The sequence below is a fragment of the Chiloscyllium punctatum genome, chromosome 8, assembly GCF_047496795.1.
Source record: "Chiloscyllium punctatum isolate Juve2018m chromosome 8, sChiPun1.3, whole genome shotgun sequence".
Taxonomy (NCBI): domain Eukaryota; kingdom Metazoa; phylum Chordata; class Chondrichthyes; order Orectolobiformes; family Hemiscylliidae; genus Chiloscyllium; species Chiloscyllium punctatum.
The window spans coordinates 129108094-129221029 of NC_092746.1; the positions used below are offsets into that span (position 1 = coordinate 129108094).

Genomic DNA, 112936 nt, shown 5'->3' on the forward strand with positions numbered 1-112936 from the left:
AGTGGTGGTAGATGGTAAATATTCAGCATGGAGTCCAGTTACAAGTGGAGTTCCGCAGGGATCAGTTCTGGGTCCTCTGCTGTTTGTAATTTTTATTAATGACTTAGAGGAGGGAGTCGAAGGGTGGGTCAGTAAATTTGCAGATGATACAAAGATAGGTGGAGTTGTGGACAGTGAGGAGGGCTGTTGTCGGCTGCAGAGGGACTTAGATAGGATGCAGAGCTGGGCTGAGGAGTGGCAGATGGAGTTCAACCCTGCCAAGTGTGAGGTTGTCCATTTTGGAAGAACAAATAAGAATGCGGAATACAGGGTTAATGGTAGGGTTCTTGGTCAGGTGGAGGAACAGAGGGATCTTGGGGTCTATGTACATAGATCTTTGAAGGTTGCCACTCAGGTGGATAGAGTTTGTAAGAAGGCCTATGGAGTATTATCGTTCATTAGCAGAGGGATTGAATTCAAGAGTCGTGAGGTGATGTTGCAGCTGTACAGGACTTTGATTAGGCCACATTTGGAGTACTGTGTGCAGTTCTGGTCGCCTCACTTTAGGAAAGATGTGGAAGCTTTGGAGAGGGTGCAGAGAAGATTTACCAGGATGTTGCCTGGAATGGAGAGTAGGTCGTACGAGGATAGGTTGAGAGTTCTCGGCCTTTTCTCGTTGGAACGGCGAAGGATGAGGGGTGACTTGATAGAGGTTTATAAGATGATCAGAGGAATAGATAGAGTAGACAGTCAGAAACTTTTTCCCCGGGTACAACAGTGTGTTACAAGGGGACATAAATTTAAGGTGAAGGGTGGAAGGTATAGGGGAGATGTCAGGGGTGGGTTCTTTACCCAGAGAGTGGTGGGGGCATGGAATGCGCTGCCCGAGGGAGTGGTAGAGTCAGATTCATTGGCGACCTTTAAGCGGCATTTGGATAGGTACATGGATGGGTGCTTAATCTAGGATAGAAGTTCGGCACAACATCGTGGGCCGAAGGGCCTGTTCTGTGCTGTATTGTTCTATGTTCTATGTTCTATGAATACGGGGAGAACTAGCCATTTGGATACAGAACTGGCTCAAAGGTAGAAAAGAGGGTTGGTTTTCAGACTGGAGGCCTGTGACCAGTGGAGTGCCACAAGGATCGGTGCTGGGTCCTCTACTTTTTGTCATTTACATAAATGATTTGGATGTGAGCATAAGAGGTACAGTTAGTAAGTTTGCAGATGACACCAAAATTGGAGGTGTAGTGGACAGTGAAGAGGGTTACCTCAGATTACAACAGGATCTGGACCAGATGGGCCAATTGGCTGAGAAGTGGCAGATGGAGTTTAATTCAGATAAATGTGAGGTGCTGCATTTTGGAAAAGCAAATCTTAGCAGGACTTATCCACTTAATGGTAAGGTACTAGGATGTGTTGCTGAACAAAGAGACCTTGGAGTGCAGGTTCATAGCTGCTTGAAAGTGGAGTTGCAGGTAGATAGAATAGTGAAGAAGGCATTTGGTATGCTTTCTTTTATTGGTCAGAGTATTGAGTACAGGAGTTGGGAAGTCATGTTGCTGCTGTACAGGACATTGGTTAGGCCACTGTTGGAATATTGCATGCAATTCTGGTCTTCCTATTGGAAAGATGTTGTGAAATTTGAAAGGGTTAAGAAAAGATTTACACGGATGTTGCCAGGGTTGGAGGATTTGAGCTACAGGGAGGGGCTATTTTCCCTGGACCATCAGAGGCTGAGGGGTGACCTTGTAGAGGTTTACACAATTATGAGGGGCATGGATAGGATAAACAGACAGAGTCTTTTTGCTGGGGTGGGGGAGTCTAGAACTAGAGGGCATAGGTTTAAGGTGAAAGGGGAAAGATATAAAAGAGACCTAAGGGGCAACATTTTCATGCAGAGGGTGGTACGTGTATGGAATGAGCTGCCAGAAGATGTGGTGAAGGCTGGTACAATTGCAACATTTAAGAGGCATTTGGATGGGTATATGAATAGGAAGGGTTTGGAGGAATATAGATTGAGTGCTGGCAGGTGGGACTAGATTGGGTTGGGATATCTGGTCAGCATGGACAGGTTGGACCAAAGGGTCTGTTTCCATGCTGTATATCTCTATGACTGCTTTGAAGTGGTGTGGAGGTGACCTTATCAAGGTTTACAAAATCAGGAAGAGCATGGAATAAGTAAATAGACAAAGTTTTTCACCCAGGGTAGGTGGGGGGGGGGGGGGGGGGGGTTAGGTTTAAGGTGAAAGGGGAAAGATATAAAAGGACCTAAGGGGCACCTTTTTCATTCAGAGGGTGGTATGTGAATGGAAGGAGCTGCCAGAGGAACTGGTATAATGACAACATTCTGGATTAGTGGTACTGGAAGAGCACAGCAGTTCAGGCAGCATCCAAGTAGCTTCGAAATCGATGTTTCGGGCAAAAGCCCTTCATTAGGATTCCTGGTGAAGGGTTTTTGCCCAAAACGTCGATTTCGAAGCTACTTGGATGCTGCCTGAACTGCTGTGCTCTTCCAGCACCACTAATCCAGAATCTGGTTTCCAGCATCTGCAGTCATTGTTTTTACCACCATAATGACATTTAATAGGCATCCGGATAGGTATAGGAATGGGAAGGGTTTCACAGGATTTGGGTCAAATGCTGGGATTAGGTTAGTTTAGGATATCTGGTCAGCATGGATGGGTTGGACTGAAGGGCTTGTTTCTATGCTGTACATCACTATGACTCTAAAACATAATTAGGGGAATCAGAATCTCCTCAGTTCAGGGTCAAGATAAAACACTATCAGGCAGTGTTCTAAATTACAAAACCAGCCATCCATCCAACTGAACTAACGAACATTTAGCCCAATGTAAAGTTGTAATTGGCACAGACTTGACTACCTGCAGGGGCTCTCTGCCGGCCACAGGTGGCGCTGATGGCAATCGATTCGACTTTTCTGCCTGGAGGGAACCTCTTGCTGCTGTTTGTATCTCGTTGTCGTGGAGACCGGAAATATGTGCGCGGCGCTATACTGTCCGGGTGGAGCGGCTTCCGGTCTGAGGCGGGAGGTGTCAGTTCGAGGGGGAGTGGGGTGGGGAAGGAGCGAGCCGCCGTTTCCCAGCTCGGGGTGAGTGAGGGCTGAGGTTAAAACCCACCTCTTCCCTACCCCACGGACGGCCAGGCCCATGCTGGCTGAGGCGATGTCGTGGGAACCCGCGGTCTGACTGTGTCCCCATCAAACCGTTCCCGCCGCCGCCCCACCACCACCACAAATGTTCGACTGTGAGGGGCATCACAGGGCGGCTGACACCCCCCTGACCCTACCCCTGCCCCTGGAGACCCACAGGGAATTGTCATTGTATCCCCATTGCCCTTGTGTGGGGTAAACATTGAAAATAGGTGCAGGAGTGGGCCATTCGGCCCTTCGAGCCTGCTCTACCATTCACTATGATCATGCAATCTCAGTATCCCATTCCCGCCCTCTCCCCAAACCTCTTCATCCCTTTAGCTGCAATAGCCACGTCCAGCCCCCTCTTGAATATATCTAGTGAACCAGCCCCATTATAAAATCATGAGGAGCATAGATAGGATAGGCACAGTGGCTCAGTGGTTAGCACTGCTGCCTCACAGCACCAGGATCCCAGCTTCACTTCCCGCCTCAGGCGACTGACTGTGTGGAGTTTGCACATTCTCCCCGTGTCTGCGTGGGTTTCCTCTGGTTGCTCCAGTTTCCTCCCACAGTCCAAAGATGTGCAGGTCAGGTGAATTGGCCACGCTAAATTGCCCATAGTGCTAGGTAAGGGGTATGGGTGGGTTGCGCTTCGGCGGGTCGGTGTGGACTTGTTGGGCCGAAGGGCCTGTTTCCACACTGTAAGTAATCTAATCTAATCTTAAAAGGAATCTGGATGGGCACATGAAAAGGAGGGGTTCAGAGGGATGTGGGCCAAATGCTGGCAAGTGGGACTAGGTCAACTAGGTCTGGTTGGCATGGACAAGTTGGACCGAAGGTTCTGTTTCTGTGCTGTACATCTCTTTGACTGTATGAAGAAATTCTTCCTCATCCCAGTCCTGAATGGCTTACCCCTTATTCTGAGACTGTGACCCTTATGTTCTGGACTTCCCTTAAACCAGGAACATTCTTCCTGCATTTAGCCTGTCCAGACCCATCAGGATTTTATATGTTTCTATGAGATTCCACCAACCAGTGGAATTCCAGTGAGTACATGTCCAGTCTTTCCTCATATGTCTGTCCTGCCATCTCAGGAATCAGGAGAAAGTGAGGACTGCAGGTGCTGGAGATCAGAGCTGAAAAATGTGTTGCTGGAAAAGCGCAGCAGGGCAGGCAGCATCCAAGGAGCAGGAGAATTGACGTTTCGGGCATAAGCCCATCTTCAGGAATCAGTCTGGTGGACCTGTGCTGGATTCAGACAAATTTTTTACACAGAGGGTGGTTTGTGTGTGAAATCAACTTCCCAAGGAAGTGATAGATGTGGGTACAATTGCAATGTCGAAAAGACATTTGGATGAATACATGAATAGGAAAGGTTTGGAGGGATATGGGCCAGGAGCTGGCAGGTGGTGCTAGCTTAGTTTGGGATTATGTTTGGCATGGACTGATTGGACCAAAAGGTCTGTTTCCATGCTGTATGACTTGAGAAGACCAAAATTGCACATAATGCTTGAGGTGTGACCTCACTGGGGCCCTGTATAACTGCAGCAAGAGATTGCAACATACGGTACTGTCTGATATCCCTATTGCCCGGTATGGTCTATTACAGGACTCTACCTGATATCTCCATTGCCCTGACGTTGAACATTATCGGATGTTCTGGTTTGAGTCCTGGGAATCACTGACAATTTACTGAAGAATATTAGCTGGATGAGATAATTGTACACACCTCTTTACAGGGCACATTGAAAATGTTGCTTTTCTGATTATACTCAAACTTGGTACATTGCTACAGCAGATACCAAATCTGTTCAGAAAGCTTGCTTATACTGGTCTCAGCAACAGTAGACTGAAGTTCCCACAGAGTTGCAGGCTGTTGTATCTTTTACAGGTTTATCTGTGAGAAAGCCGTAATGATACCACATAATAGTATGCTTTGTGCCGACCTTTTGAAGCCCCTTTAATGTTATATTCAGCTGTTCCCAGTTATTGTGTGTATCTATGATATAGAGTCATTTACACTTCTGGAAGTGACCATTCAAGTCCCATGTTATCCCCTCACAGTGTTATCTATTAAGTTCTCCCCTCTCTTGCTCAATCCCTGTAGCTCTGCTGATTAATTTCATTTCAAATTCATTCAACGTCTCCACTTTACCACCCTCGTGGGCAGAGATTTCCGGGTCGTTTCCACTCAGTGTGTAAAAAGAAAATTCTTCCTCCTGCTCCCATTGTGTCTTGTCTAAATGGTGAAGCTATGTTCCCTTCAACCACTCAGGACAGCTTTTCTTCCTCTACCTTACTGAAACCTACGATAGTCTTATAAACTGATCGAAAATCTCCTTTGCTCTAAGGACAGCAGCCCCAACCTTTCAACTTCTCCACTCCACCCCACCAAAATAAGCTCACTGATATGATTTTCGTTCTGTTCTTGGGACATGCATTTTGCTGGCAAGGCCAGAATTTATTTTGAATTATTGTTGAACTGAGTGCCCTGAGGACATTTAAGAGTTGGTCCTGCATAAGTGCAGAAGTGTGGCATGCTGCCTCACAGCGCCAGGGACTCTAGTTCGATTCCAGCTTCAGGCGACTGTGTGGAGTTTGCACATTCTCCCCATGTCTGCGTGGGTTTCCTCCAGGTTCTCTGGTTTCCTTCCACAGTCCAAAGCTGTGGAGATTAGATGGATTGTTTAAGAGAAATGTGGGGATAGGATGGAGGGTTATCTCTTTGCCTACTGAATGGATTCTATAATTTCTTTCTCTAATGGACATTAGTAAACCAGATGGGATTTTAAGACAATCCACAATCGTTACATGATTGCCATAGGTCTAGCTTATTATTGAATTCATGTTTCACCATCAGTCCCAATAGGATTCGAACCCAGATCATTTGCCTGGGGTTCTGGATTGGCATTACTATCTTCTCCCACCACCAGTGCCTTCCCATATACTCTGTGCATACAATCTAAAATATACACATTTCTAGTCTCATGTCCATAGTACAGTAGCTGAACAATCTGTAACATGGAGTGGGAAATATCTGATATTAATAAATATTAATATCTGATATTTTAAGCACGAATTACATGTACACCTCTTCACCCATGACCACAGCCACAATGACATCACTGACCCATACCCTAAGGATCAAACCTTACCATGTTAATCATTGCCTTCCTTCCTCCTGTTTGATTTCAGAGTGGGGACATGTCAGTATAGCCACAGTGTGCCTCTTCCTCCAGTGTCACTGAGTCAAGTTGCAGAAATGGGTCTGCTCTCAGATCCAAACCGCCGGCAGGTGCTGACAAACCTGCTCACCAGGATGAACACGCCGCTGTGGTGAGTAGCAGTGTAATAGTGGGCTCGGGTAGGAAATAAATCTCAAAACTAGGAACAGGAGGAGGCCTTTCAGCCCTTCAAGCCTGCTGCACTATGCAATATAGTCACAGCTCAATCACCTGTTCCTGCCTTCTCTCCATACTTTTTAATCCCTTTACAAGTGAAGAAACATTTACTCTATCTAACCTCGTGCTGGGCCTGTCGTGGGAGTGTTTGAGGGGACAGTGTAGAAGGAGCTTTAGTCTGTATCTGACCCTGTGCTGTACATGTCTTACGGGTGTTTGATAGGGTGACAGTGTAGAGGGAGCTTTACTCTATATCTGACCCTGTGCTGTCCCTGTCTTGCAGGTGGTGATGGGGTGACAGTGTAGAGGGAGCTTTACTCTGTATCTGACCCTATGCTGTCCCTGTCTTGCAGGTGTTTGATGGGGTGAATGGTGATTTTGTTTATTTGCTGAAATTGACTGCTCTTTTTTGCTGATGAGGGGATGATCTGTTGGTTAATGACCAGCTATTTCTGATTCTCTCTGTGTTTTCTCCTTGCTGCAGCTTCATGTGCTACATCGCTGGGGTCTCCTGGTTCATGGGCCTGGCCTTTGAACCCTTTATTCTGCGAATGTACACATCGGAAAATGCCATGGGCTCCACCATGGTCGATGAGAACTTTGTCTATGGTGACAGGGCACTGTCCTATGCCCGGGAATTCTCCGCCCATGGGAAAAAGGCCGGGTAAGAGAAGCTGGAGCCATTGTTTGTCGAGTGTGACCTGAGAAGGTGGGAGCTCATATTTCTGTTTATCCAGGAATGAGTTTGGACTGGCAGTGGGTATGACTGAACAGGGTGGGCTGGAATCAATGTTAGTTAGAACCAAGGAACTAATAAAGCAAAGGAGAATACAACGAGAGGGTAAACTAGCACAAAACATAAAATCAGACTGTAAAAGCTTCTGAAGGTATGCAACAAAAAAAAAGATTAGCAATGACTCGTCATTGGGGATCTGTCATAGGCAAAGTCAGGGCGATGTATGATGGGAAATGCAAGTGAATAATTGGGAAATGCCTGCTTTTACCAACAAATATACAAAAAGATTCCCAGAAATAAAGATCCAAGGGATTCAAGAATGAAGGGACTAACCATAAGGAACAGGAGCAGAAGTGCACCATTTGATCTGCGCTGCCAATCAATGAGGTCTTGGCTGATCTGATCATCCTCAGCTCCAGTCTCCTGCCTTTTCTCCATAACTCTTGATTCCTCCAATGATTAAAATCCTGTCTCTCTCAGCCTTCAATGTACTGAATGACACGGCCTCAACAGCTCTCTGAGATAAAGAATTCCACAGATTCACTACCTCCTGCGAGAGGAAATACCTGCTCATCTCTGTCTGAAATGGGTGACCCCCTTACTCTGAGGTGATGCCTCCTCGACTCCCACACGGGGGAGCGACCTCTCCACATCTCCCCCTGGCAAGTCCCCGAAGTTTCAATAAGGTCACCTCTCAATCTTCTAAACTCCAAAGAGTTACAGGCCCAACCTACTCCACCTCTCCTCATCAGGCAGTCCCTCCATAACCAGCATCAGCCGAGTGAACCTTCTCTGGACTGCCCCCGGTGTCAATCTCCCTTTCCTGAGAAAAGGGGCCCCAGACTGCCCACAGTATTCCAGCTGTGCTCTGACTGGGGCCTTTCGTAGTTTTAGCAAAGCCTCCCAACTTTTAAAGTGCACTCCCTTTGGAAAAAGGCCAACATCCCATTGGTCTTCTCTGTTTCCTCCCCGAAGAATTCTAATAAAACTAGAAAGATTATTATGAATAAAAGAGTAATGTTGGCAAAGTTAATGGAAGGTTAAAAATTGAGAATTGACAATTCCCCAGGTTCCCATGATCTATCTTCCAGAGGTGGTGTTCTTTTGTTTGAGGGACATGGACATCGCTGGCTGACCAGCATTTATTACCCGTCCCTAGGCATAGAGTCATACAGCACGGAAACATGAGGGGAAAGATTTTAAAAGGACCTAAGGGGTAACTTTTCACGCAGAGGATGTTGCGTGTATGGAATGACCTGCCAGAGGAAGTGGTGGAGGCTGGTATAATGACAACATTTAAAAGGCATCTGGGTGGGTACATAAGAAGAGTTTAGAGGAATATGGGCTTAGTGCTGGCAAATGTACTAGATTAATTTAGGATATCTGGTCGGCATGGACAAGTGGCACCAAAGTGCCTGTTTCCATGCTGTATGACTCTGACTCTGTAGAGGATGGAATTTCTCAACTCTCCAGCTATTCACTGACCCGAGGAGAAGACATTTCTTTCTATGTTAGTTTTAACAGAGTGACCTCTCATTGTGTAGCTGTGACCACCAGTTTCAAATGCCCAACCAGTGAAAACATCATTGTGATCAATGCGGAACTGTAGCTGTGATCAATGCGGAACTGTAGCTGTGATCAATGCGGGTACTGTAGCTGGAAACAGTGGGGTACTGCAGCTGTGATCGGTGGGATACTGTAGCTGGAAACAGTGGGGTACTGTAGCTGTGACCAGTGGGGATACTGTAGCTGTGACCAGTGGGGATACTGTAGCTGTGACCGGTGGGGTACTGTAGCTGTGACCAGTGGGGATACTGTAGCTGTGACCAGTGGGGATACTGTAGCTGTGACCAGTGGGGATACTGTAGCTGTGACCAGTGGGGTACTGTAGCTGTGACCAGTGGGGTACTGTAGCTGTGACCAGTGGGGTACTGTAGCTGTGACCAGTGGGGTACTGTAGCTGTGACCAGTGGGGTACTGTAGCTGTGACCAGTGGGGTACTGTAGCTGTGACCAGTGGGGTACTGTAGCTGTGACCAGTGGGGTACTGTACCTGTGACCAGTGTGGATACTGTAGCTGTGACCAGTGGGATACTGTAGCTGTGACCAGTGGGGTACTGTAGCTGTGACCAGTGGGGTACTGTAGCTGTGATCGATGGGATACTGTAGCTGTGACCAGTGGGGATACTGTAGCTGTGACCAGTGGGGATACTGTAGCTGTGACCAGTGGGGTACTGTAGCTGTGACCAGTGGGGATACTGTAGCTGTGACCAGTGGGGATACTGTAGCTGTGACCAGTGGGGTACTGTAGCTGTGACCAGTGGGGTACTGTAGCTGTGACCAGTGGGGTACTGTAGCTGTGACCAGTGGGGTACTGTAGCTGTGACCAGTGGGGTACTGTACCTGTGAGCAGTGGGGTACTGTACCTGTGAGCAGTGTGGATACTGTACCTGTGAGCAGTGGGATACTGTAGCTGTGACCAGTGGGGTACTGTAGCTGTGACCAGTGGGGTACTGTAGCTGTGACCAGTGGGGTACTGTAGCTGTGACCAGTGGGGATACTGTAGCTGTGACCAGTGGGGATACTGTAGCTGTGGCCAGTGGGGATGCTGTAGCTGTGACCAGTGGGGATACTGTCGCTGTGACCAGTGGGGTACTGTAGCTGTGACCAGTGGGGATACTGTAGCTGTGACCAGTGGGGATACTGTAGCTGTGACCAGTGGGGATACTGTAGCTGTGACCAGTGGGGATACTGTAGCTGTGACCAGTGGGGATACTGTAGCTGTGACCAGTGGGGATACTGTAGCTGTGACCAGTGGGGATACTGTAGCTGTGACCAGTGGGGATACTGTAGCTGTGACCAGTGGGGATACTGTAGCTGTGACCAATGGGGTACTGTAGCTGTGATCGGTTGGGATGCTGTAGCTGTGACCAGTGGGGATGCTGTAGCTGTGATCGGTTGGGATGCTGTAGCTGTGACCAGTGGGGATGCTGTAGCTGTGATCGGTTGGGATGCTGTAGCTGTGACCAGTGGGGATGCTGTAGCTGTGACCAGTGGGGATACTGTAGCTGTGACCAGTGGGGATACTGTAGCTGTGACCAGTGGGGATGCTGTAGCTGTGACCAGTGGGGATGCTGTAGCTGTGACCGGTGGGGATGCTGGACTTCTGACCGGTGGGGAAATGTAGCTGTGACCAGTGGGGATACTGTAGCTGTGACCGATGGGGATACTGTAGCTGTGACTCGTGGGGTGCTGTAGTTGCGATCAATGGGGTAGTGTAGCTGTGACCAGTGGGGTACTGTAGCAATCAGTGCTTTGACCAAGCGTTTCTTCATCTGTGACAATGACCGAGATGTGGAGGCCGGTTGCAACATTTCCATATTTGGAGATGATACAAATCCTGGTGGGAATGAGAGTCAAGAGAGCGCTGTAAAGAGGTCTCAGGGGGATTTCAACAGACTAAGTGAGTAGGAAAAAGTGAGGACTGCAGATGCTGGAGATCAGTGTCAAGATTACAGTGGTGCTGGGAAAGCACAACAGGTCAGGCAGCATCTGAGGTGCAGGAAAATCCACATTTCGGGCCAAAGCCCTTCATCAGGAATGAGGCAGGGAGCTTCTGGGGTGGAGAGGTAAATTTTCTTTTTGGTTGGGATTGGAGCAGAGGGAGTGGAGGTCTGCGGGTTGTGAGGGTGAGAGGTTGGAGTGGGGGAAGGGCGTAGGCAGTTTGAGGCGGTTAATGTCTCGGTGGCAGTTGGAAATGAAGAGGTCGAGGGCAGGTAATAGGCCAGCGAGGGGTGTCCAGGTGGATGCAGTGTGTTGGAGGTGGGTGAAGGGGTCCTCGGAAGGTGGGCGGGAGTCCACAGGTGGAGGGAGCGGAAAACTGAGTAAGTAGCCAAGAAAAAGAGCGCATGGGAAATATCTGTGTCGTGTGAGATTATACACTTGGGTCAGAGGGACTGAGGAGCAGAGTATTTCTTATGCAAGAATAGGAAGGGATATCCAAAGGAACCTGTCATTGAAGACCAGAATGTAGGTGCAGCAAACAGCATGAATATTGCTGTGCTTGTGGATGTGCAGAGGGATCTTGGAGTCCATGTACACAGATCCCTGAAAGTTGCCACCCAGGTGGATAGTGCTGTTAAGAAGGCATACGGTGTGTTAAGTTTCATTGGTAGAGGGACTGAGCTCCGGAGCCGCAATGTCATGCTGCAATTATACAAAACGCTGGTGCGGCCACACTTGGAATATCGTGTACTGTTCTGGTCGTCATATTTCGGAATGATATGGTAGCATTGGAAAAGGTGCAGAAGAGATTTATCAGGATGTTGCCTGGTCTTATGAGGAAAGGCTGAGAAACTTGGGTCTGTTCTCATTGGAAAGAAGGTGGCTAAAAGGGGATTTGATAGAGACATACAAGATGATCAGAGGATTAGATAGGGTAGACAGTGAGAGTCTTTTTCCTAGGATGATGACGTCAGCGTGTACAAGGGGACATAACTACAAATTGAGGGGTGATAGATTTAAGCCAGATGTCAGAGGCAGGTTCTTTACACAGAGTGGTAAGGGCGTGGAATGCCCTACCTGCTAATGTAGTTAATTCAGCCACATTAGGGAGATTTAAACAATCCTCAGATAAGCACATGGATGATTTTGGGATAGTGTAGGGGGACAAGCTGAGAATAGTTCACAGATCAGCGCAACACCGAAGGCCGAAGGGCCTGTTCTGCGTTGTATTGTTCTATGTTCTATTGCAAGATGATGAGAACAGGAGCACACAAATCCTGCTTCATTTGTAGAGAGCACTCGTGAGATTGTACTTGGGGTGCAGAGCTGTCTTAATTCCTCAGCCCAAGGTCATACTTGCTACAGGAACAGCAGATGTTCAGATTGATTTCTCAAGTGGACGACTGGGCCTATGTTCTTCAAACTTTAGCAGTGAAAGGCACACAAATTTACAGCATTCTCAAAGCAATGACAGTCGATTCAGAAAGAAAGTTTGCCCTGGCCGTGGGCTCGAGAAACAAGGGACAGTCTCGAAATAAAAGACAAGTCCATTGAAGGCCAGATGAGGAAGAACATCTTCTGTCAGGGTCAAGGTTTGGATTTCTCTACCCCAGAGAGCTGTGAAAGCTCAGTAAGGTCTGGACAGAGGGATAGATTTCTAGTTGATCATGATATCAAGGGATCTGGGGCTAGGAGTAGAGTATCAAAGTCTAGAATGGCAGAATAGGCTGGAGGGGCTGAGTGGCCTATTCGTACACTGTATGTTCCTCATGTGGTCTTGTGGATCTGAGGTTTGGGCGTCTGGTTTGCTGCTAGGTCAGGTATCTGAATAGTTTGGAAGTGGGATGGATGTCATTGGATGGGGGTTACTGGGGCGGAGGTGCAGAGTTGTCAGCTGGAACTGGAAAAGGTGACAGTGCATACGGAGAGTTTAGAGTTGAAAATAAGCTTTGAGCACAGTGGTGTCCAGTTCTAACTGCAAACCTTTCCTTCCCTTCAGGGAGATGCCTGTGGAATGGCTTGTGAAGACCATGAGTGGCCTGGGGCTGGAGACCCATACTCAGACCTTCTCCCGAACTCTCCCCTTCCCCGACGAGATACGGGAGAGATATGTAAGTACCTGACCCTTGTAACATTAGGCAGCTGGGTGAAAGCACAGTGATACAGTCTGGAGGCAATCTCAGCAATCGGTGCACTTCTCCCTCCACACTGCCTGCTTCCCTGGGTACTCTACTCTTACATCCTCCTTCCCACCACTGTGGGGCCAAGTCAGGATAAGCAGATATCAAGAAGTTTACTGTATTATTCTGTCCAGTTATTATAGTTTTTTATTAATTTATTTACCTCCGTGTAAATATACTTGTTGTTCAATTGAATGGCCACACAAAATAAAGTTTATAAAGTCATTCACAGAAAGAGGGGGAGGGGAGAAATCATTTTAAATAGTGAGAAAGGGGCAGCACAGTAGCTCAGTGGTTAGCACTGCTGCCTCACAGCGCCAGAGACCCAGGTTCGATTCCTTCCTCGGAGACTGCATTCTCCCCGTGTCTGCGTGGGTTTCCTCCGGGTGCTCCGGTTTCCTCCCACAATCCAAAGACGTGCAGGTCAGGTGAATTGGCCATGCTAAATTGCCCGTAGTGTTCAGGGGTGTGTAGGTTAGGTGCATTAGGCAGGGCTAAATGTAGAGTAATAGGGTAGGACAATGGGTCTGGGTGGGTTACTCTCTGGAGAGTCATTGTGGACTTGTTGGGCTGAAGGGGCTGTTTCCACATCGTAGGGATTCGATTCTATAAAATATCAACAGTTGATTTCGAGTCGATTTCTCCTTAAATACCTCAATGTCCAAGTACTCAGTAGAGGGTGTGAGTGAGAAGGCTATCTGCTGTTAGTTTTATTTCAGGCAAAGTTGCGTTATTATTTCAGTGATCTATGCTGTAAATAGGATATAACAGTGCAGTATACACCCCCTGCATTATGGTTCTATTACTTCTGTGTGTTTTTACATTGTTTATGTGGATCTCTTGACGATCCGGAATATTTGACCATCCGGCTGTTGGATGGACAAAAAGTTTATTGTAATTTTGCTGAGAGAAGCTGCTGGTACAGCGAAAACCAACTGCTGGTTAAATTGTGCAGTCGTCTGATTCTCAAGTGGTCCTTTGAGAGAGACGTCAAAAATCACAATGGAAAGATTATTGGTCACACGTCAAAAAAAAAACAGCAGAAAGATGTTAATATAAACCATCTGATAGGAGAGAGAGAGGAGAGAGTTCCCCGTGAGGGAAGGAAGCTGCCATCTTACCTGGTCTGACTGACATGTGACTCCTGACCTACACCAAAGTGGCTGACTCTTAACTTCCTTCTGGGATGGGGAGTAAATGCCGGCCCACCCTGTGATGCTCCCATCCCGTGAATGAACAGAAAGAAAAGGGAGACAAGAGAAAAAGAGAACAAGGAGAGAAGCGAGAGAGAAATTATATTTATACTGAGTTTCAGAAATACCATAAAGTACAGGGAATTAAAATGTTTTGTTACAGATTTAATTATGAAATAATAGTTTAACAATTAAATCCATGTTGGATTTTTTTGTTTAGAAGGAGTAACATGTTTGAAGAGGTTGATGATAATAACTGTGGACAGTTTAAAGAGGCAGGTGTTTGGGTTCTATGGCCCGTGCTACTGGGAGTGTCAGGAGAGTTAGTGATCCCAGGGATGATCTGCTGCTGTTTGTACCATACTCTGCCAGGACTCACTTATTCCCACTTTCCTGTTGAAACCACAGATGGTGAAAGGGACCAACGTGTACGGAATTCTTCGGGCGTCGAGGGCAGCAAGTACAGAATCGATCGTGCTGAGCACTCCAGTAGGGATCAGACAGAACAGCCAGGCGGCTGGCCTGCTCTTGGCTCTGGCTTCATATTTCCGAGGTGAGGGGAGTGCCTCGCAGACACTATCTGCAGCCCTGACGACCCCCCACCCCATCCCTCCCAACAACACTTCCTCCCCCCCGCCCCCCTCACAAACCCCCGTCAATCCCTAACCCCCGCCTCGACACTCCCCAGTGGGACAGTGTAGAGGAGGCTTTACTTTTTATCTAACCCCATGCTGTCCCTGTCCTGAGGGTGTTTGATGGGGGACAGTGTAGAGGGAGCTTTACTCTGTATCTAACCCCATGCTGTCCCTGTCCTGGGAGTGTTTGATGGGGGACAGTGTAGAGGGAGCTTTACTCTGTATCTAACCCCGTGCTGTCCCTGACCTGGGAGTGTTTGATGGGGACAGCGCAGAGGGGGCTCTGATATGTTTTGAACACAAGCTCCCTACGGCTCTGTTCTATGGGGAGGTGTTTTGGGCCCACTTAGCTGGGGGAGGGCATGAGGGATTAATTCTTGGACTGAGTGCAGTCTGTGCTGCTGCAGCTGATTGACTGGGGAACAGTTTTCAAACAGCCAAGTGGCTAACCCAACACCCATTGCCCTTGTGACAGTTTGATAGGGAGTTTTTCAGTGGATGGATGCTGCTGTGTGTTGAACATTTCCTGATACTGTGTCTGTCCCAGGTCAGATTCACTGGGCCAAGGACATCATCTTCCTTTTCAACGACCATGACATGATTGGGATGGAGGCTTGGCTCGAAGCTTACCACGATGTCAACGTGACAGGTAAGGGAAGCTCCCTCTGCCTCGGCTCATTTTTCAAATCCTCCCAGAGCACTTTCCTGCTGCTGCCATGAAAGTCTGCAGCCAAACTGTCTGACCCCGCAACAGTGCAGCACTCCCTCAGTGCTGACCCTCCAATAGCGTGGCACTCCCTCAGCGCTGCCCCTCCGACAGCGCGGTGCTCCCTCAGCGCTGACCCTCCAATAGCGTGGCACTCCCTCAGCGCTGCCCCTCCGACAGCGCGGTGCTCCCTCAGCGCTGCCCCTCCGACAGCGCGGTGCTCCCTCAGCGCTGCCCCTCCGACAGCGCGGTGCTCCCTCAGCGCTGCCCCTCCGACAGCGCGGTGCTCCTTCAGCGCTGCCCCTCCGACAGCGCGGTGCTCCCTCAGCGCTGACCCTCCGACAGTACGGCACTCCCTCAGCGCTGACCCTCCGACAGCGCAGCACTCCCTCAGTGCTGACCCTCAGACAGCGTGGCGCTCCCTCAGTGCTGACCCTCCAACAGTGACCTCAGACAGTGCGGCGCTTCGTCAGCGTTAACCCTCCAACAGTGCCCACTCCCTCAGCGCTGACCCTTCGAAAGCGCGATACTCCCTCAGCAGTGACCTCAGACAGGCGGCACTCCCTCAGCTCTGACCCTCATACAGTGCCCACTCCCTCAGCACTGACCCTCATACAGTGCCCACTCCCTCAGCACTGACCCTCTGACAGTGCGGCACTCCCTCAGCACTGACCCTCCGACAGTGCCCACTCCCTCAGCACTGATCCTCCAACAGTGCCCACTCCCTCAGCACTGATCCTCCAACAGTGCCCACTCCCTCAGCACTGACCCTCCGACAGTGCCCACTCCCTCAGCACTGACCCTCTGACGGAGCAGTGCTCCCTCAGTACTGCAGTGGGATTGTCAGCCTGGAATATTGATGTGGACGTTGAGATGTTTCTGTCTCGGTGCAGATATTAACTCGTCGGTGATGGAAGGCCGTGCCGGGTCGATCCAGGCCGCCATCACCATTGAGATCAGCAGTGACGTCGTGACCAGCTTCGATATCAGTGTCGAGGGGCTGAATGGGCAGCTGCCGAACCTGGACCTGGTGAACCTCTTCACATCATTCTGCCAGAAGAATGGGGTACTGTGTACCATCCAGGGCAAGGTGGGTCCTCCCAGCCCCAATAGGAGTGAGGGGAGGGGAGGGAAGGGTCACCACCAGGGCTGAGCTCACTTGGAGTCAGAGGGCTGGCACAACTTTAGAAACCGGAGCCTCAGAGGGTTGACTGGGCTGGTAGAGAGCAGTGGGTGGGGTACCCAGGGTGGATGAGCAGGACAGGGGCCGGGGGGACTGGGATGCAGCATTGGGAGCGACGTGTGGGCTGGGGGAGCGGGATTGGGGCCAGAGTCAGGAAACAGGGGAGTTGGGGGGCGGAGGAGAGGTTGGGGGTGCTGGGGAGGGGAGCAGAATGCAGCAGGGATAGGGAGACGGGTTGGGTGTTGCTGAAGGCCTGTGCACTAGGACCTGGTGAGTCTGGTATGTGATGCTGTCCTGTGGTGTATTGCAGTTACCGCGCCTGGACGGAGAGACCCTGGAGGGTTATATTCACTCACTGCACACCATGCTGCTGATGGTGCTGAAACAGGGCTCTGGGAAATCCCAGGGAGACCACGGCCTCTTCCTGCGATACCACATCGAGGCAGTCACCATCCGCGGCATCAACAGCTTCCGTCAGTACAAGTTCGACATGGTCACTGTTGGCAAGTGAGTGTCACTGCAGGTTACTGGTAATCTGCACTAATCAGAAACCTGGGTAATCATGAAGTTGACTAACCGACCACCTGGTTACAGGTAATCTGCACTACCCAGAAACCTAGATAATCATTAACTTCACTATCTGGCCACCTGAGTAATTGTTACCTTTACTAACTGACAGCCTGTTTAACCACTGCCTTCACGAAACTGCACCCTGGTTACTCGTTACCTTCACAATTAGTTCCCTGGTCAATAGCTTCCTTCAATATCCATCATAGTTATTCAAAATCTTCACCAACTCCGTGCCTTGTTAATCGCTCCATTCACTAGCCAGCAACCTCGTTGCTCACTAACTTTACTAACCGGCAGCCTAGTTACCTGTCACTTTCACTAATGAGCAATCTGGTTAATTGTTGCACTCACTAACTAGCAGTCTAGTTGATTGCAATATTTACTAACCAGTGTTCTGGTTATTTGTTCCCTCACTAAATGACCACCTGATATTTTTTTCACTAATTAGCTGCCCTGTTTAATCTCTGATTTCACTAACCCCGGTTACCCTGTTTATGAAACCTGTGTGTACTGACTGCAGTCTCTCTGTGCTGTCGAGTGTTTGAGGGGATGGTGTACTGAGTGTAGTCTCTCTGTGCTGTCGAATGTTTGAGGGGATGGTGTACTGAGTGCAGTCTCTCTGTGCTGTAGAGTGTTTGAGGGGATGGTGTACTGACTGCAGTCTCTCTGTGCTGTCGAGTGTTTGAGGGGATGGAGTACTGAGTGCAGTCTCTCTGTGCTGTAGAGTGTGTGAGGGGATGGAGTACTGAGTGCAGTCTCTCTGTGCTGTAGAGTGTTTGAGGGGATGGAGTACTGAGTGCAGTCTCTCTGTGCTGTAGAGTGTGTGAGGGGATGGAGTACTGAGTGCAGTCTCTCTGTGCTGTAGAGTGTGTGAGGGGATGGAGTACTGAGTGCAGTCTCTCTGTGCTGTAGAGTGTTTGAGGGGATGGAGTACTGAGTGCAGTCTCTCTGTGCTGTAGAATGTTTGAGGGGATGGAGTACTGAGTGCAGTCTCTCTGTGCTGTAGAGTGTGTGAGGGGATGGTGTACTGAGTGCAGTCTCTCTGTGCTGTAGAGTGTGTGAGGGGATGGAGTACTGAGTGCAGTCTCTCTGTGCTGTCGAGTGTTTGAGGGGATGGTGTACTGAGTGCAGTCTCTCTGTGCTGTCGAGTGTGTGAGGGGATGGAGTACTGAGTGCAGTCTCTCTGTGCTGTAGAGTGTGTGAGGGGATGGAGTACTGAGTGCAGTCTCTCTGTGCTGTAGAGTGTGTGAGGGGATGGAGTACTGAGTGCAGTCTCTCTGTGCTGTAGAGTGTGTGAGGGGATGGTGTACTGACTGTAGTCTCTCTGTGCTGTAGAGTGTGTGAGGGGATGGTGTACTGACTGTAGTCTCTCTGTGCTGTAGAGTGTGTGAGGGGATGGTGTACTGACTGTAGTCTCTCTGTGCTGTAGGGTGTTTGAGGGGATGGTGTACTGACTGTAGTCTCTCTGTGCTGTAGGGTGTTTGAGGGGATGGTGAGGAAGCTGAACAACCTCCTGGAGAAGCTGCACCAATCCTACTTCTTCTACCTGCTCCCCTCTCTCTCACGGTTTGTCTCCATTGGATATTACATGCCCGCCTTCGGCTTCCTGATCCTCATCCTGCTGCTCAGAATATCCTTTTCAAACTCATGTTATTAACCTTCCTGCTCCTTCTACCAGAAAGCAGACTGAAGTAGGCCATCATCCCATCCAGTCTTTCCATCATTCAATGAGATCTTGGCTGTCGGAGGGTCAGCGCTGAGGGAGTGCCGCACTGTGGGAGGGTCAGCACTGAAGGAGTGCCGCACTGTGGGGGGGGTCAGCGCTGAGGGAGTGCCGCACTGTCGGAGGGCCAGTGCTGAGGGAGTGCTGCACTGTCGGAGGGTCAGCACTGAAGGAGTGCCGCACTGTGGGAGGGTCAGCGCCGAGGGAGTGCCGCACTGTGGGAGGGTCAGCACCGAAGGAGTGCCGCACAGTCGGAGGGTCAGTGCTGAGGGAGTGCCGCACAGTCGGAGGGTCAGTGCTGAGGGAGTGCCGCACAGTCGGAGGGTCAGTGCTGAGGGAGTGCCGCACAGTCGGAGGGTCAGTGCTGAGGGAGTGCCGCACAGTCGGAGGGTCAGTGCTGAGGGAGTGCCGCACAGTCGGAGGGTCAGTGCTGAGGGAGTGCCGCTCTGTCGGAGGGTCAGTGCTGAGGGAGTGCCGCACTGTCGGAGGGTCAATGCTGTGGGAGCGGTATATTGCTGGAGGTGCTGTCTTTTGAATAAGGCACTAAACCCATGTCCCACTGGATAAAGAGTTGCTCAGTAATATCTGGAAAAAGAGCAGAACTCTGTCAGTGTGACTAATACACAGGATCGGGGCATTCGAGTCTTGCAGTTTGTTGAATCAGTGTTTTGGCTGCCATGCCAGCTGGGACTGTCCTTCAGCTGCTGTGTTGTAGTTTGTGACGTGCTGAGGGTGGGAATGTTAGCTGCGAATTGTCAGGTCTTTCTGCAGCGAGTCGCCGCCGCTGAGCAGTTTGTGCCCGAGAGTTTTCCTCAATGTCTTCCTCACGCTCTTGACCTGTGGATCCGATTGTCCAAGGTTCCGATCTCTACTCAGGACTGTGCCAACGAGGTACTGTGTGTGGGGAGGGAGGGGGCAGGGGTGAGGGAGGGAGGGTGGGCAGAGTCAGTATGGGCACCACAGGGGTCAGGCTGCAAATTCAAGCCCCAAATGTGACCCTCACTGAGCGGGATGAAGGGGAGGGTTACAGCCCTTTGGGCCCCCGTGCCTCATCCCTTCAGTGGGTCTTTGAATTGTTGCAGCGCGGTATGAGGCCATTCGGCTCAGAGGCCCTGCACTGAGCATGGTTACCAAGCGCCAGTCTCCTACCTTCTCTCCATATCCCAGCACACCACCTCAATACAAATGGCCATCCACTAACCCTCTGGAATACCTCAATTAAACCTGCCACCCACTGTATTCCTGGCTGTGTCGCAGGGTAGAGGAATTTGGGATCATTCAGCGGAGGGCCCAGGGTGGGGTGGGAGAGGGAGGAGGCGGGGGTCAGGTCAGCCAAATGAAGCCCAAACCCAATTTTCCCCCTCCCCTCCCTCAGCGGTAGCAACCTGATTGTCACTGAACAGGACACTGACATGGCTGCTCCTGGGATGTTGCTGTGCACGATCCATTGTCACCCCCCCACCTCCTCCACCCACTTCGGTAATCCAAACGGTGCCCCGATCAGACAGTCATTGACTGGGCAGGCTGAGAGGTTGGGGTTGACTCCTGGCTAATGGGGTGCACCCTTAGTCTGTCGCAGTCCCTCCGAGTTTGTAGGTTCATTTCCCCCCCCCCCCCCCAAAAGTTTGTTGAGTTTGTAATCACTCCTGTTCCTTCACTCCAGAATGTGAGACCAAGTTTCCTGTCAATCATGACTCCGATTTTTATCTGCCACGTCATGGGTCTTGCCCTCTACTACGTGCCACTCCTGTGCCAGGGAAGAGCGACAGACCATTTCCCCGTCTCAGACACTGAAGCTGTCGTACTCACTTCCATTGCAATCTATGTGGCCGGACTGGCACTACCCCACAACACCCAGAGGTAGGACACAGCGTCTGGGCGAGGGCAATCAAACACACTCAGAGGTTCGGAGGGAAGAAGCATGACTGAGAGAGAGAGAAACATCAGGACAGTCACGAGAGAGAGCAGGACACTGGAATCAGCGACAGGAGAGAGAGAGCAGGACACTGGAATCAGCGACAGGAGAGAGAGAGCAGGACACTGGAATCATTGATAGGAGGGAGAGAGCAGGACACAGGAATCAGTGACAGGAGAGAGAGAGAGCAGGACACTGTGATCAGTGACAGGAGAGAGAGAGAGCAGGACACTGTGATCAGTGACAGGAGAGAGAGAGAGCAGGACACTGTGATCAGTGACAGGAGAGAGAGAGAGCAGGACACTGTGATCAGTGACAGGAGAGAGAGAGAGCAGGACACTGTGATCAGTGACAGGAGAGAGAGAGAGCAGGACACTGGAATCAGTGACAGGAGAGAGAGCAGGACACTGGAATCAGTGACAGGAGAGAGAGCAGGACACTGGAATCAGTGACAGGAGAGAGAGCAGGACACTGGAATCAGTGACAGGAGAGAGAGCAGGACACTGGAATCAGTGACAGGAGAGAGAGAGAGCAGGACACTGGAATCAGTGACGAGAGAGAGCGAAGGGCAGGACACTGGAATCAGTGACAGGAGAGAGAGAGCAGGACACTGGAATCAGTGACAGGAGAGAGAGAAGGACACTGGAATCAGTGACAGGAGAGAGAGAAGGACACTGGAATCAGTGACAGGAGAGAGAGGAGGACACTGGAATCAGTGACAGGAAAGAGAGAGCAGGACATTGGAATCAATGACTGGAGAGAGAGAGAGAGCAGGACACTGGAATCAGTGACGAGAGAGAGAGCCGGACACTGGAATCAGTGGCAGGGGAGAGAGAGAGAGAGAGAGCAGGACACTGGAATCAGTGACAGGAGAGAGAGCAGGACACTGGAATCAGTGACAGGAGAGAGAGCAGGACACTGGAATCAGTGACAGGAGAGAGAGCAGGACACTGGAATCAGTGACAGGAGAGAGAGCAGGACACTGGAATCAGTGACAGGAGAGAGAGCAGGACACTGGAATCAGTGACAGAAGAGAGAGCAGGACACTGGAATCAGTGACAGGAGAGAGAGCAGGACACTGGAATCAGTGACTGGAGAGAGAGCAGGACACTGGAATCAGTGACTGGAGAGAGAGCAGGACACTGGAATCAGTGACTGGAGAGAGAGCAGGACACTGGAATCAGTGACTGGAGAGAGAGCAGGACACTGGAATCAGTGACTGGAGAGAGAGCAGGACACTGGAATCAGTGACTAGAGAGAGAGCAGGACACTGGAATCAGTTACAGGAGAGAGAGCAGGACACTGGAATCAGTTACAGGAGAGAGAGCAGGACACTTGATTCCGTGAGAGGAGAGAGATAGAGCAGGATACTGGAATCAGTGACGGGGGAGAGAGCAGGACAGTGGAATCAGTGACAGGAGAGAGAGCAGGACATGGATTCCGTGAGAGGAGAGAGCGAGAGAGCAGGACAGTGGAATCAGTGACAGGAGAGAGAGCAGGACACTGGAATCACTGACAGGAGAGAGAGAGCAGGACACTGGATTCAATGACTGGAAAGAGTGAGAGATGCAGGGCAATGTAATCAGTGACGGGGGTAGAACGGTGAATATTCTTAGTCCTTTGATGATATGGGACGCTTCAAAAGAACATCCCTTCAAGGTGAAGAGAATTTTGTCTGTACGAGAGGAGAGTGCTGATTGAGAAAGCAGGACACTGGAATCAGTGACGAGAGAGTGAGCAGGACACTGGAATTAGTGACGAGAGAGAGAGCAGGACACCGGAATTAGTGACTGGAGAGAGAGCAGGACACTGGAATCAGTGACGAGAGAGAGAGCAGGACACTGGAATTAGTGACAGAAGGGAGAGAGCAGGACACTGGAATCAGTGACGAGAGAGTGAGCAGGACACTGGAATTAGTGACGAGAGAGAGAGCAGGACACTGGAATCAGTGTCGAGAGAGAGAGCAGGACACTGGAATCAGTGTCGAGAGAGAGAGCAGGACACTGGAATCAGTGTCGAGAGAGAGAGCAGGACACTGGAATCAGTGTCGAGAGAGAGAGCAGGACACTGGAATCAGTGTCGAGAGAGAGAGCAGGACACTGGAATCAGTGTCGAGAGAGAGAGCAGGACACTGGAATCAGTGTCGAGAGAGAGAGCAGGACACTGGAATCAGTGTCGAGAGAGAGAGCAGGACACTGGAATCAGTGTCGAGAGAGAGAGCAGGACACTGGAATCAGTGTCGAGAGAGAGAGCAGGACACTGGAATCAGTGTCGAGAGAGAGAGCAGGACACTGGAATCAGTGTCGAGAGAGAGAGCAGGACACTGGAATCAGTGTCGAGAGAGAGAGCAGGACACTGGAATCAGTGTCGAGAGAGAGAGCAGGACACTGGAATCAGTGTCGAGAGAGAGAGCAGGACACTGGAATCAGTGTCGAGAGAGAGAGCAGGACACTGGAATCAGTGACTGGAGAGAGAGAGCAGGACACTGGAATCAGTGACTGGAGAGAGAGAGCAGGACACTGGAATCAGTGACTGGAGAGAGAGAGCAGGACACTGGAATCAGTGACTGGAGAGAGAGAGCAGGACACTGGAATCAGTGACTGGAGAGAGAGAGAGAGAGAGCAGGACACTGGAATCAGTGACAGGAGAGAGAGAGAGCAGGACACTGGAATCAGTGACAGGAGAGAGAGAGAGCAGGACACTGGAATCAGTGACAGGAGAGAGAGAGAGATGCAGGGCAATGGAATCAGTGACGGGGGTAGAACAGTGAATATTCTTAGTCCTTTGATGATATGGAATGCATCAAAAGAACATCCCTTCAAGGTGAAGAGAGAATTTTGTCTGTACGAGAGGAGAGTGCTGATTGGTTGTCAGGTGGATTCTGATTGGTGGTGGTAATGTCCTGTGAAATGAGCCTGCGAATGGCTGCTGGGTTTTGAGCTGAAGCTCTGACACCATGTGCAGACAAACAGCTCCGGCATCATGGGTCTTTCTGCAGCGGATCTCCTGACTGTGTGAGTTGTTGTGATGAGGCAGGCACTGTCAGAAAGGGCAGCAGGAGCCCATTCAAGAAGCCCTCCCAGAAGGCAAGCGACTCAACTCCAGCAGAGCTGTGTGGGAGGGAGGGAAGGGCGAGGCTGGGTCTTCCTGAGGCACTGTTTCAGTGAACCAGCAGACACAGTGGGAGGAGTGCCTTTGGGTGGTTTCTGATGCTGTGAAGTTGCTGGGTGTTTTGCCTTGACATGGAGCCTGTGTGCTGTGTTGTTTTCCCGACAGTGGCTTGCCGACTGAGTTGGCTGCCCATGGCTGGATGACTCTGAAGCTGATCTCTGTCCTGTACCTGGCTCTCCTCCTGGGCTGCATCACCTTGATCAACTTCTCTCTGGGCTTCATCCTGGCTGTGACCCTCATCCCAGCGGCTGCCCTCGCTGAGCCTGCACCACACAGGTAAGGGACATGGGGGGGGAGGGTGATCATCCAGGGTTATAGAGGCATAGAGATGTACAGCACAGGAACAGACCCTTCGGTCCAGCCCGTCCATACCAACCAGATATTCCAATCCAATCTAGTCCCACCTGCCAGCACCCGGCCCATATCCCTCCAAACCCTTCCTATTCATATACCCATCCAAATGCCTCTTAAATGTTGCAATTGTACCAGCCTCCACCACATCCTCTGGCAGCTCATTCCATACACGTACCACCCTCTGTGTGAAAAAGTTGTCCCTTAGGTCTCCTTTATATCTTTCCCCTCTCACCCTAAACCTATGCCCTCTTGTTCTGGACTCCCCCACCCCAGAGAAAAGACTTTGTCTATTTTTCATATCCATGCCCCTCATATAAAGTCACCCCTCAGCCTCCAGGGAAAACAGCCCCAGTTCCAATCCAATCTGTGTGGCAGGGACGATTGGATAGGGCTTGGGGAGTGGGTGGGTGGTGGTGGACCACTCTGTGAAGGAGCCAGCACAGTCACTGAGGGCTGAGTGGTCTCCCAGGAGCTGTTACAACTCTGAGGAATCGAAAGGATTGTTCTGGTTGAAAGATTTGCAAGTGACATCGTACCTTTGAGAAGTGGGGCATCTGAGTGAGCGACTGGAACGGCCAATCGCATTTCTCCCGAATTAAATCCCAAACATGTCTCCGGTTCCTGCAAAACTACAGGGCCGTCAGCTCCCTGTCTCTCCTGTGCAGAAAACCACATCTCAGTCCACAGTGACCCCCACCAGGTCAGAGTCAATCATTCACAGCAATGTCCAGCCAGAAGTGTCGAGTGGATAATCCATCTCGGCCTCCTCCACTGGTCCCCAGCGTCACAGATACCAGTCTCCAGCCAATTCGATTCACTCTACATGTGCATGACAACATTCCAGCAATAGTAGTGAAGACTTGTGCTCCAGAACTTGTCGCTTCCCTAGCCAAGCTGTTCCAGTACAGTTACAACACTGGCATCTACCCAACAATGTGGAAAATTGCTCAGGTATGTCCTGTACACAAAAAGCAGAGCAAATCTAACCTGGCCAATTCCTGCCCCATCAGTCTCCTCTCGATCCTCAGTAAAGTGATGGACGGTGTCAGTAACAGAGCTACCAAGCAGCACCTGCTCAGCAATAACCTGCTCAGTGACCTGCCCAGTTTGGGTTCCCCCAGGGTCACTCAGCTCCTGACCTCATTACAGCCTCAAACATGGACAAAAGAGCTGGATTCCAGAGGGGAGGGGAGAGGGACAGCATTTAACATCAAGGCTACATTCAACCGAGTGTGGCATCAAGGAGCCTGAGCAAAACTGGAATCGATGGGAATCAGGGGGCAACACTCCACTGGTTAGAGTCAGGCCTGACACATAGGAAGATGGTTTTGGTTGTTGGAGGGTCAGTCATCTCAGCTCCAGGACATCTCTGCAGGAGTCCCTCAGGGTAGTGTCCTCGGCCCAACCATCTTCAGCTGCTTCATCAATGACCTTCCCTCATCAGGGCGGCACGGTGCCTCAGTGGTTAGCACTGCTGCCTCACAGCGCCAGGGACCTGGGTTCACTTCCAGGCTCGGGCGACTGTATGGAGTTTGCACATTCTCCCCGTGTCTGCGTGGGTGTCCTTCAGGTGCTCCAGTTTCCTCCCACAATCCAAAAATGTGCAGCTTAGGTGGCTTGGCCATGCAAAATTACCAATAGTGTTCAGGGATGTATCGGTTAGGTGCATTAGTCAGGGGAAATCTGGAGTAGTGGAATTGGTGTGGGTGGGTTACTCTTCAGAGGGTTGATGTGGACTTGTTGGGCTAAAGGGCCTGTTTGTGTGCTGCAGGGATTCTGAGGGATAAGGTCAGAAGTGGGGATGTTCGCTGATGATTGCACAGTGTTCAGCACCACTCGCAACTCCTCAGATACTGAAACAGTCCGTGCCCAAATGCAACAAGATCTGGACAATATCCAGGCTTGGGTTGACAAGTGGCAAGTAACATTCACGCCACACAAATGCCAGACAATAACCATCACTAATTAGAGGCACTCTAACCACCGCCCCTTGATATTTAATGGTGTTACCATCACTGATTCCCGTACTATCAACATCCTGGGCGTTATCTTTGACCAGAAACTCAACTGGGTTCGCCATATTGTTTCAGTGACTACAAGAGAGGGTCAGAGGATGGGAATACAGCAGCGAGTATCTCAGCTCCTGACTCCCCAGAGCCTACCTACTATCCACATGACCCAAGTCAGGCGGGCAATAGAATTCAAGGCTACAGCAGATTAAGAAGGCAGCTCACAGCCATATTGAGTTCAGGCTATAGAATAAACTCTGGCCCAGCCCCATTCACAATCTATCAATGAATTTTTAGAAAGGTGATTGTTCCCTCTATCCAAATAGTGTTTTTCACACATAGTTCCTGCATTCCTCAATATTGAATACTTTCCAGTACAATTTGTTTTTATTTACCAAGACAGGATAGAGAATTTCTTCCCTAAACTGGACTAGATGGATCAGATCATTTCATTCCTGATATTTAAGGAGAAATTGAGGACTGCAGATGCTGGAGATCAGAGCTGAAAATGTGTTGCTGGAAAAGCGCAGCAGGTCAGGCAACATCCAAGGAACAGGAGAATCGACGTTTCGGGCATCAGCCCTTCTTCAGGACTCCGAAACGTTGATTCTCCTGTTCCTTGGATGCTGCGCTTTTCCAGCAACACATTTTCAGCTCATTCCTGATATTTAGTCCAGATTTAAATGCACTCTGTTTCTGTAGTGGGATTCGAACAGGTGTCTCTGACTCAGTAGTCCATGTTTCTGCATGGGTTTTCCCCACAGCAGCATGGTGTGTTCACCCACACGTGCGGTTCTGGAAAACAGTTCACCACCAACACCACACTAAGAGCAACGAAGGATGGACAATAAATACAGCCGTAATCCCTGCGACCCACGCCTGAATTAAAAAATTAATCCAACTTCGTAAGAACTCTGCTTCTATTCCTGGTGTTTAATTATAATTAGGTTGAGTACGGCACAATCTTCACATTCCTCTGAAAATGACACTGTAAAAAAGGGATAATTTTTAACCAGTTGCTTAGATTTTCAATCTTCAAACAGTTTGCAGTATTAACTATTGGATGTTTGTATTTCAAGTGCGTTCAGAGCTTTTCCCTTGGCTTGGGAATAAACATTTTGATCCTCACTTTGTGATTTTCACAGTGCCTCTCTTTGTTGCCTGCCCCTCCACAGGACGCTGAAAGCCCTGTTCCTTATCCTGATGTCGCCGATCACTATCTTGCTGATGTGTATTTACCTGTACCATGAACTGGCCGAATACCCTATCACTCTGCTGGAGTGCTGGCAGCTCCTCCTGCAGGCTGTGGCTGAGTCCATTCTCGATCACCATCTGTACAGCTCCATCGTTTACCCCTTTGTTGTCTTCTTCATCTATCCCTGCTGGCTGCTGCTGTGGAACGTGGTCTTCTGGAACTGAGAGAGTGCACACATCTCCCTCCATGGCCCTGCCTCGGAAGATGCACACCACCCCAAGGGTGACGTGGTCGAAGGCGTGATGGGTTAGAAAGACAGCAGACTGTGAGGGTCTCTTATTGAGTAACATTGGGTTTCATTCTGGGGTTTCTGAGGTTTTAATTTGACTGCATGGGGTGACGGGGAAGAGGGGGGAGGGAGTCAGAAAATAAGACGTCTCAGGGTTGGGGGTTGTGGGGGCTTGGAGGGACCGATCACTTGGAGAAAGAAGAAAAAGGGGGGGGATTTGAGGTCAGCACGAGGTGTCTGGCGACTGGGTTACAAGAGGAAATGGGTGAGTGAAATGAGCTGAGGACTGAAGGGATCAGGAGGGACCAAGTGGAGCTCTCAGGGGAGGTGCTGAATAAAGGAAGTTTGTCATGATCTGGGGAGACCAAACCTCAACATTTACACTTCGGGATAGAATGAACCTTAGACACTTCCCCTTTTCACTTACACTAAGTCTTTATATCACCGAAGAACATCCCCATGATGTCTAACCCCACCTGGTATCCAATAAGGTTTTCAGATCATATCCAGCACCAAATGCAGGGTTTTAATGTAACTTTTGGATGTGTGTGTTTGGGTTGAGTAAGGAGCTGTGTTTGTGACCTTTACACAGATCATTACTTCTTGTTGGGGCTGGTTTGAAGTCAGAAACACATCTCAATGAAATGACTGAATGTTTCTCTTTCACTGAATGAGGACCTGCTTCACTGCTGAGTTTATAATGTGAAAAATTGTTTCTTGTGTAAATAGTTGATTGGATTTTTAAAGAAAGGTGAGAATAAAAAACATAAATATTTATTTTGCAGGGATTTCAGTTATTTATGCTAGTGTCAAAAGGCATAAAAAATGTTTTGCGTTTGTACAGCTCCTTTACTCAGGATGTCTCAGAATGTTTAACACCAGTGACCTGTTGGTTATGCCGTGTCGTTATTGTTATGTGGGAGAAAGGGCAGCCATTTTGTATACAGGAAATTCCCACAAATAGTGCGATACAAAGCCACGTCATCCTTCTCAGTGAAGTTGTTAGAGGGATAAGTATTAGTCGTAGGTTTCAGGGAGAACTCTGATATAAGAATACAGGACTGTGATTGCTGATCATCTGAAATGAACAGCTGGAAAAACTCAGCAGTTCTGGCAGCATCCGTGGAGAGAGAAACAATGATAATGCTTCAAAGTCCAGTGACTGCATCAGGATTCCTGTGGTCTGTCCAGTAGTGGCTGCAGCATTTTATATCATCCTGAGAATGCAGGTGGAGTTTCATTTTAACATTTTGAACATATGGCACCCCGAGATGTCTCGACATAAAAGATTGCCACAGTATTGGAAGAGGAGCAGTGACAATCTAGTCATTGTTGTTTGTGGGGGTTGCTGTGCTTAATTCTGGCATCACTACAATTGCTCAACCTTGAGTTGTCCTCGTGAGCCGAGAGATCCACAACGTCCCTAAAATTAGTGTTGGGACCCCCACTTCACAAGTGAATAAACAGGTCTGTGGAGAGGGATTTGAATGTATAAGCAGGAAGAAAGGCCAAAGTGAATATGGGCCCTTTGGAGAAGGAGGCTGGGGAAATAAATAATGGGGTACCAGGAAATGGCAGAGGAGTTCAATAAACGACAATGAAGACTGACGCAAAGTAGAGGACAGTAATTGCATTCAAAACCCCAAAAAGGGCTCTATTGAGTGTGTTTTTGGGAGAGGGGTAATAGGACATAAATACAATAACTATGACTGAGAAAACATGCTAAAGAAACTAACAGGGCTACAGAAAAACCAAAAGAACTGCAGATTCTGGAAATCTGAAACAAAAACAAATCATTGGAAAAGCTCAGCAGGTCTGGCAGCATCTGTGGAGAGAAAGCAGGTCTGGTGACCCTACAGAACAGGGCTACAGGCTGATAGTCCCCTGGACCTGGTGGATTACAGCCCAGAATTTAAAAGGAAGCAGCAACACAGATCATGGGTGCACTGGGAGCAATCTCAATCTTTATATTCTGAAAGAGTCCCAGAGGATTGTAAAACTCCCTTTGTAACACCTTTATTTAGAATCCTGTTTACCATTCCTGTTTTCTATCATTGTTATGGTCACCGTTTCTCAGGGCATCTTTTACTCTGACATAGAGTCATAGAGATGTACAGCATGGAAACAGACCCTTCGGTCCAACCCATCCCCGCCGACCAGATATCCCAACCCAATCTTGTCCCACCTGCCAGTACCCGATCCATATCCCTCCAAACCCTTCCTGTTCATGAAATCATCAATTGATTTGAATTGAATAATTTATTGTCACATGTATTCAGTATAAAATAATTCTCTCGGGGATTTGGGGTGGAGGGTGCTGCACACAGCAGTCCCCTGCAACCGCAGGTTGCGGTGGTTCACGGACTCCCAGCCCAACTGCTTGTTCTGTGGCGCTGTGGAGTCCGTGGACCATGTATATATTGGTTGTGGGCGTTTGCACTCCCTTTTTGATTTTCTTAAGAACCTTCTCCTCTGTTTCTGGCTGCACTTCAGTCCCACGCTCCTGATCTTCGGGCACCCGGTACGGAGGAGGGAGGGCAGGTCCGAGGACCTCCTCGTGGGTCTGCTCCTGGGCCTGGCCAAACTGGCCATCAACAGGTCCAGGCAGCGGGCCGTGGAGGGGGTCGTTAGGGCCGACTGCCTGCCCCTCTTCCGGGGTTACGTTAGAGCCCGGGTGTCCTTGGAGAAGGAGCACGCGGTGTCCACCGACACCCTGGAGTCGTTCAGGGAGAGGTGGGCGCCGCAGGGAGTGGAGTGCATCATTTCCCCCTCCAACTCTATTTTGATTTAGTCCCTACCCTCCCCTTCACTGTTTTGATCACACAGCATTGCCCTGTGGTTTGAAGGGCAGTGCTTGTCACTGGCCACGCGGGTGTTTTTCCTATCTTCCTGGTGGTGGAAATTGAATAAAGATTCGTACACTTTGTGTCTTTCACTGTGTCTCACCTGCACACACACACCATGGGTGCTGGGGAAAAAATAAGCACTACCGCACTTAGGCGGTAGTGTGGGGAAAAAAAAAAAAAAAAAAAAAAAAAAAAAAAAAAAAAAAAAAAAAAAAAAAAAAAAAAAAACAAAAAAAAAAAAAAAAAAGAGAAAAAAAAAAAAAAAAAAAAAAAAAAAAAATAAAATAATTCTCTCGGGGATTTGGGGTGGAGGGTGCTGCACACAGCAGTCCCCTGCAACCGCAGGTTGCGGTGGTTCACGGACTCCCAGCCCAACTGCTTGTTCTGTGGCGCTGTGGAGTCCGTGGACCATGTATATATTGGGTGTGGGCGTTTGCACTCCCTTTTTGATTTTCTTAAGAACCTTCTCCTCTGTTTCTGGCTGCACTTCAGTCCCACGCTCCTGATCTTCGGGCACCCGGTGCGGAGGAGGGAGGGCAGGTCCGAGGACCTCCTCGTGGGTCTGCTCCTGGGCCTGGCCAAACTGGCCATCAACAGGTCCAGGCAGCGGGCCGTGGAGGGGGTCGTTAGGGCCGACTGCCTGCCCCTCTTCCGTGGTTGCGTTAGAGCCCGGGTGTCCTTGGAGAAGGAGCACGCGGTGTCCACCGACACCCTGGAGTCGTTCAGGGAGAGGTGGGCGCCGCAGGGAGTGGAGTGCATCATTTCCCCCTCCAACTCTATTTTGATTTGATCCCTACCCTCCCCTTCACTGTTTTGATCACACAGCATTGCCCTGTGGTTTGAAGGGCAGTGCTTGTCACTGGCCACTCGGGTGTCTTTCCTATCTTCCTGAAAAAAAAAGAAAAAAAAAAATAATTCTCTCGGGGATTTGGGGTGGAGGGTGCTGCACACAGCAGTCCCCTGCAACCGCAGGTTGCGGTGGTTCACGGACTCCCAGCCCAACTGCTTGTTCTGTGGCGCTGGGGAGTCCGTGGACCATGTATATATTGGGTGTGGGCGTTTGCACTCCCTTTTTGATTTTCTTAAAAACCTCCTCTTCTGCTTTTGGTTGCACTTCAGTCCCACGCTCCTGATCTTCGGGCACCTGGTACGGAGGAGGGAGGGCAGGTCTGAAGACCTCCTCGTGGGTCTGCTCCTGGGCCTGGCCAAACTGGCCATCAACAGGTCCAGGCAGCGGGCCATGGAGGGGGTCGTTAGGGCCGACTGCCTGCCCCTCTTCCGGGGTTACGTTAGAGCCTGGGTGTCCTTGGAGAAGGAGCACGCGGTGTCCACCAACACCCTGGAGTTGTTCAGGGAGAGGTGGGTGCCACAGGGAGTGAAGTGCATTATTTCCCCCTCCAACTCTATTTTGATTTAGTCCCTACCCTCCACTGTTTGATCACACAGCATTGCCCTTTTTTGTGAAGGGCAGTGCTTGTCACTGGCCACTCGGGTGTTTTCCTATCTTCCTGGTGGTGGAAATTGAATAAAGATTTGTAAAAAACAATAAAATAATGAAAGTTTATGCCATCACCATGCATCAGTGCCATAAAGAGAGTCCTACTCTGGGCTTCACCAGCCCATTCACCTCAACCTTACACCTCACCAAATCCAAAGTAGCCTGATCCCTGGTCAGATTCGTAATGTATTCTTATCAGAAACTGCTCTCAAATACACTGTATGAATCTTTTGATATGGCTTTCTCTGCCAATCTGACTATCCCAATCAAGATTAAAGTCACCCATGACTAATATACTGCCTTTCTCACATGCCCTCAATATCTCCTGTTTTATTCTGTGTCCACTGTGAGAGACGACTGCTATTGGTATCTGTTACTTCCCTTTTTTATATGTGGATTCTAGATCTTCTGGTTCAAGATTATTTCTTGCCATCATCCTTATTCAATCCTGTATTAAGAAAGCTCCCCCATCACCCTTTCCTTCCTGTCTGTCCTACTGAAAAGACACATACCCATGGAGATTTAGTTCCCAGGTTTGATCTACTTGTAACCATGTCTCCCTAACGGTTCTGATAAGAGTTGCTGGACTCCCAGTCTGAGGAAGGACATTCTTGTTATGAGGGAGTCCGGTGAAGGTTCACCAGACTGATTCTTGCGATGGCAGAATCGATGTATGAGGAAAGACTAGATCGACTGGGCTTGTACTCACTGAAATTTAGAAGAATAAGGAGAATCTCATTAGATTCTGATGGGACTGGACAGGCTAGATGTGGGAAGAATGTTCCCAATGTTGGGGAGGTCCAGAGCTAGGCACCACAGTCTAAGATTAAGAGGTAGGCCATTCAGGACTGAGATGCGGAAGAATTTCTTCACTCACCAAGAGTTGTGAAGCTGTGGAATTCTCTCCCACAGGAAGCTGTTGGGACCAGTTCATTAGATCCATTGAAAAGGGACCTGGAAGTGGCCCTTGTGGCTAAAGGGATCAAGGGATATGGGGAGGAACAGGCCCTTCAAGCCTGTGCCAATCCAGATCCTCTATCTAGATCTGTTGCCTACTTTCTAAGGATCTATATCCCTCTGCTCCCTGCCCATTCATGTATCTGTCTCGATACATCTTAAATGACGTCGTTGCTCCCACCTCTACCATCTCCACTGGCAACACATTCCAGGCCCCCACCACCCTCTGTGGAAAGAACTTTCCATCTCAATCTCCCTTAAACGTTTCCTCTCTCACCTTGAACTCATGACCCCGACTAAGTCCCCCACTCAGAGGAGCAGCTTCTTGCTTTCCTAACTTTCTGTACCTCAATCAGGTTCCCCCTCAACCTCTGTATTTCTAATGAAAATAATCTGAATCTATTCAATCTCTCCTCATAGCTAGCACACTCCATACCAGGCAACATCCTGGTGAAACTTCTCTGCAACCTCTCCAAAGCTTCCACATCCTTTTAGTAATGTGGCGACCAGAATCCTACACAGTATTCTAAATGTGGCCGACCCAAAGTCCTATACGACATGTGCAGCACGGTGGCATAGTGGTTAGCACCTGCTATTCCTGATGAAGGGTTTTTGCCCGAAACATCGATTTTCCTGCTCCTCAGATGCTGCCTGAATTACTGTGCTTTTCCAGCACCTCTCTAATCCAGAATCCTATACAACTGTAACATGACCTGCCAACTCTTGTACTCAATACCCCGTCCAATGAACATAGAACATTACAGCGCATACAGGCCCTTCGGCCCTTGATGTTGCGCCGCCCTGTCATACCAATCTGAAGTCCATCTAACCTACACTATTCCATGTACGTCCATTTGCTTGTCCAATGACGACTTAAATGAACTTAAAGTTGGCGAATCTACTACCGTTGCAGGCAAAGCATTCCATACCCTTACTACTCTCTGAGTAAAGAAACTACCTCTGACATCTGTCCTATATCGATCACCCCTCAATTTAAAGCTATGCCCCCTCATGCTCACGGTCACCATACTTGGAAAAAGGCTCTCCCTGTCCACCCTATCTACCCCTCTGATTATCTTGTATGTCTCTGTTAAGTCTCCTCTCAACCTTCGTCTCTCTAACGAAAACAGCCTCAAGTCCCTCAGCCTTTCCTCATAAGACCTTCCCTCCATACCAGGCAACATCCTAGTAGATCTCCTCTGCACCCTTTCCAAAGCTTCCACATCCTTCCTATAATGCGATGACCAGAACTGTACACAATACTCCAAGTGAAGCCGCACCAGAGTTTTGTACAGCTGCAGCATAACCTCATGGTTCCGGAACTCGATCCCAGTAAGCAAACACTGTATGCTTTCTTAATGACCCTGTCAAGCTGGGTGGCAACTTTCAGGGATCTGTGTACCTGGACACCGAGATCTCTCTGCTCATCTACACTACCAAGAATCTTACCATTAGCCCAGTACTTTGCATTCCGGTTACTCTGACCAAAGTGAATCACCTCACACTTGTCCACATTAAACTCCATTTGCCACATCTCAGCCCAGCTCTGCAGCTTATCTATGTCTCTCTGTAACCTACAACATCCTTCTTCACTATCAACAACTCCATCAGTGTCATCTGCAAATTTACTAACCCACCCTTCTACACCCACATCCACATCGTTTATAAAAATGACGAACAGCAGTGGACCCAACACCGATCCTTGCAGTACACCACTAGTAACTGAACTCCAGGATGAACATTTCCCATCAACCACCACCCTCTGTCTTCTTTCAGCAAGCCAATTACTGATCCAAACTGCTATAATCTCCCACAATCCCATCCCTCCACATTTTGTACAATAGCCTACTGTGGGAAATCTTATCGAACGCCTTGCTGAAATCCATATACGCCACATCAACCGGTTTACTCTCATCTACCTGTTTGGTCACCTTCTCAAAGAACTCAAAGTTTGTGAGGCACAAACTACCCTTCACAAAACCGTGTTGACTATCCCTAATCAAATTATTCTTATCCAGATGATTATAAATCCTATCTCTTATAACCCTTTCCAACACTTTACCAACAACTGACGTAAGGCTCACTGGTCTATAATTACCAGGATTGTCTCTACTCCCCTTGTTGAACAGGGGAACCACATTTGCTATCCTCCAGTCCTCAGGCACTATTCCTGTCGACAATGACGATTTAAAGATCAATGCCAAAGGCTCGGCAATCTCCTCCCCCTGGCTTCCCAGAGGGTCCTAGGATAGATCCCATCCGGCCCAGGGGACTTGTCTATTTTCACACTCTGCAGGATTTCTAATACCTCTTCCTTGTGAACCTCAAATCCCACCTAGTCTAGTAGCCTGTATCTCAGTATTGTCCTCGACAACATTGTCATTTTCTAGAGTGAATACTGGTCGAAAAATATTCATTTAGTGCTTCCCCTATCTCCTCTGACTCCACACACAACTTCCCACTACTATCCTTGATTGGTCCTAATCTTACTCTCGTCATTCTTTTATTCCTTAAATATCTACAGAAAGCCTTTGGGTTTACCCTGATCCTATCCGCCAACAACTTCTCATGTCTCCTCCTGGCTCTTCTGAGCTCTCTCTTTTGATCGTCCCTGGCTACCTTGTAACCCTCAAGTGCCCTAACTGAGCCTTCACATCTCATCCTAACATAAGCCGCCTTCTTCCTCTTGACTAGAGATTCCACTTCCTTTGTAAACCACGGCTCCCACGCTCTACAGCTTCCTCCCTGCCTGACAGGTACATACTTATCTAGGACACACAGGAGCCTTTCCTTGAATAAGCTCCACATTTCTAATATGCCCATCCCCTGCAGTTTGCTTCCCCATCCTATGCTTCCTAAATTTTGCCTAATCACATTGTAATTGTCTTTCCTCCGAGCTGTAACTCTTGCTCGGCGGAGTACACCTATCCCTTTCCATCATTAAAGTAAACCTGACAGAATTGTGATCGCTGTCTCCAAAGTGCTCACCCACTTCCAAATCTAACACCTGGCCAGGCTCATTACCCAGTACTAAATCTAAAGTGGCTTTGCCCCTTGTAGGCCTGTCTACATACTGTGTCAGGAAGCCCTCCTGCACACACTGGACAAAAACTGACCCGTCTATAATGCTCGTACTATAGTGTTCCCAGTCAATATTTGGAAAGTTGAAGTCCCCCATGATAACTACCCTGTCTCTCTTACTCTTATCAAGAATCATCTTTGCTATCCTTTCCTCTACATCTCTGGAACTATTAGGAAACCGATAGAAAACTCCCAACAGGTTGACCTCTCCTTTCCTGTTTCTAACCTCAGCCCATACTACCTCAGTTGACGAGTCCCCAAACATCCTTTCTACAACTGTAATATTGTCCTTGACCAATAATGCCACACCTCCCCCTCTTTTACCATTTTCTCTGTTCTGACTGAAACATCTAAATCCCGGAACCTGCAACAACCATTCCTGTCCCTGCTCTATCCATGTCTCCGAAATGGCCACAACGTCGAAGTCCCAGCTACCAACCCATGCTGCAAGTTCACCCACCTTATTCTGGATGCTCCTGGCATTGAAATAGACACACTTCAAACCAACTTCTTGCTTGCCATCTTGCGTCCCTGAAACTTGATTTCGGACCTCCCTACTCTCAACCTTTTCGATACTCGAACGACAATTTTGGTTCCCATCCCCCTGCTGGATTAGTTTAAACCCACCCCAATAGCCTTAGCGAATTTCCCCCCCAGGATATTGGTACCCCTCTGGTTCAGATGAAGACCATCCTGCTTACAGAGGTCCCACCTACTCCAGAAAGAGCCCCAATTATCCAAGAATCCAAAACTCTCCTACACTATCCCTGAAGCCACGTGTTCAACTCCTCTCTCTCCCTATTCCTTGCCTCACTAGCACATGGCACGGGCAACAAACCAGAGATAACAACTCTGTTCGTCCCAGCTCTAAGCTTCCATCCTAGATCCCTGAATTCCTGCCTTAAATCCCCATCTCTCTTCCGACCTGTGTCATTGGTGCCTATGTGGACCTCGACTTAGGGCTGCTCCCCCTCCCCCTTAAGGATCCCAAAAACACGATCAGATACGTCACAAACCCTGTCACCTGGGAGGCAACACACCAACCATGAGTCTCTGTCGTCCCCACAGAACATCCTCTCTGTCCCGCTAACTATGGAATGACTACTGCTCTGCTCCTCTTCCCCCTTCCCTTCAGAGCAGCAGGAGCAGACTCTGTGCCAGAGCCCTGTGCCCCACTGCTTTCCCCTGGTAAGTTCCCCCCCTCAACAGTATCCAAAATGATATATTTATTGTCGAGGGGAATGGCCACAGGAGTTCCCTGCACTGCCTGCCGTTTCCCTTTCCGTCCCCTGACTGAAGCTACTTGGATGCTGCCTGAACTGCTGTGCTCTTCCAGCACCACTAATCCAGAATCTGGTTTCCAGCATCTGCAGTCATTGTTTTTACCTCGTTGATTGTAACCCTTCTGCCTTTGTCTTGTACCTGAGGAATGACTACCTCCCTGTAACTCCTCTCAATAACTCCCTCTGCCTCCCGAATGATCCGAAGTTCATCCAGCTCCAGCTCCAGTTCCCTAACGCAGTTTTCGAGGAGCTGGAGTTGGGTGCACTTGCTGCAGATGTAGTCAGCAGGGACACTAGTGGTGACCCTTACTTCCCACATTCTGCAGGAGGAACATTCAACTGCCCTAACCCCCATTCCCATGATTCTAAATTCTCAAAGAGACTGTTGAAAAATAAGGAATAAAAAAATAAACCTGTTACCTCAACAATCTGGTGCACAGAACCTTTTTTTTTGGTAAGAGGAGGAGGATGGGAGGGAGACATTACCAGAGTGGTGTGTCGGATAACGCAACCTCACAAATATATGACTTCCCAGAAGTCCTTCGCTCCTATCGGCAAAACAAAATTTAAAAAAAGGAAAGTATGTCGTAATGTCTTCTTGACCGCTTTACTGACCTGCGTTTCTACTTTCAGGGAACAATGGACCTGAACACCCAGATCTCTCTGTACATCAAATTTTCCCCAGGGCTTTTCCATTTGGCTTGTCGAATTTGACTGGGACAACACTACTATTATAGGACAAGCCAAACAGAGAACAGCCAGGGAATTCCTAGAGGCATGGCACTCATCCACAGATTCAATCAATAAGCACATCGATCTGGACCCAATATACCGATCATTGCAGCGGACAGCTGGAACTGACAACCGGAAGCGACAGATTCAAACCACTACAAATGGAAAGATCACAGAAGCGCTTCACAGGAGGCTCCCAAGCACTGAGGATGTCACCTAGACAGGGGACGAAATATCTGCAACACAAATTCCCAGCTTGGCGAACAGAACCACAACAACCAGCACCCGAGCTACAAATCTTCTCACAAACTTTGAATACATCACCTTGCATTTGCCCAGATTGAACTCAGTTTGCCATTTCTCTGTCCAACTCTCCAATCTATCTATATTCTGCTGCATTCTCTGACAGTCCCTTTCACTATCTGCTACTCAACCTATCTTAGTGTCATCTGCAAACTTGCTAATCAGACCTCCTATCCCTTCCTCCGGATCATTTATGTATATCACAAACAACAGGTGGTCCCAGCATGGATCCTTGTGGAACATCACTGGTCACAGTTCTCCATTTTGAGAAGCTCACTTCCACTCCTACTCGGTCTCCTGCTGCCCAGTCTTGCTACAAACCTTGCCCAGTCAGTTCGCTATCCATCTAGCTCGTACACCCTGGACCCCACGTGACTTCACTTTATCCATCAGCCTACCATGGGGAACTTATCAAACACCTTACTGAGAGGGCAGGAATGGAATACTCCTGCACCTAGTTTCTGTTTCTATGACTCTGCTTTCTCTCTATAGATGCTGCCAGTTTTTAGTTTCACAGATTCTAGTTTTGTTTCAGCTCTCCAGCATCTTCAGTTCCCTGTTTTATTTCTGTAATGACAGTAGGATCATACACATTAATCTGCACTTGTGCAATTAATCATCTTATTTTGTTCCAATACCACACACGCACACTCGAGTAATATAGCTACCAGACTCGCTCAGTGTTTAAAGCACTTTGTATTTTTACTTCAGCTTTTTTATTTGAATCTGACGAGCTGAAGCCCAGAATTAATTATTCTTGTAGCTCATGCCTTGGTTGTTTTGCAAGGGTCACTGTGTTGCTGACCAGCTGAGAACACTAATGGCAGATCCAATTCTATAACATTTGATGCTGAAGGGGATGGAGGGGAATGGTTTAGTACCTCAAGCGGTCGAGATAAGTGGGCAATCAGCCAACATTATGGTACACGCTCCCCACCCCGCACCATCCAGAATACATTGCACAGAACACAAAACATTAGCACGTCACTATCCAGAGTAACTTAGAAAATAAAGTTTATTTTCATTTCTGTACATGGTTAAACAAAGCCTCAAAAGAAAAATACATCAATAACAAATAGTACAGAGTAAGATAATTTGATCAGCTTCTCCAACTGTGCAAATACACACACACACACACAAACTCCCCACGCAGTGACTGGGTGACACAGTTTGACACCTTCCTTTTATTGTCTGTGGGTCTGAAAGGGTTAATACTTCACAGCGCTATAAGCACCTGGTCCCATTCAGACAGAACAGCGTAGAATCTCAAAAGGAGTCAGACTGGTTACAGTGGGGAGACTGATGTGTTGATATCACTCTAACCTCAAAACAATTGGTGTTCATTTCCTGCCTACCTGGGATAGAGTAGGAGGGAAAAGGCTTTGAGACACACACACACAAACACACACAATCAGGAACAATTACAGATCCTCCATCCCTGCTGACTTGAGAGTTTGTTTCTTCCCTCCATAAGTGTGCAATTTGCACGTGCCTGTGTGTGTATACAGCAGCTTACTTATCTGATAGCAAACAACTGGCATTTTCATTCAGCCTGTTCAAACATTTTGGGGATGCACATTTGAACCAGGCCTTCTGGATTAGTGGCAGAGGCACTACCACTGCAGCACAAGACCCTGCTACTGGTAAAACTCTGCATTCCTGGTTAATTAGCAACACTGCATTCCTGGTTAATTAGCAACACTGCATTCCTGGTTAATTAGCAGCAATTCTATAAACCAACCCGGAGAGCCGAGCAGGTCAGTGAGAACAAGGGGACAGGAGCTCATTCCGTTTGTGTTGTATGAGTTCTCACCTCTGGTTAAGTCAGCAAGGTTCAAACAATGAGGGTATGGATTACTGAAAATGGGGGCACACCACTGAACCTTTTCATTTTGCATTTATCTGGACACAACAGCAAGAATACTGAATCGGGTTTGTTCTGATGAATACAAAACACAATGTTTTGACATTGTGGCTCTTCCATTCACAAAAGTCCTGTACAGCAGTGACAATATCTACACTTGGTTTGTATTCCCATGGTTTTTGTTTAAATTCAGGGAATATAAAGGTCACTGGCTGGGTCCAGTATTTATTGCCCCCTTGAGAAGGTGAAGGTGAGCTATTTTTCTGAACCACTGCAGTCCATGTGCTGTAGGTAGACCCACAATGTACTGAGGTCAGGAGTCCCAGGATTTTGACCCTATCTCACAGAGGCAATTATAATGATAAGGAAATTTGTTAGTTGGGAAAACCATTGAGATTGGAAGAATCTGTCCAGAATCTTAGGCACAACATCGTGGGCTGAAGGGCCTGTATTGTGCTGTACCTTTCTATGTTCTATGATGTGGAGATACCACTGTTGGATTGGGGTGCACAAGGTCAGAAGTCACATCACCAGGTTAGAGTCCAACAGATTTATTTAAAATCACAACCTTTTGGAGTGTTGTCCCTGCATCAGGTGCGCTTCCCTCCACCTCACCTGATGAAGGGGCAGCGCTCCGAAAGCTTGTGATTTCAAATAAACCTGTTGGAATATAACCTTGTGTGCTGTGACTTATAACTTTGTCCAACAGTTGTATAGTAATCTCAATCTGACAGGCTGGTACATCAGAGTGGTAGTGTCCCTATGTCTGAGGCAGGAGGCTCAAGAGATGTGCCTTGACAGCAATGAACAGGTTGTTTAGAAAATATCCAGATTGACACCCAGCACCCACATCCTATTTGGGAGAGAATGAGTCCACGATTTCCACTCCCCTCCTCCCCCCTTCCACTGGGGGGAAGTCTTGACCTCACCCTAAAAAAGCCTGGCTCAGAAGGTAAGGACCCACCTCAGGGGAAAGGAGAACTGCAGCGCTCCTGCTCAGGGTAACAGGGGATGGGAAATTACTTCCAGACATGCTCCAGGTCCCAGAATTAATTCCAAAATGAGAAATTGAGAGTCCTCTGACTGAAATGTTAACTCTGCCTTCTCCTCACAGATGCCACCAGACTCGCTGGGCTTCTCTAGCGGAAAGCCCAGAGCCCTGATTCCCTGGCCTTGTGTTCGTTCCTCAATCAGCTGACTCTGGTTGGATTCTGTGCCACTGTGGAGAACTGCTCATGTCGAGTCCCAGTAGACCAGAGAGAAAAGCCAAGTAGGTGCTGCGTACTGGAAACAGTAAAAGCTGTTGGAGATACTGAGAGGGGGTGCTCAGGCAGTATCTATGCACACACAAAGAGGTCAGAAACGTTGAGCTCTTCCTTCCCCCTCACATGCTGCATTTCCTGCTGTGTATTTCTAAACCTTTCTGTTCCCACAGCATTGGCTTGTACACTATGGCATATATGCGGGTGGACCTCTTAACAGGAGCATAGTCCAGCAGTGTATCTCCTTGGGAAGTGAAATACTTTGAACCGTAACACACATTTATAACAGTAACAAGTTAGAGAAGTACAAATTCCCACTCGGAAGCTAAACAGCACCCCTGAATAAATGGCTGCTCATTCTAGACAGAGTACAAACCACCCAAAGAACCCACACTCGTGAATCCAAACATAGACATTGGACAGCACCTGCTGAACAATCCCCGAGTGTGCCAGCAGCCACATCCTCAAACAATTCAAGATAATCCTTTGCGTTTGTAACACAGCTCATTCACATTTGATCAAAGCAACAGGCATTCACGTGCAGGGACCTGTTCACCACACAAAGGAAACCCATTCAACGCTTGTGCTCTTTTTGAGGCTAGGGTTCTCCATTGCTTTCTCGACAGCATCACACTAGCCAATCACAGTCGACATAACAAGCAACCAGCACCTGTTTCACCTCAGCTACAAACTCTGACCATTTGGGATTAGACATCCTTATGTTTGTGCTGATGAGTGCAAGATAAACATTTTTTTGCAACTTGTCGCTAAGCGAGATTGAAAGTTTGTACTACCGAGGCAACAACTTAGAATACAGGCTGTGCCACTGAAAAGCTAAAACCCCAGCCCCCAAAAAATGACACCATTTGGTTAGGCTGAAGCCACAGCTTAGATTGCTGACTGGCTCGCAACAGGGCTAACTAAACTCAAACACTCTGGAACAGGATATTCCCAGAGTTATAGGAGCGAGAATGGCATGGAGGGGCTTGTCGTGGGGTAACTGTTCAGAATCCAGTGGGAAAAACCCTCTCCGGGATGGACAGGGAGGGGCTCACACAGCTGCCTGACCAAGTTCCCCCTTTGTCCAGAAACCTGACGACAATCTGTTGACGAAGACAAGTTTTATAAAGTGATAGACATCTGGGAGTGACTGCACAGGCAGTTATCTGACCCAGCTTCATCCGAGAGAAACCGGCCAACCAGCCACAGCTGTTGCTATTTTAATCAGCCCCATTCATAGAAAATGTCTCCGGGAATGATTCAGGTAAATGGAAACTTCCTCCACGTGTTATTCATAAACACTCTCAATGCTCAGTGACAGCACTGTGTACACTTTACAAGATGCACTGCAGAAATTCACCCAGGCTCCTTAGACAGCACCTCCTCATCATCCCGACTTGGAACTATATCGCCGTTCCTGCACAGTCACTGGATCAAAATCCTGGAATTCCCTCCCTCGGGGCATTGTGGGTCTACCTACAGCACATGGACTGTGGCGGTTCAAGAAGGCAGCTCACCCCCACCTTCTCAAGGAGCAACAAGGGAGGGTCAATAAATGTTGGGCCCAGTCAGACACACCCACATCCTGTGAACACATTTTATAAAAAAACAGGCATCTCCAAGTTGTTATTAGGAGAGTAAATCACTTCCAGCCATCAAAACAAACCATTCACTCTCTTGGCAACTGTACACACCAACAAATCATTGGAAAATGAAGGTTCCCGAGTCTTTATGGGATGTGGGTATTGCTGACAAGGTCAGAGTCAGAGTCAATCAGATGCCCCTAATTGCCCAGAGTCCAGCTAATAATCAACCACATTGCTGTGGGTCTGGAGTCAGATAGGGGCAGACAAGGGGAAGGCTTCTCTTCCCTGAAGGATCAGGTGGACAGTGAAAGTTTAATGGCCACCATCACAGACACTAGCATTAGAATCCACAGGGGTTGGATGGAGACTGTGCCAGCCACTGCGGTGGGATTTGAACCGATGTACCCAAACAGTAACCTGGCCCTCTGGATAACTCGCCCAGTGACAGTGTCATTATATCACCTTCAAGCCAACAGGCCTGTGCTGTAGCAGTTCCACAACACCCATAGGCTGCCCTGGGGGCTTGGGAAATGATCAGCAAAGTTCGCGCTGTGGGCCAGACAGCGAGAGGTTGCAGTAAGAGGTTGCGCTGTGGGCCAGACAGCGAGAGGTTGCAGTAAGAGGTCGCGCTGTGGGTCAGACAGCGAGAGGTTGCAGTAAGAGGTCGCGCTGTGGGTCAGACAGCGAGAGGTTGCAGTAAGAGGTCGCGCTGTGGGTCAGACAGCGAGAGGTTGCAGTAAGAGGTCGCGCTGTGGGCCAGACAGCGAGAGGTTGCAGTAAGAGGTCACGCTGTGGGCCAGACAGCGAGAGGTTGCAGTAAGAGGTCGCGCTGTGGGGTCAGACAGCGAGAGGTCGCGCTGTGGGTCAGACAGCGAGAGGTCGCGCTGTGGGTCAGACAGCGAGAGGTCGCAGTAAGAGGTTGCACTGGGGGTCAGACAGGGAGAGGTCACAGTAAGAGGTCGCGCCGTGGGTCAGACAGGGAGAGATCGCAGTGAGAAGTCACGCTGTGGGTCAGACAGGGAGTGGTCAGGCTGTGGGTCAGACAGGGAGAGATTGCAGTGAGAGGTCGCCCCTGTGGGTCAGACAGGGAGAGGTCGCAGTGAGAGGTCGCCCCTGTGGGTCAGACAGGGAGAGGTCGCAGTGAGAGGTCACCCCTGTGGGTCAGACAGGGAGAGGTCGCAGTGAGAGGTCACCCCTGTGGGTCAGACAGGGAGAGGTCGCAGTGAGAGGTCACCCCTGTGGGTCAGACAGGGAGAGGTCGCAGTGAGAGGTCACCCCTGTGGGTCAGACAGGGAGAGGTCATGCTGTGGAGGTCGCGTTGTCCATTCCCGGTGCATTTCATTGTCCTGGCTGCTTTCTTTCCATGGCTGGTTAGTTGTGACACAGACTATACAGGATCAGCAGGTTCTCATCCCCTACCCACCTGCACCAACCCCCTGAGGTGACCACAAGGAGTCAGTGACAATTCTGACAGAGTGGGTGGCACCGCTGGCCATTGACAAGACAGCGACATCCTCCACTGGTATCTCCAGGTCCCTGCAGCATGGGGGGGGGGGGGGGGTGTGGGGGGGGTGGGGGAGGTGGTTGTGATGAAGAGGACAGAGAGAACAGCGAGAGGTTAGCTACATGGTGGATACACAGATCCTCACCTTCAGCAATCCTTAAATACTGGAAAACTATCAAAGGACAGGAAAACTGATATGGTTCCAGGGATAGGGCAGGGGATTAGGGGTCTGGGCTGCTCTGTGGAGGGTTAGTGTGGACTCAATGGGCTGAATGGCCTGTTTCTATACTGGAGGCAGAGAGTTGGGATAAGGGAGTCATTTTCAGGATGGCAGGATGTAGCTAGTGGAGTGCCCCAGGGATCAGCACTGGGCCCACAGTTAGTTACAATTTATATTGGACGAGGTAAGTGAATGTACTATCACCAAGTTTGTGGACGACTGAAACATAGGTGGGAAGGAGAGAGGTGAGGATAACACACCGAATCTGCAGAGAGTTGTCATTCTGGTAAATGGAACATAATGTGGGGAATGTAGGATTATGCACTTTAAAAGGAAGAATAGGAGCGGAATATTATTTACGTGGATACAGACTGCAGAAAGCTACAGAACAGAGGCATTAGGGAGTCCTGGTCCCTGAATCAGAAAAGGCGAGCACTCAAGTTCAGCAGGTAATAAGGGAGACAAGTGGGAGGTTGGCCTTTATCTCAAAGGGAATAGGAGTATAAAAGTCAGGAGAATTTGTGAATATAAAGAATGAGGCAGGCCACAGCTGGAATACTGTGAACTCTGACGTGATTAGATTAGATTCCCTACAGTATGGAAACAGGCCCTTAGACCCAAAAAGTCCACACCGACCCTCCAAAGAGTAACCCACCCAGACCCATTCCCCTACCCTGTATTTACCTCTGACTAATGCACCTAACACTACAGGCATTTTAACATGGCCAATTCACCTGACCTGTACATCTTTGGACTGTGGGAGGAAACCAGAGCACCCAGAGGAAACCCACGCAGACACAGGGAGAATGTGCAAACTCCACACAGTCGCCCGAGGCTGGAATCGAACTCGGGTCCCTAGTGCTGTGAGGCAGCAGTGCTAACCACTGAGCCACCATGCCCTGCTCCTTCATCAGGTGAAAGCTTGTGATCTCAAATAAACTTGCTGGACTATAACCTGGTGTAGTGAGAGTTCTGACTTTGAAGGGGAGTTGGGCAGGTTATTGATAATGGAGTGTTTACAGGGTCCTGGATGAACTCAGTGCAGAGAATGTTCACTATCTCCAATGCCACACACAAAGATAACCAATGGGCTGTCTGTTAGCCAGCTTACCCCAGGACCCCAGCGGTATCCCTTGGTGACCCAGCAGATCTCCGTGTGACAGATCGGACACCGTAACCAATCACATCCGTCCTTCAGCTGCACAATGATCTTACACTTTGGGCAGTGCATAGCGTCTCCCCTCTGAACCATTGTCTGGAAAGTGGACATTGGAATTGTCATTAACACAAAGATATATTTGTTAAAATAAGGAAGTTGTTTGTTGTGCTCATCCAAGGTAACGAGTTTGGAACATGTTCATTTACATGGCCAGAGGCAGCTTACGCTCAGACACAATGAGTCCTTCTCTGCAAACTAAAGAATGACATCTGAACCTTCCACAGTTTCTCAACAAAGGTTTTGGAAGTTTACAGTTCTCTGTTGCTGCCTCTTTGGCAACTCCTCAGCCAATAGGCGGACTCACTAACTGAGCTGCACCCTGAGAGTGCAAATTGCTGTTTGCAGTTTGGCATTCTTGCAGATGGTCCAGATGAGTGCAAGGTGAAGAACTTCACCAACGTCAGGAAGATTAATTGCCACATACCGAGACCCCACCCTCTGGGATAGGCCCAACACCATCCCTGTCTCGGAATCGAAAGAACATAAGAACCAAGAGCAGGAGTAGACCATCCAGCCCCAGCACCATCATCTAACACCATCATGGCCAATCCCTCACCTCACCCACACACCTCCCTTCCCCTGCTCCCTTGACTGAATGAAAGTCTATCAATGTCAGACTGGAATGAACTCAACTGAACCACTCTAACTTGCCGAATTCCAAAGATTCCTAGCTCTCAGAGTGAAGAAATTCCTCCTTCTCTTGCCCTTTAAATGGCTGACCCTGGATTCGAGATACTGCAGTCAGGGGAAACAGCCTCTCAGTGGATCTCACTGATAGAATCTCTCACGGTCCACTGGCACATTCCACACCCATTAGCATATGGTAACTTCTTTCAAGCAGTAAGAGAATGGAGGGTGAGTGAGAAAAGGCAGGGGGGTGCAACTGAGGATCATCAGATCAGCCATGATCTCATTGAATGGTGGAGGGAACTTGATGGGCCGAATGGTCGAAGTCTTATCTCAGGGACTAATCTAGTGAACCTTTTACTGTGGCCCATCTGCCAACCTGTGCTCAAACAAAACTCTGCTGTCAGTGTCCTAACTTGCATCAAGTTCAGTTCATTTAATACTCACTGTTCTCACTGACTGACATTAGCTCCTGGTTCAACCAAACCTCAATTTTAGGATTCTCACTTTGTTTTATAGTCACCGTATGCTCTTGCACTCTCCTGGTATCTCTGTAAACCCCTCCAGTCCTCCAAGATCACTGCACTCCTCCAATTCTGGATCCTTCTACCACCACCATCCCTACACCCACACCTTCAGCTGCTAGGCCAGAAGCTCCCAAATCTCCTAACTCCCTCTTCCCCTCTTTAACATTCTGTCATTTTATAACCAAGCTTTCTGCATCCGCCACCAATACCTTCTCCTCCAATTCAGCCCTTGATAATGCTCCTGAGAAACACTTTAGAACATTACTCTGAAGGAGTTATACAAATGCACATTGTTGTTGTTCTTGAGTCAGTGGTGGAATGGGAAGGGGAGAGGGAGTGAAAGGAGTGAATGGGGGTGGGGGTATGAGCTGGAACTCTCTACCAAACCCAAACCTTTCCAAGGATTAGAATTGTTTTCCCTGTACTCCCAGACACAAGAACAAGGTAAAGAATCTTCTGAAACAGCCCTCACCTCGGGCAGACCTGCCCATGGTGCTAGAATCCAGGACTTACCTTCAGCATCTCGGTGGTGCGGCGAGCTGCAGAATCATTCATTGCTCGGTTACGCAGGTCGTCCTGGTATTGCATACAGTTCATGCCTTCATGGATTGCCTATAACAGGGAAGGGGGAGGGAGGAAAGAAAGAGAGACACACACACACACACACACACACACACACACACACACACACACAGAGTGAGCATGCTATAAGGCTCTCTGAGGAGGTTGGACAATACTCCATCACTGAGACTGGCACGCTGGTAAAAGATCACATGAATTAGGCGCAGGAGGAGGCCATTCAGCCCCTCGAGGCTGCTCCGCCATTCAATAAGATGATGGCTTCAACTCCGCTTGCCTGCCTAACTCAGTTAACACAGATCCCCTGCCTCTCCTCACCCAGAGAGAATCAGAATCGAACCTTTCTGAAGCCAGAGAATCCCACCGAGAGTATAGCCAAGTAGCATCCTCATATTCCACAGTCTGACATTCCAGAAAACTGGACAGGAGACAACCATGCCCCTGGGCAGACATGGGAGATGCTGGTTGTTTCAGCTGTTATCTGGGTGAGGGGCTACCATTGCTCACAAGTCCCATGTTCCTCAGACTCTGGGTCTGTACATGGGGGAGTTTCAAAAGAGGTGAGGGAGATGTCATTGACCCTCCAGCAGTGCAGCACTCCCTCAGCACTGGCCCTCCGACAGTGCGGCACTCCCTCAGCACTGACCCTCCGACAGTGCGGCACTCCCTCAGCACTAATCTTTCCACATTTTTGCCACATAAGTGCTGGGCAGTGACTAAACCCTTCCCCCTTGACATTCAATGGCGTTACTGTCACTAGATTCCCTACTGTCAACATCCTGGTGTTGTCACTGACCAGGTATTGAACTGGACTAGCCATATAAAACTATGGTTACAACAGCAGGTCAGAGGCTAGAAACAATGCGACAATCCTGTGGGCATTGACTGCAGAGTAACAGAGGATCCACCATTGGTAACTGGCCAGTTGGACCTAGGTCTTTACCTGAGTTAGAAGTTCTTATTTTCAGAGTCATAAAGGATTCTAATTCACACACAAGGGATGGGAGAGATCTTTCTTTACAGATAGAACCTTATTTGAATACTTCATCCAAGCACTGACCCTTCGACAGTGCCCACTCCCTCAGCACTGACCCTCCGAGAGTGCAGCACGCCCTCAACACTGACCCTCCCACAGTGCGGCACTCCCTCAGCACTGACCCTCCCACAGTGCGGCGCTCCCTCAGCACTGACCCTCCCACAGTGCGGCACTCCCTCAGCACTGACCCTCCCACAGTGCGGCACTCCCTCAGCACTGACCCTCCCACAGTGTGGCGCTCCCTCAGCACTGACCCTCCCACAGTGCGGCGCTCCCTCAGCACTGACCTTCTGATAGTGCGGCACTCCCCCAGCACTCACAGCTAACATTGGAATTGCTGTGGTTAGTTAAATGATTGGTTGGGCTAATTCTCGTTGAGGTTTACCTTGCAGAGCAAACAGTTGAGCTTTAAGCAGATTGGGCAGCAGAATTCATTGACTGCATCTTCGTATATACACCAGCCCTTGCAGTCTGCCGTTTTGCAGTGGTAACTGTTTTCACTGCTGCTCTCTGCAACACTCATACTGCGGTCAAGGAATTTATCATAGTCTTCGTGGGAAACCAGCTGAGAAAGAGAAATCCAAGATCAGTTACATAACAGCGACCGCACAATGTCCTAACTCAGAGCAAAAACCCCTTCACCCAGTCCCAGCTAACATTCTGAATGGGTGTGGGTGGAGGGTGTCACAGGACTCGAACTGTTAACTGCTCTCTCTCCATTAACAGATGCTGCCAGACGTGCCGGGTTTCTCCAGATACTTTGGATTTTGTTTCAGATTGCCAGCATCGCGATTATCTGTTTTATTGTAGCCCATATTTGTTGTTTTGCATTGGTTCCTTGAATTTCAAATTCTCCTCCTTGACTTCCCTTCCCCCTCTTTATCTCTGTCATCTCCCTTTGCGCTCTCTCTCTCTCCCCCCCCCTTTCAAACCTAACTCTTTGAGGAAAGCTTTGGTCATCACTGCTAATATTCCCTCCTTTGACTGAATATTGAAACCTGCCTGGTATTGCTTCCATGAACGGTTTACTGAGTTAAAAGTGCGATGCAAATACAAGGCGTCGGTTAAAAATGTTCAGTTAATGACACTATAATGTTAATCCCTATAAGATTCATTGTTGGATGGTACAGCACTAGAGTTTTGTTAGAAATAAAACATTTTGTTCAAGCTTTTCATCCTGGCCTCATCAGGACACATTGCAAGAATACCAACTTAAAAGGGAGAATTTTATCCTGTGCGAGAAGTGATTGATTGATTGGCCAGCCAGTGGACTGTGATTGGTAGAGGAGGTGCCATGAAGGATGCACCAGTTGATGACAGTTAACATAGTCACACATAAAGGTGATTCCTCTTTACATTGGCATTCTTGCAAACAGTCCTGATGAATTCAGGCTAAAAAGCTTCAAGTATCTTTTTGCAGTAACAATCCATGATAAATTTGATCACAAGGCAGACTCATGCGGAGTTGGCTGGTTCTCTCTTAAACTCTTAAAAGAAATGCAAAACTTGCGCCCACACCTCCCCCCTTACTTCCCTCCAAGGCCCCAAGGGATACTTCCAAATCCGCCACAAATTCACCTGCACCTCCACACACATCATCTATTGCATCCGCTGCACCCGATGTGGCCTCCTCTATATTGGGGAGACAGGCCGCTTACTTGCGGAATATTTCAGAGAACACCTCTGGGACACCCGGACCAACCAACCCAACCATCCCGTGGCTCAACACTAACTCCCCCTCCCACTCCACCAAGGACATGCAGGTCCTTGGACTCCTCCATCGCCCGACCATAGCAACACAACGGTTGGAGGAAGAGCGCCTCATCTTCTGCCTAGGAACCCACCAACCACAAGGGATGAACTCAGATTTCTCCAGTTTCCTCATTTCTCCCCCCCCCCCCACCTTGTCCCAGTCAAATCCCTCGAACTCAGCACCGCCTTCCTAACCTGCAATCTTCTTCCTGACCTCTCTGCCCCCACCCCCACTCCGGCCTATCACCCTCACCTTGACCTCCCTCCACCTATCGCATTTCCAACACCCCTCCCCCAAGTGCCTGCTCCCTACCTTTTATCTTAGCCTGCTGGACACACTTTCCTCATTCCTGAAGAAGGGCTTATGCCCGAAACGTCGATTCTCCTGCTCCTTGGATGCTGCCTGACCTGCTGCGCTTTTCCAGCAACACATTTTCAGCTCTCTCTTAAACTGTTAAGTTCAGTGACTAGGGCCTGAACAGTAATGTTGCAGTCAAATTACAAAATATTTCCTCAGCTGCCTGACTCACTATCCCCTTGTTCCATCCATAGGGAACTGGACCACACTCATAGCCCTCACAGTAAGATTACTCAAAGCACCACAGCATGAACCAATGCACTGCAGCCAGTACAATGGATTGAGTCAGGGCAGATGGATGATCAGATACCCTGGAAGATTCACCCCTGGCACTACTCCCACCCAGGGGTCCTGAAGCCAGCTCTACATCAGTAACCGCTGAAAATGTGTTGCTGGAAAAGCGCAGGTCAGGCAGCATCCAAGGAGCAGGAGAATTGACGTTTCGGGCATAAGCCCTTCTTCAGGAATCTTATGCCTGAAACGTCAATTCTCCTGCTCTTTGGATGCTGCCTGACCTGCTGCGCTTTTCCAGCAACACATTTTCAGCTCTGATCTCCAGCATCTGCAGTCCTCACTTTCTCCCCTACATCAGTAACCATCATTAATCTGCTTCCCCCGATAAAGAGATCTCAGAGAGAACCAAGACAGGGAGTGGACTAACAAGGAGCAAGCAGGCTTGATGGGCCAAATGGTCTACTTCTATTCTGATGTCAAGTGAACAATCAAACAGTGAGTGAACAACTAGACAGTAAATGGTCAAACAGATAAAAAGCAGATGTCCACTTGTGAACAATCAAATGGCAAGTAGAGAACCAGACAGCAAGGAAGCAGCGGTAGACCATAGGCAGGCCATTCAGCCCATCAGTCCTGCTCTGCATTCAATTACATCATGGCTGATCTGTGCTTCAATTCTATTTACTCAATAAACCTCAGTATGTACCAAAAGTCTGTCTCTCTCAACCTGGAAGGCTCCAATTTAACCCCAGCATCAACAGCAGTACCAGAGCTCAGTTACAGCTCACATTTCCCCTCCAGCTTCCCCTCTCCCACATTTCACAATCCCCTCCTTTCCCATGTTTCAGAGGGCATTCAGTGCCCTGACCCCAAGCCCAAGAGTGCACTCAATAGGCAGCCCCCTCCCCTTCCCAGGTCTGAGAGATCACTCAATACTCAGACCCCAGCCCGCCCCCCTCCCCTCCCCAGATTGCAGACAGTACTCACTGCTCGGACCTCCCGCTCCTGCAATTTGCTGTCACATGCGTAGCTGTCATCTCGAAACGGACAGGGTACCTGTGGGTCAGTGCTGCTCCGGATCAGCTGTTTCAGACAGTCTCTGCACATGGGAGTCAGGCACAATGAAGATTATTGGTACCATCTCTGTAACATCCTTATGCAACCCTCTATCAACACTGCCTGAGCAAACGGAAGGAGGCCAATCAGCTCATCTCAGGTCTCCTGAGCTTCAAATCTGTTGTTTGATAAACCAGAACTCCTCCAATGCCTTCACACACCGCACTGGGCCTGGGAAGGTTCAGAAAAGGACAGGGGCAATGTGAATCTCTGCACCACTACAGGTCACAAACAGCACTGCCATGCTGCTGTAGGAAATGCAGCAGCAGCCAATTCACACACAGAAAGATCCCGCTCACCCCAAACAATGTGGTGCCCAGAATTGGGTGGAATAAATCAGATGAAGCTGAACCAGTGTTGTATACATACACCAAAGCTCCCTTGCACTTGGATGCTCTGGCTCCACCAATAAACCCAAGGATCCCACGTTGATCTTTCTAAATAACCTTTCGCCACACGTCCTGATCCGTGAGCCCTCCCTCCCCCCAGGGTTTGTCCATTCCTAGCCAGGATCCCAGACTGGTTACAGAATGCCCTGCATGATAACAACGTGACAGGTACATTTGGTGCCTCAGAGGGTGGTCATCCCAGGCCCAGGAAAGGAGTTGCTGTTCAAGCCTTGGCCAAACTATGGAACCAGTAAGTTCTACTCCAGGTAACTCCAAACCACAAGGGGGCGAGGGCTGCTCCCTGGTGGCAAACTCTTCAGGAAGAGGAACGTTATAATATTTAATTAATAAATATTAATGAGAGAGAATGGACCAAAGTGTACATGTATGTGTAGAACCACAGAAGATGGGCGAGGTCCTCAATGAGTATTTCTCCTCTGTGTTTATCGTGGAGAAAGACATGAAGACTTGGGGAAGTTAGTGATGATACCTTGGGGACAGTCCATATCACAGTAGAGGTGGTGTTGGATCTATTAGAATGTATGAAGGTGAATAAATCTCCTGGTCCTGACCAGATATATCCAAGAGACTACAGAAGAAATTGCAGGGGCCCTGGCTGATATTTTTGCATCATCATTAGCCACGAGTGAGGTCCCAGAAGACTGGCGGGCAGCGAATGTTGTGTCCTTATTCAAGAAGGGCTACAAAGAAAAACCTGGGAACTATAGACCAGAAAGTTTAACATTTGTGGTGGGTAAGTTACTGGAGAAGATTCTGAGAGATAAGATATACAAGCATTTGGGAAGACAGGATTTGATTAGGAATAGTCAGCATGGCTTTGTGAGTGGGAGATCATGCCTCACAAATTTGTTAGTTCTTAGATGAAGTGACCAGGAAGGTTGATGAGGGCAGGGCAGCAGACATAGTCTATATGGATTTCAGTAAAGGCCTTTGATAAGGTTCCACATGGTTGATGGTGTGGAAGGTTAGATCGCATGGAATCGAGTGTGGGGCTGACAAAATGGATACACAATTGGCTTGATGATTGGAAGCAGAGGGTAATAGTGGAAGGATGTTTGTAGGTCTGGAGGCCTGTGACTAGGGGTCAGTACTGGGCCCATTGCTGTTTGTTATCAACATCAATGATTTGGATGAGACGTACAAGGTATGATGACTAAGTTTGCTGATGACACTGAAATAGGCGGTATCATGGACAGTGAGGAAGATGATCAGAAATTACAGCAGAGGAAGTGGGCTGAGAAATGGCAGATGGAGTTTAATACAGGTAAGTGTGAGGTCTTGCATTTTGGAAAGTCAAATCAAGGTAGGAGTTTCATCATGAATGTTCGGGCCTTAAGGAGTGCAGTGGAACAGAGGGACCTAGGAGTTCAGGTGCAAGGTTTTCTGAAAGTGGAGTCCCAGGTAGACAGGGCAGTGAAGGAGACCTTTGGCACACTGGCCTTCATCAGTCAGAGCATTGAGTATAGAAGTTGGGAAGCTATGTTGCAGTTGTACAGGACATTGGTGAGGCCGCACTTGGAGTACTGTGTTCAGTTTTGGTCACCTTGTAAAAGGAAGGATGTTATTAAACTGGTTTTATGAAGATGTGGGTGTACTGTACCTTTAAGAGAGTAAAAGCTAGCAGTGACAGCACCAAGTGTTCTCAATAAGACACAATGTAACATATGCTCCAGCTACTAGGGTAGCTAGTTGCCTAGAGACAGAAACAGATTTGAATTAGGCCAATCAGTTTAAATCATGCCCCAAACCAAAAAAAGCACTCCAATCAAGTTTGAATTTAGTATATTGACAATCTTAAAAGCCAATGACTCAATCTGATGCTTTGGGGTATAAGACCAGAGAAAATTGAACAGTTGGGAGGATAACTGCCAAGCCAATGATATCTGCAAACTGCCCACAGGATAGCTCTCTTAAAGGTACCTTTATCGATCAGTAACCTGTGAAGCAAAACCCCAAGAAGAAGAAAAGACGACAGGAATACAGAAGAACCGAAAGCTGCCTGGTTTTGAGATAAGAAGTTTTGTTTTGTAAATCGTAATCAGGAGTTTTATTGCACTAGTATTATAGAAGGAAAGGTAAAGGTAAAGGATAGGTTAGAGGGAGGAGTTGTAAATAGTCATTAGTTAATTATTCTCTGTTCTACTTTAAGAAACAAAGTTATTAGTTCTTGACCTTTTGAATTTTCCCAGATTACTGTACGGGATAATTCTTTCCTGTATTGCTGGTTTAAATTGAACAGGAGGGTTTGCCCCATGTCATAACACTGGAAAGAGCGCAGATGAAAGTTAAAAGGATCTTGCCTGAACTCAATAGTCTAAGTTATAGGGAGAGGTTGGACAAGCTCGGACTTTTTTCTTTAGAGCGTAGGGGACTGAGGAGGGAATCTTAGAGAGATGTACAAGATCATGAGAGACATGGACAAGATTAATGCACTCGGTCTTTTTCTCAGCTTTGGGGAATTGAGGACTAGAGGGCATCAGTTTAAGGTTAGAGGGGAAAGAATAAAAGGGAACCTGAGGAGCAACTTTTTTACACAGAGGGTGGTACACATATGGAATGAGCTACCAGGGGAAGTGGTTGAGGCGGGTACATTAACAACATTTAAAAGGCATTTGGACAAATACACAGATAGAAAAGGATTCGAAGGATATGGGCTGTAGGACTCTATGACTCTAAGAGCACTCATATTTCCTTGACACACACATGGCTTTGCATATGGAATGAGTTGCCAGAGGAAGTGGTGGAGGCTGGATGACTCTGAAGCTGATCTCTGTCCTGTACCTGGCTCTCCTCCTGGGCTGCATCACCTTGATCAACTTCGCTCTGGGCTTCATCCTGGCTGTGACCCTTGTCCCAGCGGCTGCCCTCGCTGAGCCTGCACCCCACAGGTAAGGGACATGGGGGGGAGGATGATCATCCAGGGTTATAGAGGCATAGAAATGTACAGCACCGAAACAGACCCTTCGGTCCAACCCATCCATGTCAACCAGATATCTCAGCCTAATCTAGTCCCACCTGCCAGCACCCAGCCCATATCCCTCCAAGGAGAAAGTGAGGACTGCAGATGCTGGAGATCAGAGCTGAAAATGTGTTGCTGGAAAAGCGCAGGTCAGGCAGCATCCAAGGAACAGGAGAATCGACGTTTCGGGCATAAGCCCTTCTTCAAGAATGAGGAAAGTGTGTCCAGCAGGCTAAGATAAAAGGTAGGGAGCAGGGACTTGGGGGAGGGGCGTTGGAAATGTGATAGGTGGAGGAAGAGAGCTTCTTCAAGGAAAGCATCCTTGCAAGAGGATTCGCAGTAGGTTAAAATATAGTAGGTTAACCTATCGCATTTCCAACGCCCCTCCCCCAAGTCCCTGCTCCCTACCTTTTATCTTAACCTGCTGGACACACTTTCCTCATTCCTGAAGAAGGGCTTATGCCTGAAACGTCGATTCTCCTGCTCCTTGGATGCTGCCTGACCTGCTGCGTTTTTCCAGCAACACATTTTCAGCCCATATCCCTCCAAACCATTCCTATTCATATACCCATCCAAATGGCCACCCTCTGTGTGTAAAGGTTGCCCCTTCGGTCCCTTTTATCTCTCCTGTTCGACTACAACCTGGTGTCATGTGACTTCTGACTTTGTCCACCCAGTCTAACCCCAATACCTCCATGTCATCCCAAGAACAGAAACAAGGGGGAGGCCATTCAGCCCTTCCAATCCGTTACACCATTCAACAGGATCTCTGCTGAGCCGTGAGCTAACTTCACACAGGAGTAGATGAAGAGCAATATCTGAGTGCTTGAAAAGAGAAAAAGCAGAAGTACAGCGCAAAATAAAAGGAACTAAATTAAGGATTTCCAACAATAAGATGGCCGCAAGTGCGAGAGGGAGAACGGCAGGTTTGTGGGTCCTCGCACCTGCAGAAGGAGTGCAGACAGTCTCTCAACACAACGCCTTCCCCTGGCTTCATATCCGACAGACAGATCCGGCATTCAAAGGGCTCAGGGTTGAGGACAAGGTGCTGGCCGTCAAGCTGCAGGAGGTTCTGATAATTCCGCAGGCGCCTTTCCTCCAACTCCTGAGGTAAAATAAGTGAAAGTACAAACCAACAGCGTCACACACAGCTACAAGCACAGAGCAGATTACATTATAGCTATCAAACAGCCCACACCGACCAAACCCAGAATCTCTACTCTTAATGTGTTTGGGCTCCACTTGCTAAACAATCCCAAGTGCGTCAATAGCTACAACAAAATTGGTGGTATAGGCGATAGTGAAGAATGTTTTCTAAGACAACAAAAGGATCTTTAGATTAGATTAGATTAGATTTACTTACAGTGTGGAAACAGGCCCTTCGGCCCAACAAGTCCACACCGACCCGCCGAAGCGCAACCCACCCATACCCCTACATTTACCCCTTACCTAACACTACGGGCAATTTAGCATGGCCAATTCACCTGACCTGCACATCTGATCAAATAGGTCAATGGGCTGAAAAATGGCAGATGGAGTTCAATCTGGATACATGCAAAGTTTTTCATTTTGGTACGATAAACAAGTATGGGCTTATACGCTTAATGGTAAGACATTGGGTAGAGCTGCAGAGACACCTCGTTTGCATCACATATAGACAGGATGGTTAAATAGGCATTTGGCACGCTTGCCTTCAATGCTCAGTCCTTTGAGTATAGGAGTTGGAAAGTCATGTTGAGGTTGTAGAGGACATTGGTGAGGCCTCTCCTGGAGGACTGTGTCCATTTCTGGTCACCCAGTTATAGGAAGGATATTATTAAGCCGGAGATGGTTCAGAAGAGATTTACTGGATATGGAAGGTTGAGTTATAAAGAAAGGCTGGATAGGCTGGGACTTCTTTCACTGGAGCGTAGGAGATTGAGAGGTGACCTGATAGAAATTTGTAAAATAATGAGTGTAGATGGTCTTTTCCTTAGGATGGGGGATTTCAAGACAGGGGGACTCAAGGTGAGAGGAGTTAGATTTTAAAAAGACACAAGGGGCAAATTCTTTACACAGTGTGGAATGAACTTCCTGAGGAAGTGATGGATGTGGGCACAACTACAACATTTAAAAGACATTTAGACAAGGACATGAACAGGAAAAGTTTGGAGGGATGTGAGCCAGGAGCAGGCAGGTGGGACTAGCTTAGTTTGGGATCATGTTCGGCATGGACTGGTTAGACCGAAGGGTCTGTTTCTATGCTGCATCACTATATATCAGCCTATAAATCAGTGAGTTTGCAATGTGGCACATTTATGCTGCTAGAAGCAACACGCACAGGGAGTTTTGACAAAGGGTCAGTTAGACTCAAAACGTCAGCTCTTTTCTCTCCTTACAGATGCTGCCAGGCTTGCTGAGATTTTCCTGCATTTTCTCTTTTTTGGTTTCAGATTCCAGTATCCACAGTAATTTGCTTTTATACACAGGGATGTCACCCTCAGCAAACTAAACGAATATGTTCAAGCCATGTGCCTTTTTTGAATTTAATGGGGAGGCATAGTGGTGCTGTCAGATTAGTAAATCAGAGACCTGGGTTTGAATCCTGCCAAGACAGAATCTCAATTAAACAAAATTCTGGAAAGACCATCAACAACCATTATATAAAATATATATATTGGTTAAGCCTGACTAATGTTCTTTCGGGGAGAAAATCTGCCTCCTTACCTGGTTTGCTGTGTGTCTGAGTCACACAGAAGTCAATGTGGTTTATGCTTCAGTACTCTCTGAAATGGCCAAGCAAACCACCTTTCAAATGGCTAGAAAGTCTCAAGAGAAGGTATTAAAGCAGTCAGACCTCCTGGCACCAGAAATTAAAACAGCAAAGCTCACAACTAAGCTCTGACAACCCTGCAAAGTCCTCCTTACTGACATCCTATGACTAAAGCTAGTGATAAATTTGAGAGAGCTGTCTCACAAACTAACCAAGCAATAGCAAGATATTTATATACTTATGAAATCATACTATACAGACCATATCCCAGACATAACCACAACCAACCCTGGCTATGCCTTGTCCCACCAGCAGGAGGGAGTGTAGAGGTGGCAGAACAACGGGATACAGTCAGGAAGGAGTCACAGAGAGTCATAGAGATGTACAGCAAGGAAACAGACCCTTCAGTCCAACCCATCCATGCCGACCAGATATCCCAACCCAATCTAGTCCCACCTGCCAGCACCCGGCCCTTTATCCTATCCATGCCCCTCATAATTTTGTAAACCTCTTTAAGGTCACCCCTCAGCCTCTGAAGCTCCAGGGAAAACAGCCCCAGCCTGTTCAGCCTCTCCCTGTAGCTCAAATCCTCCAACCCTGGCAACATCCTTGTAAATCTTTTCTGAACCCTTTCAAGTTTCACAACATCTTTCTGATAAGAAGGAGACCAGAATTGCACGCAATATTCCAACAGTGGCCTAACCAATGTCCTGTACAGCTGCAACATGACCTCCCAACTCCTGTACTCAATACTCTGACCAATAAACAGGAGTATACTGAACGCCTTCTTCACTATCCTATCTACCTGCGACTCCACTTTCAAGGAGCTATGAACCTGCACTCCATGGTCTCTTTGTTCAGGAACACTCCCTAGGACCTTACCATTAAGTGTGTAAGTCCTGCTAATAGAACATAGAACATAGAACAATACAGCACAGAACAGGCCCTTCGGCCCACGATGTTGTGCCGAACTTCTATCCTAGATTAAGCACCCATCCATGTACCTATCCAAATGCCGCTTAAAGGTCGCCAATGAATCTGACTCTACCACTCCCTCGGGCAGCGCATTCCATGCCCCCACCACTCTCTGGGTAAAGAACCCACCCCTGACATCTCCCCTATACCTTCCACCCTTCACCTTAAATTTATGTCCCCTTGTAACACTCTGTTGTACCCGGGGAAAAAGTTTCTGACTGTCTACTCTATTCCTCTGATCATCTTATAAACCTCTATCAAGTCACCCCTCATCCTTCGCCGTTCCAACGAGAAAAGGCCGAGAACTCTCAACCTATCCTCGTACGACCTACTCTCCATTCCAGGCAACATCCTGGTAAATCTTCTCTGCACCCTCTCCAAAGCTTCCACATCTTTCCTAAAGTGAGGCGACCAGATTTGCTTTCCCAAAATGCAGCACCTCGCATTTATCTGAATTAAACTCCACTGCCACTTCTCGGTCCATTGGCCCATCTGGTCCAGATCCTGTTGTAATCTATGGTAACCACCTTCAATTTTGGTGTCATCTGCACACTTACTAACTGTACCTCCTTTGCTCGCATCCAAATCATTTATGTAAATGACAAAAAGTAGAGGACACAGCACCGATCCTTGTGGCCTCCAGTCTGAAAAACAACCCTTGCCTTTACAAATACATTACATCCTGTTCCTCAGGATTCCCTCCAACAACTTGCCCACCACGGAGGTCACGCTCACCGGTCTATAGTTCCCTGGCTTGTCCTCACCACCCTTCTTAAACAGTGGCACCACGTTTGCCAACCTCCAGTCTTCTGGCACCTCACCTGAGACTATCGATGATACAAATATCTCAGCAAGAAGCCCAGCAATCACTTCTCTAGCTTCCCACAGAGTTCTCAGGTACACCTGATCAGGTCCTGGGGATTTATCCACCTTTAACCGTTTCAAGACATCCAGCACTTCCTCCTCTGTAATCTGGACATTTTGTAAGGTGTCACCATTTATTTCCCTACAGTCTATATCTTGCATATCCCTTTCCACAGTAAATACTGATGCAAAATATTCATTTTGTATCTCCCCCATTTTCTGTGGCTCCACACAAAGGCTGCCTTGCTGATCTTTGAGGGGCCCTATTCTCTCCCTAGTTACCCTTTTGTCCTTAATATATTTGTAAAAACCCTCAATGTTGACAGCAAGCAATAAACAGGGCTAAGTGATCCCACAACAAAAGGATCAGATCTAAACTCTGCCATCCTGATACATGAACTCTTGAATGGTTGATAGGTTAACAACTGCAAGAGTAGGAAGATCCACAAATATCCTTATCCTCAATGATGCTGCAAACATTGAGACTGAAGCATTTGTACAAAACAGCACCTGCTCAGCAATAACCTGCTCAGTGACGCCCAGTTTGGGTTCCACCAGGGCCACTCAGCTCCTGACCTCATTACAGCCTTGGGTCAAACATGGACAAAAGAGCTGGATTCCAGAGGGGAGGGGAGAGGGACAGCCCTTAATATCAAGGCTGCATTCGACCACGTGAGGCATCAAGGAGCCCGGGCAAAACTGGAATCGATGGGAATCAGGAAGAAAACTATTCAATGGTTGGAGTCATACCTGGAACTCGGGAAGATGGTTGTGGTTGCTGGAGTCATCTCAGCTCCAGGACATCTCTGCAGGAGTTCCTCAGGGTAGTGTCCTAGACCCAACCAATTTCAGTTGCTTCATCAATTACCTTCCCTCCATCATTAAGTTAGAAATGGGGATGTTCGCCAATGATTGCACAATGTTCAGCACCATTCACCAATCCTCAGATACAGAAGCAGTTCGTGTCCAAATGCAACAAGGTTTGCGTAATTCCAGGCTTGAGCTGAAAATTGGTAAATTACACTCAAACTGCAGAAACATCAGGCAATTACCATCCCCAATAAAAGGGGATCTAACCACTGTCCCTTGGCATTCATTAGCATTATCATCCCACCACAGGAAACTGAACAGAACAAACTTTATCAAAACAGAGACTACAAAAGCAGGTCAGAGACAAGGAATCATATAGTGAGAAACATACCTCCAGAACTCCCTAAAGCCTGTCCACCATCTACAAGGCACAAGTCAGGAGTGTGATGGAATACTCCCCACTTGCCTCGATGGGGGCAGCTCCAACAACACTCAAGAAGCTTGACACCATCCAGAACAAAGCAACCCACTAGAGTGGCACCACATCCACTCCCTCCATCAATGACATTCAGTAGCAGCAGCAGTAGCAAGATGCACTGCAGAAATCTGGAGTGTGCTTAGACAGCATTTTCCAAATCCATAACACACAAATCGTTTGAGAAACTCAAGAGGGTCTGGCAGCACCTGCTGAGATAGAATATCATTCCAGACTTAAAACGTTAACTCTGTTTCTCTCCCCAGAGACTCTGCCAGAGCTGCTGAGTTTCTCTGGGGTTTTTACGTTTGTTTCAGGTTTCCAGTACCTGCTGTATTTTATTTTTAATTTGCTTTCTAAACCCACAATCACTTTCATCTTGAAGGATGAGCTCAATAGATACATGGGAACACCATCCCCTGTAAGTTCCCCTCCAAACCACTCTCAATCCTGACTTGGAAATATAATGCTGTTCCTTCAGTGTCACTGGGTCAGAATGCGAGAATTCCCTTTCTAAGGACAATATGGGTCAACCTACAGCACATGGACTGCAGCAGTTCAAGAAAGCAGCTCACCCCCACCCTCTCAAGGGCAACTAGGGACAGGATATAAATGTTGTGTGTAGCCAATGACTCCCACATCCAGGAGCTGGGGGTTGAATAGATCCTCATAGCTTTCTACTGCATTAGTGGTGCTGGAAGAGCACAGCAGTTCAGGCAGCTACCAACGAGCAGCGAAATTGACATTTTGGGCAAAAGCCCTTCATCAGGAATAAGAAGGGCTTTTGCCCGAAACGTCGATTTCGCTGCTCGTTGGACGCTGCCTGAACTGCTGTGCTCTTCCAGCACCACTAATGCAGTATTTGGTTTCCAGCATCTGCAGTTATTGTTTTTACCCCATAGCTTCCTCCAAAGTAACACCTTGGCCAATCGGAGTTGACTTGCCAACCAATCAACAATTTCTGTTTTCCTGTAGTATAAATGATTGTTACACAGCAATGTTTAAAGTGGGTACAACATGAATTTGTCAGAAATAAAATATTGAAATAAGGCAATAAATAAAACTAAAGACTTGCAATATATTTTTAATTTTTGTTCACAGAAGAGAGATAATGGGTGAAAGGTTTGAAGATTACAGCTGTTTTGAGTAAGGTACTTAAGACAACAACTATTTCCAGCAGTCAAGGATTTGAAACTTACTGTAAAGACAGTTATGTTATCAAAAAACTTTCCTTCTTTTACACATCAGGATAAATGCAAGAATGCCACATTTCAAATGCATCACACCACTGCAGGATAGAAGGATGCTGATTTGGCTGGTCAATTCTGATTGGCCAAGGCTGCTGTGCCGAAACAATGGTGAACAATTGACTCTTCAAGATCCCTGTTTACCGCAGGATAATATCTCAATCAGTTAGACAACTTGCCAACTTTCTTTCACCTGTAGTACAATTTGTTGTGATGGTTCGAAATTTAACATTTGTACACGTGTCCTGATGCATGCCAGACAAAAAGCTTCTGCAATGTCTCTCTCTTCAATAAGACAACAACAGTAATAATCCAGAGAGCTGCATTAATGATCCAGGAGTTGAAGTCCCACAATGGAAACTCAAAGAATCAAAATTTAGGTAATTAATCTGGTTTTAAAAGTTGGTTGCAATCATGGTGACCAAAAACGACAAGATTGTTGTAAAAACCCATCTGGTTCTGGAATGCCCTTCAGGGGAGGAAATCTGCCATAGTCTGGCCTACATGTGACTCCAGTTCGACAGCAATGTGGTTGATTCTTAACTGTTCTTTGAAGTGCTCTAGGAGATACTCTTTTGCACTGGAGAAAAAAAAGAGGGGACTCTGGCTTTATTTGGCAGACGATTCTAATACTTCCTCCCTCTGATGACCCTGCTCCTACCAGCACTGCCCGTGTTCTCGTGCTCCCCTGTGTAGTTCCCTCTCACCTTGATTGGAAGAAGAGCCAAGAGTGGCCTTTGAGACAGGACAGTCTGTCACTAATCAGTGACTATTGATTTTTTAATAATGTATACATTCACAAGATGTGGATGTTGCTGATAAGTGTAGTCCATTGACTGACAAACCTCAAAGCTCTGGAGGTGGTGGTGAGACATTACCTTGAACACACCCGGGTAGCCTGCTGGGTTATTTCCCTGGGTGACTGACTCTTGCTGCGGGAAGGAGGGCAGAGTCCCTTCCCCAAGTGAAACAAATGGGACTTTGCAATAATCCAATAGCTTTATGGTTATCGTTACTGAGACAATTCGGTTATTTCTCTAATTTGATTAAGTGACACAGAATATCCAGTATATAAACAGGCCACTCAGCTCAACAAGTGTTCATGACCCTCCTCCCATTTCAACTGTCGCAGAGTCAAAATGGCACAGAAAGAGGCCATTCAGCTGAATAAGCCCAGATTGATTCCCCTTGGAGAAATCCTGTCAGTCCCACTCAATGGCCATCACACTGCAGGCTAATTTCCATCAAGTCCCCACCTAATTTCCATTTGACCTCATGGGCAACTAGTTCCAGGTCATTACGATGCACTGTGCAAGAAAGTTCTTCCTCATAACTCTCCTGCTTCTCTTGCTCAAAACCTTAAATCTGTGTTCCCTACTCCTGCACCATCAGCCAAAAGGACTTTTTTTTTCCTTGTCTCTCTTACCGGTCAGATTCCTATAGACATTTGTGAAATCACTAATGTTTATCTTACTTTGTACATTTCCTGTGCAATCGTACCCTTGTATACCTTGCTCTGTCTAAGCACCCTATGATCTTATGTCCTTGTTTGCTGTAATCTGCCTGTACTGCTCACAAAACAGAACTTTTCACTGTACTTCGGTACATGTGACTACAATAAATCAAATCAAATCTCCTCACAATTTCCTTTATGCCAAGAAGAACTGAAGTTTCTCCAATTAAAATTCCGCCCTCCCTCAGCACAAAACCCTGGAAGTGTCTGGTAAATCTCCTCCAAACTCTTTCAGACTGTCACTTGTTTCAAGTGTGGGAACCACAACTAGACCACACCTAGCATCTAAGCATCCATTCTCTCTACATCTACTCCGTCCAAACCATTTGTAATTTTAAAAACCTCAATCAGGAAACTGAAATGAAATTCAAAAGCAGTCATGCTGAGATTTGACTTGATCTTCACGGAATTATTGGTTTAATAACAGAAGACTAAGAGGAGGAGAAAGTGTTTGTACTTCATGATGTGCCTGTCGCTACACAAGCCACCATTTGTAGTCCTATGACCATAAAATGTAGGAGCAGCAGGCCATTCAGCCCATTGAGTCTACTCTGCCATTCAATGACATCATGGCTGATCTGATCCTCTATTCCACTTTCCTGCCGTATTCCCAAAACCTTCAATTTACTAATTTCTGAGGAAGAGTCACTTGACCCGAAATGTTAACTCTGCTTTCTCTGTCCAAAGATGCTGCCAGACCTGCTGAGCTTTTCCAGCAATTTTTAGTTTTGTTTCTGATTTTTACAGCATCCAGACTGAAGTGCACTTGAAGGTGCAGCACTCTGAAAGCTTGTGATTTCAATTAAACTTATTGGGAAACAACATGATACCATGTGACTTCTGACTTTGTCCACCCCAATCCAACACCAGCACCTCCACATCCGAGTTAATGCCCTCTGGTCCCACAAGGGGAAACCACCTCTCCACATCTTCCTAAGGAACTTGAATGTTTCAATAAGGTCACCTCTCATTCTTCTAAACTCCAATGAGCACAGACCCAACCTACCCAACCATTCCTCAGGAAACAATCCATGCAAACCTGAGATCGGCTAAATGAACCTTCTCCAACTGCCTCCATTGCCAGTATATTTGTCCTTAGATAAGGAGCCCAAAACTGTTCACAGTATTCCAGCTGTGGTCTGACTAGTGCCTTGTATAATCTTAGCAAAACCTCCTGACTTTCAGACTCCAATTCCTTTGAAATAAATGCCAACATCCTTTTTGCCTTCCCCATTATCTGAAGAACGTAGATGTTAGCTTTTTGATATTCAAGGACAAGGACTCCCAAATCCCTCTATTCTGCAGCTTCCTGCAGTCTTCTTCCATTTAAACAATATTCAACTCCTCTATTCTCCCAGCCTTAAGTGCAGAACCTCACATATTCCATCTGCCAAGTTTTCTCCCACTTGTTTAAACTGTCTGTATCCTTCTCCAGATTCCGTGCGTTTTTCTCACCAATTGCCTTCCCACCTCTTTCTAACAGGAATCGTGAAATTGCCCCTGATCTGGGTGGCTTGTTTGGCCGTGTCAAGAGAGCAATGAGGAGACGGTGGGCCTGGAATCACATGTAGACCAGTCCAGATAAGGAGGGCAGAAGGACATTAGTGAACCAGACAGGTTTTTATGCTAATCACAAGGGTTTCATTGTCAGTGGTGGACTGGTTCTAAATTTCATATCTACTTATTAAATTCAAATTCCATCAGCTGCAGTGTCAGAATTTGAAGTCATGTCTCCAGGGTCTAGCTCTCTGCCTTACTAGCTCAGAGACATTTTCACGACACCAGTGCCTCTCCCAGGGGTATAACATTAGGATTAAATGGTTTACCTCGCATGAAAGATAACCAATGACTACCCCAGAAAATAAAACCTTAAAAAGATCCTTGTTAAAGTACAACGTGCAGGTTTAGAGGATACTGAGGCCTTAAAGATGAAAGACAGATTTGACAGGGTGCTGTCTTAAATTAGGCAAAAAGAATTTAAAAGGCTTGTTATACATGTTTTCTGTTCTTTCCCAGAAACATCAAAAACTATTTCATGAGTGAAGGATTTGAATCTTGCTAAAAGCAAAAACAGTAACATCTTGTTGACGTTTTTCATCTTGCACTCATTAGGACAACTACAAGAATGCCAAATTCCAAACCAGGACAATGATCCATATGTCAGGAGGGAAGGGTACTGATTTGGCAAGTCAATGTCGATTGGCCAAGGCATTACCATGTCGAAATCAATGGGATAGGATAAGCTCCCTGCTTCATTCATGGCAATGCCGTGATGCTTCAGTCAACTTGTCAACCGATCGGCACACCTTTCAGCCACCAGATAATCAGTCTGAGATTTGGTATTCCAGCACGTGCTCTGATGAGGGCCAAATGAAAAGCTTTGGCAATGGACCAGTCTTTTCAGGGTTAGGGATCCTATCAGGGTCTGCAGACCCCAAGATAAAATAAAAACAATTTTGAGCTGAGCAAAAGAGGAAGTACAATCCCAGGATTAGTGGTTGAGGCAGAAGATGCGATGGGAAAGAGGAGGACAGAAACGAGGATGAATGGAACTGAGAACTGACCAAGGTGTTGAGAACAATTTCCCTGTTTGGGGAGCAAATACAGACTCTGCCAGGAGGGTCAAGTGGCCTGTTTCCATGACGCAGCTACTGTTTCCGAACACTGCGGCACTCCCTCAGCGCTGACCCTCCAACAGTACTGCGCTCCCTCAGCACTGACCCTCTGACAGTGCAGAGTTGCGGCATTCTGACTGATATTTGACCAGTATGCAGAAAGATCGTTCAAGCAGGAAGACAGAAGCATTGCATTCAACCTGAGAGTGGGACAGCTTTCTGAGAAACAAGAGACCTGAAACACAACACACTTTGAAATGAAGGAACTAATAATTGCATTGTACCTACTGAAAGCAGTGTTTCTATTTTAATTTGCTCACAAAAGGAAATAACAATATAATCCCCTCTCAGTTGTACATTCATTAGCCAGACAGTCTGGAAGTGAAGACTTCCACCTGTAAAACCTGCCTTAATCATTCAATAAATGGCAGCAGCTACCAGACTGTGGGCACACACTCTGAATAGCAGCACTTTCACTGGTTGCTGTTTCTACAACTTATTTGAGTAACAGTACAGAGTCCGGGTTACCCATCTAGTGCCCCTTAGTTCATTCTGCTTCGGCTGCTGACAGCTGTGCAAACAGAAAGCTGGTTCCTTGAACTGTCCTCTGAAGGGGTAGTAGGTACAAAGCTGGGAAACAGGGCTTTGGCATCTTGGTATCTGTGCCAGTGCGAAGCTCCATCACGACCCTCCTCGCCCACCACCTCCCCCTGCCAGTCTCCAATGGACAGGCAGGTTGGAGGACCACAGTCAGTCAGTCAGGGGGTAGCAGCTTGTCAATCTCTGCCAAGGCAAGTCTCTGTGCGCTGACCGTAGACAAACATTCTTCCCTCCTTCCTTTTTCCTGCTGATTCAAAAAAGAAAGAGGAGAAGAATGAATATGTCCGAACGGAATTCGGAAACCAACGCGCTTCTTCATGAATCTAAAGCATGGCACCTCTTGCAGTGGAACCTGTTAACATCACGCAGGATGTCGAGAGACAGTGAACTGATGAGATCTACTGCAGAACACTTAAGTTCATCCACAAAACCTGCTGACTTTCAGTATCCTTACTGGTCCCTCAGAAATTAATCCGTAAATGAGATAACACTCTGGAACACCACAGAAACTACAGGCTACTCTTGCTGAGGCCAATGTAAGCAGATGGACCCTGCAGGAGCTCACATGGGTGAGGAATCACAATGTTTGAGAGGGTAACTAGCACTTTCATGCTTCATATACGCTGCACACAATTTTTCTTTGAAAAAACATTTGCTCACAGAACATGGACATTGTTGGCTGGGCTAGCAATTATTACCCATTCCTAAGTTGACTTTGAGAAGGTGATGGTGAGCTGCCATTTTGTAAGTCTGCAGTCCATGTGGGGTCAGTACACCCACACAACTGTCAGGGAGGGAGCTCCAGGTTTTTGACCCAGAGACATGGAGGGCATGACAATACAGACTCCTCTAGTAATGTTTCAAGAGGGTCGGAAGGTAAAAACAGCAATGTACTACTGAGACTTTATAAAGCTCTGGTTAGGCCTTATTTAGAATACAGTGTACAGTTTTGGGCGCCACACCTCAGGAAAGACTTACTGGCACTGGAGCATGTCCAGCAGAGATCCACACGGATGATCCCTGGAATGGTAAGCCTAACATACAATGAATGGCTGAGGACCCTGGGATTGTATTCATTACAGTTTAGAAGGTTGAGGGGAGATCTAATAGAAACTTACAGGATAATGCATAGCTTAAGGGTGGACGCTGGGAAACTGTTTCCATCAGATGGGGATACTAGGACTCATGGCACAGCCTTAGAATTAGAGAAGGTCAACTTAGAACGGAAATGAGGAGACATTTCTTCAGCCAGAGAGTGGTGGGCCTGTGGAATTTACTGCCACAGAGTAGAGTGGAGGCCAGGACATTGAAAGTCTTCAAGGCAGAGATTGATAAATTCTTAATCTCACAAGGAATTAAGGGACACAGGGAGAGTGTAGGTAAGTGGTGTTGAAATGTCCATCAGCCATGATTGAATGGCAGGGTGGACTCGATGGGCCAAATGGCCTTACTTCCACTCCTATTTCTTATGGTTTCACGGTCTATAGTTTTCCCCTCTTTACCCAAGGAAGGTCAAAATCTGTTATACAGGGATTGCTGTGAAGGATCACCAGATTTTAATTCCTGATATGGTGGGACTACCCTATGAAGTTAGACACAGGAGATTGGGAATGGAGAAGAATGAGAGGTAACCTTACAGAAACTTTCAAAATACTTTTTTCCAAAACAGAACTCGCCAGGATAGATGATGCTGGGGGGGTCTAAGCAGGGGACACAGTTCAGAATAAGGAGTGTATATTCCTAACACAGATCCCTCTGCATACGTACAGTTACACCTCTGTCGTCACACCAGTTTATACTTTCTGCCCGCACAAGCTTTAGCTCATTTATTTGATTTCAGGGAGAAAGGTGAACAGTTCAACTACAGATTATCTACCAGAAACTCAGATAACTCAGACAATAAGAAAATTGAAAGCACTATCCTTGTATAAACAGCAAAAATTTTGTTCACAGACAATCACTGACATGATCAGCTTTTGCTGTTTTCCTTTAACTTGTTCTTTTAAAGCTTTACAATGAGATTAGAAATCGCCATGATTCGCTTGCAAACAGCAAAAACTTTCAAACCATCTTAATCACTAAAAACATCCCAAGAATATTCACAGTGGTATAAATCAGGCAGAAAAGAATATTGAACCAGAGGAACTATAGTGCATGCTGTTGGCTCAGCCTGCTGAGGCTTTGGCCACACTCACAGGCCTCAGGATGAAGGCCGTTGAAGGACTGAGTGGAGGTGGAATTTCTTCCTCACACTCGAGAGAGTAGTGAAACTTCAGAACACTCTACGCCAGAAACAAACTCCACGCTATGGAAGCTCAGTCATTCATCTCAAGAAACAAAGTGACAGATTTCTAATTAGTAATGAAATCAAGGGGTATGGGGTCAGCATGGGACCATAGTTTTGAGACTGATGACCTGCTATGATCTAGTCAAAGGGTGCAGCAGTCACAAGGGGCTGAATGGCCTAGTCCTGTTCATATGTTTCTATGTTCCACCATTATCCCAAGTCAGGATGATATGTGGCTCAGGGGAGTGGAATCTAGCAGGTTGTAATGGATCCATGTATCTTTTGCTTTGTCCTTCTAGACGGTAGAGCCACTGTTTTGGGAAAACACAAGGACATAGGAAATCAGCGGATGAGTAGGATATTTAGCCCCACTAACCTGTTCCACCATTGAACAAGATCATGGCTGATTTGTCCAGGTTTCAGATCTTTTTTTGTGCCAGCTCCTTGTAATGACCATGTCCACCGCTGAGTGAGTGTAGGGAAATTTTTGCATGGGATTAGAGTCTTAGCCAGTAGTCATATATCAATGGCTCATATCTGCTAACCTATGATTAGATTCTATTTATTTTTAATGTAGTCTTTTTTATGAAGTACAGAAACCTGGTTTGTATTTTTCTGGTAATTGAAGTCTAACTAATGTGTAAATTGGGACTTGGCATACTTTACTAACATTTGTAAATTTTGTGATGACTCTGGAGATAGCAGGGCTTGACTTCCTGCGCTAACCCAGGGAAGCGAAACATAAATGAGAGGCCTCTTATTCTCTATGTTCCATAGTTTAAGAATCCCCCACAAGTACCAACAACTTCTCATTATCTACCCTGTCAAATCCCCTCAGAATCTTCTATTTTTCAATAAAACCATCCTTCATTCTACTAAATTCTAATGAATAAAGACTGAACCTGTTTAGCCATTCCTAATAAACCAACCACTCGCCCCAGGAAATCAGCCTACTGAGTCACTCAAAATTGTCTCCAATCTCAGTACATCCTTAGCCATAAACGCCAAAGGGAGGCACACTATAGTCAAAAGGTGTTTAGCGAGTCACTGTGTTTATATAGCAAGTCTCGCTCAGCTATTGATCAACCGTAATCCCCAGGATGTTGAAAGTGGCGGGGGGGAGAGATATAGTGATGGCAATGCTGTTGATTGCCAATGGACTACAGTTCTATTTCTGATGAAGGGCTTTTGCCTGAAACGTCAATTTTCCTGCTCCGTGGATGCTGCCTGTGCTTTTCCAGCACCACTCTGATCTACACTCTGGTTTCCAACATCTGCAGTCCTTGTTTTTACTTATGGTTAGATTCTCCCTTGTTGAAGATGGTCATTGAACGGCACTTGTGTGGTGCAAATATTACCTACTATTCAATAGCACGAGCCTGAATAATATCTAGATGTTGCTGCACATGGACACTTGGGTAATGCTGAACATTGCGCAATCATTGGCGAACATCCCCACTTCTGACCTTATGACAGAGGGAAGGTCATTGATGAAGCAGCTGAAAATGGTTGGGCCGAGGACACTACCCTGAGGGACTCCTGCGAGATGTCCTGGGGTTGAGATGACTGACCTCCAACAACCAAAACCATCTTCCTATGTGCAAGATATAACTCCAATCAGCAGAATTTCTACCAGATTCCCATTGACTCTAGTTTTGCTAAATATTTGTCCTTGGTGCCATACTCAAGTCAAATGTCAAGAGCACTTAGTCTCACTGCAACTCTGGAACTGAGCTCATTTGTCTGTGTAATGAGGTCAGCAGCCGAGTGACCCTGTGGAGTAGGTGCTGTGCAACAGCTCTGTCGACAATCTCATTCATGACTTTGCTGATGATTGACAGTAAGGTGACAATTGGATTTGTCCTGCTTAGCGTCAGAGTCTGCAGCACAGAACAAGGCCTTTCGGCCCATCGAGTCTGGACCAGTCAAAAACAACCACATAATCATTCTAATGTGTCAACCGAGCCTCTGGGATGGAAAGCTAGCACAGACCTCTACCAGAGATAGAATAGTTTCTCTGTCACTATGGATGCTCAATAAAGTACACCACACTCTCTTGGGAATTTTCGCAGGACATTTTGAATACAAGACCTCAAAGGGTAGCTTATAGTCGTTACTAGGATGCCTGCAATGGAGCAGTTTCATTATTACCTGTTGATGTCTCTGCATTGCCTCCTTTTCCTGCAAGATGCGATAGAGCTCCTTATCATCGGGTTTATAATTCTGGGGCACACAGTAGTCTGGTGGTCGAGGGCTGCTGCACATTTCACATCCTGGTCGAGTGGGTTTATTAATGTAGGTACACTTTACACACGCCCAGCCTGCCTGTTAGACAGAAAAGGAAAGGAAAGGGGGGAGACTTTAAATGGCCACCAACGGGAATTGAACACACAGCAATAGGCAGGGATATCAGAAAAACAACTAGTCCGTGAAACAAAAACCAAAAAAAATCACTCAAGAAACTCAGCAGACCTGGCAGCACCTTTGGAGGGAAAGCAGAGTGAACTTTTCAGGTCCAGTCACCCTTCTTCAGAAATGACAGAAGCTGGTGGCCTTTATGGCGGCGATGGGGTTAAGGATGGTAGGGGGAAGAGGTGAACGGATAGTTGGAGATGAAGTTCAGAGGCAGAGACAGCGAGAGAGCGAGTGAAGCAGGTAAAGTGTTGATTGGATTAGATTCCCTAGTGTGGAAACAGGCCCTTCGGCCCAATCAGTCCACACCAACCCTCTGAAGAATAACCCACCCAAACCCATTTCCCTCTGACTAATGCACCTAACATTGTGGGCAATTTAGCATGGCCAATTCATCTGACGTGCACATGTTTGGACTGTGGGAGGAAACCACAGCACTCGGACGAAACCCATGCAGACGCGGGGAGAATGTGCAAACTCCACACAGACAGTCACCAGAGGCTGCAATCGAACCTGGGACCCCAGTGTTGTGAGGCAGCAGTGCTAACCACTGAGCCACAGTGCTGCCTTCCTTCACCTGGAAGGTGTGTTTGGGCCCTTGGACAGTGAGGAGGGAGGAAGTAAATGGGCAGGTGTTACACTTTCTGCGGTTACAAGGGAAGGTGCCGTGGGATTGTGTTGGGAATGGAGAAGGAGTGGACCATGGAGTACCGAAGGAACGATCTTTGCAGAAGGTTGAAAAGGGAGGGGAGGGGAATGTGTGTCTGGTGGTGATGGAAATGGCGGCAATCCTTTGGATGTGGAATGATAGATGAGGACAAGGGGGAACCCTCTCACTGTTGTGGGAGGGAAAAGAAGGGGTGAGGGCAGAAGGGTGGGAGTTGGATCAGACACAGCTAAAGGCCCCGTCAACCACGGTAGCAAGGAATCCTCAGCTGAGGAAAAACATGGACACTTCTGAGCCACTCCCCTGCTCAGAACAGATGAGACAAAGGAACCAGAGAATATGATTGAGTCTTTCCAAGCAGCAGGATGTGATCATGTACAACGCAGCTAACAGTCAAGGAAGGGAAGGGAGGAATCAGAGATGGACCAGGTGAAGGTGACAGTGGGGTGGCCATTGGAAGCAAAATTGATGAATATTTACAATTCCAAACAAGACAGGAAAGCAGCACTGATGATGTCATTGACGTACCAGAGAAAGAGTTGAAAGGGGGTACCTGAGGAGAACTGGAACAAGGAATGTTCCATGTAGCCCACACAGCGATAGGGGCATAACTGGGGTGTGTGTGGGTACCCACGGTCACATATTTGTATCTAAATAAAGTGAGAGGAGTTAAAGGAGAAAATTCGTCTGTAACTTTGTTCCAGTTGTCAAGTTCTTTGTTGGGTACATTTCCAATTACAGCATACAACGTCAGCAAGCATTTATATAACAGTGTACAAGATAACGAGAGGCACAGATAGAGTTGACAGCCAGAGACTTTTTCCCAGGGCAGAAATTGTTAACATGAGGGGTCATAGTTTTAAGCTGTTTGACGGAAAGTATAGAGGGGATGTCAGAGGCGGGTTCTTTATGCAGAGAGTTGAGAGAGCACGGAATGTGTTGCCAGCAGCAGTTGTGGAAGCAAGGTCATTGGGGACATTTAAGAGACTACTGGACATGCATATGGTCACAGACATTTGACGGTTCGTACATTAGGTTTACCTTACATGAGGATCAATGGTCGGCACAACATCATGGGCTGAAGGGCCTGTTCTGGGCTATACTGTTCTATGTTCTATAACACTTGCAACATAGCAAAACATCCAAATCTACCTCAGAGTTTTATGAAAAAAATCCAGCACTGAGCATCATGATGGAACATCAGGACAGCTGGCCAAAATCTCAGCCAAAAGACGTATACTTTAATGGGTAAGGTCAGGTGGAGAGATTTGGAGGGGGAATTATAGAGTTTAGGGCCAAGGTGCCAAAGCTGGGCCTACCAATGGTGACATTAGCTTCACACTTCCATCATATAACCTTCCAGCTCCTTCTGAATCTGTGTGTTTTACAATGTATTTTCTTGTTTGCCTAGATCCTCTCTGTAAAACAAGGAGCAGAATGTAGCAACACATTAGTTTACCACTGGCCTGTTTCCAAGGATACCTGTGATGATGCAGGAGAAGATTGCTGCGGGGGTCTGCTCCGTGCATCATGTAATGAGAGAGACTGAAGTGATCTCAGCTCCAGATTGACACATTGAGTAATATTATTGAGGTCCATCCTTCCATCCCTGCTCTTAGGGGGAACTCCACCTGAGGAAACACAGATTTCATTCAAATCATTTACAAATGTGCGTTGCCCATTATGCAGGTTGTGTTACAGAATCTGAGAGGAGACAAAATTGAATATATCTTCAAAATTGACAGCCCCGAATTTACAGTGCACTGTTGGCGCTGACCTTCTGGCGCTCCCTCAGCACTGACCTTCCAACAGTGCAGCGCTCCCTCAGCCCTAACTATCCGACAGTGCGGTGCTCCCTCAGTGCTGACCATCTGACAGTGCAGGGCTCTATCAGCCCTAACCTTCCAACAGTGCAGCGCTCCCTCAGCGCTGACCCTCCGACAGTGCGGCACTCCCTCAGCCCTAACTTTCCGACAGTGCAGCGCTCCCTCAGCACTGACCTTTCAACTGTATGAAGTATTCCAATTTCTGGGGTCTGTCTTGAACCCATGAAATGATAGCTGATCAATAGGGTACAACTAAGCAGGACTGACACTAAATTCAAGAATTGGAACTTCAGAAGTTCACTTGAGATTTGAATTCATGCCCGCAACAATTTGCAGCTTTTACTATCTACAAACATATATGCATCATGACAAAAGTTGACTTAATGGTCAGGCTTCCCTCAGGCCAAGGAACACACCAATTTGTGTCAAGAATATATATCAATATGCTTCAAAACGCTGTTCTTCTAAAGGATTCTTATTTAGAGCAGTGTTGAGAGAGGAGGTCAATATGATACAAAGAAAGACAGTGAAAGTGAGCAAGGGACAGGGGAATAGGTGGTAAGCAAGCAAGGAAGACAGAATGCATTTAATCCTGCTAGTTGGGGTGACAGCGTGTGAGCATGTGAGAGAGTGAGAGGCGGGTTAGGGGAGTACAGAAGAGAGAATGTGAAAGATTGCGAGACAGAGCGAGCAAGAATGGATAAGATGGCAAGACATGGGGGTGGGAGAGCAAGAGAGAGACAATGTAAAAGTGCGCTAGATAGACAGACAGAGAGAACACCAAGTGATATGGATCAATGATAATTCAAGGTTGGGGCATGAAGTAATACAATGATGGATGAGGCTGGACGGACTGAGTGACCCATTTACTCCATGCAATTTCTCTTGGCCTTCACTATTCCTGGATTACATATTTGGCATGTTTACCATACCTTGATTCACAGGCAGCTTGCTCGGTAATGTACTGTACTTCCTCTTCTCTTCCTCCAGAAGGCTCTCCCTCCTCTGAATATTGATGGACACCTCATCATGGGCCATGACAGCAAGAGCCTGCTCCTCTTCGTACTGACGCCGCAGTAAGTTGGCTAGCTTCGCTGACAGCAGGTACAGGAAGGTTGTGTCCCCATCCTTCCTCACACCATATGAGCTCAGAGTTCTGTGATCAGTCGCCAAGCACTGGCCAATGATCCAGCGCTGAACCGTAGGGTGGAACCCAAAGTCTCGGAATACCTAACACGGAACAATAACTGTATTTATTTAGCACCTTTAATGCAGTAAAATAGCCTAACTCAGACCCACGGTCGGTTATCAACTGTCCCAAAAAAAAGTGAGGATAGACGGTCAAAGATCAAAATGAAAGTTTTGTAAAAGATTGATACAGGGCTATGGAGAGATAGCAGGCCAGTGGCATTAGTTTGTGAAATGACACAACCTTTTTCCACTGGAGCCTAGGAAGTTGAAGAGTGACCTTACAAAGGTTTATAAAATCATAAAGGGCATGGATAAGGTGAAGAGCCAAGGTATTTTCCCAAAGGTGTGGGAGTTCAAAACTAGGGAGGGAGAAAGATTTAGAAAGGACATGAGGGGCAAACAGAGGGTGGTTCATAATTGGAGTGACTTCCAAAGTGGTAGACGCAGGAACAGTTACAGCATTTAAAAGACGTCTGGACAGGTACCTGATTAGGAAAGGTTTACAGGGAGATGGTCCAAACTCTGGTAAATAGGACTAGCTGAGAAACTTGGTCAGCATGGACACATTGGACCGAAGGGTTTGTTTCCGTGCTGTGTGACATGTTATGTGGAGACAGCTGTGCAGTGGACTGGTTTGGGGAATGATACAGGGTTATGGGGAGGGCATGAGGCAGTGGGATTAGTTTGTGGATTGGTACAGGGCTATGGGGAGGGAATGAGGCAGTGGGATTAGTTTGTGGATTGATACAGGGGTATAGGAAGAGCACAGGATGGTGGGTCTAGTTTGTGGATTGATACAGGGCTAAGGGGAGAGGGCAGGGAGTGGGATTTGCTTCGGGAATTGATACAGGGCTATGGGAAGAGAGTGGAACAGTGGGATTCGTATGTGGATTAATACAGGGAATGTTTCTTCCGCTGTCTCCGGGCCCACTTTTTCAACCAGGACACCCACCCACCCACCCACCGATGCCCCCTTCTCCCTCCTCCAACACACCCCATGCCGGCCTGTTACCCACCCTTGACCTCTTCATTTCAAACTGTTGCTATGACTTCGATCGCCTCAACCTGTCTACCCCCCTCCCCCACTCCAACCTCCCACCCTCACAACACGCAGCCTGCACTGCCTCTGCTCCAACCTCAACCTCACCATCAAACCAGCGGATAAAGGGGAACGCAGTAGTAGTGTGGCGAACCGACCTCTACATCGCTGAAGCCAGGTGCCAACTCACAGATACCTCTTCCTATTGCCCCTCGGCCATGACCTCACCTCCCATCACCAAACCATCATCTCCCAGACCATCCACAACCTCATCACTTCCAGAGATCTCCCACCAACAGCCTCCAACCTCACTCTCCATGAACCCTGCACTGCCTGATTCTACTTCCTTCCTAAGATTCACAAATCTGACTGCCCCGGTCGACCCATTGTCTCAGCCTGTGCCTGTCCCACCGAACTCATCTCTTCCTACCTCGACACTGTCCTGTCCCCGTTAGTCCAGGTACTCCCCACCTATGTTCGTGACACCACCCACACCCTTCACCTCCTCCAAGACTTTCATTTTCCCGGCTCCCAACACCTCACCTTCACCATGACATCCAATCCCCATACACATTGATCCACCACGACGAAGGTCTCCAAGCCCTCTGTTTCTTCCTCTTACGCTGTCCCAACCAGTACCTTTCCACCGACACCCTCATCCGCCTGGCCAAACTGGTCCTCACCATCAACAACTTCTCCTTCCAAACCTCCCACTTCCTCCAAACCCGCATGGGCACCCACATGGGACCCAGCTATGCCTGCCTCTTCATCGGGTACGTGGAACAGTCCATCATCCGGAGTTACACCAACACCAGCCCCCACCTGTTCCTCCGCTACATCGATGACTGTATCGGCGCCACTTCGTGCTCCCATGAGGAGGCTGAACAGTTCATCAACTATACCATCACCTTCCACCCTGCCCTCAAATTCACCTGGACCATATAGGACACCTCCCTCCCCTTCTGGACCTCTCCATCATTGTCTCCGGTGACCGACTAACCACAGACATCTACTACAAGCCCACAGACTCCCACGGCTACCTAGACTATACCTTCTCCCACACTACCTCCTGAAAAAACGCCATCCTTTATTCCCAATTCCTCCGCCTCCATCAGGATGACTAATTCCACCTCAAAGTCCCAGATGGCCTCCTCCTTCCATGATCACAATTTCCCTTCCCACGTGGTTGACGATGCCCTCAGCGCATCTCCTCCCACTTCATGCACCACCACCCTTGAACCCCACCCCTTCCAACGCAACAAAGACAGAACCTCCCTGGTCATCACCTTCCACCCCACCAACCTCCGCATACATCACATCATCCTCTGCCACTTCAGCCACCTCCAAACGGACCCCACCACTAAAGATATAGTTCCCTCCATACCCTTATCAGCATTCCAGAGAGACCATTCTCTCAGTGACTCCCTCATCAGGTCCACACCCCCTCCCACCAGCCCACACCCCATCCCTGGTACCTTCTCCTGCCACCTCAGGAAGTGCAAAACCTGCACTCACACTACTCCCCTCACCTCCGTCCAAGGCTCCAAGGGATCCTTCCACATTAGTCAGAAATTTACCTGCACCTCTACCAATGTCATCTCCTGTATCCATTGCACCTCGTGTGGTCTCCTCTACATTGGGGAGACAGGATGCCAACTTGCAGATCGCTTCAGAGAACAGAGGACACCCACACCAACAAACCCCACTGCCCCGTGGCTGAACACTTCAACTCTCCCCCTCTCACTCCGTCAAGGACATGCAGGTCCGGGGTCTCCTCCACTGCCAAATCGTTACCACCTGACGCCTGAAGGAAGAACGCCTCATATTCTGCCTTGGGACCCTCCCCCCACATTATCCCAGACCCAAGCCTCCAACTCAGTACCGCCCTCCCAACTATTCATCACTCCCCCCTCTGACCTATCAACTTGTCTCTCACCTTCACCAACCTATCGCTTTCTCAGCTACCTTCACCCCCCCCCCTCCCCCCAATCCCCGCAATCCCACCCCCTCCCATTTATCTCTCAGCCCCCTTGGCCCACAAGCCTCATTCCATGATGAAGGGCTTATGCCCGAAACGTCAATTCTCCTGCTCCTCGGATGCTGCCTGACCTGTTGTGCTTTCCCAGCAACACACTCTCGACATAGAGCTATGGGGACAGAGTGAGGCAATGGGATTAGTTTGGGAATGATACAGGACTATAGGGAGGGCATGAGGGAGTGGAATTAGTTTGTGGATTGATACAGGGCTATAGGGAGAACTCAGGCTAGTGGGATTAGTTTGGGGGTTGATACAGGGCGATGAGATTAGTTTGTAGATTGATACAGGGCTGTGGGGAGAGAGCGGGGCAATGGGATTAGTTTGGAGATTGATAAATAACAATTTGATTTTATAAAGCAGTTTTAAGACTCACTGGTGTGTTCAAAAAAAATACGACATCAAGCCACAATAGGATTTCAGAAATCTTGGGCACAGTATTAAAAAGACTGATTTTAAGGGTGATCTTAGAGCCATACAACACAAATGAGGCCCTTCAGCCCATCAAGTCTGTACCGCCAAACATATACTACTTTCTACACTAACTCCACTTTCCAGCACTGGCCCACATGCTTGTCGATCACAACCGTTCCAATGCTTGTCTAAGTACATTTCACATGGTGCAAGGTTTCTCACCCCAAACCACCCTCCTGGCAGTGCATTCCCGATTCCTACCACCCCTGGGCAAAAGGTGCTTTCCTCAAATCACTTTAAAATCTTTCACCTTAAAATTATTGCCCCCTCATTAATGACCCTTCGACTGACGGGCAAAGCCACGTTCTCTTCACTCTGTCCACACCCTCAGTTTTATATACCTCACCAGATTCCACACTGAACGCCCTCCCCCACCCTCCCAACATTCTCTGCTCCAAAGAAAACTAGCCCAGCTTATCGAGCCTCTCTTCATCGCTGACATGCTCCATCCCAGACAGTATCCTGATGAATCTCCTCTGCACCCCTTTCAATGCAATCACATCTTTCTGGTAGTGCGGTGGCCAAATCTGCAAACAGTACTCCAGCTGTAGCCTAACCAAAGTCCTGCACAGTTCCAACATAACCTCCCTGCTCTTAGAATCAACACCATGACTGATAAAGGCAAGCATCCCACATGCCTTCTTAACTGCCTTATTACCCTGTCCTGCTACCTTCAGGCATTTTTTGACAAATCACTCCAAGTTCCCGCTGTTCCTCTGAGCTTCACAGTGTCTTGCCATTTATTGGATGATGTAACAAGACAAGGGAATACTCAAAGCACACCACCTCATAGTTATTAAGGTTAAATTCCATCTGCCACTGATCTGCCATATGACCAATCCATTTATATCCTCCTGTAACCTAACACCTTCCACCTCACTTTTAGCCTTCGTGCCAATCTTGGTGTCATCCATAAACTTACTTAACATTTCTTCTCCCCTCATCCACCCTTCCCGTACCTCATTAAAATGGGTTTAGTTACCTGTTGTTTTAATGTGGAAACTGTTGCATAGGGGAAGACCTTCACAAAAATGGTGGCAGAAGAGGTGGCATCCTCCACTTCAACTCTCATACTAAAGGGAAAGAGGAGAAACAACAAGGCCTTAACCTGGAAGCAATGGAAAAAACATGCAAAACATGTGGGCGGCACGGTGGCACAGTGGTTAGCACTGCTGCCTCACAGCGCCGGAGACCCGGGTTCAATTCCCGCCTCAGGCGACTGACTGTGTGGAGTTTGCACGTTCTCCCCGTGTCTGCGTGGGTTTCCTCCGGGTGCTCTGGTTTCCTCCCAAAGATGTGCAGGTCAGGTGAATTGGCCATGCTAAATTGCCCGTAGTGTTAGGTAAGGGGTAGATGTAGATGTAGGGGTATGGGTGGGTTACGCTTCGGCGGGGCGGTGTGGACTTGTTGGGCCGAAGGGCCTGTTTCCACACTGTAAGTAATCTAAAAAAAAAAAAAAATTTTCTGCTGTCCACTCGGTGAGTTTCTACAGAATGAGGCAGCACAGGAGAGGGGCCATTTGACCCATCAAGCCAAGTGCACAAAATATTCTGGCTTTTCATTTTCCCACTCACTGACTGGTCCCAATTGTTAGGAAAGGGAGTGCTGATTATACCTCACCGATAGTTAAATCCTGAACCAATACCCAGTGGACTCAGCAACACGATGGAATCAACAGATGACCAGAGTGGTCTCTCCAGAAACTCAAAGGGAGGCACTTTTGCAGCTTGTTCATTTAAATAACGGCACACCAAATATCACACTCAAAACCGCCCCACACCTAGTCTCACTTCCATGCTGTTCTCCAGAAGCATGCAATTATCTCCTCCTCAACTACTTATCCATTTCCCTTTTGAAAATTACAACTGACACTGCTTCATTTGAGGCAGCTAGTTCCAGACCACCGCCAAAGAAACAAGGGAAGTTGAGAATATTTTATTATACTCTGCTGTGAATCTATATCCTCTGGTTCCTGTCACTGGGGACAGTTGTTTACTCTATCAGAAGCACTTTGTGAATTTCAGCATTGCTGTTTTACGTAAATATTCTGGCTTCCTAAAAAGAGTAAAAAGCTCTTCTTTTACAGTGGTGTGTACTGGATGCTGAATCATGTGTAGAATGTGAACATGTAGTTACCTAATCTGTTGATTGGGATAAACATCCTTCATCCAGATCCCAAGAGACACTTTCTGCTGAGCTAGACTCACAGCACAGTCAGATGACGAGACAGAATCACCTGCCTCTATCGCCTTGGCAAGTTGCTGAATCAGATCCTCTAGCAATTGAAATAAATAAAAAATAAGTTGCATGTGAGGACTAAATTTACCAGCACAAGAGTAAAGCAGAGTAAAGAGTGACATATAGAATAAAGTTCCGTCTGCTCTTCTAAACTGAAAGTGAAGCTCTCTCGACAATGCTTCCTGACATCATCCGTGTACAACCTGTTTCACATTTAATGCTTCCTGGTTCTGATTCTTCCCACAACATAAAAAAATAGTTTGTCTCTGTCAACTTTAACAACACTTTAGGCATCTTAAACTCAATTTACATTACCACTTAAGCTGCTATACTCAACACAATAGACTCTGCAATTTTCCCTCAACATAACCTTGTATTCCTGCAATCATCCCAGTCAGCATGGGCTGCACCCTCTTCAAAGTCATTAGCCCCTTCCTAAGGCACGGAGCCTAAAGCTGGAAACTCTAGCTAGGGTCCGGCCCGAGTTTTACCTGTTCTGGAGATGTCCATTCCTGACCTTGGGATGTTGTGGCCAGCTCCAAGCAGCTCTGCTCCTGCCCTGGAACCTCCCTCTGTCACTGGTTGAGCTGACAGTACTGGGATTCCTGTTGACTCACTGTGGTTCTGTGCACCAGCCGAGGAACTTGCTGCAGGAAGACAACATTCATTGCGATCAAGCAAGGTCAGCACGTGACGGCAGCTCATCTCCCTTGTAAATTCATTCACGAGATCTGGGTGAGCAGCATCCAAGACTCAACAACATTACTGTGGGTCTTGAGTCACATGCAAGGATCAGGTCAGGATAGCAGATTCCCTACTCTGAAGGTCATTACTGAATCAGATGAGTCTTCATGACAGTTCCCAATATTAGGTTCGTGAAGTCAAATCTCAGCACCTGCCCTGGCAAGATTCGAACCCATGTCTCAGAATATTAGCCTGAGGTCCAGGCTTACCAGCCCAGTGACATTACCACTATGACACCATCTCCACCCATAACATTCCTCAACAACTAAATCAAGGACTCTCGGCTCAAAGATTATGGGTCAGCACCAAGGGGGAGCACCGCACTGCCTGAGGGTCAGCACTGACAGAGCATTGCACTGTCCAAGGATCAGCGCCAAGGGAACACTACACTGTGCAAGGGTCAGCGCCGAGGGGGAGTGCCACGCTGGCCGAGAGAGCACTGCACTGTCCAAGATCAGCACCAAGGGAACACTACACTGACCAAGGGTCAGCACCGAGGGGGAGCGCTGCGCTGCCTGAGGGTCAGCACTGAGAGAGCGCCAAACTGTCCGAGAGTCAGCACCGAGAGAGCACTGCACGGTCCAAGGGTCAGCACTGAGGGAGCACTGCACTATCCAATGTCAGCACTGAGAGAGCACCGCACTGTCCGAGGGTCACGTGCAGGCCAGAGGATGGCAGTTTCCTTCCCTAAATGACATCAGTGAACCAGATGGGTTTTCCAAACAGCTGACAATGGATTCATCATCAGATTCCCAATTCCAGAAATGTTTTATTGAATGAAAATTCCACCATCTGCTGTGGTTGGATTTGTGCCCGGGTTCTCAGAACATTACCTGGGTCTCTGGATTAACAGTCCAGCGATAATACCACTAGGCCATTGCCTCCACTGGTATCTCGTACCAAACAGCAGCCTTTTCCCCATAGCTATGTACACCAAACTATCTCTATCCAAATAATCAGGGAATGCCTACACCACATTTTCAGGTAGGGTAGTCTAGACTCTCACTATTCACAGTGTGAAAAAGCATTTTTCTCACATCACCATACTTCCTGTGCACATCATTTTAAACCTTTAAATTCACCTTCAAACCTGAAGGGAGAGGCAACACAAAAGGAAACAACTGGTTCATTGAATCCATGCCCAAGTCTCAAAGTTTGGAGATCACAAGCCAAATTTACGAGCAACTTTAAGAGATGAATTCATCTCTTAGCAGGGTTCCCGTCCTCCCCACCCTTCTATTTCACCCACCTTTCTCAACTTCCCTCAAAGAGCTGGTGATGATAGTTGACCATTTCTGAGCCTCCTTCTCATCTTCAAAGTGATAGGTTAGCTGCTCACTTGGTTGGCTCTTTGTACTAATTCCATGGCAGGTTGCACTTTTGAATTCATAGATGATATCTTTCAAATTAAATTCATAAAGGCTCTGCAAACAGGACAGAAACAGAGGTGCATGAATAACATTCAAGTGTAGTAGTGAAACATTTACAGCTCAAAGTCAAATCTGCGCAGGTTGGTGTGTTGAGGTGTCTGTTGGACAAATCCTCACATAAGGACACAGAAAACTGGACAACTTCAGCAAGGTAGGGACACAGTGTTGAATTCAAAGACATGCCTTCACTAGGAAGTCTCTGGGGGTGCCGAGGAAGTAGAAAGCTGTTGTGTTTTGATCATGAGGAGCATGGATAAGGTGAATAGCCAAGGTTTTCTTTCCTAGGGTGGGGGATTCCAAGTCTAGAGGCCGAGGTTTAATGAGAGAGAGGAAAGCTTTAAAAGGGACTACAGGACCTTCATGAAATTATTTCTTTACATTGTGTCGGACTTTACTAGAATAACAATAGAGAATGGGCATGAAGAAGTCAGAGAGGGAGTGAAACAGAGATTAGACCATAAGACATAGAAGCATAAATTAGGCCATTCAGCCCATCGAATCTACTTCATGTCTGAGAATCATGGCCAAGATTAAAATGAGAAGTCTGAAAGCTTGAGGTCAGGTTATGGGACAAATGGAACAGAGAAACATAGAAAATAGGAACAGGAAGAGGCCATTTGACTCCTCAAGCCTCTACCATTCAATATGATCACAGCTGACCATCGAACTCTGTACAAACTTTCCACTGTACTTTACCCCCAACATCCTTTAATCCCTTTAGGCTCAAGTGCTATGTACAACTCCTTGAAATCATACAATAATTTGGCCTTGTCTGCTTTGTGGCAAAGAATTCCACAGACTCACCTTTCTCTGAGTGAAGACATTTCTCCTCACCTCAGTCCTACCTCATATCCTTGGACTCCAGGGTGGTCTCACCAAGGTCCTGTATAAGTGCAGCATGACATCCCTGCTCCTGTACTCGAATCCTCTCGCTATGAAAGCCAACATACCACTTGCCTTTTCACCACCGCTGCACGTACCCTGGGGAAAAGACCTTGACTATTCACCCTATCCATGCCCCTCATGATTTTCTCAAGCTTTATAAGGTCATCCCTCAGCTTCTCATGCTCCAGGGAAAAAAAAACAACTATTCAGCCTTTCCCTACAGCTCAAACCTCCCCAGTCAGGTATCAATGGTTCGACAAGGGGTAGTTAAGAGTTAACCACATAGCCATTCCTTATCCTATAAGGATGCCCCTTTTTTGAAGGTCAACAGCCAGGGGGAACATTCTATCCAAGTTCACTCTGTCATGCCCTATCTTCTGCAAAACAGCCTCCCAAAGTACATTCGGTCCCCCCAGAGTAGGGACCAAGTCACAAGGAGCAAGGACAATACCCTGAGCTCAGTACAAGTAAAATCACTCTGCAAGATGTGCCAGGTGCTATGGATGATGATATGCAAGGAGAGGAAAAGGATGGTGTGTGTTTCATTTCCTATACATCCATGGGACTCTCAGTAAAAGGAGGGAGAGGGGCATGATAATAAAATGGAAACAGTCCAGGACCCCACCAACAGCAGTGGAAGGGAATTCTCAGAGGACAACATTTGAGGTGAGTGAGGGGACTCAGGTTAGACAAGAATAAACAATGTTCCAAATATCACACCAAAGGGCAAGAAGGCTCAGGGCCTATATTCTGTCTCTGCCTATTTTCGCCAGTGAAGAATGAAACAGAATTCTGACAAAAGGTTGCATTCAAGTTCCAAATATCTGCAGAATGTTCCCAACAACAGCAGTGCTTGGCCTGTTTTTGTTACAGCTGTAGTCTTGGCAAGCGCAGACAGCAATAATTACTATTTGGAGGAATGACGCAGAAGATGACCAAAGTGAGAATGAATTCAAACAGGTGGGAGAGGTGGGTTCTAAAGCTGGGTCCCCAAAGAAATGAGGAATCATGTGATTGGACTGGAGAGGGACGGAGGTGCAGATTATTGCATACCCGTTGTGAATCAGTGATCTCTAAAAACAAGAAAATGGGAACTGTTAAAATAAAGACGTCTTTGACAGAGTCAGACAGAAAAGGAAAGAGATTGAACAATGGGGTGGAAAAAAAAAGACAGGGTTGATTTAGAAAGAAAGCAATTCAATGGAGCAAGAGTACACTGAAATGACAACACAGCGTGCTTCGGCAGAACTGAGCAAATAATGCATTGTGCAAGGTAACATTCAGACTGACCCTCTGACAGCATGGCGCTCCCTCGGCGCTGACCCTTCTGCCTGACAATATGTCAGCCAATGAGCATTTTCAAACTAGAGCACCCAGAGCAACAAGATTCCACTTTGGTCCTACTTGCCGCCCTACATGTGGCTGAAAGTGCCTGCTCTCCCTGAATAAGCACACAACCTGGCTAGAATTTCCCATTCTGCAACTCAGTGCAGACAGAACTGCTGGGTATTGTCGTTTTACCAAAAAAAACAAGGCGGGGTTTAAGTAAATAATTCCTCTCACACAAGGTTACTAAGCAACCCTGCTCAGGAATGTGGAACCACAAGTATGAGGGGGACAGTAAAAGAAACTGAAAGCAAAGTTTGTTCTCCTGCAAATAATTAAAGCTGAAAACTGTGGTGAAAGCGAGCAGGGCTGCAGTATCTGTGGAAAGAGAAACAGAGTTAATGTTTCAAGCTCGATGACTCTTCTTTGGAACCGAAGATCATTGGACTTCAAACATTAATTGTTTTTCTCTTCCGAGGCACTGGGTTTCTCCAGCAATTTCTGTTTTCCTTTTTGTAATCTGTTAGCATTATTCCAAAATTTCTAATCCTACAACATAACAGGAGTCCATAAATCTGGCCCCATAGTTCAGTTCGATATCATCTGTTATGCATCTCCATTGCATATACCCTGCTTTGCTCCATACCCCTCAATACCCCTGACATAAAAAACCTTTCAAATCAGTACTGACATTTTCAAATCAGCTTCTTCTCTCAAATGGCCGGTGAATCTAAGTAATTCTTTCCCACCGAAGGCTGTCAAGGCTGACTGATTAAGTACGTTCAAGGTTTATATAAGACAGATTTATAATCAAAAAAGTTACTGGAATGTTGGCCCTTATTTCAAGGAAATTGGAGTATAAGAGTAGTGAGGTCTTTCTGCAACTGTACAAAGTGCAGGTGAAATTGTGTCTGGAGTACTGAGAGGAGTTTTGGAACTCTTATTTAAGGAAAATATATCATTCTATTGGAGATGCTTCAAAGAAGGTTCACTAGGGTGATCCCAGGAATGGAAGGATTGTCTTTTGAGCCAAGATTAAACAGATTGGGTCTCTACTCACTGGAGTATAGAAGAATGAGAGATGATCTCATTGAAGCATAGCAGATTCTTAAGGGGGAACATAAGACAAGACAGCATAGTTTCAAAGTAAAGGGGCACCAAGTGAAGACTGAGATGAGGAGGAATTTTGTCCCTCAGAAGTCGAGTGTCTTTGGAACTCCTTGTCACAAAGAGCTGTGGGGGGGGGGGGGGGCAGAGACCTTGTGGATATTTCAGGCTGAGATCGAGATTCTTGATCAGTCAGGAAATCAAGGGGAAAAGGGAGGAAAGTGGATGCGAGGAATGTCAGATCAGCCATAATCTAATTGAACGGTGGATCAGACTCGAAGGGCTGAATGGCCTACTCCTGTTCCTACTTCTTATGGCCTAAGTGAAGCTGAGGATTATCAAATCAGCCAAGACCTCATTGAATGGTGGAGCAGACTCAATGGGCTGAATGACCCACTTCCACCCCTATGGGTGGCACGGTGGCTCCGCTGATAGCACTGCTAACTCAGAGTGCCAGGGACCAGGGTTCGATTCCAGCCTTGGGTGACTGTCTGTGTGGAGCTTTCTCCCTGTGTCTGCTCCGGTTTCCCCTACAATCCAAAGACGTGCAGGTTAGGTGATGTGGCCATGCTAAATTGCCCATAGTGTTCAGGCATGTGTTAGTTAGGGGTAAATGTAGAGTAATAGCATAGGGGAATGGGTTTGGGTGGGATACTCTTCAAAGGATTGGTGTGGACTTGGGACGAAGGGCCTGTTTCCACACTGTAGGGACTCCATGAATGCCTTATGGTCTGTACCGCAATAACAACAGCTTATTTTCAGGGTGGAATTCAAAATTCCTACTACCCTTTACGTGAAGAAATGCTTCCTCATAATATCCCAACCAATCAAGCTCCTGCCTTGTCCTGGCTTCTCTGGTTCTGAAAAGTGACGACCCTCTCTCTGTAACATTTGCAATTCTTTCCAGCGGTTTGGTGCATCAGAGTGTCTCTTCACCCTTTTCAGACAGCAACTAAGAATCCAAAACCACGACCACTACCATCTCAAAGGGCAAATGCAGCCATACAGGGGAACACCATCACCTGCAAGTTCCCCTCCAAGTAATCACCATCCTGACTTGAAGATAAATAATCTTTCCTTCACTGTCACTGGTTCAAAAATCTCTCCTTAACAAACAATGATCCACCTACCTTAAGGCGGCAATTCACCACCACATTCTCAAGAACAATTAGTGATGAGGAATATTGCTGCTCTAGTCAACACACCTACATCCCATAAATTTATTTTTAACTATCAGCCATGTTTTTCTGGGATTAGAGACACAAAGATGCAGACAAAGACAGAAATTGAGATGCATCCCAGATCTTACACCAGAATTAGATAAATCCATAGTTATGACTGTCAATATCTGCATTGAATTTCAACCACCAAGTGCCAAAGCACTCTGAACAGCAAAAATATCTATGCAAATCAGTTCAGGATCTCTGAAGGAGGGTCACTGGACCTGAAACATTAACTCTCCTTTTTCGCCATAGATGCTGCCAGACCTGCTGAGTTTTTCCAGCAATGTTTCTGTTTCAAAATTTCAGCTCAGTTTACAAACAGATCAAGACAACAAAGATATCTGATACAACATGTAAACTTTCAGAAAAGTCACAAATGTGATTTTGTCATCCAGCTTATAACGTATGAAGGAACAGTGCTATTAGTGACAAACAAATCAATGCAGAATTTGGACAAATTACAATCCATAGAATATTTAACATTTTAAATTTAACATACTCAGCTCTTCAGGCTCAGAATACTAAGAATGTATTTCTCACTGAACAACAGGACCAAGGGAGCACCCACAGTCAGATGATCAGTACGGAGGGAAATAAGAAACAGAAATTGCTTGAAAATCTCAGCAGGCCTGGCAGCTTCTCTGGAGAGAAATCAGAACTATAGTTTTGGGTTCAGTGAGCCTTCTACAGAACTCAGGGAGCGCCGCGCTGTCGGAGGGTCAGTGCTGAGGGAGCGCCGCGCTGTCGGAGGGTCAGTGCTGAGGGAGCGCCGCGCTGTCGGAGGGTCAGTGCTGAGGGAGCGCCGCGCTGTCGGAGGGTCAGTGCTGAGGGAGCGCCGCGCTGTCGGAGGGTCAGTGCTGAGGGAGCGCCGCGCTGTCGGAGGGTCAGTGCTGAGGGAGCGCCGCGCTGTCGGAGGGTCAGTGCTGAGGGAGCGCCGCGCTGTCGGAGGGTCAGTGCTGAGGGAGCGCCGCGCTGTCGGAGGGTCAGTGCTGAGGGAGCGCCGCGCTGTCGGAGGGTCAGTGCTGAGGGAGCGCCGCGCTGTCGGAGGGTCAGTGCTGAGGGAGCGCCGCGCTGTCGGAGGGTCAGTGCTGAGGGAGCGCCGCGCTGTCGGAGGGTCAGTGCTGAGGGAGCGCCGCGCTGTCGGAGGGTCAGTGCTGAGGGAGCGCCGCGCTGTCGGAGGGTCAGTGCTGAGGGAGCGCCGCGCTGTCGGAGGGTCAGTGCTGAGGGAGCGCCGCGCTGTCGGAGGGTCAGTGCTGAGGGAGCGCCGCGCTGTCGGAGGGTCAGTGCTGAGGGAGCGCCGCGCTGTCGGAGGGTCAGTGCTGAGGGAGCGCCGCGCTGTCGGAGGGTCAGTGCTGAGGGAGCGCCGCGCTGTCGGAGGGTCAGTGCTGAGGGAGCGCCGCGCTGTCGGAGGGTCAGTGCTGAGGGAGCGCCGCGCTGTCGGAGGGTCAGTGCTGAGGGAGCGCCGCGCTGTCGGAGGGTCAGTGCTGAGGGAGTGGGCACTGTCGGAGGGTCAGTGCTGAGGGAGTGGGCACTGTCGGAGGGTCAGTGCTGAGGGAGCGCCGCACTGTAGGAGGGTCAGTGCTGAGGGAGTGGGCACTGTCGGAGGGTCAGTGCTGAGGGAGTGGGCCCTGTCGGAGGGTCAGTGCTGAGGGAGTGGGCACTGTCTGAGGGTCAGTGTTGAGGGAGTGGGCACTGTCGGAGGGTCAGTGCTGAGGGAGTGGGCACTGTCGGAGGGTCAGTGCTGAGGGAGTGGGCACTGTCGGAGGGTCAGTGCTGAGGGAGTGCCGCACTGTCGGAGGGTCAGTGCTGAGGGAGTGGGCACTGTCGGAGGGTCAGTGCTGAGGGAGTGGGCACTGTCGGAGGGTCAGTGTTGAGGGAGTGGGCACTGTCGGAGGGTCAGTGCTGAGGGAGTGGGCACTGTCGGAGGGTCAGTGCTGAGGGAGTGGGCACTGTCGGAGGGTCAGTGCTGAGGGAGTGGGCACTGTCGGAGGGTCAGTGCTGAGGGAGTGGGCACTGTCGGAGGGTCAGTGCTGAGGGAGTGCCGCACTGTCGGAGGGTCAGTGCTGAGGGAGAGGGCACTGTCGGAGGGTCAGTGCTGAGGGAGTGGGCCCTGTCGGAGGGTCAGTGCTGAGGGAGTGGGCACTGTCGGAGGGTCAGTGCTGAGGGAGTGCTGCACTGTCGGAGGGTCAGTGCTGAGGGAGTGGGCCCTGTCGGAGGGTCAGTGCTGAGGGAGTGGGCACTGTCGGAGGGTCAGTACTGAGGGAGTGCTGCACTGTCGGAGGGTCAGTGCTGAGGGAGTGGGCACTGTCGGAGGGTCAGTACTGAGGGAGTGCTGCACTGTCGGAGGGTCAGTGCTGAGGGAGTGGGCACTGTCGGAGGGTCAGTGCTGAGGGAGTGGGCCCTGTCGGAGAGTCAGTGCTGAGGGAGCGCCGCGCTGTCGGAGGGTCAGTGCTGAGGGAGTGGGCACTGTCGGAGGGTCAGTGCTGAGGGAGTGGGCACTGTCAGAGGGTCAGTGCTGAGGGAGCGCCGCACTGTCGGAGGGTCAGTGCTGAGGGAGTGGGCCCTGTCGGAGAGTCAGTGCTGAGGGAGTGGGCACTGTCGGAGGGTCAGTGCTGAGGGAGTGGGCACTGTCAGAGGGTCAGTGCTGAGGGAGCGCCGCACTGTCGGAGGGTCAGTGCTGAGGGAGTGGGCCCTGTCGGAGAGTCAGTGCTGAGGGAGCGCCGCGCTGTCGGAGGGTCAGTGCTGAGGGAGTGGGCACTGTCAGAGGGTCAGTGCTGAGGGAGCGCCGCACTGTCGGAGGGTCAGTGATTCCTCACCAGGCTCTTCCCGAGGCGGCTGTCCCCGGAGCGGACTCCCAGCCGGAATTCCCCGGGCCGCTCCATGCTCAGCTGCAGGCGCAGGGCCGAGGGCTGATCGTCCGCCATCGCCCGAGGCCCAGGCCCGGGAGCGGGAGCGGGCCCGCGGCCTCCGCACGCTCCTTCCGACACCCGACACGACATCAGCACCGTGACCTGAGCCGGAGCCGGAGCCGGGCCCCGGGCCTCACTGGCCGCCATCGCCCGCTAGAGAAACACACTGCAAGGACGGCTTTCACTGTGACACCCCACCAATGCGATCGGAGTCTCCTCATTGACCGTCCGGCCTGACCTCCCGACCATTCACTTTCATTCCCCCCTTCCCCAAAACCCTCAAGGATGTTTACAATGTTCCACCAAAACACAGACTAAACTCTGTCTGTTTATAGGGCAAGGACATACTTTGGAACAGGATCAATTATCTGTGCAACTCGGGACAATCCAAATCGCTTTAGGTCGTGACGTAAAATCAGAATCACTCTGAGTACTGGAGATCTGAAATTTAACAGACAATGTTGGGCAACAAGTCTGGGAGGGAAAGCAGAGTTAATCTTCCAAGTGGATGGATTCCCTCTGCCAAATCTGTTTTAATTCCCCACTGATCTTGCCAGTCTTCCTGATTTTAATAGCATCACAATTCCGGATTTGTGACTTTAAAAAAGTAATTCTAATTTCCAGTACAGATGGCCTGATTTCCCATTTTTAGAAGATGTTTCACTCTAAAATCACAAAAATAACTACTTGATGGCAGCCTGTATTTAAAGTATATCTTCTTCCATCACGTTCTCCACAGAACCACGTTGATCACAAGCAGTTCACAGTTATATCCAGCTTCTAAACAATTCAGTTTCGTAAATTTTTCCAACTGGAAAACTTCTAATTGTCAAGTTTCATAAACTGTACATGTATTCCTCTTGGTCCTAGCTAGGCAAATTCTCTAGTCTTTTTCATTCCTCTTGTTTTCAGTCTTCAAACTGATCATGAACTACAAACAACACCCTGTGTGATGAAGGATAAAGCCAACAATTCCTTTTTTATTTGGCACAGACCTGGCTGATTCGATTCCTTGCTCTCTAATTCTCATTTAGCTGCATACCACATGAACTTTGTACACAAAAAGCAGACAAATCCACACTGCCAATTACCAGTTTATCGCTGCAGGAACTCCTCAGGGCAGTGTCCTTCGTTTATCCATCTTCAGCTGTTTTGCCAAAGACCTCTCCATCATAAGGTCATACTTGTGGTGTTTGCAAATGATTCCTCAGATGCAGAAGCAGTCCATATCCAAACACAACAAGACTTGAACAAGGCTTGAGCTGACAATAGCAATAACATTCAAGTCACACAGTACCAGGCAATGACCAACTCTAACAAGAGAGAACCTAATATTCAATGGCATTAGCATCAATGAATCCTCCATTATGAATACTATAGATCTCACCATTGATAAGAATCTGAATTGGAACAGTAATATAAATAATAAAGATCAAGAGCATGTCACAAGCTGGGTATTGTGCAATAAGTAACTCACTTCTTGGCTCTCCAAAGATTGTCTACCATCTACAAGACACAAGTCAGAAATGTGGCAGAATATTCCCCACTGCTTGATGGGTGCAGATCCAACAACACTCGAGAGATTCAACATAAACCTGGACAATATAGTCTGCTTGATTTGCATAATATTCATAGACACTTGCTCCCTCCACCACAAACACTCAGTAGCAGAAGTGTACCTTGTACAAGAGGAACTGTAGTATTTCACCAAGCTTCCTTTGGCACACCTTCTAAACCAAAAGACCATAAGACACAGGAACAGAAATAAGGTCATTCAGTCCATCAAGTCTGCTCTGTCATTCAATCGTGGTGGATAGGTTGCTCAACCCCATTCTCCTGCTTTCTCCCCGTAACGCTTGATCCCCTTGATACTCAAGAACCTATCTATCTCAGTCTTAAATATACGCAATGACCTGGCCTCCACAGCCTTCTGTGGCAGTGAATTCCAGAGATGCACCACTCTCTGACTGAAGAAGTTTCTCCTTATCTCTGTTCTAAAAGGTCTTCCCTTTACTCTAAGGCTGTGTCCTCAGGTCCCGGTTTCTGTGATTTTTACTGCCTGGAAGGATAAGAGCAGCAGATGCACTAAAACACCACCATCTGCAAGTCCCTCCACTGCCACCCTAATTGGAATACATCGGTGAGATAATGATGGGGTGATAACGCTACCAGACAAGTCATTCTGAAGATCTCGCTGGCGACACGGGATCAAATTTCTCAAGTAAGCTGGTAGAATTAAGTATAATTTAAAATTCATGAAATTATGTAAAAACATATAACATAAAAATAGCAAAGAATTGCAGATCATGAAAATGGAAACATCTGGAGAAACTCAGCATGTGTGGCATCATCTGTGGGGAGAAAGCAGAATTAGCGTTTCGGGTCCAGTGACCCTTCTTCAGAACCCATCTGGGTCCTTTGGGGAAGGAAATCTGTCATCTGTAAGTGGCCTAAGTGTGACTTCAGACCCACTGTGGCTGACTCTTAGCTACCTGCTGAAATAGTTGATAAGACATTCAGTTCAAGGCCAATTAGAGAAGGGTAACAGGTGTTGGCCTTGCCATCTACATCCATATCCATGAATCCCACATAGACTTGAGGTTATGTTCAGATCAGTGATGGTCTTATTAAATGGTGCATCAGGCTCGAGGGCTCAGTAGCCTAGATTAGAGTGATGCTGGAAAAGCACAGCAGGTCAGGCAGCATCCGAGGGGCAAGAAAATCGACATTTCGGGCAAAAGCCCTTCATCAGGAATGCTCCTTGGATGCTGCCTGACCTGCTGTGCTTTTCCAGCGCCACTCTAATCTAGACTCTGGTTTCCAGCATCTGCAGTCCTCACTTTTGCCTGGCTCAGTAGCCTACTCTTGCTTCTTGTTTGTATGAAAGAATGACAAAACAAATTACTGTTCCTTCACTGTCACTGGATAAAAATTCTAGAATACCCCCCCAACTGCACTGTGGGTGTCCTAACCCCTTTAGGACTGCAGCAGTTCAAGAAGGCAACACATCATCACCTTCTTGTAGGCAATTAGGGATGAGCAATGATTGCTGGCCCAGTCATCAATGCCATATCCCATTAATAAATAAAGACAAAAACAATAACTGCTATTGACCTGTGATACTTCTAGGTTTATAGGGAAGCCTATAACCTGATCTCAAAATGGCTCCCGCTAATCCCGCCTGTCGTTGCCAGAGGAATCACAGTAGCTTTGTATCTATTTAGAAATGCTAATCAATTATCATTGGTCACAAATAAAACAAAATACTGCAGAATGCAAAATGCTAGAAATCTGAAGTAAGAACAGAAAATGCTGGAGAAACTCGACAAGCGTCTCAGTGGAGAAATAAAAAGAGTTAAGGTTCTAGTCCAATATGACTCCTCTTCAGAACCCAGGGAAACATCTTCCTATATGTAAGACAAAGGAAGGCAGGGAATATCAGGTAGGAATGCCAGAGGCCCTTACTAGATTGGACAGGAAGGTGGAGGAGACTGTCACGACTCTGGCATTGAGTGCTTGGCTGCCTTATGGAAAGGGTGGCAGTGCATTGGAGACCCAGATTCACCATAACTCACAGTTGCAGCAAAACATGCACTCGGACCTACAATCTACTGCTCTAGCCATCAGTGCTCAGAATCCATGGGAATGTAAGTGGTAAAGGGGGAAAAGAGGCAACACAGCCTCACTCCAGGTGCCCATTATTCTCCAGGAGACAGAGTGGTACCAGCAGGCATCCGCAGGGAGCAGCGACAGAAAGATTTAGACGAAGGAGTGTAGGAATAAATGGTCTTTTTGCGAATGGCAGACAGTCAGTCGCTAGTGGGATATCACAGGGATCAGTGCTTGGGCACCACAATATAAATTAATGATGTGGATTAGGAAACTAACTGTAATATCTCCAAGTTTGCAGATGACGCAAAGCTGGGGAGAGGGTGAGCTGTAAAGAGGATATGGAGATGCTTTGGTGTAATTTAGACAAACAGAGTGAGTGGTATAATGCATGGCAGATGAAGTACAATGTGAGATTATCCAGTTTAATAGCAAAACAGGAAGGCAGATTATTATCTAATGGCAACTGACTGAGAAAGGGTGTGGTGCAACAAGACCTGGACATCCTTGGACACCAGTCGCTGAGGATAAGCATTGCAGATGCAGCAAGCAGTGAAATAGGCAACTGGTATGTTGCCCTTTATAGTGAAAGGATTCAGATACAGGAACAAGGATGAGCTGAAAATGTGTTGCTGGAAAAGCGCAGCAGGTCAGGCAGCATCCAAGGAGCAGGAGAATCGACGTTTCGGGCATAAGCCCTTCTTCAGGAATAAGGGCATTAGCGTCGATTCTCCTGTTCCTTGGATGCTGCCTGACCTGCTGCGCTTTTCCAGCAACACATTTTCAGCTCTGATCTCCAGCATCTGCAGTCCTCACTTTCTACAGGAACAAGAATGTCTTGCTGCAATTATACAAGGCTTTAGTGAAACCACACTAAGAATATTGTGTGCAGTTTTAGAACATAGAACGTTACAGCTCAGTACAGTCCCTTCAGCCTTTGATGTTGCGCTGACTGGTAGAATCAATCTGAAGCATATATATCCTACACGATTCCAGTTTCATCCATATGTTTATCAAATGACCATTTAAATGCCCTTAAAGTTGGCAAGTGTACTACTGTTGCAGGCAGTGCGTTCTACACCCCTACTACTCTCTGAGTAAAGAAACTACCTCTGACATCTGTCCTATATCTATCCTCAACTTAAAGCAATGCCCCCTCATGTGAGCCATCACCATCCGAGGAAAAAGGCTCTCACTGTCCACCTGATCTAACCCTCTGATTATCTTGTATGTCTCAATTAAGTCACCTCTCAACCTTCTTCTCTCTAATGAAAACAGCCTCAAATCCCACAGCCTTTCTTCATAAGGCCTTCCCTCCATACCAGGTAATATCCTAGTAAATCACCACTAAATCCTTTCCAAAGCTTCCACATCCTTCCAACAATGTGGTGACCAGAACTGTATGCAATACTTAAAGTGCGGCCGCACCAGAGTTTTGTACAGCTGCAACTTGACCTCGTGGCTCCAAAACTCAATCCCTCTACCAATAAAAGCTAACACACCGTATGCCTTCTTAACAACACTATCAACCTGGGTGGCAACTTTCAGCGATTTATTTACATGAACACTGAGATGTCTCTGCTCTTCTACACTGCCAAGAATCTTATCATTAGCCCAGTACTCTTTATTCTTGTTGCTCCTTCCAAAGTGAATCACCTCATACTTTTCCACATTAAACTCCATCTGCCACCTCTTTCGGTCGCCTTATCTGAGGGAAAATATCCTGACTGTGGGTACACAAAGATTTACCAGACTGATTCATGGGAAGGCAGGACTGACATATGGGGAGAGACTGCATCACTTTGGCTTATGTTCACTGAGATTCAGAGAAATGAGGGAAGGTCTCATCGAAACCTATAAAATTTTAAAAGGACTAGATAGGATAAACACAGAAAGGATGTTCCTGATGATTGGGAATCCAGAACCAGAGGTTATAGTCTAAGGAATTGGGGTAGGCCATTGAGGGAACATTTGGGGAAATTTCTTCACCCAGAAAGTGGCAAGCCTGTGGAATTCTCAGCGACAGAAAGGGGTTGAGGCCAAAACATATAGGATTTCAAGAAGTGATATATATTGTGAAGAGCTGGGGTCTAAGTTCAGATCTATGTAGTACCCTACTAAGTTGCTGCCTGCCACTTGGAAATTACCTGTTCATTCCTATCCTTTGTTTTCTGCCTGCCAGCAAGTCCTCTATCCATGCCAGTACACAACCCCGAATCTCATCTGCTTTCATTTTACACACCAATCTCTTACATGGGACAGTATCGAAAGTCTTCTGAAAGTTCCTGATGAAGGGCTTATGCCTGAAACATCGATTCTCCTGCTCCTCGGATGCTGCCTGACCAGCTGGGCTTTTCCAGCACCACCCTTTTTGACTCTGAAAGTCTGAGTAAACCACATCCACTGGTTCCCCCTTATCAACTTTACTAATTACATTCTCAAAGAGTTTGTTAATTTGTCAAGCATGATTTCCCTTTTGTAAATCCATGCTGACTCTGACTTTGCTTAGAAAATGCTCTGTGACCATATCTTTTATAATGGATTTTACCATTTTCCCCATCACTGATATCAGGCTGAATGGTCTACAACTCCTTGGTTTCTCTCTACCTCCTTTTTAAAATAGATTCATAGGGTGATACAACATAGAAGCATGATGTCCTTTGGCCCACCATGTCTATGCTGACGAACAAACACCAAACTACACCCCAATCCCACCAAACTACTACTTGGTCCATAGCCAACCATGCCCTGGCTTTTTAAGTACTTATCCAAATGCTTCTTAAATGTTGTGAGATTATGTGCCTCCACCATTCACTCAGGCAACATGTTCCATATTTCTACCATCCTCTGGGTGAAAAAATCTTTCCTCAGATCCCCTCTAAACCACTTACTCCTCACCTTAAACATATGCCTTCTGGTCTGCCATGGGAAAAAGGTTGTTATGATCTACCCTGTCTGTGCCTCTCATAATTTTATACCTCAATCAGATTCCCCTCAACCTCCTCTGCTTCAGGGAAAACAAATCCATGCTATCCAGTCTGTCCTTATAACTGAAACTTTCCATCCCAGGCAGCATCCTGGTGAATCTCCTCTGCACCCTCTCCAGTACAATCATGTCATTCTGATATTGACCAGAACTGTACACAGTATTCCGTCTGTGGCCTAACCAGTGTTTTAGAAGGTTGTAACAAGACTTTCTTGCTCCTATATTCCACATCCCAGCTTATGAAGGCAATCTTATACCTGCTTCACCACCCTGTCTATCTGTGCTGAAGCATTCAGGGATCAATGGACTTGTACACCAAGGTCCCTTTGTCCCTCAGTACTTCTTAGGGATCTATCATTCATTGTATATATCCTTCTCTTAATAGACCACCCAAAATGCATCATAGTGGAATTATATTAGCTACCTTCCAATCCATAGGAACCAAGTCTAAAGAAAGATTACCAAAAAACCATCCATTATTTATGGAGCCATTTCCTTACGTACTCTGAGACGTAGACGATCAGTCTCTGAGGTTTTATCAGCCTTCATTCCCAACAATTTCCAAAACACCATTTCCCTACTAATACCATTTGTTTTCTGTTTCTCTTTCTCTCTAATCCCTGTGCTCCCCAACAATTTTGTGTCCTCCTCTGTGAAAACAGAACCAAAATATGCATTTGGTTGGTTGACCATTTCTTTGTTCCCTGTTGTAACTTCCTGTTTCTGGATGTAAATGACCTATAATTATCTCTTTCTCATCACATATCTACAGAAGCTTTTACAATCTCTTTTTATGTTCCCTGCAAGCTGAAGTTGAAGCTGAGAAAGTCTAAACTCATTTGTATGATAGCTTCAGGAAGAGGCTATCAGATTTTCAACATAGGGAAATGAAGCCACAGTTAAATTAAGCCACAGAGACATTAAAGAGAAGGAAATTCTTCCTGTAAGTACTGTAAGGGAATGTTTTCAAGGTCAGTGGGAAGTATTTTTCAGATGTTTCTAAATATTTAAACCTGTGTTATATTTAAATAGTTTTGTTCATTCTATTTTATCTTTTGCATGAAAAAATGTTCTGCTTTGTTTTAGAACCAAATCTGCAGCTATGCATGTTTGTGTTTCAGTGAGAGACCACCTTGTTAAATCCATAAGTACACACACATATAATATATATAAGAGATAATGGAGAAGTGATGGCCTAGTGGTATTATCACTAGACTATTAACCCATAAAACGTGGGAGTAGAAGTAGGCCATTCAATCCATCATGTCTGCTCTGCCATTTGATGACATCATGGCTGATCTGATAATGCTCACCTTAACTTGCCTACCTTTCCGCATTAACCCATTATTCTTTTACTGATTAAAATTCTGTCGATCTCAGAATTGAATATACTTAATGACTCTGCCTCAGCAGTGCTCTGCAGTAAAAATTTCCACAGATTCACTTCCTCTGAGAGCAGACATTCCACCTCATCCCTGTCTTAAATGTGTAATCCATTATTCTGAGATTAAGCCCTCTGGGCTCACATACAGTGGAAATAACCTCTCCATAAATACCCTGTCAAGTCCCTAATGAATCTTATGTGTTTCAAAAAGGTCTCTTCTCATTCTTCTACATGCCGATGTGTACAGATCCAATCTACTCAACTTCTCTTCAAATTGAATTGAATTGAATTTATTGTCACATGTACCGAGGCACAGTGAAAAGCTTTGTCTTGCGAGCAATACAGGCAGATCACAGAGTTAAGTAGCATAGATAAGTAAATAATAGGTAAACAGCGGCAAAAACAAAAACACAGGTACAGGCGAATGTTAAGAGTTTGTGAGTCCATTAGGTATTCTAGCAACAAGAGGGTAGAAACTGTTTTGAAACCAGCTGGTGCATGTGTTCACGCTTCTGTACCTTCTCCCTGATGGTAGAGGTTGTAGAAAACATTGCCCTGGTGGGATGGATCTTTGAGAATGCTGGCGGCCTTTCCTTGACAGTGGGCCTGGTAGATGGATTCTATAGATGGGAGGTTGGCCTTTATGATTGTCCGGGCCAAGTTCACTATTCTCCGTAACCGTCTCTGATCTTGAATGGTAGTGATACATCCAGACAGAATGTTGTCAATGGCGCACCTATAAAGGTTAGCAAGGGTATTGCCGTCATGCCAACTTTCCTCAGCTGCCTGAGAATGAAGACACGTTGTTGGGCCTTTGTAACCAGTGCGTCCACATGAAGAGTCCAAGAAAGTTTGTTGTGGATGACCACTCCCAGGAGCTTGACACTCTTCACTTGTTCCACCTCTGTGCTGTTAATGTGTAGGCGGGGGGCATGAATAACATCCTGCCGAAAGTCAATAATGAGTTCCTTAGTTTTGCCAGCATTGAGAGCTAGATTGTTCTCAGTGTACCATTTTTCCAGGTCTTCCACCTCCCATCTGTAGTCTGTTTTGTCGCCATCTGAGATTCGACCGTTCATGGTGGTGTCATCAGTGAACTTGTTAATGGCAGTAGTCTGGTATTTGGTGACATAGTTATGAGTATACAATGAGTAAGTATAGGGCTGAGTATGCACCCCTGGGGGCCTCCAGTGTTGAGTGTTAGTGAACTATTGTCCCCAATCTTCATTGATTGTGCCCTGTGGGTCAGGAAATTGAGGATCCAGTTGCAGAGAGTGGGGCTTAGTCCGAGATCACTAAGTTTAGTAATCAGTCTTGAGGGGACAATAGTGTTGAAGGCTGAACTGTAGTCAATGAGTAGGATTCTTAGCTGTTCTTGGTATCAAGATGTTCTGGGGAGGAGTGAAGGGCAAGTGATATGACATCTGACGTGGATCTGTTGGTCCTATAGGCAAATTGGAGTGGGTCAAGAGTAGTGGGGAGGCTGGAGTAGATTAATGCCATGACCAGCCTTTCAAAGCACTTCATGCCCACCGAGGTTAGGGCCACTGGGCAGTAGTGATTGAGACATTCTGCATGAGCCGCCTTAGGCACAGGGATGATGTTAACCCTCTTGGAACAGGCAGGGACTGTTTCAGGGAGAGGTTGAAGATGTCCAAGGAGACCTCTGCTAGTTGACCTGCGCATGTTCTGAGTGCATAGCCTGGTACTCTGACTGGTCCCATCGTTTTCCTTGGATTCACAGGAAGGAAAACTGATCTGACCTCTGGCCTATCAAGTCTGGCCTGTCATTTGATCACAGCTGAAATGTTTCTCAACGCCATTATCCTGCCTTTTCCTCGTAACCCTTGATCCCCTCACTAATCAAGCACCTATCTATCTCTGTCTTAAATACACTCAATGACTTGGCCTCCATAGCCCTCTGTGGTAAGGGGTTCCACATATTCACCACCCTCTGGCTGAAGACGTTCCTTTTCATCTCAATTCTAAAGGGCCATCTCTTCACTCTGGGGCTGTGCCCTCAGGTCCTAGTGGATATATTTTCTCCATGTTCACTCTATCAGTACTCTCAGTATTCTGTAAGTTTCAGATTCCCCCTCATCCTTCTAAACTACATTCTAAACTAGATTCATAGTCCTCACCACTCCTCATATGGATTGAATAGAATAGAAACTTATTGTCACGTGTATGTTTACATGAAAAATACGATGAAAAGTTCACCCCACCATAGTGCCTCCATCAGTGCCAGAAGACATACATAAAGTAAAATTAAGACAACGTCCATCACAGTTCAGTTAACAGCTCCCAGACTTGGAGAAAGCTGATAAAGGAATGATGGAATATCCTGAAGATATAGGAAAATAAGACCACCTGCCAGACCTGAAAGCTAAAGATGAAAAGAGCTGCAGACAAGAAGAGTCCTCCAGGCTGGGTTAAGACCACCATGCAGGAACAAGACTGCTGTGCCAAGGCCGCTGCCTCAACTCCTTCAAGCACCCGGGCCCATCTGTGGACTCGGAGCCTCAGCCTAGCCTGCAATTGCAAGCCAGTGGATTCATCCTGAGACCTGTTCCTTGCTTGCCGGGATAGGCCAGGCTGGGGTAGAGCCACATCCAGTTTGTCCTGGTGTTGCCACCGCTGACAAAGGCCTCCTCCCTTACCCGCCAGTCTCCAGACCCAGAATAAAAGGAAACAAAGGAAAAAAGGAAAAGAAAAAAGCCAGAGAGAAAAGAGGAAACAAAGAAGAAAAAAGCCGACAGGAGCAGATGAGCTCCGGGCCCAGCCCACCTACTCCACCACCATCTGATATACTTTGTACTCTGTAAGCTCTTCATTGCTGAATTACTCTTTTAAACCTCCACTGGACCCCCTGCAATGCTAACATGTCCTTCACAAGGCAGCAGGAGGCTCAGTGGTTAGCCCTACTGCCTCACAGCACCAAGGACATGGGTTCAATTCCACCCTTGGGCGTCTGTCTGTCTGGCATTTACGCATTTTTCCTGTACCCGTGTGGGTTTCCTCCGGGTACTTCAGTTTCCTTCCATAGTCCAAAGATGTGCAGATTAGTGATTCAGCCATGGGAAATGCAGGGTTACAAGGGATAGGGTAGGGGGTGAGTCTGGGTGGGATGCTATTCAGAGACTCAGTGTGGGTTTATTGGGCTGAATGGCCTGTTTCCATACTGTCGGTATTCCATTCTTTATGAAAGTACGAGCAGCATTGATAGGGTGGGAACAACATGGATATGGTGGATAGTGGGAGTCTTTTTCCCAGGATGGAAATGTCAAAACATAGGAGATGTGTGTTTAAGATGATAGGGGGGAAATTTAAAGGAGATGTGCAGGCATGTATTTTTACATTGAGGGTGGTAGGTGCCTGCCATCTGGTAGCAGATTCAATAACAAAGTTTAAGATGCATTTAGACAAACATATGAACAGACAAGGAACAGAGGGATATGGACCATGTGCTGTCAGATGGGACTAATTTAGAATGGCATCATGGTCAGTACAGACATGATGGGCCGAAGGGCCTGTACCCGCACTGAACTTTTCTAAATATTTTCAGTGTTTTTATGGCTCAGTTTTGTGAAGACAACTTTTTGTTTGAAAGGCAGGGGTGATGTTAGATAGATAGATTACTTACAGTGTGGAAACAGGCCCTTCGGCCCAACAAGTCCACACCGACCCGCCGAAGCGTAACCCACCCATTCCCCTACATTTACCCCTTTTACCTAACACTACGGGCAATTTAGCATGGCCAATTCACCTGACCTGCACATCTTTGGACTGTGGGAGGAAACCGGAGCACCCGGAGGAAACCCACACAGACACGGGGAGAATGTGCAAACTCCACACAGTCAGTCGCCTGAGTCGGGAATTGAACCCGGGTTTCTGGCGCTGTGAGGCAGCAGTGCTAACCACTGTGCTGCCCACGGTGAGTCAATGTGAGCCAGTCACTGACACTGCTATCGCTGATTGGTAAAGAAAAGGACAATGAGGGAAACTGGGAGGAAAGAGATGACAAAGGCAAAGTGAGGGGAGAGAATGGAACGGAAAGGGAAGGATGTGCTGAACAATTTGTCTTTTCGTTATAAGTTTCTGATTGGTCAAAATGCGTTCCTTTGTGTGTTGTGATCACAATCTTTCTGATCTATATTTTGTCATCACAGTGGTCAATGATCTTATGAATTTCCTGTTGTCTTAAGCTGAAAACACATGACAATCCACACACTTCCTCCAATGTGAGAGAAATGAGTAATTGCTTCACTTCTTAATCCACAGAACTGTGCAAATTCTCAGCCTACCACTTCCTCACAACATTTTGAAACCAAATTTGAAGTGAGCTAATTAGCATTTCACATTTCTGCAGTGTTTCTAATATTTTTTTCCGCAGACACTAAAGAAAAACCCCTGTGGATGCAGGAGTTAAAAGTCATAGAGATGTACAGCACGGAAACAGACGCTTCAACTTGTCCATGCTGACCAGATAGCCTAAAAAAAAAGTCCCATTTGCCAGCATTGGCCCCTTTCCCTCCAAACCCTCCCTATTCATATACCTATCCAGATGACTTTTAAATGTTGTAATTGTACTAGTTTCTATCACTTCCTCTAACAGCTCAATCCATACACATACCACCTCTGCATGAAAAAGTTGCCCTTCAGGTCCCTTTCAAATCTCTAAAATAAAAACAGAAAGTGCTGAAGAAACTCAGCAGGTTTGGCAGCATCTGTGGAGGGAGAAACAGAATTAACATGTCAAATCCAATATGACTCTTCTTCCAAATGTGTTGTATTTATATCGTGCCTTGCCTGTGCCCTTAACTATATATGCCCCGCCTTCCAATCTGACTTGCTTTTTCTTCTTTCTTTGTCTGTTTATCACCCCACTGTACCTCAACTCTATATCCCAGCCCCCTGCCAAATTAGTTTAGAAATTCCAAAAGGGTGACAACTTGAAGCTGCAGGAGGAAAGTGAGGACTGCAGATGCTGGAGATCAGAGTCGAAGAGTGGGATGATGGAAAAGCACAGCCAGTCAGGCAGCATCTGAGGAGCAGGAGAATCGCCGTTTCGGACAGAAGACCTTCATCATTCCTTATGAAGAGCTTATGCCCGAAATATTGATTCTCCTGCTCCTCAGATGCTGCCTGTCTGGCTGTGCTTTTCCAGCACCACACTCTTCAAACTTGAAGCTTCCACCACAATGACCATAACGATGGTCAGGCAGAGTGGTGAAAATAAAGGAAAGAGAAGGAAGTAACTTTTGTTCATGGGACATTCTGCCCCACATGTCTAAAAAACAGCGAATCGAGAATTGGTTTGTTTGCTCCAACCCTTGGGAGAAACTCGTGTCATTGAACGTACGTCATCCTCAAGTGGAGTGATAATTGACAACAATGCAAGGTGCACTACAGGAACATAACAAGCCTCCTTTGAAAGCTCCTTCTAAACCAACAACCTCCAATACCTAGAGGTATAAGAGCAGCAGACGCTTGCTCCATCCTGACTTGGAAATGTATCAGTGTTCCTTCAGTGTCACTGGGTCAAACTTCTGGAACTGACTCCCAAATGGCATTGTGGGTCCCACCTTAAATTCTGACAATAGTCAGGATAGCAGCTTCCCATCACCTTCCCAAAGGTAATTAGGGATGGGGATCAAATTAGGATTGCCTAACCAGCAACATCCACAACCCATGAAAGAATAAAGTTTAAGCGGTTAGTTTTCACAAATAGATCATGATAAAATAAAAACTGTGTCATATAAGTGGAGGGGGAAAACGTTGTGTGAATGTAGGAAGTTTTCAAATTTTAACAAGCATGTTTGAAACTGTTAAATATTAAAACTACTTTTACTACTAGAAACATAGAAAATAGGAAGAGTAGGCAGTTTGAGCCTTCGAGCCTCATTTGCCATTCAATATAATCCTGACTGATCATCCAAATCAGCACCCTCTTCCTGCTTTCTCCCCATACCCTTTGATCCCTTTACCCGAAGCACTTTATCTTACTATTGTTTGAAAAGATTCAATGTTTCGGCTTCAACCACTTCTTATGGCAGAGAATTCCATTGGCTCACAGTTTTTGGGTGAAAGAACATTTCTTCATCTCAGTCCTAAATGGCCTGCCCCATATCCTTAGACTATGACCCCTGGTTCTTCATACCCCAGTTATTGGAAATGTCCTTCCTGCAATTACGCTGTTTAATCCTGTTAAATATACCACATGCCTTCTTCACCGCCTGATGCACCTGCACATTTATATTCAACAGCAGGCTGACAGGGACGTCCAGGTCTTGTTGCTCATTCCCTTTCCCAAAGTATTACCATTCAAATAATAATCTACCTGCCTGTTTTTGCTACCAAAGTGGATAATCTGACATTTATCCACATTATTCCACATCTGTCATGCATTTACCCAGTCAGTCAACTTGGCCAATTCACACTACAGCATCTCTGCATCCTCCTTACAGCTCACTCTCCCAATCAGCTTTGTGCTGTCTGCAAGCTTGGAGATATTTCATTTAGTTCCCTCACCTAAATCATTAATATATATTGTGAAAAGTGAGGATTTAAATACTGGTCCTGTGGTATCCCAATAGTCTCTGGCTGCGACTTGCAAAAAGTCACACTTATTCCTAATCTTTCTTTCCTGTCTGCCAACCCATTTTCTATACATGTCAGCACACTACCCCCAATGCAGTTTACTTTCTTATGTAGGATTAATGAGTTTTAAGAAGATTTGTAGCTCAGGTTGAGGTTCTGGATGTAGGTTTGCTCGCTGAGCTGGAAGGTTTATTTCCAGGCGTTCCGTCACCCTCCTAAGTAACATCTTCAGTGAGCCTCCGGGCGAAGCCCTGCTGATGATTCCTGCTTTCTATTTATATGTTTGGGCTTATTTGGGTTGGTGATGTCATTTCCTGTTCTTTTCTCAGGGGTGAGAGATGGGGTCTAACTCGATGTGTTTTGATAGAATTGGAATGCCATGCTTCTAGGAGTTAGACAATAGACAATAGGTGCAGGAGTAGGCCATTCTGCCCTTCGAGCCTGCACCACCATTCAATATGATCATGGCTGATCATCCTTAATCAGTATCCTGTTCCTGCCTTATCCCCATAACCCTTGATTCCACAATCCTTGAGAGCTCTATCCAACTCTTTCTTAAATGAATCCAGAGACTGGGCCTCCACTGCCCTCTGGGGCAGACCATTCCACACAGCCACCACTCTCTGGGTGAATAAGTTTCTCCTCATCTCTGACCTAAATGGTCTACCCCGTATTTTTAAGCTGTGTCCTCTGGTTCGGCACTCACCCATCAGCGGAAACATGCTTCCTGCCTCTAGAGTGTCCAATCCTTTAATAATCTTATATGTCTCAATCAGATCCCCTCTCAGTCTTCTAAACTTCTATACAAGCCCAGTCGCTCCAGTGTTTCAGTGTAAGGTAATCCCGCCATTCCAAGAATTGACCTCGTGAACCTATGCTGCACTCACTCAATAGCCAGAATGTCTTTCCTCAAATTTGGAGACCAGAACTGCACACAGTACTCCAGGTATGGTCTCACCAGGGCCCTGTACAGCTGCAGAAAAACCTCTTTGCTTCTATACTCAATCCCTCTTGTTATGAAGGCCAGCATGCTATTAGCCTTCTTCACTACCTGCTGTACCTGCATGCTTACCTTCATTGACTGGTGTACAAGAACACCCAGATCTCTCTGTACTGCCCCTTTACCTAAATTGATTCCATTTAGGTAGTAATCTGCTTTCCTGTTCTTGCCACCAAAGTGGATAACCATACATTTATCCACATTAAATTGCATCTGCCATGCATCTGACCACTCACCTAACTTGTCCAGGTCACCCTGTAATCTCCTAACATCCTCATCACATTTCACCCTGCCACTCAGCTTAGTATCATCAGCAAATTTGCTAATGTTATTACTAACACCATCTTCTATATCATTAACATATATTGTAAAAAGCTGCGGTCCCAGTACTGATCCCTGCGGTACCCCACTGGTCACTGCCTGCCATTCCGAAATGGAGCCGTTTATCACTACTCTTTGTTTCCTATCAGTCAACCAACTTTCAATCCAAGTTAGTACTTTGCCCCCAATACCATGCGCCCTAAAGTTTGCTCACTAACCTCTTATGTGGGACTTTATCAAAAGCTTTCTGAAAGTCCAGGTGCACTACATCTACTGGATCTCCCTCATCCACCTTCAGAGTTACATCCTCAAAAAATTCCAGAAGATTAGTCAAGCATGATTTCCCCTTCACAAATCCATGCTGACTCTGACCAATTCTGTTACTACTATCCAGATGTGTCGTAATTTCATCCTTTATAATAGACTTCAGCATCTTTCCCACCACTGAGGTCAGACTAACTGGTCTATAATTTCCTGCTTTCTCTCTCCCACCTTTCTTAAAAAGTGGTACAACATTAGCCACCCTGCAATCCGCAGGAATTGATCCCGAATCTATTGAACTCTGGAAAATAATCACCAACGCATCCACGATTTCTCGAGCCACCTCCTTCAGTACCCTGGGATGTAGACCATCAGGCCCCGGGGACTTATCAACCTTCAGAGTTCTTGTGCATGTCTCTGTTTGGCTAGGATGTATGTGTTGTCCCAGTCGAAGTGGTGTCCTTCCTTATTTGTATGTAAGAATACTAGTGAAAGTTCATGAACATCAAGTAGCCACAAAACGACATGACCGTCTCTCACTGGTATCCTTCCACACAGCTCCATGCACTCTTTAAATGTTTGCCACTACCTATCCACTAGCATCCCCTTGAATAACTTTCCCCAATTGATCATATCCAAATCGCACCTCATAGCATATATAGTTTCCTTTATTTATATTCACGAGCCTAATCTCAGAATCAACTATTTCATTCTCCACTTAATGAAAAATTCTAGTAAATTATGGTCACTGTTCCCACCCCCCCAGGCTTTGCATAGCTAAACTGCCAATTAATTTCATACACACTGTAGGAATTCCTCCTTGTGGTATTGTTATTGATATGATTTATTCAACAAAATATAATATAAAGTCGCCCATAATTACAACTGTAGCTTTGTTACTTGTGGCTTTAATTTGTTGTTTAATGCCTTCTCCTGTTTGTGGTTTAACAGACAACCCTCACGATCATTTTCTGCACCTTGGTGTTTCTCAGCTCTACCCATGCAGACTCCACTTCACCAGACCTAATATAGAACATAGAACATAGGATATAGAACATAGAACAATACAGCACAGAACAGGCCCTTCGGCCCACGATGTTGTGCCCAACTTCTAACCTAGATTAAGCACCCATCCATGTACCTATCCAAATGCCGCTTAAAGGTCGCCAATGATTCTGACTCTACCACGCCCATGGGCAGCGCATTCCATGCCCCCACCACTCTCTGGGTAAAGAACCCACCCCTGACATCTCCCCTATACCTTCCACCCTTCACCTTAAATTTATGTCCCCTTGTAATACTCTGTTGTACCCGGGGGAAAAGTTTCTGACTGTCTACTCTATCTATTCCTCTGATCATCTTATAAACCTCTATCAAGTCACCCCTCATCCTTCGCCGTTCCAACAAGAAAAGGCCGAGAACTCTCAACCTATCCTCATACGACCTATTCTCCATTCCAGGCAACATCCTGGTAAATCTTCTCTGCACCCTCTCCAAAGCTTCCACATCTTTCCTAAAGTGAGGCGACCAGAACTGCACACAGTACTCCAACTGTGGCCTAATCAAAGTCCTGTACAGCTGCAACATCACTTCACGACTCTTGAATTCAATCCCTCTGCTAATGAACGATAATACTCCATAGGCCTTCTTACAAACTCTATCCACCTGAGTGGCAACTTTCAAAGATCTATGTACATAGACCCCAAGATCCCTCTGTTCCTCCACCTGACTAAGAACCCTACCATTAACCCTGTATTCCGCATTCTTATTTGTCCTTCCAAAATGGACAACCTCACACTTGACAGGGTTGAACTCCATCTGCCACTCCTCAGCCCAGTTCTGCATCATATCTAAGTCCCTTTGCAAACGACAAATGCCCTCCTCACTGTCCACAACTCCACCTATCTTCGTATCATCTGCAAATTTACTGACCTACCCTTCGACTCCCTCATCTAAGTCATTGATAAAAATGACAAACAGCAGAGGACCCAGAACTGATCCCTGCGGAACTCCACTTGTAACTGGGCTCCAGGCTGAATATTTACCATCTACCACCACTCTCTGACTTCGAACGGTTAGCCAGTTTTCTATCCAATTGGCCAAATTTCCCTCTATCCCATGCCTCCTGACTTTCTGCATAAGCCTACCATGGGGAACCTTATCAAATGCCTTACTAAAATCCATGTACACTACATCCACTGCTCTACCCTCATCCACATGCTTGGTCACCTCCTCGAAGAATTCAATAAGACTTGTAAGGCAAGACCTACCCTTCACAAATCCGTGCTGGCTGTCCCTAATCAAGCAGTGTCTTTCCAGATACTCATAAATCCTATCCCTCAGTACCCTTTCCATTACTTTGCCTACCACAGAAGTAAGACTAACTGGCCTGTAATTCCTGGGGTTATCCCTATTCCCTTTTTTGAACAGGGGCACAACATTCGCTACTCTCCAGTCCCCTGGTCCCACCCCCGTTGCCAGTGAAGACGAGAATATCATTGCCAACGGTACTGCAATTTCCTCTCTTGCTTCCCACATAATCCTAGGATATATCCCGTCAGGCCCGGGGGACTTGTCTATCCTCAAGTTGTTCAAAATGTCCAACACATCTTCCTTCCTAACAAGTATCTCTTCTAGCTTAACAGTCCGTTTCACACTCTCCTCTTCAACAATACGGTCCCTCTCGTTCGTAAATATTGAAAAGAAGTACTTGTTCAAGACCTCTCCTATCTCTTCCGACTCAATACACAGTCTCCCACTACTGTCCTTGATCGGACCTACCCTCGTTCTCGTCATTCTCAGGTTTCTCACATACGCATAAAATGCCTTGGGGTTATCCTTGATCCTATCCGCCAAGGATTTTTCATGCCCTCTCTTAGCTCTCCTAATCCCTTTCTTCAGGTCCCTTCTGGCTATCCTGTATCCCTCCACTGCTCTGTCTGAACCCTGTTTCCTCAACCTAATGTAAGCCTCCTTCTTCCTCTTTACTAGACATTCAACCTCCCTCGTCAACCAAGGCTCCCTCACACGACCATTTCTTTCCTGCCTGATCGGTACATACATATCAAGGACACGTCGTATCTGCTCCTTGAAAAAGTTCCACATTTCCACCACATCCTTCCCTGACAGCCTATGCTCCCAACGTATGCTCCTCAAATCCTGTCTTACAGCATCGTAATTTCCCTTCCCCCAATTGTAAAATCTACCTTGTTGTGCGCACCTATCTCTCTCCATAACCAAGGTGAAAGTCACAGAATTGTGGTCACCATCACCAAAATGTTCACCCACTAACAAGCCCACCACTTGTCCCGGTTCATTACCGAGTACCAAATCCAATATGGCCTCCCCTCTGGTTGGACAATCTACATACTGCGTTAGAAAAGCTTCCTGGACACACTGCACAAACACCGCCCCATCCAATCAACTTGATCTAAAGAGCTTCCAATCAATATTTGGGAAGTTGAAGTCGCCCATGACTATGACCCTGTGACTTCTGCACCTTTCCAAAATTGGTTTCCCAATCTGTTTCTCCACATCTCTGCTGCTATTGGGGGGCCTATAGTAAACACCCAACAAGGTGACTGCACCTTTCCTATTTCTGTCTTCAGCCCATACTACCTCCAAAGGCAGATCCCCCTCAAACTTCCTTTCTGCAGCCGTTATACCATTTCTAATTAGCAATGCCACCCCCCCCCTCCTTTTTTACCACCCTCCCTAATCTTACTGAAACATCTGTAACCAGGAACCTCCAACAGCCATTCCTGTCCCTCATCTATCCACTTTTCCGTGATGGCCACAACATCGTAGTCCCAGGTACCGATCCACGCCTTAAGTTCACCCACCTTATTTCTGATACTCCTTCCTTTAAAGTATACGCACTTGAGCCCATCTCTGTGTCCGCAAGTAGACCCTGTCAGTGCTACCTTCTCCACAGCCTCCCTACAGTCTTGGGCATCCTGACACACAGCTAGCTTACTTGTTGGACTACAAGTCCGGATCCCATCCCCCTGCCAAATTAGTTTAAACCCCCCCGAAGACTGCTAGCAAACCTACCCCCCAGGATATTGGTGCCCTTCTGGTTCAGGTGCAACCCGTCCTGTTTGTACAGGTCCCACCTTCCCCAGAATGCAGTCTAATTGTCCAAATATCTGAAGCCCTCCCTCCTACACCATCCTTGCAGCCACGTGTTCAACTGCACTCTCTCCCTATTCTTTGCCTCACTGTCACGTGGCACCGGCAACAACCCAGAGATGATGACTCTGTCTGTCCTAGCTTTTAGCTTCCAGCCTAACTCCCTGAGCTCTTGAATGACCTCCCCACCCCTCTTCCTACCTATGTCGTTGGTGCCAATGTGTACCACGACTTCTGGCTGCACACCCTCCCCCTTAAGGATTCTGAAGACACGGTCTGAGACGTCTCGGACCCTAGCACCCGGGAGGCAACAAACCATCCGAGAGTCTCGCCCATGTCCACAGAACCGCCTGTCCGTCCCTCTAACTAGAGAGTCTCCAATAACTAGCGCTCTCCTCCTCTCCCCCTTTCCCTTCTGAGTCTCAGAGCCACAGACCCCTTCACTGCAGCTTACACCTGCAAGGCTGTCCCCCCCAACAGTTTCCAAAGCTGCATACTTATTTTTTTAGGGGAACGACCACAGGGGAACCCTGCACTGCCTGCTTCTTCCCCTTCCCACCTCTAACTGTTACCCAGCTACCTCTGTTCTCCGGCGTAACTATGTCCCTGTAGCTTCTATCAATCACCCTCTCAGCCTCTCAATAATCCTCAGTTCATCCAACTCCAGTTCCAGTTCCCTAACTCGTTCGGTGAGGAGCAGGATCTGACTGCATTTCCTGCAGACGAAGTCGGCAGGAGTATCGGTGGTCACCCCTACCTCAAACATCCTGCAGGAGGAACATTCCACCGCCTGCGCTGCCATGACTGTACACTTTGTCTCCAAAAACAAGAACACAATATCCTTCCTCATCGAGAGTGTGGTGCTGGAAAAGCACAGCAGGTCAGGCAGCATCTGAGGAGCAGGAGATTCAACATTTCGGGCATAAGCTCTTCATCAGGCTTATGCCTGAAACGTCGATTCTCCTGCTCTTCTGATGCTGCCTGACCTGCTGTGCTTTTCCAGCAGCACACTCTCGACTCTGATCTCCAGCATCTGCAGTCCTCACTTTCTCCAAATTTCCTTCCTTACAACTGTGATAAGGACTCTTTAACCAATAATGCACCCTGAGAAAAGAACCCCACTTTCTTTTCCTCTTTGTCTGTCCTCCCTACAA

The 112936-nt window shown here is 47.4% G+C and overlaps 2 protein-coding genes across 3 annotated transcripts; one reads left to right on the forward strand and one right to left on the reverse strand.

Annotated features, from left to right (window-relative positions):
• The first annotated feature begins 3007 nt into the window (after positions 1-3007).
• Positions 3008-28670, forward strand: gpaa1 (glycosylphosphatidylinositol anchor attachment 1). 2 transcript variants are annotated; one of them, XM_072576490.1, is made up of 13 exons: positions 3008-3088; positions 6326-6466; positions 7016-7195; positions 12770-12881; positions 14552-14696; positions 15326-15427; positions 16378-16574; positions 16978-17174; positions 18714-18867; positions 19789-19851; positions 20624-20820; positions 24152-24322; positions 27555-28670. In XM_072576490.1, the coding sequence occupies exons 2-13, from the start codon at positions 6393-6395 to the stop codon at positions 27826-27828; spliced, it is 1866 nt and encodes a 621-aa protein (XP_072432591.1). In that variant the 5' UTR covers positions 3008-3088; positions 6326-6392; the 3' UTR covers positions 27829-28670. The 2 variants fall into 2 exon arrangements, with proteins under 2 accessions (XP_072432591.1, XP_072432590.1); XM_072576489.1 differs by lacking the exon at positions 3008-3088 and having other exon boundaries at positions 27585-28670.
• A 10920-nt stretch (positions 28671-39590) lies between these two features.
• shrprbck1r (sharpin and rbck1 related) lies at positions 39591-91883 on the reverse strand. Its single transcript, XM_072576491.1, has 14 exons — positions 91398-91883; positions 83860-84034; positions 82358-82513; positions 81765-81903; positions 80611-80701; positions 75822-76119; positions 74546-74694; positions 72136-72309; positions 56791-56951; positions 52349-52460; positions 49403-49582; positions 47916-48014; positions 46141-46284; positions 39591-44841 (listed from the first exon to the last, which is right to left on the reverse strand). The coding sequence occupies exons 1-14, from the start codon at positions 91635-91637 to the stop codon at positions 44761-44763; spliced, it is 2199 nt and encodes a 732-aa protein (XP_072432592.1). The 5' UTR covers positions 91638-91883; the 3' UTR covers positions 39591-44760.
• Positions 91884-112936: the final 21053 nt, after the last annotated feature.

What these genes read in the sequence shown, in the direction of transcription:
- gpaa1 (XM_072576490.1), top strand. Translation starts at nt 6,393, where the DNA reads ATGGGTCTGCTCTCAGATCCAAACCGCCGGCAGGTGCTGACAAACCTG. An exon ending in TCTGGCTTCATATTTCCGAG is followed by an intron (nt 14,697 to 15,325) that starts GTGAGGGGAGTG and finishes TGTCTGTCCCAG; the next exon opens with GTCAGATTCACTGGGCCAAG. An exon ending in GCTGAGCCTGCACCACACAG is followed by an intron (nt 24,323 to 27,554) that starts GTAAGGGACATG and finishes TGATTTTCACAG; the next exon opens with TGCCTCTCTTTGTTGCCTGC.
- shrprbck1r (XM_072576491.1), bottom strand. Translation starts at nt 91,637, where the DNA reads ATGGCGGCCAGTGAGGCCCGGGGCCCGGCTCCGGCTCCGGCTCAGGTC. An exon ending in TTTCCACATTAAAACAACAG is followed by an intron (nt 76,120 to 80,610) that starts GTAACTAAACCC and finishes GTTCCGTGTTAG; the next exon opens with GTATTCCGAGACTTTGGGTT. An exon ending in AGGAGCGGGAGGTCCGAGCA is followed by an intron (nt 49,583 to 52,348) that starts GTGAGTACTGTC and finishes TCTCTTTCTCAG; the next exon opens with CTGGTTTCCCACGAAGACTA.